The sequence below is a fragment of the Pinus tabuliformis genome, chromosome 5_1 (genome assembly GCF_031772625.1).
Source record: "Pinus tabuliformis cultivar Carrire ecotype Pingquan chromosome 5_1, CPIR1, whole genome shotgun sequence".
NCBI classification, from domain to species: domain Eukaryota; kingdom Viridiplantae; phylum Streptophyta; class Pinopsida; order Pinales; family Pinaceae; genus Pinus; species Pinus tabuliformis.
The window spans coordinates 908097856-908242034 of NC_142305.1; the positions used below are offsets into that span (position 1 = coordinate 908097856).

The 144179-nt window shown below is 39.5% G+C and overlaps 1 protein-coding gene across 1 annotated transcript; it reads left to right on the top strand.

The window, feature by feature from the left end:
* Positions 1–6931: 6931 nt before the first annotated feature.
* LOC149167761 (uncharacterized) lies at positions 6932–119590 on the top strand. Its single transcript, XM_089431590.1, has 4 exons — positions 6932–7157; positions 7300–7406; positions 118721–118799; positions 119116–119590. The coding sequence occupies exons 1-4, from the start codon at positions 7155–7157 to the stop codon at positions 119161–119163; spliced, it is 237 nt and encodes a 78-aa protein (XP_089287716.1). The 5' UTR covers positions 6932–7154; the 3' UTR covers positions 119164–119590.
* Positions 119591–144179: the final 24589 nt, after the last annotated feature.

Here is a 144179-nt window from a genome sequence, read left to right on the forward strand (position 1 = left end):
GTTGTCCGTTGAACGATCAAGCAAAGAGGGCGCAAAGACTCAACACGAGCCCACAAGATGAGCCTGAGTGATTGCAAACATCATGTAAAAAATCCAAGGGAGGCTCCGAAACTAGATGCACGCCAAAATTTTGGAGGGTGTTGCAGATGCTACAACACATCCCAAATTTACCCAAATTCACAAGCTTGTAAGGGTAAACATGAGACGAGTGTCACTATGACATGACCTGACCTCCAAGTTCCAGTTAAGGAAGTGGGGCCTACAAATTGAACACTTCCTGGCATCCTACAGGGACTACATATCTCACAGGAGCTGAACAACCACCCTGAGTGATTAATCCCTGAGCTGGGACCCTTTTTCATTGATCTAACACCCCAACCACATGAACAATAAGGCAAGAGTGCAGTTATGAGGCCCCAACTGCACACACAACAAGACTTCCATGCGGTTATGACATAAATCCTCTAGTTCACTGTTAGCGGTCCTGAGATTTGAGCCACTTTTCTAGGCTAGCCTCTAGACCGCTGCCTAAAACTGCTTGTAACTTTCCAGAATCATAAAAGAGATGATAATAATGCTAACCATTCAAACTAAAGCAATAAATTGACCTAGACATTCCTAATCCACATCAAACATTTCGTCAAACATGGTAAACTTATGAGCTACAGGTCATGAATGTATATATGATCATAAACTTCTGATTTTCATCTAAGAATCAATACGAAGGCTCCAAGCCCTCTCTAGCTAGTTGCAATAACACTTGTTAGCCCATGCATTCATCAACAATTTAATAACTTATCAAAACATGTCAAGAGTCATAGATTTAATACATCATAATACATCATATAACCAACATATAACCACCAAATAACTAGAATAAAAACCATGGAAAATTAGCCATAATGTCAATATGATAACCAATAGGAAATAACTCTTATTAATATATGAAAGTGCTAATCAAGTTAGGGACTTCCACATACCACCCGACAATAGATTGGGTTGAACCAAATCTCTCTTTCAGCCAATCGCCTCCGCACTGTATTCCAAGCATGAATGTGGGATCTCATGGAATAAATAAAGACAAAACCAACCAAAGCTTCCAAAGGCAAAACCACCTCAACCCTCAACCATAGTGATTCCACCTATATAGTCCAAAAATCACTAACATTAACTAGATCGGGCTCTACCCAAGATGTCCAGGGTCCAGGAACTAGTAACTCAACCCACATCCTCCCAGGGTTCCAAAGCATTTGTTCCAACCATAAATCCACACCAAGGGATCTAGAGCGTTTGTCCCAACCTATGGCTCCAAGAACTAGTAACTCAACCCCATCTGTTCTAGGGCTTCTAGAGTGTTTGTTCCAACTGATAGCCATAGGGAACCTGAGCACCAATCAGAAAAATAAATGGGAAACCCGTAACACCATGGCTATCTAGTAAATGGAAAGGAAAGGCTAAAACCACTGTAGGTAGATCTCCATGATAATGACAACACATAACCAAAGAATCACATGCATATACCATGCATCCAAAAATTAGCAAGAAAATCTCACATACAACCTATAACTTGCAAAGCAATCCAGTTGTAGCTATTTATCCAACAATATCCTTGCACTTCCTTTCTTTCTCCAAATCCAAGTGAATGCTAGAGTGCTCCAAACATGCTCTAAGTGTGCAAGAGTATGAGAGAATGAAGGAATGAATGAGAGAGCCAAAAATTGAATTGACAAAATATCCAATGACAAAAGTTGTGAACTGATCCTATGAAGCCTTTTTATTATTGAGGCCTCTATTTTCTTCATTTTCCTTCATTTCTCCTTTAATTTCCCTTGCATGCAAATATGTGTCTCTTCACCTTCCTTTTCTCCTATTTTCCTTTATTTTCATAATTAAAATGTCAATTATTGCCTCTTTGCCTTTGTCAATTTCCATAGTCATTATTAATCCACAAGTGACACCCACTATAATGTTTTTCCCAACATTAAGCTTGGAATATGTGTCCCATGACCTTGGTCTTATTTTATTTACATAGAAAATCATCTAGGGGTTGTCACAATTTCATTATTAGCAATTATGTAGAGAGAAAAATAACATCAACAATGCGGTGGAATAATAAAGAACAATAGAAGAAAAACATGCATAATAGAGACACTAGGATTTAGGTCAAAGACATGGGAAAAACCCCACAAGGGGGAAAACCCAACCAGAGTCTTCTTCTTAGATATTCATCAAATGTTTAGTTGAGATACAAAGTACAACTATCATGAGACATGAGTCTTTCATCATTAAACACAATAGGTCACCTAGGGCAATCCAACGGTAGGCATATCACACTATCATAGAACACCATATACCTCATATACTTCATTGTAGCTGCCATAGAGACTTTTCCATCACTGTCATATTATCATCATAGAGATAAACCATACATCATTGTCTACCATCCATAACTGCCATCACTATTATGAACAATTTCTCATCCATAAAAAGTTACTTCCATGTTAAGGACATTATATCAAGGTCACTGTCATATAAATCTAGGTCATTGATATAGGTCACTGCCAAACATCACTCTGTCATAAAAAATACTATAATCACTGTCATATCAAGATCATTGTTATACACCAAAGGTTACTGCCACTATCTTTCATCAAGATTGCACATATATAATGTAAGGCACAAAAATGTGTGTGAGGCATTGTTAGATATGTATGTAAGCCACTATAATCAAGTCATAGAGCATCATATGTGAGTTACTGTATGCAGCCATAAAACATTGATGTGAGCCACTGTATATAAGAGCGATGCACAGTGATCCACCGTAGAATGGAAGTGAACCAAATGAAGAGAGATGTGAGCCGCAAGTCATGAGTGCGACCTAGAGTGAGCCAAAATCATAAGTGCGAGCTACATGACATGGGAACAAGCCACAAATCACTTATACGATCCACTGTTGACATATGTGACGCATATATTATCCATTGTGACATATGTAAGCCATAAAACACATATATGATCCACTATTGACATGTGCTAGCCATATACAATCCATTGTTGACATATGCGAGCCATTGAAGAATATGTGAGCAATATAGTATAATATAAAACACAGAGATATATATTACAAGCCACTGTGTAGAATGTGAATCATTGTATCGAATGCGAGCCACCATATACAATATGAACCATAGAGAAATATAACGTGAGCCACAATTACGAGCCTCAAAAAATACACATGCATACCACTGTAAATAATATAATTTGAGCCACAAAAATAATGCGATCCAATAATTCGAGCCGTGATTATGAGAACCACAATGCGAGCTATGAAGGAATACAAACCACAAAAAATATCATGCGAGCTTCAAAAATAAAGCAAGCCTAGGGAAATAAAGAATGTGAGCCACATCAAGTTATGAAGCAATGAGATGAAGGAGATGTGTGTTGAGATGAGGCACAAAGGGGTTGAATATAATGAGCTTCTGTATGGTTTGAATGGGTGCTTCTATTTGTGGAACTGACCTGAGTTTGTGTCATAACAATGTGTTATTTGCCACTTAATTATTTTACTTGGATTCTTGATGGGCTGACTTGAGGATTACTTTGCCCAATATGGAATTTGCCACGTCAAATATTAATGAGAGGAGTGCTAAACCAATTTGCACATATTAATAATAATATTTCTCTTTGTTCGATTGAATTTTTACTTTGGGGTGAGATGGGCTTGTTTTTGGTGTAGATGAGTTTCCTATGGGGAAATTCATTCCATAGCTGCCCCAAATTTCAACTTGTAAGAAGTAGTAGGATATTATTTTTTCTTTAGTAGAAGAAGAACATTGAGTAATGGTTATTGCAAGTCAAGAAGTCTTGTGGCTTCAATAGATCTTTTCAAAGTTTGGATTCTAGTAATAACATCTAACCACCCTCTAGTGCGACAATTAGAGTGCCATCAAGCTTGCCAAAAAATTAGTTTAGCATCAATGCAACAGTTACATTAAGATAACACACACTTCATCAAAAAGCTCATTCATGATCAAATTATTGAAGTGATCTTTTTCCCTACAAATGATCAAATTGTAGGCATTTTTGTGAAGTCTATTACAAAAGTGATTTTTTGTAAATTTCAATCTATTGTAGGAGTTCGAGAAGTTGTCATTAAGGGGGATATGCTCTAATGGCTCCTTCCTTCTCATATAGTGTCACATTTGTAAATATTTAATCCTATCCCAAGTTTTTCTTAAGGGAGGATATTAGGATATTTAGACTCTTAGGATTAGTTAAGTTCAACTTGGTCTAACATATCTATTAGGTAAAAGTGTGTTCCTTTAGTATGCATTAGTTGCATTGTAATTCAATGGTCACAATATGTTCTAGGCATAGAGTGATTCAACTACTCATATTCTTCTTGATTCTAACAACTATTGATTCATGGCTTACCACCTGATTGGTCCATGATCTATAGTTAGAGAGCATGGAGGGTCATGGCTAATGATCAATTGTGAGAACTCTCTCTTATACAAATTTTCTTTTGCATTAATAAAATTGCTTCAAGTGGCTATGTTGGTTGGGGCAATGGACTATTTCCCTCTTATAGGGTTTTAACCACGCAAAAATATTGGTGTTATGATTTGTGATCTGGCTACATGAGTGGTTACTAAAGGTGTTCTTCTCGTATGGAATACCTTGTTTTTCGGGACAATAACCTCATTGCTTATAACTAGCTATTTCATTAGCGTTTCGAAGGAAGATAGTTCTAATGCTATAATCAGACAACATAAGGGTAGACATTTTTTCTTTTATCTTTTTAAACAAGTTGGTAATGGAAATTTATAGATTTCTTATGATTTTTGGTTGTCAAGATTGATGTAATAGTAGTATTAGCACCCCAAAACATTCCTACTTGTAGCATTTATTCCATCTGGAGTAAGAATTTTTCCAAAGTATCTAATCTAATAGACATAACATGAATAAGACCACATTCTCAAGTGTGCATACAATATGTAAACTGATCCATGTATTAGTAGTTATATGGTTATGATATCTAATGGCACTTGTATGAATAAATGTATAACAAAATACTATACAAAAGGGAATTTGTTGTTGTTTTGAGATTTATAATGTAATTTGATTTAGAGATTGCATATGGCTTTGATTGTTTACTCATTCTTTAAGAAATTGAATAATTTTCAAAATTATTTAGACGTTGCACTTAATCCTCATTGTTTATTTGTGTAAATCTTCAAGCCCAAGGTGATTGTTGTCTTATGTTTCTCTTAATCAAATAAATCATATATGAACTTATTTGACCACAAAAAAAGTATTTATCAACATGCAACAACCACACATATATTTGAAAAATAAATCGCAAAAGCATAAAAATGACACAGATAACACATAGATAGTTACCCCTTCAAATCAATTTTTCATTAAAATATTCCAAACTTACAAGGAAACCTCCATAAGTTATCAAACTAATAATTGTATAGTATACCCATAACATCAAATCTGCACTCACTAAAATAAATAAGCCTATAGGACAACTGAGATTTTCCTACTTAAACTAATGTACAACAATGTTTGGCTATATCCATACAATTTTATAGATCTATCATTTGGCCTACTTCTTGACCTTGGTTCTTCTCTTGTGCTTTGAATTTGCTCAATTGATTTCTCTCTCACCTCCTAAGTCTTCTTGGTGTACAAAAAGTGTGTATTCAACTTCTCCCAAATTGTCCCATTTATGGTTTGAGAGAAATAGTTGATCTCCTCAATCCTATAAACTTATTTCCCAAATCTTAGCAACTAATCTCCTGAATCTTAGCAACCACCTTAACTCAATAATGAGGTGTATAATTAAGATTAGATCAAATCTAACTCACTAATATTCTAAAATCTTATAATATTTCATTTAGATTTCTAAAGCTAGAAGAACATAGGAAATTTGACTTTCAATTTTATTTATTTAAGTGAAACTACATGTGGGTATTATTTCCCACTTTTACTAAGTGGTCACTAGAAGTTGTCTCGAACTACTTCTTTCACATCACACTCCTACTCAAACTATATTTCTCAACAATTTGTTTATTTAAGATATTAAACTTTGATAATTGTCTCAACATATCATACTTTTACACACTCCTAATCAAACTATAATTCTTAACAATTTGTTTATTTGAGAAATTGAACTTCGATAATTGTCTCAACATATCATACTTTTACAATTGAGCAGTAACCCATTCATAGCATAAAATTAAACCCTATTCACACTGTTTCACTACTAAACCATAGATTTGTTAATAAAAGAGTTTGTGTAACAATTATTATTAGTATGATTGAGTTTTGATTTGTTAGTATATGTGAATTGAACTTCACATTAGTCTCACATCTTCCATCACTACCTCAAATTTGTGATAGTTTTAAAAACGTTAGCTTTCATTGTAATTAAATTTTGATTAACATTTGTATATGTATATGTATATGTACGTGTATGAATATAATTAAAAAATTATTAAAAAAAATTCATATTTCATTTACCAGATAAATTTAGATGACTAAATATTTTGAATTTTACTCATCAACTCTCAAAATCAATTTTACAAATTTCATGATTATCACCCTAAATAAGTCACTTTTTTTGCATGCCAAATTAATAAATAAACTTTGTATTCCTAAATGATTATATATATATATATATATATATATATAAATATATAAATTGATAAATAAACTTATCACCATCCAATGCCACCATACTCTTAAGCCAAACAAAACAATCCACAAACCTAGATAGATGGGTAAACAAAGTTCCCTTTGCAAACACTACATTCTATGGGCTACCTTAACCAATATCCTTAGTAAATCAAAGGGCTTATCCAATGGCCTACCTTAGCCAATATCCTTACTATAGATCAAAGACCATGACCAACGCATACACACATACAGTGATTTTGCCCCCTCCAATTTCCATCGATGTAGAATCCCCTTCCCACCGCCACCGCCACCGCCACCGCTTAGTTGGAAAAATCCAGGGCTCTCATCATAACTATAAGTGAAAAGCTGATGATACATGTTGATCTGAAGTTCCGCTCACCAAAAGGAGAACGCACTCGTCGAAGGCTTCGTGAAGGACAGGAATATACTCGTGTATCATCAAAATGGTATTGCAATGGGTTCTTTCTATCCAATTGCGAATATAATTACCTTGTTTGCATTTCCCATACAGAATTGGCGTCTGTGAATAACAGGATCGAGTTTAATTCTGCCTGAGGGTTGTTACAAATGGTTGGTCACTGTGTATAGGTGCAGGCAGTTAACGCAATCTACAGTCCAGTCTCTGAGGCATGGTACCCGACTCTAGCAATGCTACTTCTGACTGTGGGCCTTCTCATCACAGCCAATTTTTTCATGTAGGTTTCTCTTCTCTTATTTCAAATATATTATGTTTATTATGTCTACGGACAAGTGAGTTCGATCTAAAAGCGCTAATGCTGACCATGAAATGTCAACAAACCATTCTGCTTCCAAACATATCACATGTCCGTTCTTGCTATCCTTTTCCCTCCATATAAAATTATTTATGCATTTGGATCTTCCATAGGTATCGTGGACCATGCATGTGATTGACAAATTTTTACAAGTCTTACTCTCAGATTTCTTGTTAAGCTTGTGTGTTTAGTTATTTATAGATGATATATCACATGCTTACACAAGCGGCTTTTTTCATCTTTAGGATGTAGCAATAATTGGCCAATTATAGTGTGAAATGTGAACAAGGGTGTTTGAGGTCCTTAATAGTCACTTACCCTTTTATTTGCATTGTTATTGGTTTTGAATTCTTCAAGGAGATTCTTACAAGTGAAGGCATTGTTTGATCTCTTGTTTCTAGTCGGGCACTATGTTTACAGGAAAACACCATACATAGGCATCATTATTGGCCCTTTCAATCTTGGTCTCACCTTGATTTATCTCAGGACCTGTTCCTATTGGAAGATTGTAGAAATAGTGGAGTGGGTTAATAAGTTTGTCCTCAACCATCAAGCATGGCTTGCATGGGCAAGTCAATTTATTGTTCTTTTAACATGTTATCAGTTCTGGAAGTTTTAGTGTGGGTTCAGTGTTGCTTGGATAGGGAGATAGTATGAATTAGTTATTGGAGCTAGTCTAGATTGATTTAAAAAATTTGAATCAATTTAGAAAAGTGTGTTTCTAAGTACATTAAGAGTTCAACTATGATAGGTGTGCACGGAATGAAAATCCTTTTCCTTGTGGAAAGAACAATGAGGGTGCGATGTTGTGATGCCAAACAATAGAACCAAAAAAGAAAATTGTAGAAAGATGAGCCAAACAATGATATGAAAACATTACCAAAATGAAGACACCGTCCGCAAGTATACAAATGGGATGCACATTTATTTACTTGTAAATAGATTTGGGAAGCACATTGCTTTCCCATAATACATTTCCATGGGGTTTAGTGAATATAATCACAATTGATACCCAAATTCTATACTCAAGGGACCCCCCTAATCAACTATATATACAAAATGCAAAGCACTATACTTAGAAGCCCTATCTAGCCTAGCCGACATGTATTTATTACAAAATACTAACCACCAAAATACTCATATAACGCGCTCCTCTAAAGTTGTGCATGGGGCTCAACATGCTCCCTTTGTTATCTAAGATTCTTCGTCCTTAAAGTGAAGGAGGGTTTTGATTCTGAATTCCATGGAGTATTCATTACTAGTTACTGCTGAGAGTATGTATTGATCCCCTAGATGCCACGTATGCAGCATGCAGAGATCTGAATTGTTAGTATTGCTAGGGTTTGCTTGTTGCAAAGAGATCTCATTGAAGCCACATATAACAGAGAGGACAATGTTTACATTAATGATAACATATCCATATTGTTGCTAGAAGATTGACAACGAGTTGTATGGCTGAGGAAAGAAGGGATTGATGAATCAAACAGTGTTCTGGTCCTGATGTTGTAGAGTTACATGTGCCTGCAGTACATTTGATAGCTGAAATAGAGCTTAGACAGAGAATTTTTGATGATACCAGTGACAGAGTTTATGATCAACATTTGTATAGTGCTGGTGTGCACAACAGGGCTACAGTATGCAAGAATATTATTGAAGCTACCTTGCTTATTTATCTTCCTACTAGTGCACATTATGTCAGGCTTATATTGACTTACAACCAGTGTTAGTTTGTTTACATTACTACTATTGCCATTTGTGCAGTTGTGTTTAGAGCTGATTTACTGAGGGTACAGAAAGAATCTATATGGATGTATTGACATCTTGTTGAGATGTGTTGAGCAAGCAGAGTTATTGTTACTAATGCGAGAATGCTACTATTGTTCTGAGCAGAGTGTAGTTGATGATGTACTCTTAAATGTACTGAGTCAGCAGAGTGTTCTGAGTAGAGAGGCACATATATTGCAGTGACAGTGCTTGTGACATTGACAGATGAGGAGCAGATTGTATTGAAGCTGGGTCATTGTCCCTAGTACAAGAGCCCAAGCTTAGTCTTAATCATCTTAAGGGGCAGTAGAGTGTCGTGGGGTAGAGTGACTGAGTTGAAGTGCAGCAGCACTGTTGTAGAATATAATAGGGGACTGAAGACCCCTTCAGATTGAGTCTGCAAATATATTCAGACTTAGGGAGCAACTGCTTCCTTCCAGCCTTGCTAGTAAAACCCTTGGGAGTATTCTACTTCCTTCCAGTCCTGACTGGTAAATTTAAATTTGTATGTAACCATACATAATGAAAATTTTGTTGAGAGAAATATTCTGTGCACTGTTCCTGTGATGTGATACTGCTTTGTGTTTGTTTTGATGATCTGATAAGAACCTAACCAATTGTAAAATTAAAGGAAATACTTATTCACCCTTTTCTCAGTACTTTCAACTAGACCAAGCTTTTATCGAAGCCTCAGTCCGAGCCTTAGGGCTTGTTACAGGGGCTGAGAAGTCTCAGGAAATCTGTGAGACCTAAGCAGGACAAAGAGGCCACAGAATCTAGTTTGGAGGACCGAGAACCTCAGGAAGTAAGACAAATAGAAAAGTTTCATAAAACCGGGAAGCATACCTTGTTTTCAAAGAAAAGTCCTGAGCATAAACTTGTGATGTTTTGTGCTGACATAATCTTAAGTATACTAAGGTCGAGAAGCCTCAGCCAGCAAGGTCTTATAAGCTAAGGACTAAGTCAGTCGCACTACTATTTAAAGGTTTTCAAATTCATGTTTGAAGGAGTCTTAAACCACACCTTGTTTTCTTGAGAAGCCAAGATGGTGTCACTTTGAAGAAGCAGTCCTAATGAGTTTGAAATTATCTGTCTGAAGATAAACCAGCAAGTCATCCTTGTGCATGAAGTCTACTCCTAATCTTTATTTGTGGAAGGCATTATACAGTTCTCCTTGAAGATCTGTTATGGCTACTGATTGTCTTACAGTGATAAGTTGTTCAATACAGGTTTGAAACCTGTAAGTCTGAAGTTTGATGCTTCTTGAACTCCCTAGAATGTGAGATATGTATCATCCAATAACATTTATCTGAAGTGTTCTTAAACCTCATGATCTCTTGTCATCATATAGAAGCTATGTCAGTAAAAACCAAGTATGGAAAGGCTATATTGGTTTCTAGTAAGGATCAATCTCTGAAGGATGAAAATATGGAATGCTTTGTCTATTGAAAGATGCCATGACAACAACCAATGGATCAAGTGTGTTCAGATTGCTAAAATATGATATAGACTGAAATCAATAACCTATGAGTTCAATATTGCCCTAAAGTTACAAATCTCCAATATCAGGTTTAGTCTATGAAATTTCTTTTTGAATCAAAGAAAGTTAAGAAAGGTTATTGATCATAGGACTACCTGAAGGTCAAATTATTGAATTCGAGAAGCCTGACTATAAATTCTGCAGATGATCCTTTTAAGGTCACTTATTGAATCCAGTTGACTAAAATATCTTGAGTTCTGTTTTAAGAAGGAAAGGTCAAGTCCCTCCTCAAAGCTCAGAAGATCAAAAGCTCTCTTGATAAAGTCATTTGTTGACCAAAGATATAAATGACTGAAGACATATTGGTTTGAAGTATTTGATCAAACCTGCTGTTGTAAAGAAAGTATTGATGCCATATAAAAACTGCTATGGAAATCTTGCATGGGTATTTGGGTGCTGAATGCTCAGCCCAAAATGATGAAGTCCATCCTTTGCACATTGAATTGATAACCAAAATCCTTGAGAGAAAAAATGTTGCTGCTGTTACAATGATTTAGAGAAAGCAGAATTTCTTGAGTGACCAAGGATCATTATTGGACATCCTTGATTGATTAACGATGGATCAAGGACATTGCGTTTCTAGGGTTTTGGACAATTTGTATAATTGGAAATCTAGGGTTTGAAAACCCTAGCAAGCGAAAAGGGCTTGGATAAACAAACCTTAGGGTTCATGGGAAAAACCCTAGATTTGAACCTAGATCAACATTTCCGCTGAAAGAAGGAACCTAGTTTATGCAAGAAAGGAATGACATCATATTGATAATAAGAATGAAGTTGATAAAGTTGCAAGATGGGTGCAAGAAGGCTAAGAGTAAGAGGGCACTGACATTTCCCTATAACCTCAAAAAAATAAGTATCTTATATCTCTCTTCTTTGATTATAACTATTGCTGTTGTTAGCTATTCTCTTGTCTTTGTATCCTTTGCTTGGTTGTAATTGTTCTTACATGACCTCCTAGTGAGGATTGTAGGTACATAGTAAATGTTGCCAAGGCTCTGGCAAGCAGATGGAAGAAGGGGAAGAACGAAGCGAAGCAAGAGGAATTTCCCAAGAATCATGATTTGTGTTGAGAGATATTGTACTAGATGAGATCGGAGCTCAGAGAGAGCAGCAAGATCAACAAGTTTGAAGGATACCTTGATTGTGCCAAAGAGAAGTCGATGGTCCAGCATGCAACTGTTGACAATTTAAACAAGTACAAAGTGAGAGTTGAGAATAGAAGGTTTTCCTAGCAAGAGGGAGGGGATCATGACATGATGTTTGCTCCAGTTGTGAGGTACACTTTTGTTAGAACTATTATCATTGCCTTGAAATTGCACCAGGTGGGTGCAAAGATCGTTTTTCTCAATAAAATGATTGAAGAGGAAGAAGTATACATAGAGCTACCTCAAGGCTTTGAGATACATGAGAAAGAAGTCTCATGATTGAAGAAGGCTTTGTACAATCACAAGCAAACATGTTGGGCTTGAATTAATGAATATCTGATGAGTCATGGTTGATCTTATTATTAAATGATTTGTCCCCAATAAAAGTAGAAAGACTCATGTGTTAGAGGGAGTAATTGTGGCAGAAAGATTTACTTACAAAGGGAGTAGTCAGAGAACCCTGTTTTAGCTTCAGAGGGCGTTGACCTTAGAGTTCGAGTTGATGGACTGTCATTGACATTGTCAGACTAGATAAGCTGATATGCTGGAAGACAATAGTGGCAGAGGAAATAGCTAGAATTACCACAACAGGATATGTTCCTATGTTAGCGGGAGAAGTTAGAACCCAGTCAGGGTGGTGGGAAAACAGTTGTGGTGACGGACCCAGTGAAAGGAAGTTGATCAATTTTATGAGCCAAAGCATGTTGCTCAACATGGGTTGGAGTACTAGCATGGTACAATTGGTCATGGCAAAAACAATTATAATTTGAGGTTTGTCTCAAACAATGAAGTACAATTGCAAATTCAAATTGGCCAGAGTTTTGAAGACAAAAAAAGTTCATCAAGATATTGCTTTAGTTTGGGTTCTGTTATAATTTCTTGGATGAGCATGAAGCAGACATTTGTCACACTTAGTATTGTAGAGGCCGAATATATTGCAGCGGGATTGGCAAGTTAAGCAGTATGGCTTCAAAGGCTACTTGCAGGACTATCTTGATCAGGGGCAGGGGATGACCATGATGACAGGTCGAAGCATAGTGAGATCTAGTACCAAGATATGGTACAAAAGGAAGCAATGTGGCTTCAATATTATTCTACAATTAAGTAGCTTGTTGACAAAGCCTCTGTCTCAGGATGAAGTCTATATATATTTTAGGGACAAGCTTGGACTTGTTGAGAATGCCTCTCTCAATGAGATGGAGTGTTGATGATATATCATCATGGATTGACATTCTCCCTGTGTCATATATGACCAAAATTAGGGAGAATGGGTCCAAAGAGGACAATTATTCTTCCCGTGTCAAGTATATTGACCAAAATTAGGAAGAATGTTCTTAGAGGGCCAAAATTACTTAGATAGAGTGTGACCTTTCAACATCAAGCTCATAGATCATCAGGCTCGAAATTACTTAGATAGAGTGTGGCCTTTGGAGATTCACCATGTGTCAAAATATTGACCAAAATGATGGTGAACCAAGACTAGTCTGTACAATATGTGTCAAATAGACCAGAATTATGGTGACTGGTTGATGCTAAATGATGCACCATGTGTCTGAAGTACTGACCTAAATTATGGTGAGGATATACCATAGGTTTGAAGTACTGACTCAAATTATGGTGAGGATGTACCATGTGTCTAAAGTACCGACCCGAATTATGGTAAGGATATACCATTGGTCTGAGGTATTGACCTGAATTATGGTGACTTGTTGATGCTGTTGATTTACCATGTGTCAAAGATGTTTGACCAGATTATGGTAATTGGTTGATGTTATCAATGTACCATGTGTCACAATTGTTGACCAGATTATGGTAACTTGTTTTACCATGTGTCACAATTGTTGACCTGATTATGGTACTTGGATTTGTTATAACCTTTTCTTAGAGAAATTTGTCAACATGAGAGCATCTAGATAGTCATTATGAATACCTCCCTAGCTAAGAGGGAGTGTTGAATTTTTGTAGCTATGGTTGGTTTTCATAATTATTTTTTTGGTCATTGATGCATTTGTAAAGCATGATCTTCATGCTATTGTCAAAATAGAAAAATATTTGACATGTTCTTCATGACGGTTTTTTAAAAGATTAAAATTTGAATATTTAAAAGATGAATTTTTGGCCAAAGAAGCTAGGTTGACGCCCCTCCTAGGCAAGTCGGCCCAGTCAAGAAAGGCACCCATTCGGCCTATTGGATCACTATTTATAAGGCACTTGACCTCCTCTCATTGGGCAATTCAGATCATCTCATCAAGAAATAATATCTTCTGCTTCACCATGAGAGGGAGAAAAGAAGGGAGAAAGAATCTAATTGAAGGGCAAATCTTTGTATTGAAGAATCAAATCTCTGTGATAACTTTCTGTATTAAAGGATCAAATCTTTGTGATAACATTGAAGGACCAAATCTATAGACAAGTGTGGGATGAATTTGTAGTTTAGGACAAATTTGTAGCCCAAGTAAAGGATCGAATCTCTGTGATCGAATCTTTGTGTTGAAGGATCGAATATCTTTGTGGTAGCACTCTATGGAAGAACCAAATCTTTGAGGTCAAAAGCTTTAAGAAAGGCAACTGCCAACAGGACTAAGGCACAATATGTGGATGAAGTTCTTCTCTAGCAGAGCAGACCATACCGAACTTATTGGGCAAACAATTGACTTGACTAGGAGTCTAATGGACCAAGTTTGACCAAGATTATTTTATTGGTCAGTTTGACCTTGTAAATGACTAGGATGTCCAGGTGTGTCTCTTGTTGAAGTGAACAATTTCTCTAAGGAAAAGGTTGTTGGGATTTCCCCCATGTGGGTTTTCCCAGGGTATACTTGTGTGATTGTCTTTTTATGATCCTTATGGCATTTTTGTTTTACAGTTGAGTTCCTCTGTATAATTGCTTTATGCTGGAAAAGATCACAAGAAAAAGATTAACCTAATGGAAATCATAAGAAGTAATTATCGGTTTAGAGGATGCCCTAAGAATCAACAATTAATGTTTCAAAACATCCTAAGCCAATGTTCATAGTCAATGACATCAAGGATTCCCCTATGGTAGGCCATCTTGGTGGGCGAATGTTCAACTAGTCATTGTCCTTTCAAGCTGTACGACCAATTGAGTCCTTTGTTTTGATTCGGTGCCTTGGAACTTCTTGACTTTGTTGTTGTCCTTAATCATGATGCATGGATGATTGGGAGGACAAGTGTGTGTGAAATTTCCAATAATGCAGTAACGAGATATTTATCTCCTAACTTATGCAGTTCATTTGTCTTTAGAAATATTACGACAAATAATGATAAACTCACTACTACAGTTCTTCACGAAATTAAATATTGGAACTGAGAAAATAATGCACACATAAAATGGACACAATATTTTTGGACAATCGTCCTTGGAAAAACCCCAATGTGGGGAAACCAGTGTAGCAGATGAGGGTTTTATTATTTTTAATTCTTCAACAAAATAGAGAATACAACAACTTGCCTGTTCACTGGCACACTTACGACAAATTATCTCCACTAGAAAAATAACTGGGAAAATCCTTTTCCCTCTAGCAAATCAATTCGACCTCCTCTTAAAAACTCACACTCCTTTTGCCAACTCGCGCTGTTAGCCATAATGCACACTGGTGACTCTGGAAAATTCGCACAGCCTCTAGAAATTCGTTTTGGTAATCTCATTATCTGCTGTTGCTCTCTGAGACAACCTGCACTTCCTCCAAATCACCTCCGGGAACTAGAAATTGAATTTTTGCCTTTGAAACATGCACTGGCTGACTAGTTAACTCGCACTGGCAATTTGCACTGCTTGCTTCGGCCTACTCTGCTGGAAATCTTAGCCTCACTTCCTGTCACTGGAATGGTGGAAATGTCTTGAGAATTTCTCCGGAAATTCTCATTGATGAAAACCCCGCTGTTGGTGTCTCCCTCTACTTCAATTGCGCCCTTGTTGAATCACTACAAGTCAAATTGCTCTAATGTCTTGTGTGTATTCTCCAAACCCTTGGACTTGCTCTTTTAATCTTTCGTTGGACTCTTAACAACCATGATCACATCTCAATTGATGGCTAAGATCATCTTGACTCCATCAAATTACCTTTTCGAAAGTCTTTAGAGCAAAATCGTTTTCCCTCAATGAATATGATTTAATTAACCAGTTTTCCTAAGTTAGACTTAGGAAATATCTAATTATTGGTCAATTAATCTAATTGAGGTGTTTCTAAGGCGTTTCTTGTGAAACCTTTTTTGGGTTATGGAGATATTGTGTTCCTTAGCCTCATAGACGCCATAGAGACTCCGCTGCTACCAAAAACTAACACTTCGTCTTAGTGAGGAAGGTGTTCTCCACTACTCCCGTCTTGTCCCTGAAGAAGACAAACTTTTCCTTGCCCAAGGCCTTCATGAGTATATCTCACAACCTGTTGATCTGTGGGAACATGTGGTAGTCGAACTGTTCCACGTTGTTGGTGTCTAATATCTGTGATACAACTGGTTTCCATAAATTAGCAAACCTCTGATAAATTTATTCCTTCACTTCTGCTAGGTTATCTGACCTCCTGGAAGCTACTTGGCCCCTCCAAATCAATTCGGCCTCCCTCCGAGACCCTCAATCGACCTCTGCAGCTGTGTATCGACAATTTATTGTTTCCTCTCTAGCAAACTCACACTGCTAGAAATAACTACGACCTCTACTGGAAAATCAAACTTTCAACTGGGAACTGCTTTTCCTCTGCAAATCAATCTGACTAGCAAAGTACCTCATCGCCTTGACAACTCCCTCTGCCTCAGTCAACTCGCACTACTGGAGAGACTACATCCTCCCTTCTTCTGCAAATAACAATTGATCTCCCTCTGCCACTAAGAAACTGGAAATCTTGTGAAGAAAATCCTTCGACAATCACTGTCCACCATGCTATCACTACACTACTTTGATTCACCTACTACATGCTGTAGCTGAACCAATCTGTGCTTCCACTGCGCTACTTTGATCTCACACTGTTGATTCCCATGCGCTGCCTCTGCGTTGCGACTATCACCGCAATAGTGTCTTGATCTCACTGCTACTTTAATACTTGGGCTCCTGTAGCAAAGGTAATGGTCTAATTGAGGAATCACATATTCAACAATTGGATCTGATCTACTGATCAAGCCCTCCTTGGCTATGATCTAGATCTCCTTGCTACTCCTTCCTCAGACCCTGCCCGATCTGGCATACTGGAGTGTCATACTCCTCCTCCTGAGGATATTGCTGCTATAAGTGCGAATTCATCCTTCAACTTAGAAGACAAATCCTCAATCCCCGTTGAAGCAACTGTTTGCTTCCCCTTCTTGCCCTTCTTCTAATTAGGACATTGGCTAACATAGTGACCAAGTTCACCACAGCCAAAAAATTTGACCTTCAACAGGTCCTTCTTCTTTTCTCCTTTTGAGTTTTGTCCCTTGCTGGGACCCTTCTTCGCGTTACCTTTTCCTGCAAGAGCGACATTCTTTTGCTCCTTCTTCACCTCGTTCCCTTGCCATTGTTGTTGGTAGTACCTTTGACTAAGTTGAGCCTCAACTCCTCTAGTGTGAAATCCATAAGCGATCCCAATCTGGAAGTTTGTCACACCTAGAAACCACCTAGACAAACGTACGTTGTTCCATGGTAAACCCATTGAGTGCTATACGCACTAGCTTGTCATCAACTGGCTTCTCTCCAACTATAGGAAGTTCATCTCTAATAGACTGAATTCAAGTGAGATAGGAAGTTACATCGTTGCCCTTGTTCATCTTGATGGTTCTCAACTTTTCTTTGAGGGTCATTTTTCTGTTCTTGAAGGATCCTGGTACAGTTTGACGATGGCATCCCACATCTCTTTCACTATCCCCTTCTTTGCGATGTGTGGAATGATATGATCCCTGACTCCGTCAAGAATCATCCTCCTTGCTTTGGCGTTGTCCCTCCCGTACTCATGAAACTAGATGGGATCTGTTGGTACAACAATGACTGATGTAGCAAACTCCTTAGTCCATGCTCCTCCAATAGAAACAAGATCTTGGCCTTCCAAATTCCAAAGTTGGAGGCTCCATCCAACCTGTCCTGATCTCTCAATCCTGATGTGGCCATCTCTGGAAAATCTGTGATCTGAAATACACTAGAGAAATTAATAAACTGAGTTATAAAACCCCGTGTGCTTTCTCTTCCTTTGCTCTGCGCTGATTTACTCTTGCAAAACCCTTTTGCGGCAAACCCTTGTACGCTAGATCTGCTCTTCAGTGCACTGATCTATCTGATCTGCACCAACCTTGCTTTGATACCATGTGAAATTTCCACGAATGCAGTAACTAGATATTTATCTCCTAACTTATGCAGTTTATTTGTCTTTAGAAATATTACGACAAATAATAATAAATTCACTACTGCAATTCTTCACAAAATTAAATACTGGAACTGAGAAAATAATGCACACACATAAAATTGGACACCAATATTTTTGGACAATCGTCCCTGGAAAAACCCCAATGTGGGGAAAACTAGTGCAACAGATGAGGGTTTTATTATTATTAATTCTTCAGCAAAATAGAGAATACAACTACTTTCCTGTTCACTAGAAAAGCTTCTGACAAATTATCTCCATTGGCAAAATAGCTGGGAAAATCCTTTTCCCTCTAGCAAATGATGCAAATCAATTCGGCCTCCTCCTAGCCAACTCGCACTGCGTGCCAGAATGTGCATTGGTGGCTCTGGAAAATTTGCATAGCCTTCGGAAATTCGTTCTGGCAATCTCATTGCCTGCTGCTGCTCTCTGGGACAACTCACACTTCCTCCAGACCACCTCTTGGAATTGGAAATCGAACTGCTGCCTTTGAAACGCGCACTGGCTGATTGGCTAACTCGTACTGGCAATTCGCATTGCTTGCTTTGGCCTCCTCTGCTGGAAATCTCAGCGTCCCTTCCTGTCACTGGAAACCTCCTAAGAATTTCTTTGGAAATTTTCATTGCTGAAAACCTTGTTGTTGGTGTCTCATTTTGCTTCAACTGCACCCTTGCTGAATCACTGCAACTGGGAAGTCGAACTGCTCTAATGTCTTGTGTGTATTTTCCAAACTGTTGGACTTGCTCTTATAATCTTCTGTTGGACTCTCAACGACCATGATCACATCTCAATCGATGGCTACGATCATCTTAACTCCATCAAATTACTTTTTCGAAAGTCTCTAGAGCAAAATTGATTTCCCTCAATTAATCTGATTTAATTAACTAGTTTTCTTACATTAGACTTAGGAAATATTTAATTATTGGTCAATAAATCTAATTGAGGTGTTTCTAATGTGTTTCTTGTGAAACCCTTTTTGGGTTATGGAGATCTTGTGTTCCTTAGCCTCATAGACACCATAGAGACTAGAACACCTGTCTGCTGCTACGAAAAACTAATAGTGTGATGTTGCAAATAAGGTCTAATTGTTGTAACAAGGATATCCCCTTGTTTGGTTCGAGCTAAATGAACCTTTCTTATCAAGTTCTAGATGGATAGATTCAACGTGGCAATTTGTTTCTACCACGTTCTTTAAATAGGGCACATGGAAGATTGGATAGATCTTAGAGTGTACTGAAAGAGCCAGTTTGTAGGAAACTTGTCCAATGCGCTAGACGGTTTGAATGGGCCATAGAATTTTAGCATGAGCTTCTGATGGACTTTGTGTTTGAGAGTTTGTTTATAAGGTTGAAGGTAAAGAAACACCTGGGTTTTATTTGCAAAAGAATGCTCGAATTGATGTTGGTCATCCTATTGCTTCATGTGTTTTTGAGCCATCACTAGATTGTCCTTGAGTGTGCGAAGAATGGCCTCTATGGTGTGTAGCATGTAATTTTCTACTTGAACCTTGGATGTGCTTGGTGATATGAAGCCATTGAAGTGGTTTTTTCTGGTGTTATACATCATGTAGTGTCATTTTGTAGCGCCATGATAAGTCGTATTGTAATACCATTCAACAAGGGATAACAATTATGCCCCTTGGCTTTTCCTTTTTGAAAAAAAGAATCCCAACTATGATTTCAATCATTTGTTGACTACTTTTGTTTGACCCTTTGTTTGAAGGTGATATGTTTTGCTCTTGTTCAATTGGGTGTCTTAGAGTTTAAACAACCATTGCCAAAATTTATTAGTGAATTTAGGGTCATGGTTTGACATAGTGGAAGTGGGCATACCATGTAACTTAAATATTTGATACATGAAAACTTGGGAAGCTATGAAGGGTGTAAATGGGTGTGGTTGGGAAACAAGTGAGCATAGTTAGAAGGACGGTTGACTACCACTAAAATGACCAATTTGTTGTCAGCTGTTGGAAGACCTACTCTAAATCCATAGAAATGTTAGTCCATATAGTCATTGGTATTGGTAGTGGTAGTAATTTCATTGGAGTCCTCATTGTCTTCCCATTGTTCGTTTGATAGCCATTACATGAGGCTACAAAAGTTTGGATGTATTTTTCATGCCTCTCGAAAGAAAGAGGAACTCTTCTAGCACTCTTTGTTTTAAAGCAGAATTTTGTAATGTTCCATCGAGTTTCCGCGACGGGGAAACGTGGGAGCGAGGATACGCACAAGGGTGATGTATATAAGCAACCCCAAAATTTATGGAAATTTCAGGGAAACTGTGGGACATCAGAGTAAAAGATTATAACATTATAAAAAATTTAATATATAAAAATAAAAAATAAAATCCCAACAATATGTCAATAACTAAGTTAGTAAATAGTAAATCTTAATAATTATGAAATGTACATCTAAATAGGATCATCATTTCGTATTAGACTGTTATGAATCATAATTATCGTTTGACATTTAGTAAATTACTAAATTGAATCCATCATTTCACATTATGCAATGTTCCATCTAAATTCATCATTTGGCAATGGGCATTAATATTATGCAAGGTACATCTAATTTAGATTAATCATTTGACAATTGAAATTACACAATGCACATCAAAATTAAATTCATCATATGACAATGACAATATGCTGAAGTCTAAAATAGCCACAAAATACTAAACTAAAAGTAAACATAGAAAGCATTGAAATACTAGTGAATTTCTCAAAAAGTACTAAATAATACATCACAACTCCATCCGGTGGCTCCAAGTCACAAAATGAAAATTGCAACTCCAATCCTACAGCTCCAAGTCACAAAATGAAAATCGTAGCTCCAAATGTCTCAGGCCCTTGGTCGATGGTAAATCTGAATCACAAGAAATTGTAGATGGAAAATGTTGGGCAACGACAGTAGGAAACTCTCGGATGGCAAGGTAAAATGTTGAGCAACAGTAGAAGGAAAATGTCAGGTGGCAAGGTAAAATTGTAGGGTTAATGAGGAATGCAAATGATTATGTTTTAAAGTTTTAATTTATCCTTTAGTTTTTTTTTTTAAATTATATTAAAATTTGTAATTTTTTATGTTTTTAATTGTTATTAGCAAAAATATTTGGGGGACGCTTTTTGTCACCAGGAAAAAGTCCCCCCAGAGTTTCCCCAAGTTTCCCCCAAAACAATGATGTGGGGAAACATTTCCCCGTCTCCGGAGTGTGGGGGAGCGAGGAAGCGCGTCCCCGTGGAACACTGGAATTTTGCATTGGAAAGATGCGTCCTTTATACTGCAAGGTATTTTGTTTCCAAGTATAGCCTTTAGGGGGTTGGGGGTCCTTTTTGTAGTGACTCTCCTAAGTTAAAGAAGTTCTTACCGAAACTGTAAAGATTACTGAACTGTGAAACTGTATGAATTGGTGAAATGGAGTACTTACCTGATCTGCTACGGCTGTTGCGGTGATCTGCTGCAGAACTTCTCCCGTTACCGAATGACCAAACCACCCAGCCGAACCGAGTATACCTGGATACTCGATCCAGTACGCCTCTCAACCGAAGCATACCGTTCCCCCGTGCCCAGAGACTTCAAAACAAGTAAGGCTCATAGTTCCGAATTATAAGCAGTATGGATAAATTTCCTCTCCTTCTTCCTTCAACAACACTCTCCTTCGTCCTTCAACAACCCCCGGTTCAGTTTTTCCACTCACAGTCAATCCAACCTCCCCCCTCTTGAGACATAGAACACCCCCTTTTATAGCAGAGGTTCCTCCCTCTCTACGCATCAGTTAACCGCCTCTATGAAAGGATCAGATTTTCTTTAGGCGGTGACTGCTTTGTCATGATATCTGCCTTTAATAGAATCAGATCTTCATATATCGAATGGTGTCACAACACTTTAATTATGACAGATGGTACTTTAATTTAAATAATATAAAACCGTGATCATTTTAAATATTACATATTACTTTATGTCTAACAAAATATCAAGTTTAAACATAAGGTTTATGGGTTTAGTTTTATTAGTACACAATTTGGGTTATACATGTAGATATATGAATAAACTCAACTATATTTCTTACTGAGTGTATTTTTCTTCTATTTACGAGAATTAGGTGTTTAATTTACCCCTTGATAATTAATTCATTTATCTTATATTTAGACATTCTCCATGAATAGTCGATATATAGTCGATGTATATATATATATATACATATACTAGTGCAATGTATATGATGCATGCATATGTAGCTATCATATGCATGCCTCACATGCATGCTAATATTGCTATGCTGTTCGTGATTTGAGATGGGTTGTTACATACACCCTTCCTTCAAAAGAACTTCGTCCCGAAGTTAAGGGTTTATAAGGTATAGTGATAATTCCTTTAAGGTATGTAAGGATTGTATTATGTGATTGAATTTTCATTTATGATCGTGAGGACACTTTAAACTTTGTGATTTTGAACGCTGATAGATTTCCAATTTTAATAGTCATGCCTTGCCCAAACCAGGTTCCCAAGCTATTCTAAAATCATCCTATCCTTCCTAATCTCTTCCGCTCCCATCCTATCCGTCCTCTACTGGAGTATGCCATGGCGTCAGCTATACTGACCTAACCATGCATAAACTCTAAGGATGGCAGCGTCGACTATATCGACCTGATTTCCCAGTAGGCATCCGGCAATCATCATCACACGTCTAGGGGAGCGTGACTCGCACAATCCTCCCATGATCCCAGGTTTTCAGAGGATAAACGGTGGGCAACACCTCCACCCCTCCCAGTAGAATCAGGGTTAATACCCTATCATGGAATCTCTTTGAGCCTTAATTGTTCTGAAGTTTCTGTCATCACGTGGTCATTTGGTAACGGATTTTATCTGCAATCATAAACACTTGTTCATGCATTTATAACATGTGCATTAATATTTTCAAAAAAACACATAGCTTATGTATATTTCATACATGTCATCTAAAGTATAACATACCTTGCCATAATCTATTCATGTCATTAGCTTTCATATTTACAATATAATCATTCTTTCGTGTATTGTTTGTGCATAAAACTCATGACTTTAAATTGCTAACTGACACTTGATATTGATCTGTATGTGTTTGCTCAGTAACAACTAACTGGGTTATTGTCTTACTTGGTAACAAAATGCATCATATGGACAGTCATTAGCAAGGACAATTCTCAATTCCTTCTTTTTAACAATACTGTTAATTGCTGTGTTCTTTTATATATAAATTGATTGAAATACCTAGCTCAAAGTATGGTATGCAACACATTTTGGGAACATATTTTGTACTCCACATTTCTTTTAACAATAATACACCGAACATTGCTCTATGTTTAAATGGTAGTACTCTTTCAACACCTTGGCCCTATAGGTTGAATTTATGCTCTCGGAACCTTTGCTCAGGTTGTATTCATCACTTATCTTATTGCTAAATTAGGTCTGAATGTTGCGTAGTATCCGATCCTTTTGACTGTTCTACTACCAAGGACTTGATATACATGCCAAGTAAACTACTGTTTCCAGATCCTTTGCCAGCGCACATTCCAGGGTCCGAACTTAAGTTCTATGCATTATACCAGTTATTTTTTTTATGCCTCTATATAAATGAGTTAATGACTGTTGCAATTCTTAGTTAGTTCCTCATCACACGGTGTTTAATAGTAGTGTATTCCTGGTTGAATAATTGTGAATGGTATATATAACCGCTTGAGCTCAATTGGCTGGTACTGTTATCATTTAACTGGGAGTATAGTGGAAAACTGTTTACCTACCGTTAACAGATAATAACTGATGTGAAAAAAAAAGATCACTGTAACCTTCACAAAAACTCAGAAATTTATTAGAAACTAAGAGAATATACAGGAGGGAATTCTACATCTTTCACTGTGGTATAGAGATAATAATATGGCTAAATTATGTATAACAGCTGGGGCGATTTGGAGTAAGGAAGATATTATATGTGACTCTTTAGAGACCTCATTGAATGTTATTTGTCCACAGTATATATATATATATTTTATGAGGTAAAAACTATTATGAAGACATCTACAGAAGTTTTCATACGAAATTGAAGAAAGGTCTTATAGAAGAAATTTATACAACTCAATCATCAAGGAGGGATATCTACGAGGTTGTAGTAGAGTAGAATTATTATCACGTCTCAGCAAAATATCTTAGAGATTGAAATGTCCCGAACAATAACTACAGGAGCCAAATAACAAAAGACTGTATTAACTGTAATCAAATGCACCAGCAGTAGAATGTGTGAGGTTTAAGGTTTATGCCATGGTTCTGTTTATGTGTGAGGCATGTAATAACAGAACTAGCTTTCAAACAATTGTTAAAGATGATCCTAAATTGCATCAATCCATCAGTGAAGAATATATCATTACAGAGCACCATTGATTATAAAAGGCGAGAGCAGATTCTAACCATTCAACAACTTGTGGTTTTTATGTAAGATAGAAGAAGACAGTTTGAGGAGTGGGTCCCCTAGTAATTATAAAGGAGGATGACTAAACAAAATGAATATCTAGAAGTTTGTAAAAATATAAACATCATTACCACTTGTGTGTTACTGGAGCATAAAACGAATTCATCCAAGCAAAATTTACAATTACAAGAGACTAATAATAATTAAAAGCATGATATCAAAATATTCAAGAAAGTACTTATCTCTAGAGAATACGTCAACTCCTTTTCGTTCAACTCTTCAAGGAGTTAATCTCGTCCATACTATCCTCATCAGGAAGTCCATATCATCATCGGCAGGAAAGGCCAGTTTGTATCATCAGGTGGAATATCCTTCAACCACTCTAGGTCAATGCTGCCAATGTCTGTGTGAAGCATCTCAAGAAACCGTTTTATTCTCCCTGCAAGAACATTGTTCATCCCTCGGTCCTTGATGGTATCTGCAGTATCTTCATGATCAGCATATCTGACTGCATCCTAAATCACAGCATCCTCGGTATTTGAGTCCCTTTCTCTTTTAATCTACAATCTTCTACATTTGTATTCTTCGTGATAGTTTCCCAATCAAATTTGTTCTTTCTACAGTTCCCGTCAATGTGATAATGGTTTATGTGATTGCTATTGCAAATGAAATGGAACTGTTAATTGGGATAATATGGAACATCGAAGTAATTGTTCTAACAAAGAACATAACTAAAATTAACAGAATGCCTATCATAGAGATATGTTATAACTTGGATCATCACTAATATAGTTGAAATTGAGGTATATAAGAAGGAAAGGTCGAACTCGTCATATAAACTTCAGAATGATAGAAGTTTCATGGTAGCATGATCTTGATTGCAAACCTACAGAGATGCCCTTGCCAACCAATAGATCTTTCCAGAAAAATACCTCAGATTTAAAATGCCACAAAGATTATAACTTGGCTACAGAGGCAGATACGAGCTCATCAGAGAGACTTTGCTTATTGGGTCCAGGGACTTGATTTTGATTGCAGAGATTCAAGAGAACCAATACCACGACTTCTTGATATCGATTCTTCTTACTCATATATATTTGGACCATACCCTAGAGAGGTTAAATCACCGAAATAAAAACCAATTCGGATTCCCATAAGATGCCAAGAAGTACAATAACAAGGATGATATATGATGTTAATACTTTGCTCAATTTGATCTCTGGCTTTTTAAAGGATCAATAATATCAGTACAATTTCAGGAGCCATAGATACATTACTTAGAGATCACTGAGTATTAGAAAGGTTAGAATCAGATAGGTGATCATACCTTTAACCATTCTTTCACTGGTACCTTCCAAGATTGAAACTTCTGAGAAATACCGCTGATGATTCCCAGTGCAAGGATTGATACTCCAACTGCCACTTCAGGAACCAAGTAATCTTCGACCTTCTTCCTTAACCTAGCTCGGGTTCCTTGTTAGAAAACCAAATATAGTGTAGTACAAGCAATATTTTCTAAACTTCAGATATTATTTGTGAGGTTAACAATACTTCTTTTAGATTTATTCTTCTATCAACAAATAATTGTACCTCAGAAATTAACCACAGTAGTAAGGAGAAAGCAGAGATCACAATACACAATAAGAGATACCAGAAATTAGGTCCAAGACCAGGGCAAAACCCAACCAAATCCTTCTTAGAGAGATCCTTCAAAATATGTAAAGACAAGGACTATACTGACCCAAGAAGACTTCCACAAGTGCAAGGTTTCCACAATTGAATGTCCTATAAAGATCACAAAGGAAAGGTTGATTCTCTCACAAGACTGGAATGTACCCTTCCTATACAACATTAGATCCAGATCTTCAGGTTCTAAAGCTCGAAGAAACTGTTGGAGTGTTGAATTCCCAAGCAAATCAGAAACCCCTGGGTAAAGCATTTAATTTGCTCTGCAACAGGTGTCACAAAATGACATTGAACCAGCAGTTTAACATATCGATGTCGATTCTTACTGTTTACAACCAAGTCCCTGACTTATGAAGTCATTATAAAATGAGAATAGAAACATCAAATACGGAAGAAACATTGATAACTTGGTGAGCATTGAGATGAAAGACAAGAAAAGTTCTGTTCTGTAGAATGTAAATTTTTTTTTTGTACCACAGGAGATTTATACAAGTTGTTGTAGAGCTTGTTCTTTACCAACAGATGAATCTTATAGGAAAACGAGTAGCTAGTTTTATAAAAAAAAAACACGTCAGTGAGATGCCACATTGACAATGAACTATATTGACACGAGGAGGAACATATTTTATTTATCATAGATATAAGTTTGCAATCACCTGAATCTTGAGAACCCCTTTGAATCTATTGTATACCTGCAATATATGCATTGAAATTCCTTTTGAAAACCATACACTATAACTTCACTTCATAAACATTAAACATGAATGATATAAATTCTCCTAGGAATGAATAATGTCAATTCAGAGAAACACTGAGTTACTTGATAGTTCATTCCTCGGGGATGTGAAAGAAGTGAAATTGGAATAATCAGGTATCTCCTACAATAATAATATAGTTTGAAAATTTCTGGTCTTCTTGTTATTGTAGAACATCAGACTCGGTGAGAACACAAACAAGAACAGTTGTGTAATAATAATTGTGCAAAGTGTGAATTTTTGTGATACGAGTCATTGCATTAGACTAACAATATACCAATAGTTATGCACTTGGAACTTGTCAAGGCCAGCTTCAAGTTAAAAGGTCCACAACTAATAATTCCGATTGTGAATGCAAGTGCATGCTTGTGATATGACCCAACGCTTATGAGCAGCTACTGTGTTCATTGTTAATCATTTGCATGCATGTAATATAATTCTCAAGCCCCAATAGCAGAATACATTAATTATGTGATAATGTACATTGTACACAATCAATGAGTCTCTGGTACCAACAACTAAAATTGTTTGTTTAGACCCAACAATAATAGCAGTCTAGATCAGAAACCACTAGAACAATAGTAAATACATATATTTATGTTTTTCTATAGTACCTCTTCTTAGAATCAAAACTGAAACTGAATAGTTAATTAAGAAGAAATTCTAAGGCCAATACTTTGACAGAATGCTTATGTGCATCCAGAAATCCTAACTATAAACACAAATTAAAGGTGACATACCCACCAACAATAGCAGTCTGTTTGAGAAACCATAACAATCATTCATATCATATAATTGAAAATTCTAATGAACACTTTGACAAACTGATTATGCTCATACAGAGCCCCTAAGTCCTAATTATAACAACATACATGAGCCAGTAACTTGGCTCAGATTCAAGCCACAGGTTTTAAAAACATAATTTGAAACAAATCAGTCACCAAAATTATATGTAGAGATGCATCTCATGCATTTTCCCTACTTGAAGGAAAGGCTATTTTGATGAAATGATGGCTAGAAGTGTACTCTTTGAAGGGTTGCCAATTGCATCTCTTTTAGAAATTTAAGTATCAGCATTTTCAAAATAGAAAACTAGAAAAAAAAATAAAAAAAAATATACATAAAAATATAATGAATTGGCCAGAGTTCAAACCTTGCCTAAGGCCATCTTAGCTGCTGCTTTCTCTGCATCCTTCTTCTTGGTGAAAACCGCAGAAGTTACTGAAAACAGACTACCAAGTTTATTTTTCAAGGGAAAGAAACAGTTTTGACATTCAGTCAGATTAACTGCAAGTGACGATTACCAGATGGAAGCGGATTCGATCCCGAGGCGAAATCTTTAATTGAAATTCTATTAAATGCGATGTGGTCATGGGGTCGTAGGACTTGGGACCTTCGTCCGAGATGATCTCAGGCACGAAAATCCTACTGAACTTAAAGGCAAACATAATTCACAGAAAGAAGAAAGTAAAAGACTGTCCAAATCATCAAACACAATGCGAAGACAAATCAGAAAAAGAAAAGGTGCTGCGCAGGAAAATGGAATGAGGGAATCTTATGAAAAATCGGTGTGCCGGGAACATTATGAATTTCGAATCAGGTAATTATAGGTTATTTGGTAAAAAGAAAATATTTTATCTCTTTAAATAGAGAAGTGAGATGCGTTCTTAATTTTCTTTTAAAATTGGTCGCAAATGGGAAGTCGGTGGAGTTCGTCCTGATCACTAATGAAATATCGTCGTATCATGACTCATAAGAGCCCACGGGGCACGTATTTCTTTACGCGTCGATTATCTACCAAACTCACGCTTTATTTTAACACGCAATCGTTTAGCTGGCATCAAATTTATGTAATCTGGCGTGTTAATACACCAGTGGTTGAGATACAATGGATTTCGATTTTTTTTTTTTTTAAATCTCACCGAACGCAGGGTCAGTGCCAATGCCAGTCGTGCACCCTGTTTCTATATTGCCTACAACAGCTCGTATTTCTACTGATGGTGCAGCCACTAAAACTGCTCAGATGAAGGACGGTCAAAAATCCCTGAATGCAGAAACTGAACCGAAGCATGATAATGCCATGATGTTAGAGACTGTCTCTCCTGCAAAATCAGATGTTGCGGCCGTGATAGAAAACCTTGAATATGGATCGCGATCTCCACCGCGAAGCAGTTTTTCAAAGAATAGATCCGTGGAGAGAACAAAACACGGGATTGGATTGCAATCTCCCCCACGCAGAAGTTTATCGAAAAATAGAACTGCAGAGAGCATTAAATTATCACATGAAAAACTCGGAAATGGATCGCAATCTTCTCCCCGCAGCAGTTTTTCAAAGAACAAAAATGCCGGGATTATTAAATTATCGCCGAATGCGGCAGAGTCTGAATCTCCCGTAGAATGCATGGTAAATGGGTCTCCCTCTGGATCTGAGTCTCTTTCACGACAAAAGCCTTCAAAGAATAAAGAAGAGCCGAGCTTTAGATTGTCAGCAGATGCTGCCGAGTCCAAATTTCAAGCGGAACACATTGCTGATGAGTTGCCATACGTGCTACAGTCTCCTCCTAGAAGCAGTCTTTCCAAACACAAAGGAGGGGACAATGATACATTGCCAACAAATGCAGGAGACTTTGAATCTTTGGCAGAATCCATCATTATATTTTTATCAATAATGTGAAGTACAGCAATAGAAACAGCCGGAAATAATTTAAATCTTCAGAAAACAATCAGTCTTATATGAGTAGGAAGGCAAGGAGAATAGATATATCCCTAATGTAAACAGAAGACGCAATACATTGCAGATGATTTATCAGCAGAATGAGGAAATGCAAGGGGCCAGACAGCGAAAAGGGCAAAACTGAATATAGAGGATGATGCAATAGGTACTTGCAGTCACAGAGCCACATCCAGATTGATGTGCCAAAGTTCAATTTCATGATCAGCATTCACGGAATGAACATCAAGGATCTATTAGATGCTACTGTTATAAAATCAAGTGACTTTAGGCATACTGTGGTAAAATTATATGTCATATAGTGCAGGGGAATGCCCATTCTCCTATGCATGCATAGGTTGAACCTATTACCACATGGAACTTTTGATGAAAATATATGGAGAACACCCTTGTTTGTGACACAACAGAAGCCACTGATGCAGAACCAGAAGCTGCTGATACTTCTAAATATGATCAGAAAAGTATTTCATCTTCAGTGTTGAATGAAAATAGTGAAGGAACAGATATAGCTGAAGCCACTGATACAGCCTCAGAAGCTCTTGAAACCTTTGGTGATGAATAGCACAAATTTTCATCTTTTGCTCTAAAGGAATATGGAAAGGATAAGGTTCATGTGCTGTCGTGACGGGCACAACTATAAACCAATTTCTTCTGAAAAATAAATGAATCTTTTAACAACTTAACAGGTCCGAAAGTTGAACCAGCTCTGATACCATATGTAGTGACTCTCCTAAGTTAAAGAAGTTCTTACCGAAACTGTAAAGATTACTGAACTGTGAAACTGTATGAATTGGTGAAATGGAGTACTTACCTGATCTGCTACGGTTGTTGCGGTGATCTGCTGCAGAACTTCTCCCGTTACTGAATGACCAAACCACCCAGCCGAACCGAGTATACCTGGATACTCGATCCAGTACGCCTCTCAACCGAAGCATACCGTTCCCCCGTGCCCAGAGACTTCAAAACAAGTAAGGCTCATAGTTCTGAATTATAAGTAGTATGGATAAATTTCCTCTCCTTCTTCCTTCAACAGCACTCTCCTTCGTCCTTCAACAACACTCTCCTTCGTCCTTCAACAACCCCCGGTTCAGTTTTTCCACTCACAGTCAATCCAACCTCCCCCCTCTTGAGACATAGAACACCCCCTTTTATAGCAGAGGTTCCTCCCTCTCTACGCATCAGTTAACCGCCTCTATGAAAGGATCAGATTTTCTTTAGGCGGTGACTGCTTTGTCATGATATCTGCCTTTAATAGAATCAGATCTTCATATATCGAATGGTGTCACAACGCTTTAATTATGACAGATGGTACTTTAATTTAAATAATATAAAACCGTGATCATTTTAAATATTACATATTACTTTATGTCTAATAAAATATCAAGTTTAAACATAAGGTTTATGGGTTTAGTTTTATTAGTACACAATTTGGGTTATACATGTAGATATATGAATAAACTCAACTATATTTCTTACTGAGTGTATTTTTCTTCTATTTACGAGAATTAGGTGTTTAATTTACCCCTTGATAATTAATTCATTTATCTTATATTTAGACATTCTCCATGAATAGTCGATATATAGTCGATGTATATATATATATATACATATACTAGTGCAATGTATATGATGCATGCATATGTAGCTATCATATGCATGCCTCACATGCATGCTAATATTGCTATGCTGTTCGTGATTTGAGATGGGTTGTTACACTTTTGAAGCCTATTTATGAGTTGAACCACCTTGTCATTGGTGAAAGATTCTTGGTAGGCTTCAACAAAGCCAATTAGGTACATGTAAGGATAGAGTAAAGAGAGATCCTTCATCCTCATATTTTCTTGACAAAGCATCAATTACTACATTAACTTTGCTTTTCTTATATATGATCATTGCTATAACCCACTTGTGTTGCTTGGGTGATGATAACCTTTGTTTTAGAAAATACTTCAAAGTATGACAAGTTGTCTTGATTTGGAGGTGCCTCCCAATGAGATATGAGCACCATGTATTAACAACATGAAGGATAGCCATCATCTCTTTTTCATAAGTGGACTTGCCCAAATTGTGGTCACACAACTGTTTACCAGCGAATGCCAAAGGACTCCCTTTTTGCATTAATCTGGCTCTAGTGTCACGTCCTGAAGCATCACTTTCCAAGAGAAACATCTTAGTGAAATTTGGCAAAGCTAAGGCTGGGATAGTGCACATGGCTTCCCTTAAGGTTGAAAATGCTTGTTTGACAACCTTGCTTCATACAAATGCATTCTTTTTGAGCTAGGTGGTGGGGGTTGTAATTTGTCCATAATTTTTTACAAATTTGCATTAATTACTTGTGACCCGAAGAAACCTTGTAAGCTTTTCAAGGTTTTGGGTGTAACAAGGAAAGTTGCAAATAATGTTTATTATTATTATTGAATAAGAATGTGAATTGATGATACAATAACCCTTGTGACAATTTGCTATATAGCATTGACTAGTAACGAGGTGAAAGAGTATGTGCCCTTTGACTATTCATTTTTAATTAATTAATTAATTATTATGTTTATAACATTGCCATCCCCTTTAAAATTGCTTTGTCCTCAAAGAAAGGGTAATGAGGGGTATTGTTGGTGAAAATTCTTTGTTTCCCATGATGCATCTTCTTCTGGAAGGTTTTTCCATTTGACAAGGTATTCTTTGATGGTTCTGGAATGTAACACTTTTTCCTTAGTTGTAAGAATTATTTCTAGTTCTAAAATAGTTCTTCCTTCGTCATCAAAGTTAGAACCTTTTTTTGAATAGGTTGGGTTTGTCCCAACACCTTTTTGAGGCAAGGCTCATGGAAGACATTATGGATGCGACAATTGTTTGATAACTTCAACCTATAGGCTACTTCACTAATTTTTTTGTTGATTTGAAAAGGCCCATAGAATTTTGGAGCCAATTTGTTTTTCCCTTGTTGTTTAAGTGATAACTGCTTGTAAGGTTGGAGTCTTAAAAGCACCCAATCACCTTCATCAAACCTTCTTTTTGACCTATGTTGGTCTACTTGTTGTTTCATTCTATCAGAAGCTGTAGCTAAATTTTCTTTTAATATTTTGATGACCTTTTGCTCTTCGTCAAAGTGATCCTTTACTGCTTGGACTTTAGTGTTAAGTAGTGCAAATTCCTTCCATTTTGGTGGTTCATAACCATATAGGGCTTGGAAAGGGGTAATTTTGGTGGATGTGTGGTAGGTAGAATTATACCACCATTTGGCTAAATGCAACCATTGGAACCACTTGTTTTGCTTCTTTGTCACAAAACAACGGAGGTAAGTTTACAATCATTTATTTACAACTTCTATTTGTCTGTTTTTTTGTGGATGGTATGACGAACTCATATTAAGGGGTATTTTGGTTTGTTTGCAAAGTTATTTCCAAAAGTTCCCTTTAAATTTTGGATCCCTATTGCTCACAATGATCTTCAGAAAACCATGCAATTTATAGATGTTTTTACAAAACACATCAACAATCTGTTTTGTTGAACCCATTTTCATGATTGCCATAAAATGTGCATGTTCAGTCTATCTGTTGACCACGACAAAAATCCTATCTTTTCCATTGGACATGGGTAATCCTTTAATGAAATCCATTGATATCTCTTCCCATTTTTGGTTAGGAATGTGTAAGGGGTGAAGCAACCTAGGTGTCATGGTTTTCTCATTTTTATTTATTTGACATGTCACATTAATCGAAACTTATGAATATCTTTACTCATCCCTTTCTAATAAGAGAATTGTTGTGCATTATAGTATGTTTTAAAAAATCCAACGTGTTCCGCTGTTGGGGAACTATGTGACTCCCTTAAGGCTGTCCTTTTAAACCTTGATGATGGAATTAGGTAAATTCTATTCTTGTACCATAAAATGTCATTTTTCCATTCAAATTTTGGATTTTGGTTCAAATTGTTGATATTGAATAAGAATTAGGATCCTTGGCATATTCAATCCAAATTTCATCTAACCAATCGGGTATCACCACTATTTTTCGCACATGCGGTTATTTTATCATCCTTTCATGACAATGCATCAACAACTACATTGTCTTTCCCATTTTTCTGTAATATTTCCATATCAAAGGTGGAAAGTTTTTCCATCCATTTTTGTTGTTTGGTGGATAATGTTTTTTGTTGTAATAAGAATTGAAGACTGTTGTGATCCGTATGCATCGAGAATTTACTGCTTAAGAGGTATTGTCGCCACTTGGGTAGCGCATGGATAATGGCTAACATCTCTTTATATATGTAGATTTGAGGCTTTCCCTTTTGTTGAGTTTTCAGCTCTCAAAAGTTACGGGATGATCATTTTGCATTAACACTGCACCTATCCCAATCCCTGAAGCATCACATTCTATCACAAGGGGTTTTGTGAAATCTGGTGTTGCTAACATAGGTGTTGAAGGCATAACTCTTTTCAGTGCTTCAAAACACTCTTTTGCTTGGTTACTCCATTGGAAGGAATTTTTCTTCAATAAATTAGATAGTGGTGTTGTTAACTAAGCATAGTTCTTGATGAACCCTTTGTAATAACCTACTAATCCTAGGAATACTCTTAGTTTTGATAGGTTATTTGGCCTTGGCCATTCTTGATTACTTTGATTTTATTTGAATCCACCTTAACTCCTTCCTTGGATATGGCATGGCCAAGGTATTCAACTTCTTCCTTCCCAAAAGTACATTTTGATATTTTTGCATAGAATTGGTTTTCTTCTAAGAGAAAAGGTACTTGCTTCAAATGCTTAAGATATTCTTTCCACGCCTTGCTATAGATAAGAATGTCATAAAAAAAGACTAGTACGAACTTTCTTAGGTAGGGTTTAAAGAGGTCATCACATCATTCTCTCCAATGGAAAGAAGCTAGTCTCTCATTTGAGAGATTCTCATGAAGTATAGCCCATTATAGATTCAGATTTGTTCATCTTGATATCACGGGAATGATGTGGCTTAGATTGTTGACCTCATACATTCCAATCAATTTGTCATACATCTCCTTTGACTTCTTTAGCTTGGACACATAAGTGATGAGATGATCCTGAAGAAAATCAATGATGATCTTCTTGGCCTTGGTCTCACCCTTCTTGTACTTGGATTTGACACTGGTATTAGCATTCTTAAGAGGTTCAACTACTTGGCCTTGCACATACTCCATCACATCATTCTCTTCAAGAGTAAAATCCAATCTAGCCCTCCATGTTGCAATGTTGGAGGCATCATTCAACTTCTCATCAATCTTGAAGTAGGAGGAAGTCATCTTGTCCAAGAAGGTTGATTCCCAATGAACAAGAGAAGTGTCTCAAAGGGATGTTCTCTGCTCTCCAATGGCCAATCTTCACCTCAACTTTGATTCCATGTTAATTTTTCACAGTGTTCTATGCTGTTATAATCACTTAAAACAATTTTATCCAATTTCATTCACCCCAGTTACAGGTAAGCAATTATAGATAGAATAGTAAACAATAATGCATATAGAAGAAAGCCAAGCACAATGAGACACAAATTTTTGGTCAAAGACCACGGCAAAACCCCACAAGGGGGAAAACCAATAATCAATTCTTCTTCTTCTATTAGTCAATCAATGCTCAACATGATATACATAATCCAATAGTACATCCATAAACCAGTCAAAGTCACATTTTGACTTTCCCAAGTCAACCAAGACAAAATCAAGTCCAATGAGAGAGAGAGAGAGTCAAATCTGCTCCATGATCTCAGTTTGCAACAGAGGGTCGAAATTCGGTTTGTGGAGGTTCGGTCAACCATAGTCAACAACCTGCAATTTCGGTCAAAGTCAACAAACTTGCCCATAAAACTTCGGTCGAGAATATTTGACCTTCTTTCCTTAGTCATATTTCGGTCAGAGTCAAAGTCCTCTGCAATTTTCAGTCAATTTCCACAGCCAAACCCTAGTCAAATAGTGTGGTCAACCTCAAAAGATGTGCTAAGAAATTTAGTCAACGCATAGAGAATATTCTAGGAATATTTGGCCTCCTTCCATAGTCAAAGAGCTTGGTCAAATGAGTAGAAAGTAGCCCAAGTCAAAGAGAGTCAAAATTGGTCAATGCATGTAGAAACAAATAAGCAAGTCAACTTCGGTCAAACAAAAAGTCCTTTGCACGTGTTAGCTTGATCTGTGAATTTTAGATATGATTTGATGTGCCAAATGAGGGTCAATGAAAGTCAATTTGTGTGTAAGGAGGACCAATTTCCACTGTGGGGCCCACTTGTACACTTTGAGGCCAACTTGGTCAAGGGTCAAAATATGACTTTTCTCCATCATTTTATTAATGAAATTTCAATCGTAGTTGCCAAATTTTCAACATACATGCCCTCTTATTTTTAATGTTTGGGGTTGCGCTATTCTTGTTATTGTGGCAAGTGATATCTTGGGCATGGCCTCTTCATCTTCTGTATTTTGAATATTATTTTCTTCCTTACATTCTATTGCTGAGTTGTTGTTGGATGTGTTAGATTCTACCCTGGCTTCACACATATATAGTTTTTTGTTGTTGCATCTATGCTTGGGTGTCTAGTTGCCTCCATAATACTTGCATTTGTTGCCTCATTTCTTGTTTGAGCCTTGGTGCTGGTTCTCTTCTTCTCTTAAGGGAGGAGGTATATCCTTGTCAGACTTGTTTGTTGGGTACTTTTTTGACCTTTTATTCGAGTTTCCATTTGATTTTTCTGGACCTGTAAAGGATGGCTTGTTGAACTTGTTCTTTTATTCAATCAATTTTGTTGCGTCCTTGACATCCTCAATTGCTTTAGGATTCCAAAGCTTTATTTTACTATGGATATAATCTTTTAGTCCATGGATGTACCTTTTTAGCAATTGTTCGTCTGTGAATCCATTTTGTCTAGTTGTCTAAACTGCCTGTTCGTGTGTATAGTCGTTTATGTTTCTATTTTTTTTTAGATGTACAAATTTGTTGTACAAATCATCGTCTTCTTCGTCATGAAACCTTTTTAATAAGGCTGTCGTGAAACCTTGCCAATGAAAGGAATGAACATCGCACTTTTTTGTCCACCAGAAGAACCAATCGTAAGCTTCCCCTTCTAGATTGTTGGAAGCTATCATTATCTTTTCTCTTTCACCTAACATAGGGTTTGTTTCAAAAATCCCTTCAATCTTGTTGACCTAGATGGTTGCTCCTCTATGGTCCTTACCATCGTACTTTGGTAATTCCTTCTTATTTCATTGGTGGGTTTCTATTTGGAATTCTTGTGTGATATTGATTGCTTGGAAAACCTACTTTAGGTGGTTCTTGATGGTCTTGTTCACTTATATTTTGTGGACTAGGTGTTAGTCTTTGATAGACTAAGGGTTGTGCTGTTAATGCATCTACTTGTTCAGTTAATTGATCAATTTGTTTACCATTGTAGTTAAGTGTCTTGGTAGTTTCATCCTTGTCATTGTTCTTCATTCTTGATGTGGTTTGCCATTGATCCTTAGACTCTGCGTGTAGATTATTAATTCTATTTCCTTTCTTTATTAGCTAATTCATTTTCTCAATTAACGCCTTTTTTCCTTTTCGAGCTCCATTTGCGTTCTTTCAATGTTGCCAAGATGATGTCTTATGCTATTGACTTCATCTCTGTATCGATTAAGATCTACAAGAATTTATTTGTTGCGAACCATTTTTTTCTCATGGACCCCACTTCAATTTTGTATTATAAAATATGATTTTAATTAATTAATTAATTATTTAATAATTAATTATTGAATAATTAATAATTGGTAATTACCATTATTATCAATAATTAATTAACTTAATAATAAATAAATAATTAATAATATTTAACAGTGTTGATAATATCGGTATCGGGAAAATATCGGCGAGGGTCCGAAAAATATCTTATCGGAAATATCGGCGAAAATATCGGCAAAATATTGGCAAATATCGGCAAGCATAAAAAATGCATAATATATTCATTTTTTTCAGATTTCTAAACATATAAAGCAATAACAACATGAACTAAACACATTGGCACATAAATATGAAGAAAACACTGATATATATGATGTCAAATAGAAATGATACATCAAACTTCAAAGGCGATACCAAATCCTGCTGATCCCTGATAGTGATAAATTGATAATTGTCCAATCAAGGACTCAAACAAAAATTAAAATAACATCACATATCCTGCTGATCCCTGATAGTGATAATTGTCCAATCAAGGACTCAAACAAAACAACATCACATATATAAAACTTTAAAAGTATTTCATCATCATGAGTTATAAACTTATATGTAGCAAAAGTTGCAAAACAAATAAAACTAGCAGCTATCTATCTGAGACCATTGGCCTCTCCCTAGCAGCTTTCTTTCTGTCTTGTTCAGCAATTGCTTCACGAGCTTTTTGTATAACCTCTGCACTAGAAACCATACAAGGCATCACATCTGCATCATATGCAGAGAGTTTAGCCAGATGGTATTTCAATCGTGTAATCCCTCCTGACATCTTGGTCCCACACAAGTTGCATGATATATATGCCTGATTTGCCCCACCAACAACCTCCCCATACTCCCAAAATGGGTCCAAGGCTTTTGGCATATTTGACATTTGTAGTGAACTAATTCAAACCTAGGGCACAAAAAAAACAAAAAATTGGCATTAAATGAGTATAACTATACAGTGCCCAACAAACACTCAAGAAACTATTTTAATTTTTAAAGCAACATCTTCATGTTCAGAATTTAAACAACAAAAGCAAGCATAAAAAATGCATAATATATTCATTTTTTTCAGATTTTTAAACATATAAAGCAATAACAACATGAAATAAACACATTGGCACATAAATATGAAGAAAACACTGATATATATGATGTCAAATAGAAATGATATATCAAAGGCGATACCAAATCGTGCTAATCCCTGATAATTGTCCATTCAAGGACTCAAATGTGGAGAACCAATACAAAATAACATCACATATAATAATAAAAGTATCTCATCATCATGAGTTACATGTAGCATAACAAATAAAACTAGCAGCTATCTATCTACTGCCCTCTCCCCCTTTTACGGGAAAACATGATGGGCTGTTTGTCAGGCCTGCCCCTAGTAGTAGAAGGCCCTGACACTGCCTCTGCACCTAATGTCAAATAATGAGTGATAGGCATGGAGCTATGCTCTCCTATATCTATAGCAGATGGTGTTGATGCTGATGCTCCTGCAGTGTCCTCCTCCAGCTCCTCCTGCTCCTCCTCTAAGTGCTGCTGCTCCTCTGACTCCGAGTCCTCCTCTTGCTGCCCCTGCTCTAATGGATCATCTGCCACTGGCTCCTCCAACCATGAAGGTGACTCCTCCAATATGGGCTCCTGAGACTCCACCCTCCACGGAGACAATACATCAATATTGTCTAAGGAAATGGCATCTGGATCCACTGGTGATTCTATTTGCCTCACTCGAAGTCGGATGTTGTAATGCACATACACCAAATCGTTGAGGCGTGCGAACTCTAACCTGTAAGAGTGTCAAAAAAAGTAATGAGTCTTGACTCTTGAATCTTGACACTTGAAGGTCATAAATTAAAAATTAAAAATTACAATAAGTGTAATTGCTCAACTGAAGGCTTGAGTTCAAAGTTATACCTGTTGCGCTTTTTGGCGTGTATTTTCTCAAATACACTCCAATTGCGCTCACACCCTGAAGAGCTACATGTTTGAGTCAAGATTCGTATAGCCAAATTTTGCAAATTTGGTACCCTTGCACCATAGCTTCGCCACCAAAGATCTACAACAAAATAATGAAATAAAAAATTCAAAAACTTAAAAGTTAAAAGTTAAAAGTTAAAACATAATTAAATTCAAATTTCTAATTTCTAATGAGTGATGACTTGTCACTTACGTGGCATGAAGAGGGCCCTTTCCTTAATGGCATCATCAAAGCCAAATAGGCCAACACAATCCTGATAACTCTGTACCTCGCGCTTGATTTTGCTACGAAGCTCAGAATCAGGTACCATCCTCTGAATACAGGTATGGAGCCCTTCCATCACCTCGCCATCAAAACGAAATTTGCATTTGTATGCAAATGCAGGGTTGAGGAAGAGTGCTGCTGCATGAATGGGTCGATGAAGCATCCCTGTCCACCGATTATCGATCACATCCCATAACATCATCTGCCTATTAAGGCCAGCAGAACCCTTGTCTGCATAATAGGAACGAATGGCCTCCTTGGCCCTATCCATGCCCTCATACAAATAAGGCATTGCAGGCTTCTCTCCATCCACCAATCTAAGAACCTTTACTATAGGTTCGCTAACTGCACATGCTTCTTGTACTCCACGCCAAAATGTCTCAGAGTACACCATTTTTGCAATGGCTCTCCCATCAGGTCTCTTGCTGTATCTACAAGCACGCCAATCATCAGACACAAACATTTGCTTCAACTCGTACTGACATCGAAGCAAAGACTGAAGAGTAATAAAGGTTGTGGCAAAACGTGTGATGGCAGGACGCCGCAACTCCTTGTTTCTAGTGAGCCTCCTCATAAGGCTAAGAACAAAAGCATGGTTATAAATAAACTTGGGGATGCTCCTAGCCATAACAACTGCCTCCTTGATGAAGGAGAGTTTCCCCATATCCTCAAGCAACAAATCAAGACAATGCGCTGCACATGGAGTCCAGAACAATGTGGGATGCCTCTCCATAAGCATTCTGCCGGCAGACACATAATTAGCTGCATTGTCTGTTACGACTTGCACCACATTCTGCACACCAATCTCCTGAATGAACCCATCTAACAACTCACATATCGTTGCTGCATCTTTGATATGTTCTGATGCATCCAACGATTTAATAAACATGGTACCTTTAGGACAATGTACCAAGAAATTTAGAAAGGTCCTACCCTTCCTATCTGTCCAACCATCAGACATCACTGTGCATCCAGTGACTTCCCATGTCTGTTTCAACTCCGCCAATCTAGAGTTGATGTCCTCTTTTTCTGCTTGAAGAATTGGCCCCCGCAACTCCTCATATGTGGCACTTTTGTACCCTGGGCCCACAACAGCAATAGCATCACACATTGGTTGCCAAAATGGATTGGTTTTTGTGATGCTGAGAGGTAAGTTGCTCCAAAAAATACACCTCCCCATGACTCTATCTGCTTCTTGCTTCTCCTTTTGTTTATAAAGCGATTTTATGCCAGGTTGTGCTCCAGCTCCTGTTCATGGAACAAAAAATGATGACCTCGCATTCACACTAGCAGTAGCGCTAGCATGTGATGGTGTGCCAGTTGTGGAGCCCCTCCCACTAGGGCCAGTAGGGCCACTACCCTGAACATCAAAATCAGGAGAAGATATCCCGAAAGATCTACCTGCACGTTCAGCTTTGTTTCTTTCCGCCTCTTCCTTCTTTCTGTCCTTTTCTTCAATTGCCTCAAGAGCTTTTCGTATAAGCTCCGGACTAGAAACTTGACAAATGCCAACATCATGTCCAGTGAGTCTAGCAAGATGGTATTTCAGTCGTGTAACCCCACCTGTCATCTTGTCCCCACACAATTTGCATGAAAGATATGCACGATTTGTCCCACCATCAGGGATCCCATACTCCCAAAATGGGTCCAAGCTTTTTGGCATATTTGTATTTTGTAGTGGGCTAACTCAAAAGGAAACCTACAGCACCAAATTTTTTTTGGAATTAGTAACTTAATAACTTAATAAGTAATACGAATTTACGAAATTCCATGGGTGCAGGTCTCAATATCAAATCCTCATTCTTCAAAGACAAATGGACTAAACTTTAACAAAGTTCTACAAGAAAAATCCAAAGGTCTTGAAAGAAAATTAAATTTTTAATAGCCTAGCTTTTAAAAATTAAAAGTGTAAGAGCAATAACAATCACAAGCAAGGATAAACATCATGCACCCTGTACCTGTAAACCCTCCTATACAGATCTATACAGCCATGCAACGCTGCAATTTTACAGGTTCAGCCATATCTTTATACAGGTTTACAGGTATGCTAACTTTGGCAGCAGAGTAATATGCTCATTGCTACCTATACAGCATCTATTACTTTGAAAGTTTGATCATGATGTTGGTTACTTGTTGACCCTCAAAAGCAAAGGGATTAACTAAGGAGATAACACAGGCCTTAGAGTCACTTTCAGTGCATCTGCACAGGCCTTCATCTTTTCCAACAAAAGTTATTCACAATTATAAACTTCCCCCTCCAGCAGCCCCGTGATGTCTTGTATCCCAAATACAGCTAAGGGAAATGTTATTATGGTTTACTATTCCATCAAATACCATAAATATGGATGTATTTGTGATTCATGTAAAGCCAAAAAGCCATATTAATCCAGGCCTCCCAAGGATAGCATTCATCAAGTACATTGCAATGTGCATTGACCTCTCCACACTTGTTTAAGATCATAAGCATTGGCTAAATCCCCCTTCCCCTTGTGACAGCATCATCTCAGATTAGGCCATGTTTCTTTATTTGAAATTTTGATCCCTTCACTTTCTAGCTATGCTACACCAAGTTTCCGGTACATCAGTGTGGGTAAGTGGGGATGTGTACCCAGTATGTCTACCCACCACAACCACCTCAAAACAAAGAGTTAGGGGACAGCAAGGTATAATAACCATTTTTAATGTGTATAATAACCATTTAAAAACATTTATAATACATACGTGACTAATGCTACATATCAATGATAGTTGACAGTCGAATGCAATGAAAACACGCTGCAAATCCAATGTGGTTATAACTTATGAGTTTTCACTACCAAAATGACTTCCCAGCAACGAATTGGCAGCCCAACACTAGCAAATAATCATTGTAATTTTGTAGTCTGTTTATTGAGGATTTATAGAGTGTAAGAGGGTTGGTGAACCGTGAAACCAAGTGGAATGGTATAAAAGTTATGAGTCATGACAGTATTACGGCTTGAACACTATAATCCAGTATTACGGCTTGAAGCATCATACGCTATGTAGAAAAGACATTAAAATAATAAAATGTGCATTGTTGATTATAACGGTGGGGCATCCGGCATTCACATAGAATCTAGATGATAGTAATAAATTAATAATAGCATACCTGTAGGCTGTAAACCCTCCTTCGCAGCCAAAGTTCAAACCCTCCTTCGCACTGTTCGCAGCGTCTCCAGCTCACGAAAACGAAATGACGCATTGACGTTAAACAAAAACCCAATTTATAAACTCTGCCGGCGATATTTACCATCGTCACGCGATATTTATGAAAATATCGCCGAAATCTCGTAAATATCGCGCGAAATTCAAAACAAGCAAATATCGCGATTTTTTCGGGGCGATATTTCGGCTCGCCGAAAATATCGCGATATTTGCGAATATCGCCGATATTTCGGCGATATTATCAACACTGATTATTTAATAATAACTAATTAATTAATAATACTTAATAATATTTAATTAATTAATAATGATTAATTAACTTGAGAGTCTCTTAGCACGTAGATTGGAGTATCTAGGTTGGCGACAATGGCATGCAGTAGTGGAATTTCCTACGAGCAGATTGGTGCGTCCAAGCTGGCAGCGGTGGAGGCTTGATGCAATGACGATGGCTTGGTGTAGGCAGTGGCAACGACGACTTGCTGCAACAACGACGACGGAGGTGGCGTGGTGTAGTAGTGGAAGTGTTGGTGGTTGTATAGGTGGTAGCAGTGGAAAGGCAAAGCTTTTTCCAAATGGTAGGAGGCGTCGAGGAACATGGTGATGGAAGGTGGTGGGGAATTAAGCAGCAGTGGTGGGTTAAGCGGTGGTAGTGGCTGAAGGCTGAGATTCTTGTATGGATTTCTCATGAAGCTTTTGTACCAGTGTAACAAGGAAACTTGCAAATAATGTTTATTACTATTATTGAATAAGAATGTGAATTGATGATACAATAACCCTCGTGACGATTTGCTATATAGCATTGACTAGTCACGAGGTGAAAGGGTATGTGCCCTTCGACTATTCATTTTTAATTAATTAATTTATTATTATGTTTATAACATGGGGTGTGGCCAATCAGCAGTGGCGGGTTAAGCGGTGGTAGTGGCTGAAGGTCGAGATTCCTGTATGGATTGCTCATGAAGCTTTTGTACCAGTGTAACAAGGAAACTTGCAAATAATGTTTATTATTATTATTAAATAAGAATGCGAATTGATGATACAATAATCTTCGTGACGGTTGGTCACGAGGTGAAAGGGTATGTGCCCTTTGTGTTAAAATTGGCAACCAGGGCAAAACTTCATGTGGGTCATCTTATTCATGGCTGATAATATTTTTATTAGATTCCTCTCGTCGAGAGGTGTAGAATTGATATAAAGATCATCCGATTCCGATAAGTATTCATGGAGATATTAATTTATTTTGATTATGGAATTATTATCAAGTCGACCTACAACTCATGTAGGCTCAGAAGCCCAACAGTCGCATCTATTCAAACACCAACATTGTGTATAAATATAAGAGGACTTTTCCTCATTTGGACTCACTCATCTCATCACATCTCTCTCTCTATTGCGCAAAAATGAGTCTCTTCTCTACTGTGTAGAAAAGGGTCTCTCTCTCACACATGTGAAGCCAGAAGCTGTTGAACCTGACGCTGCAACAGCAGATCCAAAGTTTGACCAGCGTTGACCATCAGATCTCCTCTTTAGAACTGCGCTATAGGTCCATCTGGATCTCCTCTAATAGCCGCAACTTTTGGTGGTGGAATGAAGTCAATCCGACGAATGGTTTGCAAGATATCCACTGCCCTAGTTTGAAGCCGGAAACTGCTGAAACTGAAGCTGCAACTGCAAGTAAAGATTGACCTGCGTGGACTAGAAGATCTCCTTTTTAGAACTGCGCTGCAGGTCCATCTGGATCTCCTCTGAAAACTGCAACTTTTGGTGGTGGAATTAAGTCAATCCGACGAACGGTTTGTGAGATATCGTCTGCCCTAGTTTGATAATGAAGCCGCTAATGCTGATGCTGCTGATTTAGGGTTTGCTACTGCTGATATGAATCGGATTTATTGTACTATTTCTCTCTGCTGAATTATTGAAGATAAAAGAAGATTTGATCAAAGGGTTTCCCCACACATTGTGGGGTTTGTCCCTGGCTAGCCGCCACATCTTGTGTCTCTTGTCTTGGCTTGTTTTCTGTCGATCATTTAATGCTCTATTTGCACTTTACTTTATGTACATGTGATTGCTAATCTGTGGAATATAATAAGAAAAATAAGTAAACTGTTTAAGCATGGAACATACCATAACTTAACATGGTATTGGAGCTGAGGTGAAGACAAACCCCGAGCAAGAGCAAGAGATATCACCGAAGAGAAGATTGGCAAGGCTATCCTAAAAGAACTATGGGGTCCTCAACACTCTTTCCTGTCGAAGACAAGCTCCGTGAGAAAGATGACTATCACGGATGGAAGATGTCTATCGATCTAACCCTAGAAGATCCAGGAGTGCTGGACCATGTAAGAGGCAATATTGTTGAGCCTCCATCAAAAGCATCTGCTGCTGCATGGAACAAATGGAAAACCGAAGAAGTCAAAATAGAAGATCATCCGGGACTTTATCGACAAGCACTTGGTGGCCTACATCTCTGAACTGGACACCTCCAAGGAAATCTACGATACACTGGTGAGTTTATTTAAAAGTTAATGATGCAAGAAGGGTAAAGATGAGAGTATAAAAGCATACTTCTTAAGAATAACCGAGATTAAGAACGATCTCCTATCTATTGGGGAGGCTATTACTGACAGGGAAATGGCACTCACGACTCTTGGAGGATTACCATCCGAATGGTACGTGTTCAGGACTACTCTTCTGAACTATAATGTAATTCCTGGTTTCGAGGAATTAATGGCTAGATGCATTCAAGAAGAAACAAGGGAAGAAGAGCAAGAAATGCCCATGCCTAAAGGTCCTCCTGTTGCCTTTTCTTCTCATGCTAAGAAAAGAAATAATTCCGGGACTAAATCAAAAGGAAAGGCTGGACCTAAGGGTGGAAGAAAAGGATGATGTTACATCTGCGATAAAGCAGGTCACTATGCAAAGGAGTGCCCTGATAAAAAGGACTCACACCGGGACGATGATCAAAATCCCTCTGATGGCAATCAAAGGAATGACAAATTCAACAACAAAGGTAAGAGGAGAGCTGGGAATCAAGGAAGAGGACAAGCATTCAAGAAGGCTAGAAATTCTAGGATGTACTAAATGCACCTGACCTCCAAAAGAACCTGGTGTCCATCTCGGCAATGGAAGACAAAGGCCACAAGGTAACCTTCAGCGATGGCAAGGTACGTATATGGAAAAATAATGTTAAAGATGCCTTTACTCTTGGGTTTCGTGTTGATTCATTATATCAGGTCAATGGAAGTCCGCTAGGTGTCATGTCTTATGACACATCTCTTCAGTCCAAACTTTGGCATCGGAGGTTTGCCCCCCTTCATTATAAAGCTATACTCGGTGTAAGACAAATGATGACATGGATGCCTGAATTCCGAGTAGAGAAAGAAGGTGTATGTCCAGGATGTGCTGAAGGAAAGCTCAAAAGGGGACCATTCCCCTCAAGCCAAAGCAAGACCTCCGATATATTACAGTTGGTTCACTCAGTCATACCTGAGGTTGGCATTAAGAGGGAGACTACTACACCACATACTCCTTAGCAGAATGGTGTGGCGGGAAGGAAGAACCACACGATTGTGGAAGCTATATGGGCCATGCTACATGATTAAAGACTTCTGAAATTTCTATGGGCTGAAACTACAATCACCGCCGTATATGTACAAAATCAATGCCCTCATCAAGCATTGGGTTCCAAGACTCTTGAAGAAATGTTCACCACCAGTCAAAGGGAAGTCGTGATTAGTCATGATGTCACCTTTGACGAAGATATGGCTCTCAGCAAGGTGGACAATCTTCCGACTTTGAGGAGCTCTCAAGAAGCCGACACCAGGGAACCGAAAGAAAAGGATGATGAATCAATGCCTGATGTAGAAGAACCCATGGATTGATTGATTCTCATCCAGATGAGCCTTCCTCTTCTAGGAAGAGGCCTTCATGGGGATACTTGATGATGCTGAAGGACATGCTGCACCCTGAGGAACCTTCCGTCAAAGTAAGAAACCTAACAGGTATCAGGGATACTTGACCATCATAAGCACGATCATACAAAATGAACCTTCATCATTCTCAGATGTCATCAAGCATTAAGTATGGAAGGATGCTATGACCATAGAATATGAGTCTATTATGGAGAATGATGTCTGGGAAGTAGTTCCCAGACCCCGGACAAGACAATTGTTACTTCAAAATGGCTTTACAAGATAAAGCATGCAGCAGATGGAAGTACGGAAAAGTATAAGGCTCATTTTGTTGCTCGTGGTTTATCCCAGAAGGAAGGTATAGACTATGATATTTGCACCTGTTGCCAGATATACGACCATCCGCTTGATCATAGCCCTTGTGGCTTCACAAGGATGGAACCTACATCAGATGGATGTCAAGACCACGTTCTTGCACGGTTCGATCAAAGAAGAGGTCTATGTGGAGAAACCCGAAGGATTTGAGATTTATGATCGAAAATCTCATGTATGCACATTTAAGAAGGCTCTCTATGGGCTGAAGCAAGCACCCCGAGCATGGTATGAGAGGATTGATAGCTACTTGATGAAGCTGGGATTCACTAGGAGTGAAGCCGATCCTAACCTTTACTTTAAGGTTGAAGATGACAAGCCTCTCATACTGGTGTTGTATGTGGATGACCTCTTTCTAACAAGTGCAGACCCTCTCATTCACAAATGTAAGAGGGAGTTGGCTTCTGAATTTGAAATGGAGGACCAAGGACTTGAAGTATGGTAGAAGCCAAGGGAAATTTTCCTATCTCAAGGAATATATGTGGTAAAGATATTGGAAAGATTTGGTATGATGGACTGCAAGCCTGTGACTACCTCGAGGATCTTAACTTTCAAAAGTTATATGGTAGTGATGTTGGACCAGATTTGGGAAATGCCTCTGAGTTTCAAAAACTCATTCGCGTTGATGTTCTTGGTGGACCTCCATCCGAACATATGTTTTGTAGTTAGCATTGTGAGCTCATATTTGGTTGAGCTTCACTAGATTGGTGCCAAGAATCTTTTGAGATGTCTTCAGGACACAATCTCTCATGGATTGAGTTACACTGCCGGAAATATGAAACTGCATAATTATTCGAATGCTGATTAGGCAGGTAGTGACAAGTGTGGAGGACCATTGGAGCACTTTTAATGTTGTTTCTCTTTGGATTCTGCTTCGATATAATGGATGAGCAGGAAGCAGAAGTCGGTTGCCATAAGCACCGCCGAGACCGGATACATATCTACGAGTATGAACTCGTATGAAGCTGCCTAGTTGGGGAAGCTCTTCAGTGAGCTGTTTGAACACATACCATTGTGATTCTCTGTAACAACCAGAGGTGGGATTCGATTATTGAGGAATCCCGTATTCGTCGATTGCTCCAGCGGATAGACATCATCTGGGATATGGTAAGTCGATGAGCAAGGAGGCTCCATAGCATTAAGATGATGCACAGGTCGATACACCTTGTCAAAGCCCCGAGAAAAGATCTAATCTGTGATTTTCCCAAACGACTTGGAGTCGTCAAGAAACCCTTGTACAAGGGTCCTGCATGTTGCATACATTGAGCTCTGGGAGCTCTGAGGGCTTGCGGTTCTTACTGGAGCAACATACGACCACAGGATGACTCACCCTCCGCTGGTGGTGCGCACTGGAACAAGATGATTCACTCTCTTGTGGGACAAGATGATTTGCTCTCTTATGGAACATGATGATTCGCTCTCCTGTGTAGCAGGATGATTAGTTCTCTCGTGAGGCCTGGATTGATGTGCTCTCCATGGTGATTGTAGCAGGATTGATGTGTTCTCCTGTGAGGCCTGGATTGATGTGCTCTCCATGGCGATTGTAGCAGGATTGATGTGTTCTCCTGTGAGGCCTGGATTGATGTGTTATCCATGGTGACTGTAGCAGGATTGATGTGTTCTCCTGTGAGGCCTGGATTGATGTGTTCTCCATGGCGGCCTGGATTGATGTGTTCTCCATGGAAATTGTAGCAGGATTGATGTGTTCTCCTGTGAGGATAGGATTGATTAGTTCTCCTGTCGAGGCATCTTACCCATGCAGTCTGGGACTCATGGGAAGTACCTCTCATCTGATCAATGAGCAGGGAAATGAAGTTAGGGACCATAGTAGTACCGATGGACGCATCGTTGTATCTACCGTACTCCCTATGCTAGGATGACCTCCATTGATCTGGGATTAATGATACTGGTCTGGGACCAGTGGTAGGAGTTGTACCATACTATGACGCTGACTTCGGGTCAGTTGAGACTGGTCTGGGACCAGTGGTACATACTCCGAGACTGACTTCGTGTTAGTGCAGTACTGGTCTAGGACCAGTGAGAGTGGTACATACTATGACACTAACTTCGGGTCGGTTGAGACTGGTCGGGGACCAGTGGTACACTCTCTGAGACTGCAATATTGGTCTGGGACCAGTGGTAGGAGTGGTACCTACTATGAAGCTGACTTCGGGTCGGTTGAGACTGGTTTGGGACTAGTGGTACGCACTCCGAGACCGACCTTGAGTCAGTGGAGGATGATACTGGTCTGAGACCAGTGGAGTTGTACTCACTATGACGCTGACTTCGGGTTGGTTGAGACTGGTCTGGGACCAGCGGTACATACTTTGAGACTGATTTTGAGTTAGTATGATACATCCTCGATCATTTCTTCTTCTTCATAATTCGGACAAAAGCAGAGCAGAACAGAACAATGCAAAAGCAAAGCAGAACAGAGCAAAACAGTACAGATCAGTACACGACATAACAAGACAAAGCAGAACAGGCAGAATAGAGCAGAGCAGGGCAAGGGTCAGGCTGTACAGGGCAGTGCATTTGATGAATAGTAACGACCGATAGACAGACTGCAGATGAAGTTCTCCCTAGTTGAGAGGGAGTGTTAAAAATCTTATTCATGGCTGATAATATTTTTATTAGATTCCTCTCGTCGAGAGGTGTATGATTGATATAAAGATCATCCGATTCCGATAAGTATTCATGGAGATATGAATTTATTTTGATTATGGAATTATTAAGTCGACCTACAACTCATGTAGGCTCAGAAGCCCAACAGTGGCATCTATTGAAACACCAACATTGTGTATAAATATAAGAGGACTTTTCCTCATTTGGACTCACTCATCTCATCACATCTCTCTCTCTACTGCGCAAAAATGAGTCTCTTCTCTACTGCGCAGAAAAGGGTCTCTCTCTCACACATGTGAAGCCGGAAGCTGTTGAACTTGACACTGCAACTGCAGATCCAAAGTTTGACCAGCGTTGACCATTACATCTCCTCTTTAGAACTGCACTATAGGTCCATCTGGATCTCCTCTGAAAGCTGCAACTTTTGGTGGTGGAATGAAGTCAATTCGATGAACGGTTTGCAAGATATCGACTGCCCTAGTTTGAAGCCGGAAACTGCTGAAACTGAAGCTGCAACTGCAGAAGTAAAGATTGACCTGCGTGGACTAGAAGACCTCCTCTTTAGAACTGCGCTGTAGGTCCATCTGGATCTCCTCTGAAAGCCGCAACTTTTGGTGGTGGAATTAAGTCAATCTGACGAACGGTTTGTGAGATATCGTCTGCCCTAGTTTGATAATGAAGTCGCTAATGCTGATGCTGCTGATCTAGGGTTTGCTACTGCTGATATGAATTAGATTTATTGTACTATTTCTCTTTGCTGAATTATTGAAGATAAAAGAAGATTTGATCAAAGGGTTTCCCCACACATTGTGGGGTTTGTCCCTGGCTAGCCGCCACATCTTGTGTCTCTTGTCTTGGCTTGTTTTCTGTCGATCATTTAATGTTGTATTTGCACTTTACTTTATGTACATGTGATTGCTAATCTGTGGAATATAATAAGAAAAAAAAGTAAACTGTTTAAGCTTGGAACATACCATAACTTAACACTTTGACTATTCATTTTTAATTAATTAATTAATTATTATGTTTATAACATGGGGTGTGGCCAATCTTTCATAGCCTTAATTTTCTTGTGACCCATTCACACTCCATCCGAACTGACAATGTGACCCATGTATTCTGCCTTGGAAGCACCAAACACATTTGGAATATTTGAGGAACAGCTGGTTGTCCCTAAGGAGTTGTAAGGTTCTACCAACATGCTCCACTGTGTTTCCCATGTTTCATTATATGTCAAGATACCATTAGTGAACACAAGCACAAAATTGCATAGAAAGGGTAAAAAAATCTTATTCGCAAGACTTTAAAAAATGAATGGGGTGATGCAAAGGTGAAAGGACATCACTAAAAACTTGTAACGACCTTAATGAGTGTTGAAAGATGTTTGAGGAGTGTCCATCCTCCTTCATTTTGATTAGGTTGCACCTAGAGTGAAGGTCTAGTTTATTGAGGAACAACTGGTTGTCCCTAAGGAGTTGTAAGGTTCTACCAACATGCTCCACTGTGTTTCCCATGTTTCATTATATGTCAAGATACCATTAGTGAACACAAACACAAAATTGCATAGAAAGGGTAAAAAAATCTTATTCACAAGACCTTAAAAAATGAATGGGGTGATGCAAAGGTGAAAGGACATCACTAAAAACTTGTAACGACCTTAATGAGTGTTGAAAGATGTTTGAGGAGTGTCCACCCTCCTTCATTTTGATTAGGTTGCACCTAGAGTGAAGGTCTAGTTTTGTGAAAAACTTGGCACCATGAAGCTCATCCAAGAAATCATCAACAATCGTGATTGGAGATTTGTCTTTGATGGGCAGCTTGTTGAGAGCACGAAAATGTAGACACATGCACAAGTTTCTTTCTTTCTTCAATATCATGATCATTGGTGATGAATATAGACTAGTGCTAATAAGAATAACACCCGCTAATCTTTTTAATTTCATTCTTTTATGCGAAAGGGTGTTGGTAAGGTTGCACATTGGGTGATGGCTTCTTGGAATCAATGGAATATGATTATCACACTTACCACTTGAATGGGGTAAGCCGCTAGGTGTGTCAAATATCAGTTGATGTTTATTTAATATCAACTAGAAACTAGGGTGGATCTCTTGTGGTGGGTTGTTGACAACTTGGATGGCATTGAACTGGGCAATAATTTTAGAGTGAGATTTCTTCAATAGCTTTTCCATATGGTGAGCACTGATAATTTTTGAGGAGCTAGGCTTGAACACCTTGAGGGTATGTTGCCGACCATCCTTAGTAAAGCTCATGTACAAGTCATCAAAGTCCACGGTAACCGAGCCAATGTGCATAACCATTATGCACCAAGTAGCACATCACAATCACACATTTGAATTGTGATCATGGTGGATTTGAGCTGGTATTGCCCTAGTTGAAGTCTTGCCTTCTCACACTTGCCACCACATTTAATCATGCAGCCATTGGCTATCGTAATTTGAAAATTATGCATTGAATGGACATAACAATGGGTTTCGTTGGCCACTTTCCTTTGTATAAAATTGTGGGTACTGCATTGCCAATTAAAGCAGTCGCCTTTATATTCTTGATGTAGTCAATCAATTTTAGTGTTTGAGAGGCGGATAGGCCATATAAAGTATGGAGGGAAACAAGGGGTTCCTCTTGAGGTGGCTCTAGAATGGGGTTGTCTAGGGGTGGCAGCATTGTGTCCTCTATTTTGGTCCCAGGGGAGTTGTCCCTGAAAATGTCATTAAGGTGTTCAAGTTGGGATACATTCACTTGAAAGAAATTTTGTTCTTTGCATTTATTCTTCTTGAAAAATTTCTTATTGCAATTATAACAAGTTTGAGGCATTGGTGCTTGATCTTTTTGAAATAACTTTTGGACCCTCAAGGGATTAAAGGAGCATCTTTTGACCTGTGCCTTGCCCACTGTTTGTGCTTAGAGGGTGTGTCGAGAGGCTTCCCTAAGGGAAGGATCAATTTGACTCTCTTGCTTCCCTACCTTGTTAGTGAAGTTGATTCAAAAGATGGTGGAGAGTGAGTATTAGTTTATCTAGCCTGCTAGTGATCTCTTGGACTAAAAATTCCGTTGTGGCAACTTTGTTGTCCATGTGTGAGGACCTGGCTTCTATTAAGTAGCTGCGTCTCAAAATTGCTACTAGGGAGTTATAGCAATGCGATTAGCGCCTCACTAGGAGTCTTTTGAGATAAGTTCCTGATAAGTGTATCATTTAGTCCACTAAAAAATGGTTACTTAAGAGTGGTACCGTAACAATCAGGTCTACATGGGGAGTCTTTTGAGATAGGTCTTGCAATGCAGTTGTTAGTGCCTCGACTCTTTTTCTAAAACTAACTCCTATTCTAGTAGGAGTTGTAGTCCTAGTTGAGTATTACTAAATCAACGAATCCCCAAATTCTTGATAGTTTACTTTATGTATGAATTTCATGGCTTGTGCTACAGAGGCTAGGGTTTGCATGGTTGTAAGGACAAAGGCCTGTTAGGTACTATAGTTGTCTGATATATATGTTGGTTTCCAACAATAGTACTTTGTCCAATATCTTAGGGCACTAACTAAGGAGGCTAGATCATGTACTTAGCCACACTACTTGATTCCTATGTACTAAAAGGTGGTCTCCTTGAGTGTGTTAATTTTTCGAGTGCAAATTATACAAGCACTTATTTCTGAAACTTGATAATTGCTTCCAATGATGTAGATGTTTATTTAGCAGTTCAATGTATCATTAAGCAATTGCACATTCATAAATTCAACCATAAAGACAATGAAGCATTAGAGATCACAATGCACAAGAGAGAGACACAATGTTTACCCTAGGAAAATCCACCTGGGGGAAAAACCTGACAACCTTCTTCTTAGAGAAATATTCAGTTCAACAGGAGATACATCAAAGTGAAGGCTTATGGTCACATTCACAAGACAACCAACAAGATGTCAAGTCCAACCTCTTTCACTTGTCCACAAATGCCCACTTTTAGCAGCTTCTTCTCCCACTGAAAGTCTCGGTCTAGATCACAAAAAAATTCAAGCTTGATTACAACTTCATTTCATAGGCAACTTGGACTTTCACTTCACAAGAATTAGGGTCGTTTCTTCACAAGAAACTCACACTGTTTTACAAACTTCTCGGACTATGATCATACTTCTTCTTACAAGAAACTCAGACAGAAGATCTCAAACTACAATCATAGAGAAACTCGGAGTTGTCTCTGAAAAGGTCGGATTATGATCACAGAGATTTCAGACTACAGTTCGCAGTGAAGCTCAGACTATTCCACAAAATCTGGGACTTGTATTATTGAGGAAATTCGCCCCTGTACCACAGAAGAATATCGACTGGTTTCTCTCCTTAATCTCGACATCCTTATTTTCTTATTCCTTTGCTCTAGATCAGAAACAAATGTCTTTTGTGTGAGATCGAATGGTGCTTTTGGAGGGAGGACTAATCTCTTATTTATATGCACTGGAAGGGGTCCAAATGGGTGCCTCTTGGGGTTGAGTTGACTTCATCACTAGACAGGCTAGCTTGACATCTTGTGGTGTCTAAATTCCAAATTTAAAAATTCAAATCCCTGCTTTTGAAAAGGCCATGAAGAACATGCCTTGTGAATTATTCTTTTGATAAATCAATAAATAAATTTTCTTTTCTCACAAGCATGAAGAACATGCTAAATAAATTTTTCTTTTGTCACAAATGTAATTTATAATTTATCTTTACAACTACAAATTGTACATAATGAAGACCGACCATAACTACAAAAATTCAACACTCCCTCTTAGCTAGGGAGATATTCATAATGACTATCCAGATGTTCTCTATTGAAATATTTTCTCTAAGAATAAGGTTTGACAACTTACAACATCAACATCATAATCATCCAGGTCAACACTCTTGACATATAACAATCATAGCATCCACTTAGTACCATTATCTAGGTTAGCACACCTAACCTATGGTACATTATCTTTGATGATTATGATCTTTTCACATTCTCATTCATTAATTACATCATTCAATAATTACACAGAAGACATCAACAATATAGCAAGTAGAATCATAAAGAGACAACCACACAAAGAACACAATTTTACCTTGGGAAAACCCACCATGGGGAAAAACCCAACCAACCTTTTCCTTAAAGAATCAATGCAATAAGAGATACATCAAAGTCAACTAATCAACAAGATGGCCAACCACCAAAGACCAAGTCAGCCCTCCACAATTGTGTCCACGAAGTTCTCTGCAATAAGGTTTCCAAGAGAGCCACAACCATCCAACAAATCTGCCACTGTCTCAGTCTTAGAGCTCGTACTCTACCTCTGTCTCAGCCTCATAGCTCGCACTGTACCTCTGTCTCAGCCTCAAAGCTTGCACTGTTTCATAGAATGTTGTGCCTTAGAACCGCAAAGATGATCATTAGGGCAGTGGGAGATGATCCACAGAGTTGCAGGAGATGAGCCACAGAGTTGTAGGGGATGAGCCTAAACTTCGCTATATTCCTCAGAAAAAATTAGTGCCTCAGATTGTTCGTATTAGCGTCAAACCTTTGCATTAGCCTCAAAGATGTATGTGATCTGAAGTGTGTCTTTTGGAGAGCGAATAGGCTCTATTTATAGTTGTTCGTCCATGCGAAGGGGCACGTCTCTTGGGCCGGCTGAATTGTTATTTTTGAGGGCTGACTTGGTCTTTGTGGAGGTAAAAATTGAAATTCAAAAATTTAATTTTCCTGCTCTTAAGGGGCCTTGTAATATTTTTCTTTTGAATACAAAAATAAATCTTTTTCTTGCAAGCATGAATAACATGCTTCATATAATTTTTTCTTTTGCAATATTATTCATATTTCAATGTTACAAGTACAAAGGAATACTATGAAGACCGACCATAGCTACAAAAATTCAACACTTCCTCTTAGCTAGGGAGGTATTCATAATGACTAACCAAATGTTCTTTGTATACACGATCTCTCTAGGAAAGGTTCAATTCATCGATAACATCATCTTGGTCAACACCCTTGGCCTACATCAAAATCATCTTATCATTAGCATCATCATCTACCATCAACTTCTGCTAGTGGCCATATCCGGGGCGGTACTGAACCTGCGGCATATCATCAACATATCAAGACTCACACTTTCCTAATGATTGATCCTAGGACTCACTCTCCTAGAGTAATCAGTCCTCAAATCTAGGACTCACTCAGAGTGATTGGTCCTCAAATCTCAAGGTCTGTCGCTAGGCCAACATGTTGAGATACTACAACTAGCAAGCACTCACTCACCCTTCTTGGTGAGCACTCTGGGCCAAGACCTCACTCAACCTCCCTCTTGGTTGGTGATCGGGTCTAGATGTTGAAATGGCCTCACCCACCCTACCTGGTGTGTGATTAGGGTCCAAGACCTCACTCCACCCTTCCTGGTGTGTGATCAGGGTCCAAGACCTCACTCCACCCTACCTGGTGTGTGATCAGGGTCCAGATGCTAAAGGACCTCACTCCACCCTTCCTGGTGTGTGATCAGGGTCCAAGACCTCACTCCACCCTACCTGGTGTGTGAATAGGGTCCGGATGCTAAAGGACCTCACTCCACCCTTCTTGGTGTGTGATTGGGTCCACTTTGAGAGGCACTCACTCAACCATACCTTTTGAGCACTATGGACCTCTCAGACCATTCTCCCTTTCAGGAGAATGTCCATCCATGCTGTAGGCATATCAACACTCCCTCCCAACAAGAGGGGTAATCTCCACAAGCCCCAACTTATCTTTGAAGTGCGCAAACTTCTTTCTAGGCAATGACTTTGTCAGAACAACAATTGTTTGCTCATTGGTGGAGATGTACTTGATCCTTATTTCTCTCATATGCACCATGTCACGGATGTAGTGGTACTTGATCTCAAGGTGCCTTTGTTTGAAAATGTAACTAGGTTCGTCCTTCATTAAATGTATTTGAGTCATCTTGTAATGTACTTGTGAAAAGAATAAAGAAAAGAATTATTATTATTATTATTGCGACTTATTAAAGCATGGGTTTCATGCTTGGGTCACCATGTTTTAGATCAAAGACCCCATTGAGGACTTCTAGGATTTATTCTGAGTCAATAGAGTCATTGTACTTTTAAAGAGACCCTTCTTGGGCTTTTGAATCATGTAAACATGTTAAGTACTGAGTCAAATATGAATTATGTTGTCTCCACACCAAGTCTGCCTCAAGGAGGGTTATTCGATCTCACCAAAGGACTATATATAGAGCAATTCAAATTCCATTTGAAGCACTCTCTCTCACAGCAAGTTCGATATCTCTTCAAGCCAGAAGAAGTGCGAAATAGGAGGAGAAGGAATTGAGGGTTTGGTCTAGGAGAAGGAGAAAGGGAAAATCGAACCTTTGGTGCAACTCTTTCTCTCGTGCCCTAGTTTGGAAGATCAAAGTTCTCTTATTGATGTCGTAGTGAGTTGTCGTATGATGTCGTAACCAGTTGCCGTGTTGATGTCCTGTGATGCTGTCACCTCAAGAAGCTGTATCGGGTCAAGATCAAAGGTTCTAAGTGAAGATCGAAATCTTTCAATAAAGATCGAAGTCTCTAAGGCAAGGTCGAAGTTGTTGGGTCAAAGAAAGTGTTGCCACTGCTGTTGCTGCGGCTAGGTCAAGAAGGATCATCTGCAAGTAAGGAAGAAGGCTAACTATTGAAGGATGAATTATTGACTGGGTTTTCCCCTAGAGAGGGGTTTTGCCTTGGTTGTGAGCCTACATCTGATGTCCATTGTTTATGTGCTATTGCTTTGGTAATTGCTTGATGAACTAAAAGAAGAAGATATAAAAGAAACCTAATAAGAAGTCAAGAATATCATAAGTAATTATCAAGTATAAGAAAATCTTTCTGCCTTTCCGATTTTCTAACATGGTATCAAAGCTTTGTTGAAGAAAGAAGAAAATGGCAGTCTCAAGCACTTGGTCGAGGAACCATTCAAAAGGGTTATTTCAGGAAAGAAGTCCACTATATTCAAGGAAGATGTCTAACGCAATCAAGGGAGAGAACAAACTTGAGGGAGCCTCAAACTACAAGTCTTGGAAGAAGAGGATTGACCTCATCCTTGAAAAGAACAAGGTACTAGACTTGGTCAAAGGAAAAGTAAAGAAGCCTACAGATGACTCCAGTGTTGCTGTCAAAGTAAAATTCAAAGAATTAGAACTGGTGGCCATGACTCTAATGGTAGAAGGAATAAAGGATAATCTTGTCCCATTTATAGCCAAGATTAATCATGCTCAGGAAATGTATGAAGCCTTATCAAAGTTATTCACTATTAAGAACATTGGTCAAGTGGCAAGCTTGAAGAATGAACTAAGGACCGCAAAGATGACTGAGGAAGATACAATGGCCTCCTTTGTGAAGATAGCAAGAATTAGGGATGATCTTTTGGCTAGTGATGGAATTGTTCCAGACAAAGAACTCGTGATCACAGCTCTATTAGGATTACCACCTACTTGGGGTGCATTTGCTGCAGGACTTAACAGTTGGAAGGAAGCTCCCACTTTTGAAGAACTATGGATTGCCTGTAGTCAAGAAGAATTGAGGATATCTCTAGTTGCCAATTCTGAAGGAGTATCAAATGCCTACATTGCTCAACACAAAGGAAAGGAATCGAAAGGACCAAGGAAGAAAGTAGACATGTCCAAGGTAGAATGCTATCAATGTCATAAGAAGGGTCACTATAGAAGTGACTGTCCCGACAATCCAAAGAATAAGAAGAGAGATAGAGATCATGCTAACATTGCTGAAGGAGTAATTTACTCTTGAAATTCAAATGTAATGATCCAAATGAGGACGCTAACCCACAATAGCCTAGGGAGATGAATGATCCTTGAGCTAGGGCTTGCAATATCTCGGAAATCCACCGTCAGATTGAGCTCGAATTTGGAGGACCCCTTGAGAAAACCCCAACGCAGTTGTGGACCAAATTTCAAGGGTTTTGGATGGCCACAAAAGATTTCGCTTGATGCCCTAGGAGAGGTTTTAGGTTAGGCCTAGAGAGAGAGAAAATAAGTGAATGATATTTGTTTAATTGATCATCAAGGACTAGACCAATGCCTAGCCTATTAGGAGAATGGGGTCAATGCAAATCAATGTTTAGAGATTCAGATGTCTTATACCTAATCAAGGAGTCTCCTAGCAACTTTGCATAGCCCTAGAGGTAGCAAATAGGTCATTAGGAAAGTTTATACTTATTTGATGTTAAAGCGTATCATTTCGTACTTGACTTAAAGAACGAATAGAATAGGGAGAAATCCACTTGACTACCATCCATTCATTCATCCAGCCGCCCCATGCCATCCATAATTGGGGGGAGCAAGGAAAGAGTAAGGAAGCTTCCATGAGGAGGGCGCACTATATAAAAAGCATAGGTGTAGGTAAACAATGATATCTCTCCAAATATAGAAAGTAAACCACATGTGGACCCACTAAGTACCCTTTAGAAGATGCGAAAACAGATCCAGTCCCTGAAAATTGAACTCTGTAATAGAAATTGAAATCTCCCTTGCACTAGGAAGCGCAAGCTCCCGGAAATCATATATCTCTAGGACCTTTGTTCACCATACTTTTGCATGAAACATATGAAATTTCCTCACAAAGACAAGTTTTGACAAATTCACATTTCTTAAAGGTAGCTGTACCAACTTCATGAGTGAAAACATTCATACATTACACAAGTGACAATACATGTCAAGTAAAACATGAAAATGACACTTACAAGTATAGCGGAAAATCCTCCAATCATCAATGTGCAAAAATATCGGAGCTCCAAGACAAAAGATAAGCTTTCCAAACATTGAAATGCATTAAACTCCCAATTCATCCATCAACAAGGCTAGTGAAAACTTCCAGAAGAAACAATGATCCAAATCCAAGTGATGATCAAACTCAAATGAGCTCTCATAAATTTATATCCTTCTTAGTGAGTTCAATTTTCCTAATTAGGCCTAATTAAGCCCCAAATAATAAAATAATGTACAATAATGACATGACTTGGTGACAAGCTCATTAAGTTAGCTCCATAATACAAAGATAAGCCACTCAAAAGGGAAAAATAGTAGATACAATGAGTCGTTGGGCCCTTGAAAAGGCCTAGTGGAGTCCAAAGTGTGTCAAGGTGAGAGAATAGACTCCAAACCAGTGTTGCGAAAATCGTGGTTTTTTGAAAATGGCGATATTATCGCCGGATTATTATGTGAGTCGTTGGGCCCTTGAAAAGGCCTAGTGGAGTCCAAAGTGTGTCAAGGTGAGAGAATAGACTCCAAACCAGTGTTGCGAAAATCGTGGTTTTTTGAAAATGGCGATATTATCGCCGGATTATTATGTGAACTTTTTTTCGCAAAAAATCGCGATTATTACAAAAAAATCGTGATTTTTTGGGAAAAAATCTTTATTTATTTATTTTTCTTAATTTTGCCAATTTTTTGATGAGGAGGAGGAGCAACAGGAGGAGGAGGTGACACAGCCTACCCAAGCTACCCTTGTCACCAGTAGAGGACGTGGTCTACCTCCTATAGCTCCTAGTTCTTTAGCTTCTAGAGCACAACAGAGTCCACTGCCAACTCCACCGACATCTACATCTAGAGGGAAAGCTATTGCATTTTCTCGCAAGAGGGACAGAGGAAATCACTGGTATTAGTTATCTGGTTCATTTCATTGTATATGACATTATGACTCATGAGGTTTTTTTGTTGATATTTTGAGGTTGAGTTGGGACTTAGGAGTTAGGACTGATTATTTAGGACATGATTCACTATTATGTGTGATGTAGCACTAGAAATGATATTACACATCTTTTATATTAGTTTTTTTATCATATTTATGTGTCAATGTATTTATTTTATGTTGTAGATGCTTTAGATATTAAAAAAATTGAAAAAAAAATGAATATTTTTGTATTTTACGGTTTTTTCCCAATTATTTCCTGATTTTTACGATTTTTTCCCTCGTCGATATTATCCTGATAACGATTATTGCAACATTGCTCCAAACATAGTGAATAATGGGTTGGCCCCTTGATATCCAAGCAAGTCACATGTGGTGTCCCCAAGTGGGTGTGGGGGCACAATGACATCCTCATGGGTCTCCAAGTGGATTGATAATGCCTGTAAACCATCTGTAAGGGCTAGGATGATGACATAAGCCCTCCCTTTGTCTGTCACGGTGAGACACATCCTCATCTGGACCCTGGAACCTCTGCCAAGTGTGTGGTACAAGTGTGAAGTCGGCTGGGCATGGTGATCCAGGTGCATCATCCTCATCCAAAAAGGTGGAACACGAGCAATCACTGAATGGTGTTGGGGATCCATGAAGTGCTCTCTGCTATGGTGGAGGCCTATGGCTCTCTATGCTCACCCGACAAGTGCTACTGTGGCCCTCTGGAGGGTTTGGACCCTGTATAGGGGGACCAAGCCCAAAATGGAGACTCACCTGCAATCCTGCATGAAATCCAATGCGTACGCTTGCGCTCCATTACAACAAATCATTAGAGTAATCAAGTAAAAGAGCTTACAAATCATGGAATCAAATGGGCACTTCCTAATGACATGCCCTTCCATAGTGGGCTTTGGCATTTACAGGTTTCTCCAAGCTTAATAAGGGGGTTAACAAAGAACCCTATTAGGTGGTTTCAGCCTTTAAAGGGGGTGACTTGTCCATGGTACATCCATCAAGTGGTAGGAGACATGTGATATAATGATGGAATGGAGTGGAGATAAGGGGAAAACTCCAAGCCATGTGCCATGGTACAAGGGTAGCTATAATAGGGGAAGCCCACACTTGGGTATATGAGTGTAGGAGGGAGCAATCGTGGTACATGAGTTTCCCTGACCTTTGTTTTTCCACCCTTCTTCATATGTCCTTTTCCTCTCGATTGATCTTTCTTCATAACTGCTCGGGGCTGTAGGGAATGAGAGCATGATGTATAGGATACAACAGTAGATACCCCCTTTAAGGTGGGGAAGTTCATTGCCCGCCAGGGGTTGGGACAGTCATGGCCCATGGGTTCCTTAATGTGGAGGGGGGCTCATCTAGGGTCCATAGGAACCAAGGCGATGGCCATAGATAAGGGGTAGAGTTCATGTTCGGCTTTTGCCCACGTGCTAAATTTGTATGTCTCGATCATCTTTTGCATTTTGTGGTACATTTCCTATTGTAAGTGGGCAAGTTATGCTTTTCCTTTTCTTTCTAGCTGCATCAACCTTCGGGACATCGTTTTCGACCTGACCCAAGGTGTGGGCAAGGGGAGGAGAGGCTAACCCTTTGTGGACCAAGTGGACAAATGTGGACCCGGATGGGAAAAGTGATAAATGGGGTTAAAATGAGCGGAGGGGAGTGATGTATATGGTGTTGGGAAGTGGGACCATGCAACCAAAATTGAGATTTCCCATGTAGTGCCAGACCTAAAGCTAATAGCCAGTAAAGGAGATCCCATAGGACTAGGATACAAGTCTAACCACCAAATCGGGCAGAGGAGACCAGAGTATAGACCTAGCCCATTCTCTTTGCCGAATCCCCCCACCAATCCATGCCCAAAAGTTTCCATGATAAATAAGCAAAATTACTCAACTATACTAATGAAAAGCCATACGTTTGGGGTTAGGAGGCCCACCTTCAGACATACGATCGTAATAGATGGGACAGGGACCACATGGTTGGCTCAAGTGGCAAAGATAGTAGCACATCGAGCTATCTTGTGGCTACAAGGGGTTGCTGGCTGCCACGTAAGGACCATCTAGGAGACATTTTTTTTCCTATGGATATCACCCACAAACTGGTGGGTAACAAGGCTGTCGCTCCTTCGTTTAATAACCCATATTTAAATATCCACATAAATATCATATTGCATAATGTATTATATTTATATTTTAATTGGTATTATGTTTACATTTTATTTTATATGATATATTTATATTTGCATTTTAATATATATATATATATATATATATATATATTTGTGATTTATTTGGTATTTACTTGTTTATTTTGTGGAATATTTTATAGTTTCATATTATGATGGATATTAAGTACCACGCTCAATATATATACATTATATCTTGGTGAGTTAGGTATTTACTTAGTACTTTCAATAATTAATTCATTTATCTATATTTAAATAGTCATCATAGCCACTTATAAATACTAATGCAATGCATGTGATGCATGCATATGTAGCTATCATATGCATGCCCCGTATGCATGCTAATAATCACCTTTTGCCTGATTCGAAATGGGTCATTACATACACCCCTCCTTCAAAAACTTTCATCCCGAGTTAGGGTTTATAAAGTATCAGTGATTACTTTATTGATTATTATAGTCATGTAATGGTTGTGTTCCTTAATTGAATTCTCATTTATAATGTGAGGATACTTAAAAATTGTATTTCAAACATTCGTTGGTTACATCTTAGGAGTCGTACCCTGCCCGACAGAGTTCCCAAGCTATTCTAGAATCACCCCATACTTCCTAATGTCTTCCGCTCCCATCCTATCCATCTTCTAGTGGAATATGCCATGGCATCAACTATACTGACCTAACCATCCATAAAATCCCAAGGGTGGGAGCGTTGATTACATCGACCTAACTTCCCCAGTAGGTATCTGACAGTCATCATCACACGTTTAGGGGAGTGTAATTCGCACAATCCCCCCATGACTCCAGGTTTTGGAGGATAAATGGTGGTTAACACGTCGACCCCTCCTAGTAGGACTAGGGTCGATACCCTATCATGGAATCTCACTGAGCCTCAAATGATCTTGGAGTTTTGTCATCACATGGTTGGTTTGGATAATGATATCATCTGACATATAAACACTTGTCCACACATTATAACATATACATCAATATATTCAAACCAAATAATGATATGATCTGTAATATCACACTTGTCTACACACTATAGCATGTGCATCAATATATTCAAAATGAGAATAATGATATCATCTGTAATATAACATTTGTCTACACATTATAATGTATGCATCAATATATTCAAAACCAAAATATATTGAAAGAACAGTTTCCAGCATGCATATTTGTTGACATCTATGATATGGATCTTCGAGTTCACATTTAAATAGTTTAGTGTGGTCACTATAATTATATCCATCTTATCAATAATAAGAAATATGTGGTCTTTACATAATCCCACATGCTGATAAGTAAAACATACTATGTAGACATTTCATTCGTAACATAATTCATATTGGTATCCATGTACCAACAACGTATTTTAATTAAGCATACATTACAAAACATAATTCTTTGAAATAACATTCTCACATGTAAATCGTCATAGCTATAGATAAGTCCAAAATGACAGTATTAGGTGTCTAACTAAATAAGCAAGGATATACAAAATGAAGTTTTAAGTGCTACAAAATCAAAACAGGCTGGGATACTTCTGGCATATGGTGTCCGTGTCTTCCTAGGTAGCGGATCTAGGACTATACTTGTCCCATTGGACCTTGACCTGGTCCAACATGCGGTTCGTGAGCTGTCAAACTCTACGTTTCAGTATACGTAATGGTACAACCGGAACGGTTCCCTCATCCAATACTGGCAATTCCTTCCATTGAAGGGTATGCGATTCGTCAGCTATGTAGTGTGTTAGCACAGATACATGAAAAACATTATGAACTTTATCCAAGTGGGGTGGCGATAGTTCCAACTTTTTCCAAAACTTGCTGACATTCAATACATTTTGCAATGAATTGGACAATACCAACTGATTCCTCCCTGCCTATCTGGTATCAACCTTTGCGGTTCTTAGATCCAGAGGACTTCAGAGCAATGTGGATCGACACTGGATAGGAGAATTAGGTACGCACTTGCATTTAATTTGATAAAACTTATAGGAAATTTGTTTATCTGGTTGAACCTTAACATCAACCCTACATTTTCTCTGTCCTTCCATCTGTTGCCAAAACCTTGGTAGCCTTCAATATGTACTTGCACTCCTCATTAGGAGGCCATGGAAGAACAATCACAACCAAGCAAAGAATTTAAGGACAAGAGAACCATTACTAGTAAAATCAACAACAGTGGTAATAATCAAATGAGGGAGATGTAAAATACTTATCTTTTGAGAGGATATTAATTCCCTCTAGATCTTTAGACTCCTTGCATCCATCTTGCACCTTATTCATGTCATCATCTTGATGCCATTTCTTCCTTGCAGAGGCTAGGGTTTCTTCTTTTTAGCGAAAACGTCAAATCCTAGGGTTTTATTCTTTCAAGTTTTGATGCTAGCTAGGGTTTTACAAACCCTAGATATCAAATGTTAAAAACCCTAGATTTGATTTATACATGGTCAAGTCAAGTAGATCAACTTCTTCAAGTATGATATCAATTCTTCAAGAGGTTCAAATCTTAGCAATAATAAACCAATATCCTCGTTTGGCTAGATCAACAACTGACTCGACTTATCTTCCACTGAAGCAGACTTCATCTTATTAAGATGTGCTTTTTACTAGTGACAGTGATACCTTCTTTTTGAAGACTGAGGATCCATAAGATAAATATCTTTCTATGATTACTATATGACACATATTACTAATGTAAGGTCACATCTTTATATGCTATGTCATACCTCTTGAAAGATGGCTTGACATCTTGACTGATATTAAGTTTGCAATAATCGACATCTTGCATCTATGCTTATTAGGTTCAAAAATGTGTTTCTGCGTCATGTGACTTTTTCAATAGTTCTTGATTATTTCTCAATGAGTTTCCCAAACTTGAGATTCAGCCTTACCATCATTGAGCTGGAGATCAATAGTTCTGATGCAAAAACTTATTATAGACCTACATACCTTATATGTCTTTGCTGGAAATGAGTCTTCATTTGCACAACATGTAATACGTGATCCAAGGAAAGTTTTGAAGCAAGCATCAACACTTGCACAGAGACAACCTTCTTGAACTAATACCCTGACATGATCCCTGAGACAATGATCTTGAACCTTGCAAAAGCAGCACAAGCTAGACCCTTTTAATGAACTTGATCTTGAAGTGACTCAATTTAGTGACATTTATTCTGCTTGCATCTGAAACTTTCTGAGAATAACTTTTGACCTAAGAAACTGAGACATTAAGCTTGTTATGGCCTTGTATTTAAGGCTTTCAATTTTGTTAAACCCTTGCATTTTATGCAGGTCCTACAGATTCTTTCAATTCTCATGCTAAAGTAATTTCGAACAAGTTGAGATTTAGTGCATCCAACATTCTGAAAGAAAGAGTACTAATTTGGTCCTTGTTGCTTGACGATACATACTTTTCAAGATTGTAGATTTTTGAAATTTGGGCAGCTTCGGGGAGAATTTCCCCAAAGGGAAACCCTACTTTCCCAACGAAAATTTATATTGCCCCAAAGAGAATTTATAAGGGTCAAAGAAGAATTCAAAGCGGATAAAGAAATATTATTATGGTGACCAAATTATTTGGGCAAAAAGAAATTTGGAAAATATATTTAATTTGATTTTTATGTTTCCCTCCAAAGAATTCAAGTCGACCTCACATCTGGTTAAGTCGACCTATCCCAAAGGAAGTGACCATTCTCACATTGGAACAACTATAAATACCTGTCATCCCTCCTCCATTGGACATATTAATTTGAGTCTTCTGTGGTAGTTCGGGTATACTTCTGAGGCTCGATTTTGTGGCTTGTTTGTATATATCATTGATGGTTTGATGGATACTTATCTCTGCAGCTCAATGGATACTTTTGTGGCCTGATTGTTACTTCTGTGATTCGTATTACATGCATAGTGGTTTGCTTTGTATCTCTAAAGTTCGTTCTCTGTGTGGCTCGCATAACATTTTCGGCATCGTACTTCTTGTGACAGGGGCATCGCATCTTATTATAGTGGATTGGTTTTTGGCTCACAATGATACTGCTTGACAACAATGGCTCGCATTACAGTGGATATTCGATGGTTCTCTCCTCTGTTACAGTTGTTCACATATGTTTTTATAGCACACATATTTTGTGGTTCGCACAGGGTCACATCTAACTGTATTCGCACTTACTATGGCTTGCTCATCTCTCTGCGACTTATCTCAGTAACTCACATTACTACTCTGTGGCATCGTGAATTTCTTGGTGTCGCTCTTAGTCAATATCGACATCGCTATTTGCTGTATTGTATTGGCTTCATTACAATGATATCTTTGTATCTTTACAGTGGCATTGTTGTATGTTGTGGCATCACATTTTGTTAAAATTGGCAACTAGGGCCAAACTCCATGTGGGTCATCTTATTTATGGTAGCCGATATTTTTCTTGGACCCCTCTCATCGAGAGGTGTAGGATTGATCTAAAGATCATCTGATTCTGATAAGTATTCATGGAGTTATGAATTTATTTGCGTTATAAGACAATTCGTTAAGGTCGGCCAACAATCAAATAAACCCCACATGTGCTCAACGTTTTAGTATAAATAGAGGTGGCCTTCAAGTCATTTCAACACACTTGGGATCTCTTCCTCTCTCTACTTGTCTTTGGGTTTTAGTAGGAGGAGAGATCCTAAGGAATAACGTTGCCCTAATCCAGAGGGCAGAAAGCCGGAAAAGCTGGAACGACCGGAAAAGCCGGAATTGCTCGGAAAAGCCGGAACTGCCGATTGCCGGAAAAGCCAGAAAAGCTGGAACTGCCGGAAAAGCTGGAATCGCCGGAAAAGCCAGAATTGCCGGAAAAGCCAGAAATGCCAGAAAAGCCGGAACTACCGGAATTGCCGGAATAGATGGAACTGTTGGAAAAGACGGAACTGCCTGAAAAGCCAGAAAAGCCAGAACTGTCGGAAAAGCCAAAAAAGTCAGAACTGTCGAAATTGCCGGAAAAGCCGGAACTGCCGGAAAAGCTGGAACTGCTGGGATTGCCAGGGACTGCCGGAACTGTCGGGAATAGCCAGAACTGTCGGGAATAACCGGAACTGCCGAGAATAGCCGGAACTGCCGAAACAGCCGGAGCATTTGTCTCCGAAGGAGAGCAGCATGCAAGGGACAACTAACTAACATTGGGACAATTGTATGGTACTTAGCAGCAAATACACCAAGCATGCAATGTTACAGCTAGCATGCAAGGGACAACTAGCATGCAACAACAAGCATGCTAAGGACAACAAGCGTGCTAGGGACAACAAGCAAGCAAGGGACAACAATCAAGCAAGGTGCTGCCAACACATAGGTCAGGATGGCAACATGGTGCAACAATGGCACATAATGCAGTAGAGTGATGGGTACAGTCATGATTAATGAAGCGTGATGAGATGCAACATAGTGATGATGGGTGCAGCATGGTGCAACGCGGTGAGGTGCAGCATGATGACGAAATGTAGCACAACGATAGGTGAAGTCACCTTGGAGAATTAGTTGAAGCAGCATGTCTTCAACTGATCTCACGTATCATCTTCTTAGAAATGATCTATGCTCTTATCTAGATAAGTCAAAGTGTTGACTTCTGTTGTAAACATACTATCTCTCTGCTGAACTATTGAAGAACATATAAGAAGAATTGATCAAGGGTTTCCCCACATTGGGGTTTGTCCCTGGCTAGCGCCACATATTGTGTCCTCTTGTCTTGGCTTGTCTTCTGCGATTTATGTTTATGTTCTATTTGCAGTTTACTTTAACGCTGATGTGATCGCTAATCTGAAAAAGATATGGAGCTAACTGTGAAAATTGAAATAAATTGCTCTAAGCATAGAACATACCTAAAATTAACATGGTATCAGATCTGAGGTGAAGACAATGCCCAAGTAAGAGTGAAAGAGAAATCACCGAAGACAGTTGGGAAAGGACAAAAGGATTAGTGGATTCTTCATCACTCTTCAAATTCACCGAGGGTGAAGTCGAAGCAGAGAATATTATCAGAATGGTGCAGCAGAAGTTTCTGATGGCCTACCTAAAGATCACTTCTTTGGGAAGTCCGGATCTAAGGGTGGAAGGAAAGGGAGATGCCTTGGTTGCAATAAGTTTGGCCATTATGCGAAGGAGTGTTCGAATGGCAGGGACATATCTCTTGATGATGATAACAATCATCCAAGGGACATCTTCAATGATTAGAGGAATGACATGTAATGCAGGTTATCAAGGAAACAGCTGACTCTTCAGAGAAAGCAAGGAATCCTAGGTATGAAGAATCAAATGTTGTTTTTGATGAGATAAGGAAGCGTTATCTTGTATTGGCCCTCTCCTTTAGATTCTTTGGGAATCTGGCTTATTGGTTGTAGTGCTTCAAGGCACTTCATCGGATAGAAGGGTGCACTCTCTAATTTGGTAGAGATGGAAACAATCATGGGATTATACTTGGAGCCAGTGCCACTTATCCCGGAAGGGGTGTAGGGAATGTTACCCCTCAATTGAATGAGGGTAACTCGATTCATTTACAAAATCTCTTTTATGTACCTGATCGCAAGAATAACCTAGTGTCCATTTCGGTAATGGAAGTCAAAGGTTACAGGATGGCACTCATTGATGGAAAGGTATGTGTTTGAAAATAGAATTTTCAAAGATGTTTTTGAGTTCAGGGTTGTATCAAGTTGCAGGAAGTCCACTGGGGACCATGTCCATTGACACATAGCACCGGATGTCTGTGAGTCAAATGGTGATAGGGATGTCTGAATTCAAGTAGAGCATGAAGGTACATGTCTGAGATGTACCGAAGGAAAATCTTATAAGGGGACCATTCCCCTCATGCAACAGGTCGATAGGTGTGGAACAACCTGAGGAGTTTGAGGTTCATGATCGGGAATCTCATGTATACAGGTGGAAGAAAGCCCTCTATGGCTTGAAGCAAAACTTCCCGGGCATAGTATGAGAGGATTGATAGCTCTCAGATGAAGCTGAGATTCACTAGGAGTGAAACCGATCCAAACCATTACTCGAAGGTTGTGGATGATAGACCTCTCATATCGGCACCTTATGAGGACGACCTATTTCTGACAGGTGCAGACCCTCTCATTTGCAGAAGTAAGAGGGAGTTGGATTTCGAATGTGGAATGATAAACTGCAAGCCTGTGACTACCTCGAGGATCTTAACTTTCAGAAGTTATATGGTAGTGATGTCGGACCAGATTTGGGAAATGCCTCTGAGTTTCATAAGCTCATTCGCGTTGATGTTCTTGGTGAACTTCCGTCCGGACATATGTTTTGCAGTTAGCATGGTGAGCTCATATTTGGTTGAGCCTCACTGGATTGGTGCCAAGAATCTTTTGAGATATCTTCGGGGCATAATCTCTCATGGATTGAGATACATTGTCGGAAATATGAAATTGCATGATTATTCGAATGTTGACTGGGCAGGCAGTGTGGAGGATCACTAGAGCACTTCTCAGTGCTGGTTCTATTTGGATTTTGCTTCGATATCATGGATGAGCAGGAAGCAGAAGTCGGTTGCTATAAGCACCGCCGAGACCGAATACATAGCTACGAGTATGATCTCGTGTGAAGCTACATGGTTACAGAAGCTCTTAAGTGAGTTGTTTGTACACATGATGAATACCACTGTGATTCTCTATGACAACCAGAGGGGGGATTCGATTATTGAGGAATCCCGTATTCGATGATTGCTCCAGCAGATAGACATCAGATACTGCCTTATCTGCGATATGGTAAGTCGATGAGCGAGGAGGCTCCATCGCATTGAGATTGATGTACAGGTCGCAGACATTTTGTTAAAGTCCCGGGGAAAGGTCAAATTTGTGACTTTCCCGAATGACTTGGAGTCGTTGAAAGACCTTGTTATAAGGGTCTTGCATGTTGCATGCATTGAGCTTTGGGAGCTCTATGGGGCTTGGGATACTTACTGGAGCAACATACGACCATGGGGCGACTCACCCTCCCCTGATGGTGGGCTATGAACAGGATGATTAGTTCTCCTGTGGGCCGAGATGATTAATTCTCCCGTGGCAATTGTGGAACAAGATGATTAGTTCTCCTGTGGGCCAGGATGATTTGTTCTCCGTGGCGACTATGGAATAGGATGATTAGTTCTCCTGTGGGCCAGGATGATTTGTTCTCCGTGGCGACTGTGGAACAGGATGATTAGTTCTCCTGTGGGCCAGGATGATTAGTTCTCTGTGGCATCCATTGACATGATTATTTGTTCTCCTGTGGACAGGATGATTAGTTCTCCTGTCGAGGCATCCTACCCATGCAGTCTGGGACTCATGGGAAGTACCTCTCATCTGATCAATGAGCAGGGAAATGAGGATAGGGACCATAGTAGTACTATTGATGGACGCATCGCTGTATCTACCGTACTCCCTATGCTAGGATGACCTCTATTGATCTGGGATCTGTATGAGTGGTTTGAGACACTCTCTTGTGACATTGGTCTTGGATCAATGAAACTGATCTGGGATCAGTATGAGTGGTTTGCGACACCCTCTTGTGACATTGATTTGGGATCAATGAAACTGACCTGGGATCAGTATGAGTGGTTTGAGACACTCTCTTGTGATATTGATATGGTATCAATAAAATTGACTTCGGGTCAGTAAGAGTGAAGTGACACACTCTCTTTAGATGAAATTGACTTCGGATCAGTAGAGAATGGTATGAGACATTCTCGATCAATTCTTCTTCATGGTTCAACAGAGCAGAGCAAAGCAGAGCTCAGCAGATCAAAGCAAATCAGAGCAGAGTAGAGCGGTGCAGGGCACTGATGGCAGAGATAGTACAGTCAGACATATGGATCAATGGATGTATTAGAATATATTAGAATATTCCTATTTAGCATTTAATGCTCATTCCTTTTAGCTGTTGCTATTTATATTCTTTTAGCAGTTTCTTTGATGAAACTGAGTGTTTCTATATTCTACATAGAAACCTGATGTTTCTATTATTGTAAATATCTCTGTATTATGATTGAGCTGTTTGCTCATTCGAAATTAATTCATTCAACATTCTTTTATGGTATCAGAGCAAGGTTAAGAGATTTCTTGAACAGTAATTCTCTCTGCATCGTAATCTCTTGAGTCCTTTCTAAGGTCGAGCCCTCTGTAAGCCAGGCAGCCTTCACTGAGTCTTAGCCTCGGCTTTGCTCGCTGTGATAAAAGCTTACAGTCGTCCATCTCGATACAGAAATGGATTCTTCCCTTGCATGATCATTTTATTAAGGAAATAACTTTGTGGCGGTGACTGTTTTCGTGGGAGCGGAATTTTTTTTGGCTGGCCAGTTTTGCTTGGAATCGTGGATCCGGCTATCTTCTTCTTCACCTGGCGGCTACTCGACCACAACGTGGAATTTCTCAGCATTCGTGATCCAGGTGTTTTCTCTCAAAACTTATTTGTTTTTTTGAAAGTCAGACTCGTGGTTTGAAAATTCGATCTGCGGGCAAATTCGTGGTTTTATTTTCAAAGCTGTCAAACCCGTGGATACGCGTGTATTTTTGAAACTCGTGGATATTCATTTTCAAGCCCGAGGATTTACATTTGAAACCCGTGAATACACATTTGAAACCTTTGGATATATATTTTGCCGTGGATATATATTTTCGACCCGTGGATACACATTTGAAACCTGTGGATATATATTTTGGCGTGGATATATATTTCCGACCCGTGGCAGTTGAAACCCGTGGTTATATATTTCCGACCCGTATTTGAAACCCGTGGTTCATTTATATTTCAAACCCGAGGATAAATATTTGAAACCCGTGGTCCATATATACAGTTGAAACCCGTGGCAGTTGAAACCCGTGGATATATACACCTGTGGATCTATATAGCTGAGCCGTATATAGCTGAGACGTATATCTCTGAGTCGTTTACAGCTGAGACGTGACGTGAAGCCTTGATAGCTCACGTGGGCCAACGTGTTTAGATATTCGTATTTGATTTATCAGTGTTACCAATCCGTGGTGCTTGCCGGAATTTTTATCCGTGGTATTTGTGGTTCTGGTTACCGGAATTTTTATCAGCGGAATTTTTTTGTGATCCTGACAGCCTCCTTTACAAGCTATACACGTGTGGTAGACTTGCATTCTCCTGTGGGAAACTGTATTCTCAGAAATATATATTTTGTGCTAGCAGTATTACCATTGTTTTAGACTGGAGAGATATCTTTGCTGGGTAAAATTTTTTAGCAGGACAAAGTCTGTTTTTTAATTTACACCAGGATAAACAGTCAGCTACATTGTTCTTGTGTGTCATACTTCTGTATTTTCTTTGTGAAAATGGCCACACTTACCAATCTGATGTTAGAAGGAAATCAACGCTTTAATGGCAGCAACTATAACATTTGGAAACAAAGAATGTTGACCATTTTTGAGTACAGGCGTCTTGATCAACTCATTTTGGGCAAAGAGCTTCGTCCAGGTACAGCCGGGACCGATCAAGATAAATTTGATGATCGAAATCGAGAGGCTGTTATGCTTCTCAAGCTCTCTGTCGCTGATGATCAGTTACCACAGATCCCTTCTGGCAAGACAGCTGCTGAAATCTGGGAACAGTTGAAAGAATTGCATGAGACATCTGATAAAAGCAGAGCTTTTTTTCTCAAAAATCAGTTGTTCTCCATCATGATGGACGAACATATGTCTTTACAGGAACATCTCAACAAAATTAAAGACATTCGAGATCAGCTCGAAGCCATTGGTCGGACCATGGAGGAGGAAGATATGGTAGTCATTACTTTGAAAAGTCTACCGAAATCTTATGAACACTTCATTGAAACGCTCAACATTACCACCACAAATGTTGATCTGAAGCTTCCAGATTTATGTACCAAACTTCTGCAGCAGGATCGGTGGAAACAGCAGTTTGGTAGTAGTGCTTCATCAGTGTCCTCGGAAAATGCATTTTCTGCAAAATATCAGTCCTCTCAGTCCTTTCAGCAGAAAGGCTCCTCTCAGCCTTTTGATCCTGCTCGGAAGAAAAGTGTGCATTGTAATTACTGTCACAAGTTCGGTCACATGAAGAAAGATTGCCGACAGAGGATTGCTTCTGAACAGAGGAAACAGGGAGGGCCACATCAGACAGCCAATGTTGCAGAACATTCAGAGCAGACAGAGTCTGTCTTTTACGCCTTTATGGCTAAAAGGTCTTCAGACCATGTTCCTTCCTCTGCATGGTACATTGATTCTGGCGCATCACGTCATTTTTCTCACAGGCGTGACTGGTTTATTGACTTCTCACCTTTCAGTGATTCCGTGGTATTTGGCGGAGGTGAAAAGTACACAGTAGCTGGCAGAGGTACAGTTCAAATTCAGTCTGGTGGGCGCACACTTATATTTCTGAATGTATACTATGTTCCTGGTATGGAAATTAATCTGCTATCTGTCAGCCAGATTATGAGGAATTCTCCTCAACTTGATGTAGTGTTCAGTACCCACAAGTGCTCCATTATTGACAGGGAGTCTAGTTTAACAGTTGCTGTTGGCCTAGAAGATCATGGTCTATACAGGCTACTTGACACCAGTGACTCTCCAGAAGTGGCTCTAGCAGCACGTATTTCTCCTATCAGCACTCTATGGCATCAGCGATATGGGCATCTCAATATGCAGTATCTCTCTCAGCTCTCTAGGGAGGGACTTGTGTCTGGATTACCTGATATTCAGACTCAGCAGTTGGGGGTATGCAGCGCCTGTCAAGCGGGAAAGCAACATCGGTCTTCATTCAAAAATGGAGAATCTTGGCGCGCATCTAAGGTACTTCAGTTGCTTCATGCTGATATTTGCGGACCTATGAATACAGCCTCTATCACTGCTTGCAAATATTTTTTACTTATTGTAGATGATTTCAGTAGAAAGATGTGGGTATATTTTTTAAAAAATAAATCTGATGTTCTTAGTACCTTTCAGAAGTTTAAAACATTAGTGGAGAAAGAATCTGGTTGTAACATCATGACCCTTAGGACTGACAATGGGGGGGAATTCTGTTCTTCGGCGTTTGCCAACTTCTGTGATATTCATGGCATCAAACGACAATTAACCACTCCTTACACTCCTCAGCAAAACAGTGTTGTTGAGCGTCGCAATCGCACGGTTGTTGAAATGGCTCGTTCCATGCTACAACACAGGAGTGTTCCAAACAAATTCTGGGCTGAAGCAGTATTTACTGCTGTTTATCTTCTTAACAGATCACCCACTCAGGCTGTTACAGGGAAGACTCCTGAAGAGGTTTGGTCTGGCCGAAAGCCTAAGATCAGTCATCTCAAAGTATTTGGCTCAGTTGCATATGTTTGGATTCCAACTGCTAAGCGATCTAAGTTGGATTCCAAAAGCCAGAAACTCATGATGACAGGGTACAGTGATCATCACAAAGCCTATAGGCTAATAGATATAGCAACTGGTCGTCTTAGCTTCAGTCGGGATGTAGTATTTGATGAAGATAGATGATTTTTTCAGTCTTCTTCTTCTAAGCAGTGTTCTGAGGATCAGCCTCACAGTGTACTTCTTCCGGTCGGTCCACCTGATGGGAGGGATGATGTAGCATCAGTATTTGATCATACTCTATCTGAGCTTCCTCCAGAAAATAACCCTCCTCTTGCCGCCCCTATTGCTCTTGAGTCTCCTCCACCTCCTCCTGATATTGGTTCCTCTACTTCTGCTATTTCTTCTTCTACTCTTCGGCCAAAATGGTGGGCTAAAACCATTGGTGATCTCCGGGATGATGAGCTCCTTGAAGGCAGAACTTCTAGACATAAGAACAGACAACAGTCTACAGTCAATTTTGCTCTTATGGCTAACCTGCACAGTACTTTTGAGCCTCAAACCTATTCAGAGGCTAAGGGTACATCTGAGTGGGAACAGGCTATGGAAGCCGAATTCCAGAGTCTTCAGAAGAATCACACATGGACACTTTCTGATCTTCCTGCAGACAAAAAGCCCATAGGCTGCAAGTGGGTGTATAAAGTGAAATACAAAGCTGATGGAACCATAGACAAGTATAAAGCTCGGCTTGTGGCTCGAGGATTTTCACAGAAGGAAGGCATCGACTATGAGGAGACTTTTGCTCCTACAGCCAAGATGAGTACCATAAGGCTTGTTCTTGCCCTAGCAGCTCAGTTCAATTGGAAAGTTCATCAGATGGATGTAAAAAGTGCTTTCCTAAATGGTGATCTCCAAGAAGAAGTCTACATGACGCAGCCTCCAGGATTCAAGGTTGCTGGTCAAGAACAGAAAGTGTGTCGGTTAGCTAAAGCAATCTATGGATTGAAACAAGCTCCTCGGGCTTGGTATATGAAAATTGATCAGTACCTGACAGATCAGGGTTTTCAGCGGAGCCCTTCTGATGCAAACCTGTATATCAAGCATACTGGTGATGATATCTTGTTTGTGGTTGTCTATGTGGATGATCTTATCATCACTGGCAGCTCTGCATATTTGATCCATGGGATCAAACAAGATTTATGCAGAACTTTTGAGATGACAGACTTGGGGCTTCTTCATTATTGTCTGGGGGTTGAAGTTTGGCAGACTGAAAATCAGATCTTTCTCTCTCAGTCCAAGTATGCCAAAAATCTTGTGGACAGATTCAGAATGCAGGATTGCAAACCGGCCACGACTCCTATGGAACCAGGGCTCAAACTTTCAGCTCGGTCATCCTTTCCCCTTGTGGATGAAACTTTATTCAGGCAATTAGTGGGCAGTCTCATCTATCTTACTGCTACCAGACCTGACATCAGTTTTGCAGTAAGCTACATTTCTCGCTTCATGTCTGCTCCTAAAGCTGATCATTGGCAAGCAGCAAAGCGTGTGCTACAATATGTGCGTGGCACTTCTGATTATGGCCTCCTATACACTCGAAGTTCCAATCCTATTCTCAGTGGTTACACTGATTCTGACTGGGCCGGTTCGGTTGATGACCGTAAATCTACAGCTGGGTATGTGTTTAATCTAGGATCCGGCGCTGTTACTTGGACTAGTAAGAAGCAACAGGCAGTGGCTCTCTCCTCAACCGAAGCCGAGTATCGGGGAGCAGTTAAGGCATCCTGTGAGGCAGTTTGGCTTCGACGTATGTTGGCAGATATGCATGTTTCCCAGACAGGGCCTACTTCTTTGTTTTGTGATAATCAGGGAGTGCTCAAACTTGCCAAGAATCCTGTCTTTCATGAACGAACAAAGCATGTGGAAACTCATTGCCACTACATTCGCCAGCTTGTTGAAGATGGCTCAGTTCAGTTGCAATATGTTCCCACAACAGAGCAGCCCGCCGACATCTTCACCAAGCCTCTTGGTCCTGATAAATTTGTAAAATACAGAGGGTCTATTGGTGTTGTAAATAGATTGAGCATTAAGGGAGGGTATTAGAATATATTAGAATATTCCTATTTAGCATTTAATGCTCATTCCTTTTAGCTGTTGCTATTTATATTCTTTTAGCAGTTTCTTTGATGAAACTGAGTGTTTCTATATTCTACATAGAAACCTGATGTTTCTATTATTGTAAATATCTCTGTATTATGATTGAGCTGTTTGCTCATTCGAAATTAATTCATTCAACATTCTTTTAGGATGGAGTTCTCCCTAGTTGAGAGGGAGTGTTAAAATTAGCAACTAGGGCCAAACTCCATGTGGGTCATCTTATTTATGGCAGCTGTATTTTTCTTGGATCCCTCTCATCGAGAGGTGTAGGATTGATCTAAAGATCATCTGATTCTGATAAGTATTCATGGAGTTATGAATTTATTTGTGTTATACGACAATTCATCAAGGTCGGCTAGCAACCAAATAAACCCCACATGTGCTCAACGTTTTAGTATAAATAGAGGTGGCCTTCAAGTCATTTCAACACACTTGGGATCTCTTCCTCTCTCTACTTGTCTTTAGGTTTTAGTAGGAGGAGAGATCTTAAGGAATAACGTTGCCCTGATCCAGAGGGCAGAAAGCCGGAATTGCCGGAAAAGATGGAATTGCCGGAAAAGCCGGAACTGCCGGAAAATCCGGAACTGCCGGAACTGCTGGAAAATCCGGAATTGTCGGAAAAGCCGGAACTACCAGAAAAGCCGGAACTGCCAGAAAAGCCGGAAAAGCCGGAACTGCCGGAAAAGCCAGAAAAGCCAGAATTGCCAGAAAAGCTGGAATTGCCGGAAAAGCCGGAAATGCGGGAAAAGCCGAAACTACCAGAATTGCCGGAAAAGCCAGAACTGCCGGAAAAGCTGGAACTGCTGGAATTGTCGGAACTGCTGGAACTGCCGGGATTGCCGAGAATAGTCGGAACAACTGGAACTGCCGAAATAGCTGGAGCATCTGTCTCCGAAGGAGAGCAGCATGCAAGGGACAACTAACTAACATTGGGACAGTTGTATGGTACTTAGCGGCAAATACACCAAGCATGCAATATTACAGCTAGCATGCAAGGGACAACTAGCATGCAACAACAAGCATACTAAGGACAACAAGGATGCTAGGGACAACAAGCAAGCAAGGGACAACAAGCAAGCAAGGTGCAGCCAACACATAGGTCAGGATTGCAACATGGTGCAACAATGGCACATAATGCAGAACAGTGATGGGTACAGTCATGATTAATGAAGCGTGATGAGATGAAGCATAGTGATGATGGGTACAGCATGGTGCAGTGCGGTGAGGTGTAGCATGATGACGAAATGCAGCACAACGATAGGTGGAGTCACCTTGGAGAATTAGTTGAAGCAGCATGTCTTCAACTGATCTCATGTATCATCTTCTTAGAGATGATCTATGCTCTTATCTAGATAAGTCAAAGTGTTTACTTCTGTTGTAAACGTACCATCTCTCTCTCTCTCTGCTGAACTATTGAAGAACATATAAGAATAATTGATCAAGGGTTTCCCCACATTGGGGTTTGTCCCTGGCTAGCGCCACATCTTGTGTCCTCTTGTCTTGGCTTGTCTTTTGCGATTTATGTTTATGTTCTATCTGCAGTTTACTTTAATGCTGATGTGATTGCTAATTTGGAAAATATATGGAGCTAACTGTGAAAATTGAAATAAATTGCTTTAAGCATAGAACATACCTAAAATTAACACATTTCTTGTACAGTGGCTCAAAACAATGGTTCATATGACTTATGGCTCACAACTGTGTCTCGTCTCACCTGTGGTGACTCACACCATTCCTTGTGGCTCGGATCTCACCTGTGGTGACTTACACAATTCCCTGTGGTTTGTATGGGACGTGATTTTTGATTATACTCTGTGTGCTCGAATATAATGTCTCTCATGGCTATATATATATATATATATATATATATATATATATATATGGCAATGACCTTGACATAACCTTCAATACTTTTGATGAAAAGAGGATTCTTGATGACTGCAATATGATTATCCTCTTGAAATCATAACAGTGCTATTTATGACTACCTTCATATTAGTGTTCTTGAAAGACAATGTTAACCTTAATAGTAGTGACATGGCAGTGACCTTTATGGTTATGTTATGACAGTTATCTTTATGGCTGTGGTACGACAGTAACCTTTATAGCAGTAGTATGGTAGTAACCGTAATACATGGGAATGTTTTTGGTATAATAGTTTTCTTGCAGGGATATGGTAGTAACCTTGATATATGACTTGATAGCAACCCTAATGGATGTCATGGCAGTAACTTTGATGTATGTCTTGGCAATAACTTTGACCTTGATGCCAGACAGTGAATGATAGTGTGCTTACAACAATGGATGGCAGTATTATGATAGTGATGTATTGTCTGAGGATGATATGACAATGATGGCAAAACCTCTATGTGACAGTGATGTATACCGTGCTCTCAAGACAATATGATATGGTTTGCGGCTGAACTGGCCCTAGGTGGCCTAATGTAATTGATAATGATGTCTCATGATATTTGTACCTTTGTATCTCAACTGGACTTTGATGAACATCTAATAGAAGAAGAATCTGGCTAGGTTTTCCCCTTGTGGGGTTTTTCCCTAGTCTCTGACCTAAATCCTGGTGTTTCTATTATGCATGCTTTTCTTCTACTGTTCTTTATTGTTCCGCTACACTAATGATGTTATTGTTCTCTCTACATAATTGCTAATAATGGTGAAATGATGTTATGGAGTTAATGTTATATGTTGTAAAGTTTATAAATGCAATTATCTACAACAAAGAACAATATAGCCCTAAAAATTAACATGGTATTAGCGCTGGGTTGAAGAAAAGTTAGTGAAAACACCCCCTTGAAGACACCGATAATGGAAGCAAATGAAGATGGCAGAGACTTAAAAGAATCCTAGGGTTTGAAGGAAACCCTAGGGAAGCTTTGTTCTTACAAGAGAAGGTTAGGGTTTGGGAGAAACCCTTGAAGTGGCCTTGGATATGGCCTGGGTTCTATAGCATTGAAACCCTAGTGTGAAGAAGAATCTTCTTGATCAGTGAGAAGCCATTGAGTTCTTCAAGTACCTATGACAGATTTAGAGAAACCCTAGTTTGACTTGTCTCCTACCCAATGGGAGATGATGTGTTGCAGTGATTATCTTGTAACTAGGCTTGAAAGGATCAGAAAGAGAATACAAGTGATGCTCAAGAGGATGCATTTCTTTTGAAGACAACATTGACATATGATCGATGGATAGTGGTGCCTCCTGGCTAAGAGGAAGACAGGATCAAGAGGGAGGCTCCTACAATCTACATTAAAGATAAGTACTTTCAAGACTTATGTCATTTCTTTGTGTCACTATTATTGTGAATTTATTCTTTTCGATTATTGGTGATTCTTCCTGCATGAGTATTTTATTTGTTTCACTAACTTCTTGGATGAGGATGTGATCCATCTTGAGGATCATCAAGATGCAAAGTAGTGCAGGAAGGGTTAGCTCCAAGAGGGAGTTGGTGTAGGAAAATGAAGGAGACACTCTTACATCTAGAAAAGAAACATAGTCCTGCCTCATCACCAGGTACACTTTCAATATTAGTATTTACTTTTCCATTATTGCTCTTCTTCTTGTTTTGGGTCACAAGTATATCTGATGAATGTGAGGACTAAGTCCTCTATATTGAGATTGAGGAAGATGTGGAACCATCCCATGATTAGAGTGGCACTTGAAAATGGACAAGAGCTCAAGACCTCGAAGGAAGGGTTGCAGTCTCCTTGGTTGATAACTATGATTGAAGAAGCTTCCTATTCAGAGGGAGTAGATTGAGTGCAACAGTCTGATATGATGCTGAGAGTGATATGTCCTTCATGCAAGGACCATTCTTGATGACTAAGATGTAGTAGTGTTTGATGCTTCCATGATATGGTTCAAACTATGATAAGAAGTATGCTCTCAGAGAAAGAAGGTTATGATGAGATCCTAGCTCCTGTTGCCAAATGCATTATTATCATATATACGTGAAGTAAGCTTCCTCTATGGAGGAAGGAGCATATTTGCAGTTATCTCAGGACTTGAAGGGGCATGAATAGTAGACTCATGATTGCAGATTGAAGAAAGCTCCATATGGACTCTAACAAGTCCCTTGGGCTTAGCATGCTTGGAATGATAGACATCTGATGCAGACCTCGACCTCTCTTCATAATTGAAGGTATGTCTTTGATATTTGGTTTTATATGCTGACAATTTATTTCTGACAGGATCAAGATCATCTCAGCATTCAGTGCCAGAGGGAGTTGACTCTTGAAACCAAGATGATCCACTTCTTGAGATTAGAAGTGTAACAGAGAGATGATGAGGACTTCCTTGTCAAGGGAAGTATGATGTCAAAGACTTGGCATGATGATTTACACTAAGCAGTTGAGAGAGCCTCCTCTTCAAATACAATTTTGATGGATTCTTGATTTGCAGTATGTTCTTTGAGCCATATAGAGCCTAAATATGTATATTGGAATGTTGCAAAGTTGGTATTGGGATACCTAGACAATGTAGTCATTCATGAACTGAGACACACTGCCAGATACTTGAGACTTTATGGATACATTAATGCTGAGAATGTTGTTGACTAGAAGAGCACATCTGAGTGCTGCCTTAGGTTTGCCTTGGTTTCTTGGATGATTTCTTGGCGTAGAAATTTGTTGCTTTGAGAGACAATGTGCATTGTTGCTAGCATGGTTGGCTGCGAGACAATATGGTTGAGAAATCTCTTTGGAGAGTTGTTTGAGCATATGCTGGGCACAATTATGATATATATATTATGAGTTTTGACATGCAAAGAATCTTGTGTTCCATGACAATTTCAAGCACATGGTGCAGAAAGGAGCAATGAGACTCCATCACATTTTGATTGATGAGTAGGTAGACAATTGGATCCTTGTGTTGTAACATGTAAGCTTGTGGTTGACCTGATATTCTCTAGGTGTCATGCACTATGGCCACGACTAACAACCATAAGCCTAGTGAAGCGACTGATGAGAGGAAGGGGTCACGACTGATCAAGGACATTGAGCTATGTCATCATGGTGGTAGTTGATAGGTTTACCAAGTATGCACACTTTTGTGCACTATCTCATCCTTTCAAAGCCAATACAATTGCTACTGCATTTGTGGAAACAATTCAAAAGTTACATGGAAACCCAAAGATTATTGTAAGTGACAGAGATCCCATTTTCACTGGAAATTTTTGGACAAAATTATTTTCTTGTCTTGGTACTCAATTAGCTCATATCTCATCTTATCATCCTCAATCTGATGGGGAAACTGAGATAGTGAACAAATGTTTTGAAGGATACCTTCATTGCTTCGTATTTGATAAACAAATATAATAGGTCAAGTGGTTATCTCTAGCGAAATGGTGGTATAACACTTCCTTCCATACCACAGTAAAAATGACCCCATTTATGATACTTTATGGATATCATCCACCATCCATCACATTGTCTTTAAGAGACAATTCTAAGGTTCAAGTAGTGGAAGATCACATCGAACATGAACAACAAGTTCTCCAACTCTTAAAGGATAACTTGACTCTGGCGCAGAATCGAATGAAACAATAAGTAGATCAACATCGCAGTGAAAGAAGTTTTGATGTGGGTGATTGGGTATTTTTACGACTACAACCATACAAACAAATGTCCCTCAAGCAAGCTAAGAAGGATAATAAATTATCACCCAAGTACTATGGCCCTTATAAGGTGTTGCAAAAGATTGGTACAATGACATACAAATTGGAGTTTCCTACATCTTCGTGATTACACCCAATTTTCCATATTTCATGCTTAAAGAAGGTTATAGGTGACAAGTTCCTATTTCAAACTATATTGCCAGAACATGACGAGGAAGGAAAAATCATATTGGATCTTGAAGCAATCATGGAAACAAGAATCCGATAGCTATAGAATCGATCAATTTCAAAGTATCTTATTAAGTGGAAGAACTTACCTGCTAAAGATTCCACATGGGAGGATGAGTATTTCATACAGAAGCATCCAAAACTATTCAAGTGTTGAGGACAACACTTTTTTGAAGGAGAGGGGCATGTTAGGTGTCTATAATACTAGTGTAGCCCCCATATTGTTATTATTGTGCTCCATAGAAAGACACTATTGTTATTGTTGAGCCCTTAAATTATTATTGTTATGTAGGCCCTAATTATATTTTGACCCTTTAGACTCCTATATATACCAAGGAGGTCTTGTCATTTGAATCATCCAAGAATTGTTCATTTATGTGATGTAAAGGGAGGTTGCCCCCTCAAAGTGGCTTATTATCTAGTCGTTGATCTATTTTTTCTTATGTTTTTGTGCTATTTTGATCTGGTTACATAACACTAAGCATGTCTTGCAACACTACCATGGCCATGACTCAACTCCTCTGTCCTCATTGCTTTAATGAAAACACCTTTGACATCAATGCCAACGCTACTAACACCAACTATTACCCATTATTGAATTTTGAGAGCTTCCTCCAAGAAATATTTTGAAATAAAATATCTATCTATTCATTTTGCAATTTTTGGCCTTCCCATTGTTTGGTTTGTCCAAGTTGGAGTGAGATTTAGTGGATCAATATCTAGAAGCCCAAATTGTTCTAGATTCTTGATAATTTTTTTTGAGAGAGAATCCACTTGGGTTGCAGGTCCCCATATCTTAGAAGCACCTAGAGAAAAATTTAGTTCACCTCCTTGAATCACCAACCTTCCTTGAATCCATGGATTAATAAAGAAATGTTCCCAGAAGTCCTGTGTTAGAGTAAGGTTCATGTAGGTTCAATATGTAAGTTCTTTCTAGGAGGTGCCTCGGGTTGAAGCAAAAGCTCATAAGTTGGAAAGGGTGAGAAGGATAGACTTCTACCTTGTCACTAGCCCCCCAAATTGTCATATGGCATTAACAAAATTGAAAGCCCATCCCTTTAATATCTTGGAGAGGCCCTATATAATTCTTTCCCCTTTTATCACTAGTCTTGTTGGCATATGACAAAGTGGTTGTGATTTTCAATCAACCCTTTTAAAGCCAATTTCTTGGAGGGATTAACCAACCCTCTACAATTAAAAGTTATGAAAATCATTTGGAAACTGACTTAGGGGAAAATGCTTGCCGGATCCTGATCAATGATTGTTGTGGAGTTGGTTTTCTTTTGAGCTATGGAGAGGTAGGATTTTCTTCCTCCTTGCCCCACGTAGGGGTTTTTCTCTTCTAGGTGTAATATACCACCCTCAGAACCACCTTCAAAGCTCCCATGTCTCTTGTTTCAACGTTTGAGATTGTATTTTGAAATCATAGAAGACAGGGAGCCTTTGAGCCCCAATGTCTCTTGTTTTGAGGTTTGATTACCGACAGAGCTTGGAGGGCTAAGATAATCTTTACAAAAGTAAAAGCACTCCATTCCTCGACCCCTTAAGCAAATTAGAGGGCTGTTATATGTTAAGGTTTGATATATTTTCAATGATAGGGCGTGCAATGTCATATAATAGACAGAATAAATAGTCTCACAATGATAAATGAATAATGATTATCAATTAGATATGCTAGATTGAGGGTTTGCAATTGAATTTTTTGTTGAATTTTGTAGCTATGGTCGGTCTTCATAATTTATATTTTTGTCCTTGAAATATATAATGAAATTGTAAGACATGTTCTTCATGTCATTTTCATTGTTAGTCATTGAAAGAATTATTATAAGACATGTTTTTCATGTCGGTATCAAAAGAGAAAATTTCGAAATTTGAATTTTGAATTTTTTGGCTCCAAACTTGTCAAGTCAGCCCTCCCTCAAGTCAAGTCGGCCCTAGTGAAGAGACACCCATTTGAACAGGAAAAACACTATATATAGAGTGTTCGACCTCCTCCACAAAGTTCCATTCAACCTCTCACACAAGAAGACATATTCTGGGCATCCAAGCGAAGAAGAAGAAGGACGAAGAAGGACAAGAGGGACAAATTCATCTCAAGAATATTTCTCTCTCTCTCTCTCTCTACTTCACACGTGTGATTTTCTGGGCAATAGGTCGAAATTATGGGCAACATTTTCTGGGCAACAAGGTCGAGTTTCTGAGCATATTTTGGGAGTTTGAAATTCGGCCTAGGTAGATAAGAGAGAGACAAAGTTGAAGGGAAAAAGATTGACTTGACAAGAGGGTTGTTTGACTAGGTTTGACCATAGCATTGTTGGTAAGTTTGACCTCATAGTTGACTTGCAGTATTAGGTGTATCTCTTGTTGAACTGATTAATTTTTCTAAGGTTGTTGGGTTTCGCCCCCAAGTGGGTTTTCCTAGGGTAAATCTTGTGTTCTCTTTGTGCATTGTGATCTCTACTGTCCTTGTGCATTTATGGTTGAATTTCTTAAGTGTAACTGCTTAATGATAAACTAGAATTGCTAAAAGAAGATCTACATCATTAGAAGTAATTATCAATATTTCAAAAATTAGTGCTTGTATCTATTGCACTTGAAAATTTAACATGGTATCAGAGCTTTGGTGAAGGATAGAACATTGAGATCACTTTTGAGGAACTTTGGAAGAGCATTGAAGAAAACCTCCATCTACAATCTAATTGTTTATCTATGACTATGGGTTCGTCTATGAATTCTGAGAAGAAATTGGAAGGAGCTACAAATTTTAGGGCTTGGAAAACAAGGAATGATGTCATTCTTGCAAAGAATTATCTCTTGGGTATTGTGAAAGGCAAGGTCACTGAATCCTCAGATAATGAAGGAAAAATAAAGTATGAGAAAGATGACATCACAACTAGAAGCATCATTATGGACTCTATCAAAGATCACTTGATTCCTTATGTCACAAATCTTGACTCGTCGGAGATGTATGATGCCCTAGTTGGATTATACACTATCAACAACATTGGTCAAGCAATGAGTTTGAAGAATGAGCTTCGTGATGTTAGAATGACAAGAAATGATACTATAACCTCATATTTCATGAGGATTTCTCAATTAAGAGATCAACTTCAAGCAATTGATGAAATCATTTATGAAAGAGAACTAGTGACTACAACAATTAATGGTTTACCTGATTCATGGGACTCATTTGCATCTAGTATATGTCGCAGAAAGGAAACTCCAAAGTTTGAAGAATTATGGACTGCATGTACTCAAGAATGTGCACTCATATCAAAGGGAAAGATTCAAAGATCTGATGAAGGTGATTCTCAAGCTTTTGCAACACGTTTCAAGAAGGCTGGAGGAAGAAAGAAGTTTGGTTTCCAAAGAAGAAATGAAGGAAGAAGACCTAAAGGAAGAAGATCTACTCCATAAGGAAAGAAATATATGTCGATAGTTCAATGCTATCATTGTCACAAATTTGGTCACTATAGACATGATTGTCTTGAAAGATCGAATGATAGAAAAAGAAAGGGAAAGCAATATGCTACCATAACAAACATTGTTGAACTTCCAAAGAAACCTAAGAATGAAGATTCAGGTACCGAAGACTTCTTATATTTTTCTGCTCCTATAAGTTCTATTGCAAATAACGATGATTTATGCCTAGTAGATAGTGGTGCGTCAAGTTGGAGACAACAACAATTTTGCACTAAAAGGCATTAGGAAGACTTCCATTGAGCTAGAATAAGGTGAAATGTTCATCTTAGCAACATACGATATGTACGAGGTTTGAAAAAGAATTTGGTTTCTATTTCATGTTTGGAAGATAGAGGAGATAGAGTAACATTTGTTGATGGTAAAGTACTTGTGTGGCCAAAAGGCTCAAGTATAGATTCTGCTAGAGTAATTGGAGTTCGTGAAGTAAGGTCGTTTAGATTCTTGAAACAACCTGCTCAAGCATTAGTACATAATGACATCAATCCATGTGAACTTTGGCATAGAAGATATGCTCACCTTCACTATAGAGCTTTGCCAACTTTAAATCAGATGGTTTTAGGTGTTCCGAAATTGCAGATGGAGCATGAAGACGTATCCAAAGGCTATGTGCGTGGGAAGAATGTAAAGAAGCCCTTTCCAAGCAGTGAAAGTAGGTCCAAGGAAATTTTGGATCTAGTTCATTCTGATGTATGTGGTCCAATGCCAATAAAATCTCTTGGAGGATCTTTGTTAATTTTTGGGTTAGATTGTTCTCTACTGTAGATAATTGCAATTTAAAACTTTTTCAACATTTTCACATTACATTTACCCCATAATATCATATCATCATTAGCAATTATGTAGAGAGAACAATAACATCAACAATGCAGTGGAACAGTAAGAAACAATAGAAGAATAGAATACACAATAGAGACAACAGGATTTAGGTTAGAGATTAAGTCAAAACCCCACAAGGGGAAATACCCAACCAAATTCTTCTTCTTAGATATTCATCAAATGTTTAGTTGAGATACAAAGTACAAATATCATGAGACAGATGTCATACATCATCAAACACATTAGGCCTCATAAGGTCAACCTGAGTCATATATGATCTTCATAAGTCAATCAAAGAGACATTCTCAAGTCGTCTGAAAGGGCCTCCTCCAAATCGCTGTAGATAGCATAAATCTCTACCTCAAGTAGCACTGCCAACATCGTCATAAGTATCACTGTCATAAGAACAAGTTTGACTGACATATATCAATATCATATCACAATCATATGTCGCTGTCATACATCAAGGTCTAGAGATCACTTCGCCATTCATAACTGAAGATACATTGAAGATATCACAATCATAACAACACAAGAGACACTGCCTTATTTCCCTATCATAGGCACATAAGTCACCACTATACTTCTCTATTGTAAGCATTGTCATACAACACTGTTATAAGGACAAATCTGAAGTCATTACCAAACATCTGTCATGATCATAACACTACCAACTCAATTACTACCATACTGCCATACATCTCTGTCACAAGGACATGCCATGCATCATTATCATAGAGACATTGCCTTACATCATATACATGAGGTCACTATCATATATTACTCTTATAAACATTTTTTCGTTCATCACTATTGATTGCCATACGTCTTACATCACTGCCATGCAAGAACAAATTCCTCGGCCATATATTATTGTCAAATGCACAAGCCCTAGGCACAATATACTGTCCACAGAATTTCCATTTATGCCATTTAGATAAGGGCTCTTCAACCACTCTCCAAATTTTACATACGCTCCCATACTAGGTTATCCAACATAGGCCTACACGTCAACGTGTGCATTGATTCTTGAAGAATCTCGACCCTGGTTAGGGATTTCCGTTAGATCATGACAACCCTGAAATTCATTCACTAAGATACCTCAAAACCTGCGCATAATATTCATTCTAGGTCCTTCACTCCTGAGATCTAGCTTTAATCAATTGTGGCCTAGTTGTAATATTCCTAATGGAAAATTTGATAGTAGATACCAGAAATGAACTTGAACAACACAATAATCGCAAATAAACACACAACGAACAATTTGATGCACAAATAAATGCCAGTAAAATCATTGAGCCATTTTATTAATCCATTGGAATGAGTACATCAACATGAAGGAATAGTGGAACCCGAGCTTGCAAAGCAAGCAGAGCAAAGCCCATAAAAAGATCTCTGACCAAAATGATGTATGACCTTGGCAATGATGTAGATGAGCCAGTGTGAAGACTACCACAAACCTGCTACTGCAAACCTACTTTCTCCAAAAACTCCAATGAAGCACCGTAAGATTTTTGAGTGAAATCTCCTCAAGTGTGTTGGGTTTTCGTTCAACACCCACTAGCAAACCCGAGGGTTTTTGTCCTGGGTCTATAGACGCTGGGAACTAGGTTCTCCAAACCTCATCACAGAAAATATCAACAATCCAATCTATCCTCAAATGGTCTCCTCCTTCTCTTTTTATAGATCTGATGGACCTCTCTAGAAGCCTTTATTTTATTATTATTTTAATCACTAGTACCTTTTCCCTCCTTTAATTTTAATTAAAATACCCTTGTTTTAATTTGGAAAAATGGTAAATCGACCACCATTCCTCCTCAGGCTACCGAAAGTCACTTCCCACCATCTCATCTTGTATATCTTCTTGTTCTTGTTCCAACAAGCTATTACACTAAGGTGTTTAGTTAAGTATTCCTCCCAGAATGCCACTTTAAGCGTAATTAATTGAGCTATGCTCCATAATAACCTTGTTTTTCGAAAGTTGTCGGAATGTAACGGTACAAAAGGCAAGCTACGCGGATGATGGAATATGCCAAGTGAATGCCATCAGATCCCAAAGAAACTCCTCAAAACCCCATAAAGCCCCTTGAGAAGCTCTTGGGTCCGCTAATGGAGTAAACCTACTCCTATGACCTAGTTGTTGTGAAAATTTCACCACTGAAATCCTATTGAAACAACTTATTATTTCTTCTAACTGTTAACTAAATTAGCAGTTTATTGCTACGACAACAACGAAATAAACACACTGCAATCTTTACAAAAATACTGTGGAAAATAATATCGTTGGAAACTGAGAAATATTCTAGCTCACACAGAGAAATTGAGACAATTATTTTTGGACAAATGTCCCAGGAAAAACCCAACTTGGGAAAACTGGTGCAGCAGTTGAGGATTTTTATTATTAAGTAGTAGTGAAATTTTGAGTACAATCTAGATGCAGAAAACTTGCAATCCACAGCAAGAAAAACTGGCCGAAATTATCTAAGGGAATTTCCCTTCTTCCACAAGCAACCCCTACACAATTATGCTTTAGAAAACTCATCCTCTTGGACCCTCTGCGCAGTGCTTGCACAAACCCTTTGACGTCTAGCCCAGAATTGCCTCTGATCAAGTCGTTCTGCCTGTCTCTGCTGCTGGAAACGATTCTCCGGTCTTCTGGAAGACTTTCTCGACCTCTAGAAGCTGAATCAAAATTTTCCACAGCTAAATCGAATTTCCCTTTGAAGCTGCCTGCGTAGTCCTCTGCATTGCCTCACTGGGAATAACTCGGCCTCTTACTGCTGCCTCTCTGGAAATGGAAAAATTCCTCCGGATCACTGTCCCTGCCCCTCTCTGTCTCTGCTTCCTTCTTCTGGCTCGAACGACCAAGATTAAAACATAATCGATTATGTTTTAATCTTGGTCGTTGGAGTCCCAACTGGAGATGAGCCACTAGCCGACTCTCAAAAAATGGCCAATCATGCCCATCGTGCATATCATACTCTTGATCTGACCCATGTTCCACCATATGTTGCTCACACTGAATCATCAAGGGTGATCCATCTCTCTGAATGTCTCCCATCGGGTCTACTGCCTGCTCACATGAATATGTATTTAGGTTGTTGTCAACAACTCCATACAACTGCACATGCTCCTTAGAGGTGTCCTCGAACCCATGGACTCAACTATAAAAGAAGAATTCTCATTTTGAAGGTTAGAAAGAATCTCCTCCTGATCTACCCTTGTCATCTCCTTGGTGTCACCCAAACATGAGTGGTCAGGTCTCCAAGGTTCCTTGCAGATGAAGCAAAGACCTTTTCTCCTTAGCTCATTCTTGCTGCATGGTTGGTCACCACAAATCCTCTGCAACTCCTCCTGGGTTAGCTGCCTTTTGAAGAATCTCATGTTTTGCTCAACCACCCTTTTGGCTAGCTCATAGGCAGTTGGTGAGACAACCTGTGTCTTCCTCCAAATGGCTAACAATTTTGTCTGCAGTTGTTTGCAAATGATATCACCTTCAACTAGTAATGAAGATAAGATATCTCGCATGTTGGCTTTTACCTCCTCAGGGTGATGCTCTCTAATGTTGGTGAAGAAGAATTGGCACATCTGAAGGATCAGATCATCCTGCTCTAGATCAAGCATGACTACGTAGGATCTGATTTTGGCCATGGTGTCTAGGATTATGAGCCTTCTATCAAAGTTTGAGCTCTGGGTGTCATGCAGTCCTGAATAGCACTCTACAATCAATTGAAAGACCCTCTTCATGATGTCATCATTATAGGGAGGAAAGGTGCTACTATCCTCAGAATATCACTGAAACAGGATGCAATGATAAGCTTGGCTTTTTCACCCAGATGCTCCAAGAATCTGGCTTGTACCAATGCAAGCATAGCTAGCTCCAGAGCCCAATTCAAACTCCAATCAGATTGATCCACCTTGGAAAGATAGGATTCCAGCTCTTCCAATGTGAGGTCATCTCTTGATCTTCTAGCCTTTAAGTCTGACCCAAGTACGAAAAACCAATTCCCCACTTCTTTTTCCTTTTGTAAGTCCCTCAGATGCCTCTGTTGGAGCAAATTATGTACCTTCCTGGAGAAGGGTCTGTTGTTCTGTTTGGGTGCATGGTGTTTCACGGAACTAACTTCTGCATTGTTCAATCTTTTCAATTTGTTTAGGAGTCGTTCCATGGTTTAGCCCAATGATGACAAGAACATTTGTGATAATGAGGCCACTGTTTTTTGAGTGTCACCCCAAAAATGAGTTTAGTGTATTTTACTTCCAACAAAAGTACAGGTGGTACTAGGATTGTATGTCAATATGGTCAATTATATACTGTACTCAGAAAGTGAAAATAAACTTCAACCCAATAATATTTGCAAAGAGCTGCTTCAAGAATGAAATGATAACATATTCTGGGCATGAACAATAAATGGGAAACATTCATTCCTTTCATATACAACACAAATAATAAGGATAGAACCTGGTAAAGTGTGAGAGTATATTCAAGGCCCATTTCTAGAAGAGCATTGGCACACCTTTGATACTACTCCCCGTGGCCCGTGGGATGCCGACAAGTTTCTCTCTAGTACCCACACAGATTTGGTGCTCAGAAATACCTCCCAGCTGATGCTAATGTTGCACTGTAAAATCCCACTCCAGAAATTTCTGAGATATCAGTGGGTTTGCTCCAATCTATGAAAAATATACTGTACTGTACGTGGAATTTTTGCTTGGTTTTTGTTTCAATATTCACATTATTTGCCAGATGATATGTTTCAGTTTGAAGTTTGAACCCATGATTCGTGCACCGACTTAATAATTTAAACCCAGAAATTACAAAATCATAAACAACCATTAATCTGATTAAATCACTGAAGATGTCTTCATTGTTTATTGAAAAGGAATACAGGAATGAAAGAACCTGATTTGATACTCAGATTTAAAGGCAAGGAACTCCTTATATTGTCTCTTTCTCAAGAATTTCATGGCACAACTTCCTTGAGATATTAACCTCTGTTCAGTGGAGTCCGACCCAACACTGATGTGAAGAATGCTTCCTCTGTTTAGCAAGGGAAAATGGCTACCACAAATTTCGATCTCAGATAATCTTGGAAGACTTAATCTTTGGAATTAAGAATTCTGGCCCCTGTCCATCAAAACGACCTCTGCCTGTACCCAAACGACCCTCAACAAATTTGAATACACAGAAAATGATAATACCAACACCCATGTCCAATAAATAGTGACTATGACCTGTCTATAGGTGGAAATAACCTTCAGCAGAGTGGTCTTGGTCTTCTGAGCAGCCTTAGAGGTGCCTTCAAAATGTGAACAAATACATCAAGTTGAAACTTTGACCCAGTGCGTCTAACACAATCTCTATTCTGTCCAAGAGAGTTAACTCTAGCACGCCCACAAACGGTCCACTGTAAGGAAACACACTTAGCAACATTCTACCAGAGGCTATGGCCTTTTCGCTAAGGCAACTCGAACCCTTCAACATCAAAACTCCAAGCAGAAGAATAGCAATAGCAAAAACGACCACAGAGAGTATAAGTTTGTGACCCTGGAGTGTGAAAATCCTTATGCCGTTACCACGTTTCTCACTGTAACTCGCACAGTTCTTAAGGAGGGTTCTTATCAGCGTTTTGTCTCACATCAGCAACGCACAGATGAGTATGGAAAACTTGGTCAAGAGAAGGAAAATGACTCGGCTGTAATTATTAATCAATGGACCCCGCTCACAGAAGCACTGAATTCATGCAATTCGTCTCTGTTATTGGCTCGGATGTCCACTGGAATTTAACTGATCAATTTGGCAATTTTTTTCGGCCCCTTAACTCTTTGAAGAAGTGAGCAACCCAATCCACTGTGTTGGCACAACAATCAATTCGGCTCTTCAATAGATGATGTCTGGGGTCACAAATTATTCTTCTGCAACCATGATCTCTTAGATCCAGATTGAAAACTCGATCTGAGATTAATGAAACCAATATTCTAACCCTGAATAATGAGTGTAGCGCGCATGACTCTTTTATAATTTCTACTTTGATTAAAACTTGCTCATGGCCATTTTAATTATTTGCCACTGACATTTGGCTCCTTTTATAAAATAATTTTGGCCCTTTTACAAATTTTGGTCCTGGATAATTGGTCCTTAGAAAAAAAAATTGCCGACCCCCTTTGATAAAATATTTGACCCCTTTTAGTTTAATACAGCCGCTCATATGAATAATGGGGCCAAATGATTCACAATCTTTACTAAGGATTAAAAGTATGATGCGCCCCTCTGAATTTTATTCACGGTTTCACTAAATAATTCGGACGACCCCTTTTGAAGACCAAATCTGTCGAATGATCATTGTGCCTGCAACAATTTGTTCGTAATTTTGTAGAACAGTGGCCACAAGTGCGACAAATTTCAGTCATTGAGCTTAATAAACCCTGGCCATAAAAGTGTTCCTTGACAACGATCCTGCCTCTTCGGCACAGATATGATTTATGCAATTGGAATTGAAACCTATAGGTTGGCAGGAAAAGCCAGCTCTGATACCACTGTAATGTTCGTAATGAAAAATTTGACAGTAGATACTAGAAATGAACTTGAACAACAAAATAATCGCAAATAAACACACAACCAACAATTTGATGCACAAATAAATGCCAATAAAATCACTGAGCCATTTTATTAATCCACTGGAAAGAGTACATCAACATGAAGGAATAGTGGAACCTGGGCTTGCCAAGCAAGCAGAGCAAAACCCAGAAAAAGATCTCTGACCAAAATGATGTATGACCCTAGCAATGATGTAGATGGCCCGGTGAGAAGACTGCTGCAAACTTGCTTTCTCCAAAAACTCTAATGAGGCACCGTGAGATTTTTGAGTGAAATCTCCTCAAGAGTTTCGTCCAACACCCACTAGCAAACCCGAGGGTTTCCATCCCGGGGCTATAGAAGTTGGGCATTAGGTTCTCCAAACCTCATCACAAAAAATATCAACAATCCAAGCTGTCCTCAAATGGTCTCCTCCTCTTTTTATAGATCTGATGGATCCCTCTAGAAACCTTTATTTTATTATTATTTTAATCACTAGTACCTTTTCCCTCCTATTTTAATTAAAATACCCTTTTTAATTTGGGAAAATGGTAAATTGGCCACCATTCCTCCTCAAGCTACTGAAAGTCACTTCCCACCATCTCATCCTGTGATCTTCTTGTTCCGATGCCAACGAGCTATTACACTAAGGTGTTCCGTCAAATATTCCTCTCAGAATGCCACCTTAAGCATAATTAATTGAGTTAGGCTCTATAATAACTTTGTTTTCCGAAAGTTGTTGGAATGCAACATAACAAAAGGCAAGCGGTGTGGATGATGGAATATGCCAAGCGAATGCCATCAGATCCCAAAGAAACCCCTCAAAACCTCATAAAACCCCTCCAAAAGCTCCTGGGCCTGTTGATGGAGTAAACCTGCTCCTGTGACCTAGCTGCCTCCAAACATGGAAGTCCATCTTGACCATGTCATAAGGGAAACCAAACAAAGGAACATGACACTAGCTTCAACATCTTTTAGGCTTTTTGGCTTACCCAAAATAGAGACTTGGCCTACAGATACTGACGACCTTGTAACAGAGATATAGTGTCAAGTCATATGCCCAAAATTGCCTTCTACTTCAGCAAGGATACTCAAACTCGACCCTACCATAAAGGACATGAGGACACCATAAAAGGTCTTGGCCTTCCTTTTTCTCCATACAATTCTTGAGTGAAGTTCCACAGATATATAGACAAAAATTACAGTGGCAATTAGCTTGGATATAGCCCTAACAAGTGCACTAGTAGTCTCCCACAACCAACACAAATGTCTTCATAAACTCAACCCCTTTCCATTCACAAAAGACCATAGACAATTACACCTACGAATTCTAGAGACCATGCGAACCTCAGATCAGAGGATAACAAGAGAATATGATATGTCGTGTGTTGGAAGGAGCTCCAAGTATCTTCTATTTATACAATACGTTGGAGGTGCCAAGGGTTCACTTTTGTGCCAACATGACCCTTCATTAAGTGAAGCCGACTTGAAGAAAAACCTGTCAACTCATACTTAAATACATTAAAATACATCTATCGATTATATTGATGATTGCTTGCCCATGTGAAGCTGTCACATTAAATAATAATAATTTTCTTTCAACCAATTTGAATTCTTCTTGGGGCTAGATGGGCTTCTTTTGGGGTAGATGGATTTTTCATGGGAAATTCGTCCCATAGCTGCCCCAAATTTCGACATGCCCTCTTAGCTAGGGAGGAATTTCCATCTGCATCATAAGTCTCAACTCGGATGAACACGTCTCAACATAGGGTAACCCATCTCGTCTCATCTCGTATTGTAGAAGAAGAATAATCCACAACCAATAGTAGGGGAGATTGATTTACCATAAGGGTAAAGATCCTCCAAACCCTACTAGTCTCTAAGTCACGCTCCATGACCTCATCTCAATTCTCAGCTGAACAATGATGTCTCAATCTGAAGAAGAATCATCATAGGGGAGATCAATCTCCAACCCTATATCCAATGACAATAGGGGAGATACCACTTACCATTTCTGGTAAGGATTAGACACATCCTATTGTCCGCTAATCTTCCCACCTTGATCCTCAAGAATCAAGTGGTAGAACACTTGCATCTACTAACCTGGGGGAGATACCACTTACCATGAGAGGTAAGGATCAGACACGTCCCAAGTCACTTGGGGGAGATACCACTTACCACAAGTGGTAAGGATCAGACACGTCCCAAGTCTCCTCACCCATTGGCCAGATGGGTGGCAATCCCAACAAGCCCAACTTGTGGGTAGGATGCATACTGGGGTATACTCGACAGTAGGGGAGATAACACTTACCATTCTTGGTAATGATCAGACACATCCTACTTTGACAATAGGGGAGATACCACTTACCATTTTTGGTAAGGATTAGACACATCCTATTGTCCATGGCTCACAAGGAACACCCTCAACCCCAGGAGCTCCCCGGCTCCACTCCTCCCCCCAAATTAATGGAAGTCAAAAGACAAGGAGGAAGAGCATGGTCAATGTTCTTGATCAGTTGTGATCCCTTCTCAGAATGATCACATCCACCAGTCCACGCTGCTCTCTGAAGAATATGAATGGCTTGGAAAGAATGTTAACAACCTGCTCACCAGTTGAAGCCTCACTGCTTCAATTCTGCAATAAGTCACTGTTAGAGCCTCACTGCTCCCTCTGTGCTAGAGCCTCATTGCTCCCTTAGAAGTCATATTGCTTGCAATATGATCAACCACTGTTGGACAAAGTGCACTGGAAGTCTACTACTTGCTCATTCAAGAAATCAAAGCAAGACCCATATTGAAGCAACACCACAATGTGTTCTTCCTATTCACAACACTCCAAGTTCACTTGGCATCAGTTATCTTACCAGTCATAGCACTATCACAATCCATGACTGACCATATCACCTAGGTATTTCAATACCAACTTTTTGCAGTATCCCAATATACATGTCTAGGCTCAATCAGGCTCAGGGTACATGCTGCAAAGCAAGGATTCATCTGGCCACCTACTCATTAAGGGATCCAACAAATCTGTATCTAAAGAGGAGTCTCTTTCAATTGTTTCAGTGCAATCAATCATGCCAAGTCTATGACAACATACTTTCTTTAACAAGGAAGTCCTCATCATTTCTCTGTTACACTCCCAATTTCAAGATATTGATCATCTAGGCTCAGAGTTCAGCTCCCTTTGGCACTGAACACTAAGATGATCCGATTTTTTCGGAAATAAATTGTTAGCATATAAAACCAAATATCAAAGACATACCCGCAACCTTGAAGAGAGGTTGTAGTCCACATCAGATGTCCATCAATCCAAGCATGCCAAGTCTAGGGGACTTGCTTAAGTCCATATAGGATTCCCTTCAGTCTACCGTCATGAGTCTCCTTATGTACCTCAAAGCCCTGAGGTAGCCTCAAGTATGCTACTTCCTTAAATGTTGCGGAGGAATCCAACTTCGCATACATCTCATAATAGTGCATCTGGCAACAGGTGCTAGTATCTCATCGTAGTCCTCTCCCTCTAAGAGCATATTCATGGAAGGATCAACATCTTTATCATCCAAAATGGCCCTTGCATGAAGGACATATTGCTCCGAGCATCTCATTTCACTGTTGCATTCAATCTGACATGTTGCTCCCGCTGAATAGGAAGCCTCTTTAATCATACTTATCAACCTGGGAGATTGCAATCCTTCCTTCTAGGTCTTGAGCTCTTGTCCATTTTCAAAAGTGCCACTATCGTCATGGCATGGCTCTACATCTTCCTCAATCTCGATATAGAGGACTTGTTTGTCACATTCATTAGATGTACTTGTGACCCCATAGCAAGAGCAAGAGTAAAAATAGCAAGGTAAGTAAACATAATGAAAGTGTACCTGATGATGAGGCAGGACTAACTTTCTTCTCTAGATATGAGAGTGGCTCCTTCATTTTTCCTGCACCAGCTCCTCCAACTCTTCTTGTATTACTTTACATCTTGATGATCCCTAAGATGGGTCTACTTTCCTTGATCACATCCCTTTAATGAGAATTGTAGGAAGTTATCAACTCCCTCTTGATCTTGCCTCCTTAGCCATGAGGCACTACTGTCCATTAATCATATGACTATGTCATCTGCAAAAGAATAAATGCTCCCTCTTGAACACCACCCACATCCTTAATCTTGTTCATTGGCAACCAAGCCCAAATATCAATGTTTAGGAAGACCATTGGATCTGCATCACATCATCTCCTATGGGGAGATAGGCCCATCTAGGGTTACTCTGAATATGTCACAGGTATTTAAACAACTCAATGGCTTCTTACTGATCATATCATATCATAGAGAAATTCTGGATCACACTAGGGTTCCAACGCTATAGAACCTAGGCCCAAGGTCACTCCTAGGTTTCTCCCAAACCCTAACCATAATTTGTAAGAACAAGGACTCCCTAAGGTTTCCTTCAAACCCTAACATTCTTTTAGGTCTCCAACATCTTCATTCCTTTCACTCTGCTTGATCAATAAATCCAGCATAAATGTCTACATGGGGGTGATCTCCATGACTTTTCTTTAGCCTAGCTCTTATACCATGTTAATTTTTGGGCTAGATTGTTCTCTGTTGTAGATAATTGTAATTTTAAAACTTTTCAACATTTTCACATTACATTTACGCCATAACATCATATCATCATTAACAATTATGTAGAGAGAACAATAACATCAACAATGCAGTGGAACAATAAGGAACTGTAGAAGAAAAACATACACAATAGAGACCAAGTTTTAGGTCAAAGACCAGGGCAAAACCCCACAAGGGGACAAACCCAACCAAATTGTTCTTCCTAGATATTCATCAAATATTCAACTAAGATGCAAAGTGCAAATATCATGAGACATAAGTCTTACATCATCAAACACATTAGGCCTCATAAGGTCAACTTGAGATCATATATGATCTTCATAAGTCAATCAAAGAGACATTCTCAAGTCCTCTGAAAGGGCTGCCTCCAAATCACTGTAGATAGCATAAATCTCTACCTCAAGTAGCACTGCCAACATAGTCATAAGTATCACTGTTATAAGAACAAGTTTGACTGACATATATCAATATCATATCACAATCATATGTCATTGTCATACATCAAGGTCTAGAGATCACTTCGCCATTCATCACTGCAGATACATAGAAGATATCACAATCATAAAACACAAGAGACATTGCCTTATTTCCCTGTGATAGGCACATAAGTCACAACTATACTTCTCTGTTGTGAGCACCGTCATACAACACTGTTATAAGGACAAATATAAAGTCATTACCAAACATCAGTCCTTGTCACACATCTTCTCAATCTGACTTTGTTAATTTTAGGTATGTTCTATGCTTAGAGCAATTTATTTGAATTTTCACAGTTAGCTCAACATATTTTCTAGATTAGCAATCACATCAACATTAAAGTAAACTGCAGATAGAACATAAACATAAATTGTAGAAGACAAGCCAAGACAAGAGGACATAAGATGTGGTGCTAGCCATGGACAAACCCCAATGTGGGGAAACCCTTGATCAATTCTTCTTATATGTTCTTTAGTAGTTCAGCAGAGAGAGAGAGATAGTACGTTTATAACAGAAGTCAACACTTTGACTTATCTAGATAAGAGCATAGATCATCTCTAAGAAGATGATACATGAGATCAGTTGAAGACATGCGACTTCAATTGATTCTCCAAGGTGACTCCTTCACATATCGTTGTGCTGCATTTCGTCATCATGTTGCACCTCATTGCGCTGCACCATGCTGCGCCCATCATCACTATGCTGCATCTCATCATGCTTCATTAATCATGACTGTACCCATCACTGTACTGCATTATATGCCATTGCTACACCATGTTGCCGTACTGACCTATGCTCTGGCTGCACCTTGCATGCTTGTTGTCCCTAGCATGCTTGTTGTCCTTAGCATGCTTGTGTCCTTAGCATGCTTGCTGTTGCATGCTGGCTGTCCCTTGCATGCTAGCTGTAACATTGCATGCTTGGTGTATTTGCTGCTAAGTACCATACAGTTGTCCCAATGTTAGTTAGTTGTCCCTTGCATGCTGCTCTCCTTTGGAGACAGATGCTCCAGCAGTTCCCGGCAGTTCTGACAGTTTCAAGAGTTCCCGAAATTCCCGGCAGTTCCGGCTGTTCTTGGCAGTTCCGGCAGTTCCGGGTAGTTCCGGCAGTTTCGGGCAGTTTCGGGCAGTTCCGACAGTTCTCAATAGTTCTGGCAGTTTCGGCAGTTCCCGGTAGTTCTTGGCAGTTCCAGCAGTTCCCGGCAGTTCCGGCAGTTCTCGACAGTTCTGGCAGTTCCCGGCAGTTCCCGGCAGTTCCGAGAGTTTCGGGCAGTTTCGAGCAGTTCCGGCAATTCCGGCAATTCCCGGCAGTTCCAACAGTTTCGACTATTCCTGGCAGTTTCGGCAGTTCCGACTGTTCCCGACAGTTTCGGCAGTTCCGACAGTTCCGGCTATTCCCAGTAGTTCGGCAGTTCCCAACAGTTCAGCAGTTCCCGACAGTTTCGACTATTCCCGGCAATTCTGGTTGTTCCCGACAGTTCCCGGCAGTTTCGGCTTCTGCCCTCGGCGTCAGCTTTCCCGACAATTACCAGCAATTTCTGACAGTTCCGACTATTCTCGGCAATTCCGGTTGTTCTCAGCAGTTCCCGGCAATACCTAGCAGTTCCGGCTTTTGCCCTCTGGATTAGGGCAGTGTTATCCCTTAGGATCTCTCCTCCTACTAAAACCCAAAGACAAGTAGAGAGGAAGAGATCCCAAGTGTGTTGAAATGACTTGAAGGCCACCTCTATTTATACTAAAACGTTGAGCACAAGTGGGGTTTATTTGGTTGCTGGCTGACCTTGACGAATTGTCCCATAACACAAATAAATTCATATCTCCATGAATACTTATTGGAATTGGATGATCTTTAGCTCAATCCTACACCTCTCGATGAGAGGGATCCAAGAAAAATATCAGCTTCAATTAATAAGATGACCCACATGGAGTTTGGCCTTAGTTGCTAATTTTAACAATCCCTCTCAACTAGGGAGAACTCCATCCTGCTGATCCATATGTCCGACTGTACTATCTCTGCCATCAGTGCCCTGCACTGCTTTGCTCTGCTGAGCTCTGCGTTGCTTTGCTCTGCTCTGTTAAACCATGAAGAAGAAAAATTGATCGAGAATGTCTCATACCATTCTCTACTGACCCGAAGTTAGTTTCATTTGAAGGGAGTGTCACATCACTCTTACTGGCCCGAAGTCAGTTTTATTGATCCCAGATCAATATCACAAGAGAGTGTCTCAAACCACTCATATTGATCCCAGATCAGTGTCATTGATCCCAGATCAATGGAGGTCATCGTAGCATAGGGAGTACGGTAGATACATCGATGCGTCCATCTATAGTACTACTATGGTCCCTAACCCCATTTCCCTGCTCATTGATAAGATGAGAGGTACTTCCCATGAGTCCTAGACTGCATGGGTAGGATGCCTCGACAGGAGAACTAATCATCATGTCCACAGGAGAACGAATCATCTTGCCCCACAGTTGCCACGGGAGAACTAATCATCCCGGCCCATAGGAGAACTAATTACCCTATTTCATAGTTGCCACGGGAGAACTAATCATCCTGCCCCACAAGAGAACTAATCATCCTGTTCCACAATTGCCACGAGAGAACTAATCATCCCATCCCACAGGAGAACTAATCATCCTGTTCCACAGTTGCCACGGGAGAACTAATCATCCTGGCCTACAGGAGAACTAATCATCCTGTTTCACAGTTGCCACGGGAGAACTAATCATCCCGGCCCACAGGAGAACTAATTACCCTGTTTCATAGTTGCCACGGGAGAACTAATCATCCCGCCCCACAAGAGAACTAATCATCCTGTTCCACAGTTGCCACGAGAGAACTAATCATCCTAGCCCACAGGAGAACTAATCATCCTGTTCCACAGTTGCCACGGGAGAACTAATCATCCTGGCCTACAGGAGAACTAATCATCCTGTTTCACAGTTGCCACGGGAGAACTAATCATCTCGGTCTACAGGAGAACTAGTCATCCCGACCCACAGGAGAACTAATCATCTTGTTTCACGGTTGCCACGGGAGAACTAATCATATAAGACCACAAGAGAACTAATCATCATGTTCCACAGTTGCCACGGGGCATCACAGGGGAAGGTTGAACCTGTCATCCTGTACATAGCGCACCACCAAGGGAGGGTGAGTCGCCCTGTGGTCGTATGTTGCTCTAGTAAGTACCCCAAGCCCCCAGAGCTCCCAAAGCTCAATGCATGCAACATGCAGGACCCTTATAAGAAGGTCTCTCAACGACTCCAAGTCGTTCGGGAAAATCACATATTTGACCTTTCCCCGGGGCTTTAACAAAGTGTCTGTGACCTGTACATCAGTCTCAATGCGATGGAGCCTCCTCGCTCATCGACTTATCATATCCTAGATAAGGTAGTATCTGATGTCTATCTGTTGGAGAAACCATTGAACACGGGATTCCTCAATAATTGAATCCCCCCCCGGTTGTCACAAAGAATCATAGTGGTATTCATCATGTGTACAAACATCTCACTGAAGAGCTTTCACAACCAGGCAGCTTCACACGAGATCATACTAGTAGCTATGTACTCGGTCTCGGCGATGCTTATAGCAACTGACTTCTGCTTCCTGCTCATCCATGATATCGAAGCAGAATCCAGAGAGAACCAACACTAAGAAGTGCTCTAGCGATCCTCCACACTGCTTGCCCAGTCAGCATTCGAATAATCATGTAGCTTCATATTTCCGATAGTGTATCTCAATCCATGAGAGATTGTGCCCTGAAGATATCTCAGAAGATTCTTGGCACCAATCTAGTGAGGCTCAACCAAATATGAACTCACCATGCTAACTGCAAAGCATATATACAGACGGAGGTTCACCAAGAACATCAATGCCAATGAGTTTATGAAACTCAGAGGCATTTCCCAAATCTGGTTCGGCATCACAACCATATAACTTTTGAAAGTTAAGATCCTCGAGGTAGTCACTGGCTTGCAGTTTACCATTCCACATCCGGTATCCAACTCCCTCTTACTTCTACAAGTGAGAGGGTCTGCACCTGTCAGAAATGGTCGTCCCCAGAAGGTGTCGGTATGAGAGGTCTATCATTCACAACCTTCGAGCAATGGTTTGGATTGGTTTCACTCTTAGTGAATCTCAGCGTCATCAGACAACTATCAATCCTCTCATACTATGCTCGGGGTGTTTTGCTTCAAGCCATAGAGGGCTTTCTACCACCTGTATACATGAGATTTCCGATCATGAATCTCAAACTCCTCGGTTGTTCCAAACCTGTGGACCTGTTGCGTGAGGGGAATGGTCCCCTTGTAAGATTTTCCTTCGGTACATCTCAGACATGTACTTTCATGCTCTTTTTGAATTCAGGCATCCCTGTCACCATCTGACTCACTGACCTCCGGTGCTATGTGTCAATGGAAATGGTCCCCAGTGGATTCCCTGCGACTTGATACAACCTTGAACTCAAAAACATCTTTGAAAAATCTATTTTCAAACACGTACCTTTCCATCGATGAGTGCCACCCTGTAACCTTTGACTTCCATTGCCGAAATGGACACCGGGTTCTTCTTGCAATCAGGTACATAAAAGAGATTCTGTAAATGAATCGAGTTACCCTCATTCAATCGAGGGGTAACATTCCCTACACCCTTTCCGGGATAGGTGGCATCAGCTCCAAGTATAATCCCACGATTGTTTCCATCTCTACCAAATTAGAGAGTGCGCCCCTCTATTTGATGAAGTGCCTTGAAGCACTACAATCAATAAGCCAGATTCCCAAAGAATTTGGGGTTCCTTGCTTTCTTTGAAGAGTCAGCCATTTCCTTGATGACCTGCATTACCTGTCATTCCTTTGATCATTGAAGATGTCCCTGGAATGATTGTTATCTTCATCAAGAGATGTGTCTCTGCCATTCGGACACTCCTTCGTATAATGGCCAAACTTATTGCAAACAAGTCATCTGCCTTTCCTTCCACCCTTAGATCCGGAGTTCCCAAAGAAGTGATCTTTAGGTAGGCCATCAGAAACTTCCGCTGTGCCATTCTGATAATATTCTATGCTTCGACTTCACCCTCGGTGAAGTTGAAGACGGATGAGGAATCCACTGATCCTTTTGTCCTTTCCCAACAGTCTTCGGTGATTGCTCTTTCAATTTTGCTTGGGCATTGTCTTCACCTTAGCTCCGATACCATGTTAATTTTAGGTATGTTCTATATGCTTAGAGCAATTTATTTCAATTTTCACAGTGAGCTCAATACCTTTTCCAGATTAGCAATCACATCAGCATTAAAGTAAACTGCAGATAGAACATAAACATAAATCGCATAAGACAAGCCAAGACAAGAGGACACAAGATGTGGTGCTAGCTAGGGACAAACCCCAATGTGGGGAAACCCTTGATCAATTCTTCTTATATGTTCTTCAATAGTTCAGCAGAGAGAGAGAGATAGTACGTTTAACATGAGATCAGTTGAAGACATGTGGCTTCAACTAATTCTCCAATGTGAATCCTTCACCTATCGTTGTGCTGCCTTTCGTCATCATGTTGCACCTCACCGTGCTGCACCATGCTGCACCCATCATCACTATGCTGCATCTCATCACACTTCATTAATCATGACTGTACCCATCACTGTACTGCATTATGTGCCATTGCTACACCATGTTGCCATACTGACCTATGCTCTGGCTGCAACTTGCTTGCTTGCTTGTTGTCCTTAGCATGCTAGCTATCCCTTGCATGCTAGCTGTAACATTGCATGCTTGGTGTATTTGCTACTAAGTACCATGCAACTTCCCAATGTTAGTTATCTGTCCCTTGCATGCTGCTCTCCTTCGGAGACAAATGCCCCAACAGTTCTGGCAGTTCTCGGCAGTTCCGACAGTTCTTGGCAGTTCCAGCTGTTCTAGTTGTTCCTGGCAGTTCCGACAGTTCCCGGCAGTCCCGACAGTTCCGGCAGTTCCTGGCAGTCCCGATAGTTCTGACAGTTCTCAGCAGTTCCGGCTGTTCCCGACAGTTCTCGGCAGTCCCGACAGTGCTAGCAGTTCCGACAGTTCCCAATAGTTCCTGACAGTTCCGACAATTCTGGCAGTTCTCGACAGTTCCGACAGTTCCCGACAGTCCCGGCAGTTCCGACTGTTCCAAATGTTCCTGACAGTTCTCGACAGTTCCCAGTAGTTCCGGCAGTTCCTGCAGTTCCGACTATTCCCGGTAGTTCTGGTAGTTCCCGACAGTTCCCAACAGTTCCGACTTCTGCCCTCTGCGTTAGCTTTCCTGATAGTTCCCGACAGTTCCGATTGTTCCCAGCAATTCCGGTTGTTCCCGACAGTTCTCGGCAGTTCCGGCTTCTGCCCTCTGCATCAACTTTCCTGGCAATTCCGGACAGTTCCTGGTAGTTCCGGCTTCTGCCCTCTGGATTAGGGTAGCGTTATCCCTTAGGATCTCTCCTCCTACTAAAACCCAAAGACAAGTAGAGAGGAAGAGATCCCAAGTGTGTTGAAATGACTTGAAGGCCACCTCTATTTATACTAAAACGTTGAGCACAAATAGGGTTTATTTGGTTGTTGGCTGACCTTGACGAATTGTCCCATAACACAAATAAATTCATATCTCCATGAATACTTATCGGAATCGGATGATCTTTAGATCAATCCTACACCTCTTGATGAGAGGAATCCAAGAAAAATATCAGCTTCCATTAATAAGATGACCCACATGGAGTTTGGCCCTAGTTGCCAATTTTAACAGACTTTTGTATGGAGACAATGTTCTTCAAGTATGAGATAATTCAGTCCTTCTCTCATGTCGTGATGTATAATATGACACTGATGACTTATCAGACTTTTGCACAAATTATGCCCAAGACTTTTCTTAGTGAACAAGGCATTCTTCAAGGATTTGTGACACAAAAACTTCCATATTCTTTACTCATAGGATTTCGGTCCCTTCTGCAACATTTGAAATTTGAGAAATGCTATTTGGTCCCTTGTGTTAATTTTTGCAACTATGGTAAATTTCCATCTTGGACAACTCAAATGGCCGAGATAATGATTGCATTAGATTCCTCTTTTCGAGAGGACCAAAATCAACCTAAAGATCATCCAATTTGGTCAAGCAGAAGTTGAGTTATGAATTATTTAATTTATTTTATTCATACATGTATTATGGAATGGGTCAACCCTAACCACATGAGTAACTGCTTGGGTCAGCCTTAACCCCAAGTGAACTTCAAGAAAGCCTATAAATAGAAGAGACCTCAAGATCATTTGGACACATCTTCTCTTCTCATAGGTCTTGGTTCGCACAGGTTCAACAGAAGGAGTTCGCTCAAGGGTTCGAAATCGCAGGAAAAAGGTTCGCTCTGGGTTAGGGTCTTCTGGATCTCGGTGGTTGACACAGAACAGGGCATTCTGGTCCCTGGATGTTGGCGCATAAGCCTATGAGAGTGACTATAGACCCTTGGACGCTGGCACAGAGGCTTATGGGAGCAACTATGGCTTCAAAGACAGATCTTGACGTATCTGTCCCCAGTCACTTGCACAGAGTGGTCCTGAGAGTGACCAGGACATCTCGGTCGCTCACACAACAACAGTGAGGGAGCGACTTTGGGTTTTAAGTGTATTACGCCACAGTCACACGCGTAAAGACTTCCTGAGAGCAACCGTGCAGTCGCAGTCGCCCGTATATAGTGACCGAGAGAGCGACCAGGGAGTTTCGGTTGTACACAAACAATTTTGATGAGAGCAACCAAAGTTCAGATCTAGGGTTTGTCATCTTGGCTTTAGTTGACTTCAGTGATCTTGTAGATCTGGGTTTCTCTCTACAGCTATACGGATTTGTAGATCTGATTTGTTAGTTTCTGCTGCAAACATATGTATTGGGCTCATTGACAGTAACAACAGTGCTCAACAGTGTTCGGCACAGTGACAACAATATACAACAGTTGACATCAGTTTGTGACAGCACATTACAACCATCAATATGAGGGTTCTGATTCTTAGCATGATTAGATCTGTTTCATAGATATCATTATCGTTTTGCTGCATAGATAAAGTTATGGATCATTGTACTCTCTTTGGCGGCTTCATTTGATGATGATCTAAAAAGAAGAAGATTTGCAAGGGTTTTCCCCATAGTGGGTTTTGCCCTGGTCTCGGACCAATCGTGGTGTCTCTATGTGTGTGCATGCTTTCTTCTACTATTCCTTTTATGTTTCTCTGCATTGATGATGATGGTGACGTTGTTTCTTTCTATGTAATTGCATATGCTGATGTATAATGGTGTAGATCTGAATAATGTAATGATGATATGGGGTGAACTTAAAATATTAATGGTGAAATGCAATCATCAAAGTAAAGAACAATGCCGCCCTAAGAAAATTTAACATGGTATCAGATCTGGGTTGAAGAAAATCCATGGAGATCACTTGGATAATGACACCTTTGATGGAAGCAAGAAGAGGATGGTGGAGACCTAAAATAATTCTAGGGTTTGAAGAAAACCCTAGGCATCTTGATGATTAGGGTTTGATGGATTCTATGAGGTTAGGGTTGGAGAGAAAACCCTAGTTTATGGAAACCATATGAGATATGGAACCTAGCTGGTCAATGTGAAGATGCTCAAGCCCTAGATGGGATAATCCCTAGTAGATCTGGTTGGATACTTGAAGACAACATTGGTATATGGACCATGGACATTGATGGTTCTTGAAGATTGGTTCAAGAGGGAGAGGATCACCTCTCATTGAAGATAAGTATTTCTTGAATTATGATGCTTCTTACTTGTTAGACTTATGGATCTAATGATTATTGCTTGTACTTCCTGCATATGTATTTGAGTATATGGATGTTTCTAACCTCCTTGATGAGATGAGATGTGTAGATTCTTCTTGAGGACCATTTTGAGATGTAGATTTGGAAAGAGATAAAGAGGTACTTGATGAAAAGATGACAAAGTGCTTCAAGTGGCCTATGTCAAATGAGTAGTTGCTCAGGTATTTGAATACCACAAGATATGCATGGTATGTCGTGTTTCATCTATTGGCTCGGTAAGCCCTAAGGTATGATGTGAATGTCTCTTTCTTTCCTATGATGAAAAGATGCACTTAGTGTTGAACATTTTGACCTTCTTGAATTCTGTGAGGCTATCTAATGTTGATACATTGATACATTGATACACTTGATGTTTGGCTAACATCTATGATCTATTTGTTGGATATCTTGATCCTATAAAGAAATCTAGCTCCTTGGCTCTAGAAAATGATACTCTTGATACTTGTCATGATGGATTTCATATAGAAGGATAGTTCGTTGACTCCTATACATGAGTCTGCTGGTAATGCTTGTGAAAAGCATGATGAAAACATATGGAAAGAGCAATTGACACTCTTGTTGTTTTTATAAAGCTTTATTGAATGACCTAATCTGATCTCATTGTTCATGAAGTGCATGTGAGAGGTATAAGTGCAAGATTGATATTCCAGATCTTTTACTCCCTGTGGTCTTGTCTTGATGACATATGGTTAAACTGAATGTCCTAACATGATCGAGTGACTTGATAGAAAGTGATATTGTGTTCATAATCTTTGAGATCTATCTGCTGCTTTGAGTCTAACCTTTGATGAAAGATTGATGTCATGATGCTGATAGCCATATGTTTATGATCTAACAGATCTGTTGTTGCATGACTCAAGTAGAGATAGGTTGCTTACATGAATGAAGATGAATGATGCAGATCCCCAGTCAGAGGGAGAATCTCTTCTCAAGATTCTTACCCTTATTACTATTTGTATTCTATGTTGTTGAAGTATGATTTATGTGCATCTGACAGTATTGATCTGCAGCAGAGTCTTAGATCTGAAGCCCGTACAAAAATTAGGGTTTTTGCTCCAGTCGCAGTCACAGATCTAGGAGATCTCGTCCCTGGATGCACGCATGCTAAGGCCTAGACAACGTCTAGGCAACTAAAATCGCTCTCATGCTAACCTGAAGAGAGCGACTAGGGGTTTGACTGTTGTTGACCATCATTTGAAGCTTTTTGAAGCTATCTGAACTCTGAATCATGATGTCCCTGACATAGTCTGCCACTGTTAACTGATTTATGAAGTTGTTGAGTTAAATTATTGATCATATAATGAAGTATTGTGCATGAAATCAGATGGTCACTTGGAAGATATCAGTACCACAAATGTATTGCAGATAACAACAAGATCTGCTAGCTAAAAAAGGTTGAATGTTTGCCATAACATGAACATGTAGACTGAACTTGTGTTTGCAGGTGACCGGGACATACATATAGATATGTCACTATGTTTGTGCTACAAGAGGTTGGCATGATTTGGCATTACTATTGTTTTGTCATGATGCTTGACAATAACTTTGAATTGACGATTAGATGTGCTTTGACTATAGATCTCTCTACGATAGCAACTTGGATTTGGCCTGAGGCCTAGTGATCTGATTTGATGATTGTTGATTTGCCCTGGTATTGATACTATGTGGGCATGATGACTTATTTGGAGATTGGCCTCCTTATTCTTAACACAATGGTTGAAATAATGATAGTTGTGATTTGGCATGAAAAATGGAACCTACATGACTCATCCTTGATGTATGCATTTGCACCTAGTGACAGGATGACTTATATTATGATTCTGAGAATGACTTAATCAAGTTCAGATTGATAATGCATGACTTGTTGGCATGATGAAGTCATGATTTGATATGAGGTCCACATGTCTCCTGGTTGAAAGTATTAATACTATGATAATGGTCGTGATTTGGCTTATAAACTCTAATGAGTTGACCTTGTTGATTGATGGTACACCATTGAGTTATGTAAGGATGATTATGTTGGCTTAGCAAGGCATTATGCTTAGAGCATTGCAATCCAAATATGTTTAGATTTGATAGTTATCTAATGAAGTCAGGATGATGAGTTCCAAGGTATGGCTTTGATATTGATTATGGTTTTGGTTTATATCCTGATGATCTACTTGTGACAGGTGATGAGCCTCTGATGATCTAAATCAGAGGGAGATGGCTTATGAAGCCTGAAATAATGTATCATGGCATGATGAATCGATTTCTGGAATTTGGGAAAGAAATTCCATATTGCAAAGCTATTGGAAAATGTTTTTGAATAATGAAAATTGCAAATCCTTGGATACTCGAATTTGAAGTTCAAGATGTTGTTGAACTTGACATGGCATCCGACGGTTGAAGCATTGATGTTCTGTTTTGAACATCCATTTGTATATGTATGATGTACATAGAACCTGAATAAATTCATGAGTGAGTTGCTTCACTCACATAGAGTTGCCACCGAGCATGCTTTGAAATATTTGCATGAGGTATTCTATTTTGAGAATGAGATATTTCTCCTATGATATGTATCTTCATAGATGTATTGTTGATATTTGAGATTATTGTTGATAAGCACATTTGGATGCTGCTTTAGTATGCGATCTGCCATGATATCTTGGATGAGAGGTCCATAGCATGACTGAGGTTGATCATGATGTTGCTAGCATGGCTAGCTGTGAGGCAAGATACAAAAGCTCCTTAGAGAGATGTTTGAGCATGATCTGGATATGACATGGATACATTGTGATGATCCGATTGGAAATAAGTCCCATATTTATAGTTGGGATCGAGATACTCTCATCTATTGAGACAGTGCAACTATTCGAAACAAGCTTAGGCTTGTGGTTGGCACCTCCTTGAGAGGGAGGATGATTATGGTATCCTTTTGTGATTCATATGATTATATATGATCTGACATGATATTTGATTTGATGTTCTGTATGAACAAGAAACTACTGTTATTGAGACAAACTAATGACGAGAGCAGCGCTAATCAAGGACACTGAGCAAACTCTTCCTACCCTGCTTGAGCTCCCAGGGTGAGGAATTGAGATAGAGGGCTCCTGGGGTTGAGGGAACTCTGGACAATAGGGCGTTACCCTATCTGTTACCCAGGGTTGAAGAATGTTGCTCCCCTATCTTTATAGGGTCGGAGAATGTTGCTCCCCTACTTGGTCTTTGCAGAGTATACCCTAGTTGGCATCATACCCTCAAGCAGGCCAGCTTGATGGGAATACCGCTCCTTGTTTTGGCCAACGAGTTGAGAGTGTACTTGGGTGTACAACCCAAGTCGATTATGATGCAGGTGTTCTACCACATGACTAATCTGGGTCATCGATAGGAAGATTAGTTGGTAATAGGATGGGTTGAGATAACCTGATATGATTTCGGGTTGAGGGTAAGCTCCCCGATGACATTCCAGGGTTGAGGGTGTACTCCCCTGTGTGATGATTTATCCTATTGCTTGGTATGGGTAGAAGCTATTGCTCCTCGACGTGGTTCCAGGTTGAGATGTGCTCCTTGATGATATGCTCTTCGATGACGATTGATGATGATATTCCAGGTAGTAGCCCGTCAACAGAGATTCTAGATAGCAGCCTAATTGGATAAAGGGTGGTAGCTTAAGCTCCCTTTCGGTAGAATGTTTAACATACGAGCAAGAACAATCAAGTGATAAGCATGAATAAGCAAAGGGTAGATCGAGATGTACAATGATGATTTGTGATTATGAGACACTTGAGATGGACATGGCACGATTACTACATGATAGAGATGATCTGTGATGATTCGTGATGACACTCGAAGATTCCAGAATAACATATTGTTCGATGGATAGATATTGGCAGGTGGAATTCTCCCTAGTTATAGGGAGCGCTAATTTTTGCAACTGCAGTAAAATTCCAACTTGGACAACTCAAATGACCGAGATAATGATTGCATTAGATTCCTATTTTCGAGAGGACCAAAATCGACCTAAAGATCACTCAATTTGGTCAAGCAGAAGTTGAGTTATGAATTATTTTATTCATACATGTATTATGGAATGGGTCAGCCCTAACCACGAGTAACTGCTTGGGTCAGACTTAACCCCAAGTGAACCCTTAGGAAAGCTTATAAATAGAAGAGAACTCAAGATCATTTGGACACATCTTCTCTTCTCTTAGGTCTTGGTTCGCACAGGTTTGACGGAAGGAGTTCGCTCAAGGGTCCAAAATCACAGGTGAAAGGTTCGCTTTGGGTTAGGTTCTTCTGGATCTTGGTTATTGGCCTTCACTAACAACTCTATCTCTCCACTAGATCAGAGCACAATGCCGGGGAGACAATGATTTATAGACACTCTCATCATTGTCTCTCAAGGCACATACCCCATCCAAATGTTCATAAGGTATGTCCTTTTAGGACCATTCCTATCTTGGATTTACACATCCTCAAGGAATCTCCTCTTCAGCTACTCTTTCCTATTGGATTCCCTACCTCATCCTCAAAGAGTATTAGTATCGGTCTCAGATGCTTACCCAATCCTCCATTCTTTCTTCACGATGTGAAGACAAGAATGATGTATCCATCTCTTCCTCTTAACCAGGGAGGATCTACTCATTCCTTTACTCATGAAAGGAATATATCCAAACTCCCTTTTAACCAGGGACTTGTTTCCAATATCAGTTGTCTATTCTTCTGTGGAGATCATGGTACCATTAACTGCTTGTAGGCTTCCTTCTTTTGCGTCATCAACTTCCATGCACATCGTGGAACCATCTTCTTTCACAACTTCTCATAGGGACAAGTCATCACTTTCCATATCATCAATCTTTATTTGCTGCATATTTACGAACCAGTCACTATGGCGTTTGAAGTTTGAACATAGCTTCTTCTGAGCATCAGGGAAGTGATCTACCAAGACATGATTATTGAATCATCTGCAACGAACTACCTTTCCTACCAGTGATATATATCCTTTGGACTTAGGCTGCCAAAGTCATCTTACTCAATTTCTGCAATTGAATCTCAATCATGTCATATCTGTTTGTCACTAAATCTTTGTGAAAAGCATCTTCTTTTGGTAGCAGAACTATATCGAACTGTCAGAGTCATCGAATTATAATAACTTCTTTCCAGCATGTCATGCCTTGTCTTCATTAATATCCTTATTCAATCAACAGGAAGAGTCATCTTTACATCAGGTCATTTTGTCAGGGATATTCTAGCTTCCTCTGAAGTCGACAATCTTTTTCATATCATATCGGATGTTGATTAGCAACATGACTTCAACTGAAAGGGCCCAAACAAAATGAAAACATGCTGATGTAACTAGGCATATTTCTGTATCCTGCTCCTCCTCTTAGTTCAACTGGTTATCTAGCTTTCTTCAAACTACTCCCTATCCTGAGGATGGGACTTCAGCGTGTTGCAACTTGTATCAATAAACTTCTAGAAAGCTTTCCTCAAATCTGAGAGAGTAGAAAATGTCTATAATATAATAATGGTCCTCATTCTACTAGGCGAAGAAATCTCCCCATGAATTTATCTAATGGAGGATCATTGAATGACCCTCTCTAGTTATTTTCTGCATGAACTTCTTTACTATCATGTGCTAGACGATTGCTATTAATGCATTAGGTTTTCGTATAACAGATTCTTCTAGACGATCTTATTCACCAGGGTTCCATATTCTCATGGCCGATCTTTACATGAATCTTTATATCAGAGTGCCCAAGGATCCAACTTGATTACCAAGTTTACCACTTATAGGGTTTCTATAGTTTCCTCCTCTTATCATGCTTGCCATAGGATCTTCCTTTTTCTTTCTTCATGATGCACATGCAACACTTATGCACAACCAGTCAAAATATACGATGGCAAGAGCATGATGTCAATCTTGACATTCTTTGGTTTCCATGGGATCTTAGAGAATGGAATCCTAGGGATTACAAATGCCAACCTTAGATCTAGGGACTTGATGTCATATACAACTCATCATCCTTATTCATACTTGTTGTATGCCCTAGATTGTACACAAACCCTAGAGACCAAGGGTTATGGTTTCTATGAGGGAACAAGCGAATCAGGGTTATGGTTTTCATATAGCTAGGGTCCCTCATGTACCATCTAGGGTTTTGCAAACCTAGATGTCAATACTAATATCAAAAACTTTTAACAACAAACGCTAGAACCATACAATTGACCAATCTTACAATATTTCATGTTAGACCCTTGATAAATGAAGACACCATACATACCTCATGATAACTTACCTGTCATAGTGACTGCTATAAGGGGCCTGCTCCTCTGGATACCAAGTGTACATCAACTCAAGGTGTTCTTTTCTGCATCTACCAGCTTCTATATTTTTCACAATAGACTCTTGGCTCATTAACTTTAGACGTTCCTTCTTCCTTTCATTATGTTAGTTGCTCAAATCAAGCAATAACGCTGCTGTTTCTGCTACAGGACTTAACGATGGGTTTTAACCTCGGACATAATGCTACAACACTTCTGAGTATAGAATTCCAAGCCTCTTACTGTTGTGCAACCAATATGATTTCCTAGAAATAATATATCTTGTCTAGAGATCTTTACAATTATCCTTGCTCTCCAATCTCCTCGAGACAAGGACTTATTATTATCAATGCAAGAGGATCTCTTCCACTGCCTGTAGCTTTCCTTGACTGTCTTCAAGCGATAGAAGGATAGACTTTGAATGCTGCTATGAGGATATGGGATGACCCTTTGGTTAGTGCTATCTCAAAGACACATATGTAATCAATAAGTATGCCCAGAAATGTTGCTTAGAATTGGACTTTAACAATATATATATATATGTAAGCATGCTTTTGTCAATCACCAAGAGGAGTCTTGTCATACTGTCTAGAATTCATATATCTATATGCTCAGGATAGAGGTTACAAGGTCGGCTTGTTCAAGCTTAGTTTATGTGTATATATACTGCAGGATTGCTTCTCTCTACCTCAAGAATTTGGCTGCTATATTACTGTATAGGTCTGTAATATTCCTAATTAGCCATGGCTAACTGGAGTATTCGATTTTTGTCCAGATTTTGCCTTCTACGGTTATTTGTAAATAAAAAAAGTGAGGAAGGGGGACATAACTCACTTTTAGAATAAAAAGTCGCTTCCTAGTAGCACAACGTTGTGACTTAAAGGGGAGCCAAGGGGGCCAAAGGGGGACGCAGAAATGGAGCCCACGCAAACACATGGAGAGACTGCGCAAGAGGGAAGACACACGTGGCAAGAGGGGAATCACACAGGAGGAGGTGAGCCTTGGGATTGAGAGAGGCAAAGGCTATAAATGAGAGAGGAGCCCCCTCATTTTTGAACATTCAGTTATGAGCATTTGTGATAGTCATTTCGACTTAGAGCACGCTGGCTGTTTAGCTAGTCTATAACACTGTTTAGTGCATTGAGTGTCTCCGTTCAGAGATCTCACCCTTAGCCTCGGGGGACTTCGAGTGCCTGCTCGGGCAAGCTATTTCCATTGGCATTTCAGCAGTAGATACTTCAGCATTTCAGCAGCAGTTTTATCAGCATTTTGGAGGACTGCGCAGCACTGAGAGAGGGACGCAGTTCTGGTTTGAGGGTTTGCAATAGGATTTGTGCTGAGACTCTGAGAGATAGAGCAGGGGATCAGCTCTTGCATCTGGAGAGTTTTTGGCAGAGGTTTCAGGCATATTTATGGAGGGTTTCATTCAGTGGCAGTGCAGAGCACTGAGAGACTGCGCAGAACCCCAAGTGGGTGATTTTCGGGGGTTGGCCATTCCAGAAACGCTTTCTGGGTTTTTCTGGGTTTCTTGAGTAGAGTCTGATTCCAGAGTTTTAGCCTTTTCCGAGGAGGGGAGTTGCCTGAATCCTCATTTGATTTCTAGCAGCAGCAACAACATAGCAGTTTCCCAGTAGCTTGGATGCAGATCAGAGAGGGGGCATTCCTTTGCTATTTTGAGTGTATTTCTTCACTTGCCTAGTGCAAGTAGAGGTGCCATCTTCCTGATCACCTCCTGTACTCATTTTATTACTCAGTATAATAAAATGGCTTAGCATTCTCTCTGCATTTCTTGTGTATCTGCTTATGGTTTATTTGATATATATCGTATCACTGTTATTTGTATCTCTTTGAGCATTCTCGGCTATTATACCACTTGTGTGTTTTTATTATACTCTTAGACAGAGTCTGGAAAGGGCCAGGTAGCCTCCGGATCTTGTCCTTTTTTTTTAGAGGCGACATATCTGGTAAATGCCCTCCTAGTCCATCTTTGGTTGGAGTTTGCTTGTGTTTGGGGTATATTCCTGATAAGGGATATTACAAGGTCTGCAATTCTATATATATCATGACCACTGCAATCTTCATGGGTCGACTCCCTATTCCACTATTCAAACATGCGTAAATACTAAAATGAATATATGCGAAGTTTACTCTAAGTAGGTGACTCCTTTTGGCCTCTTTATGAATGTGCTAGTGACTTCAAGATGAGGTCTTGGCTCCTTCTGAAGTTACTCCTTCTATCCTTCCAATAAGGTCTTCATCTTGAGTCTATGAGGAGAGACTCAAATTTGCAAGATGACCTTTTTAACATGGAATTGATTAATCACAGACATGCTTAGTATTTCGGTTCTCCTAATAGGTCTCGGACCCTTTATGTTAAGAACAACCGCCAATGTATGGCCTTCCAATGTATATACATAATGCCCAAAACTTAGTAATAAGAGACTCGGTGACTGTAACCTTATGACAGGTCCTCCAGTGAAGCTTATAATACCTTCAACGAATTCGGTCTTGGGCTCTTTCACGTGGAGATAACAGAATTTCGGACTCTTTTGGAGTGATTTCAGATTACAAGAATGATGCTCAGGACTTCGATCTCTAGCTGAAGGAGCCCGGCCTCGAGAAAGTTGTCTTCTCACCTATTTGGACCTTTGAAACAGCGCTTCTAACCTCTTGAAACTTTTTCAAATTCCTTGCTGCCTAATGGCTATGTATAGGGCTTATTGATGTGTGAAGAATTTGCTTTTGATTCCTCTAGGAACTCAGTCCTAGGAGACTTGGTTCTTCTTCTTGTCTAGAAGCCTTAATGATCTTCTTACTGCCCTTATGCAAATGAACCTTTCTCTGATTCCATGTTGAGAAATCTAGGGAAAACTTGAATATGATATTTATTAATAGATTTCTCTTTTCTTTTACAAGTTCTTGTGATATGTTTTAGGTCTTGTTATTTAATTATTATATTTTTCATCATCAAGATAAATGTCAAACAAGATCACAATGCAGACAATAGAGACACCAGAGGTAGGCTCCAACAGAACTTCCTCTTCTTATAGAATTTCTTTCAATGAAGACTTCCAAGACCAAGACACAAGACTACTCACCAAAAGACCAGGCCAGCCACCCAAACAAGACAAAATCTGCTGCTCCTTTCTTCACAAATTCGGACCTGTGGAAACCCTGGTCTTCCACAGAAAATTCGGTTTCTGCTGCTCCTTCCTTCATAAATTCGGACCTTATTCCTTCGCTGCCTTCGTTCTCTTCTTTGCCTCAGATCTGCTTCTGTATATGTCAAACTCTGTGTCATCAAAAGAGGTCGAATCCTCTTTCTTTTATAGGCCTTCAAATGGGTGCACAAGCTTTTTCTGGGCCGACTTGTAGGGCTGGCCGACCTGATCATTTTGGTGACTTCTAGACATTTTATTACATAAAATATATTTGATTGCTTTGATACATGAACCCTTCAAGGGACTTAACATCATGACTTTGACTTTTAACTCAAGACATAGACTTAGAGCACACAATGGGTGCTTGATCTATTGACCATTGACCTAAGCATGAAACCCATGCTTCAATAAGTCAATTTCTTTTACCATAAAATTTCTTTTCTCGAGTACAATGATAATTTCATTGTGTCATGAGACAAATAATTATGAAGACCGAAACTAGTTACATCCTTCAACAAAACCCACAAGGAGAAAACCCAGTAATCTTTCCTTATGAGAGAGTTCAATTCATCAAAATATACATCAGAATATTCCAATCAAAATTCCAATCTCTGACCTGAAACTCGGTCAAACGGGAGCAAGATATCCCAAGTCAATGCTGGTCAAAAGAGAGATAAGATAAGTCAACCTTCGCTGAAAGCTTCAGTCTTCTTCCTTCTTCGCATGTGTGAACAGAAGTCCTTGAGTTGTTAGAATGAGATGTGATGGATGGATGCCAAATGAGGTCAATCACATGTCAATTTAGTGCTAGGAGGTGGGTTTTGACCTTGGGGTCAAACCCTTTCAATGAGCGGGGCCGACTAGTGCATGTGAGGCTGACTTGGTCAACCGTCAACATAGAAGATATATAATTTCTCCTTACATTTTCCAATGAAAATACCAAACGAATCTACGAATTTTCAACAAGCAGTACCTACCTATTTGTGTCATGAATCAATACTCAAAACCAACTACTCATCTTTAGCCAACATACATGGAAAATTGTATGTTTAAGACTTTAAGTCTAATTCCAAATAAGTTGACTCTCTCATCTGATAAGGTCCTGTAAAAGACTGAACGAAAAGGAATGGAATTTTGGCACATTTTTATTTGCATTTGTGTGGTCCTTTTGCATGACTTTTATTAGCGTCACTTGATTTATATGGGGTTTATTGATTTCCTGGATGTTTATTTACTACAGAAGAGGTTTACCGTTTAATAGAATCTTTTAATCTTAAATTAATTTAGCCAATCTGCTAAAAGGAGTTTAAACTAGTTGTTTGCAGATATGAAGCGACTATCTCCAAATTTAGCCGCAGTCTGACAAGGGAGGTTGTTACTGGTGGTTTAGCATCAGTTTTCTTAGTAAGTGTTAGAATATCTGATCCTTTTTTGTTTCATAGATTGAATTTTGTCATTTGGCCCATGGTTTATCACATATGTTGTAATCTAGCCATTTCACCTCTAATCTAATGTTAGTTTAGTGTTGAGTTATAATCAGTTTCTTTTTGCTTTGCTTGTAGGGTTTTGGTTCCTTATTTTTTCCAAATGATAAAATTTAAACCATGAACAAAACAAAATAATTTGTTTATCATATATTTTGTAATCTACCCTTGTTATCTCTAATCTGATGCTTCTTTACTGTTGTGTTCTAATCAATTACTTTTTGTTTTGCTTGTAGGGGTTTGGTTCCCTGTTTTTGCTTTTAGCGGTGGGATTATATGTATAAATTCATTTGTTTGATGAAAGAATATGACATTTAGAAACGAACTTTTAGGTTCAAGGTTATGAAAAATGGCCAATCTCAAGGTTCCTATGTATGTCATTAATGTTGGAAACAGGAAGGAGCTAGATAATTGTTTTTTGGAGTAAAACTTAGAATAAATTTTAAAATATTCTTCCTGAAAGAGAATATCTTTGTAGCTAGCAAGATATATTGAAGAATAAAGGTGAGGAATTAGAATTAGAGCTAAAAGTCTTGAATTACAAGGTTTGTGTTCGACAGTTGACTATTAGCTGTATATTCATCATCATTAAATTGGGGAATTTTATGTTAGGTTATTTTAGATACTGCGTTGTAATGACGATGGCAACTTTGACTTGGAATTCTTTGGGGATTTTTCTTTAGTTATCTATAACTCTTTATTTTACATGTATTTTGTGCATTCTTGCTTTTGAAAAGCATCTTTCAATATGTATGTTGATCTTTTTTTCAAAAAAGGCACAAAATATAGATGCCCATGCAGAGGTTCTGTTTGTAGTAAGCCCAAAGAAAATCTCATTTATATGGTAGTATCTAATGGCAATCTCATTTATATGGTAGTATCTAATGGCATTGTTTCTTGATAGCATACACAACTTGTTAAAATTGACCTATCTTCCCGTTTTGCAAACAGCTACATATTTATTTACTATTATCTTCATCATTATCTAGTCTGCAATATAAAAACTGAATATATCATTTACATTGGATAATAGTATTCCTGATGTAATTAATATTTGAGTCAGTTTACCATGGAAGAACTGTTTTTTGGTGAAATATATGCATGTTAATCTACCGATTGCTTATTGGCTTGTAGGTCACTGAATTTCTCATAAATTGTCAAGTTCTGTTGCTTCAAAGCAATATCCAGTAAATGCGTGCATTTGTTTCCTTTATCTTACCACAACCCATGATTTTACGTATGCTGAGCATTTAATGAAAAAGGTAGAAAATTACATTTGCCACCACCTTGGCATAAAGAGGCATCATAAGTGTCCTCTCAAGGAACAGAGCCTTCCAAAAACCGAAAAAGGTCTTCGAGTTTAAGCTTCCACAAGTTTGATAGTAGAAGTAGATTATAGTATTTTGCTTTGGTATATTGTATTATCAAGTTAATCTACAGCGAAATTTTCTACATAGATATTAGAGGTAGACTTGTAGAGAATTTGCAGGAAATTCTACATGGTATCAGAGCCTAGATTATCGGAGCTGTGAATAGTATATGGAGAAGACAATTCGAAGTTTGAAGTTCGGGGTTGCAGGTGCAAATCGAATTCTTATCATACTTCAAGGTTGGCCAATGGCATTCTATGGCTTGAGACTCGAGTATGCCTTGGAAGGCAGCTTGAATTACATAGCATGGAAAGATCACATGGAGGCTGTATTAGAAGACAACGGCTTGAAGGATTTCATTGATCAAGAAATCCCAAAGCCAGGTTCAACTAATGCACAAGAGTTGGCTGAGTGGAAGAAGTGTGTGGTGAGGGCGAGACAGATCATCCTTGAGGGAGTTCGAAACCATATTGTCTCGAGTCTCCATGGGAAGGATACTCCATATTCAATGTGGAAGACATTGAAGGACCTCTACCAGAACAATAGTGATCAGAGGAAATTGGCGCTCAAGGATAAGCTTCAAAGAATCAAGATGGAGAACGACAATACTATTTCCACATATTTGAACAAGCTCACCACTTGCAGAGATGAGCTTGGTAGTGTCGGAATAACTACTGCCGATGATGATATGGTGAGCCTCGCTCTCCTTGGCCTTCCAAAGAGCTGGAATAGCTACTAGGACTCTGTGAATGGAAGGGAGAAATTGCCGGATTGGGAACAAATGTGGTCGGATCTCATGCAGGAGGAGATCAGGAGGAGCACACGAGATGGTTCTTCATCCAAGGATGATGATGATGAAAATCTAGCCTTAGCAAGTAAGGCAAGGAAAGGGAAGGGGAAGGCGTCCCATTCCGAATCGAATTCTTCTCATGGAGGGAAGAAGGGTGACAAGTCTAAAGTGAGATGATTTAATTGTCATGAGATGGGTCATTATGTGACTAATTGCCCATTGAAGAAGTCCAAGAAGGGATCCTTAGAAGGATCGGAAGGTGAGGCATTAGCCTCTCAGCTCGAAATGGACTTCACCCTCATCGCATGCATGATGTCATCGATGATGGGTTGTGGTTGGTATCTTGACAGTGGAGCCTCATTCCACATGACTGACGATAAAAGTTTATTCAGTACCTTGGAGAAGAAATACCTCAAGATACGCATAGAGATGGGTGACGACGAAAGGTTTAGTGTTTCAGGAGTGGGCATTGTTGCTTTTCAGAGGGAGCATGGAGCTTATATCACCTTGACAGATGTGAAGTATGTGCATGGACTGTAGAAGAACTTGGTATCGGCCGCGATGTTGGAGGACAAAGGCTACGATGTTGTCTTCAGTAAGGGAAAGGTTTTCCTTAGACACATCACCATGAGACAGGGGAAACAGATCGATTCATGAGTCAAGACCCTGTATGCTCTTGAGGTTCAAGATGCATGCACAACCTTGAGGAGCAAGGCAAATGTTAGAGACTTGGTGGTTGAGAGGGAGAGTGAATTACCTCTCAACATGTAGTCCCAGAAGAAGTCTTAGAAGGAGGCACAATTGGAGAAGTGGGCAGAGGGATCACATGCAACCATACCTCCAGGTGTGAAGTGGGGTGATGTGAAGTGATAGTCTCAAGAAGGCTGAAATTGGGCAGGGTCCATTGAGAGGTTTTATCTCATGGATCGTACCTTGCTATGGGAGCCCAAAGTACATAGTACCAGGAGGAATCAGTGGGATTGATGCAATCAGAGATGAAAGTGACAGAGGCTAGAGCAGTCAGATACTGAAGAGTGCAGAGAAGGATTGACAACAATGCAGAAAGGCAGAGTCAACCGAAGCGCAAAGTTTTCAGTTGACAGAGGCAATATTAGTTAGAGACTTTGATGACAGATGCATCATACTGATTCAGGTTGGATGTTTTTTTTTTTTTTTTTTTTTTTTTTATTTCTTTTGGAGTTGCTCGAGCAACAACACTAGAGAGAAGTGTTGCATGCAGAACATTCCAAAGGTTCAGGATCGGGATCGAGTTGAATTCCTTTCTTGTTGAGAGCGAGTGTTGAAAATAGCAACAAGAAATGATAAAAATAGAATCCAGTATATTCCAATTTTAATTTGTCATTGAATTAAAATTGTGAATTAATTTCGAATTTAGTCTCACCAGCTACTTAGAATTAATTAATTAATTCATTATGGATTAATTAGTTGGAGAAATTCAAGTTGGAAGTCTTTCTGAAATCATGCAACAATTATCCCTTAAATTAAGGAGATTATCCCTTAGTTAAGGAGATAAGATTGAGTTATATTTGAGTTGTAATTAGTTAGCTCAGTTTATTGAGTTAAGTCCAGTTAAATTAGTTCCAAACTTTTTGAGGAAATAATTGTGAGTTATCAGTAAGTTGATGCATGCATGCACTCAACCAGTGTACTCCAGATAACTGAAGATTCCCTCATTAGAAACTCATGCATGTCTATTCTGAGAAAGACCCAGTTGAGCTAAATATCAAGGACAATGTATTATCAGTTGCATGTTTTCTCCTATAAAGGAAACTCATCCATGCAGTCAAGGGAAGGTTCCTTGAGGATTGCGCAATTCTGACAATGTGTTAGAGCAGTGTGTGAGAGTAGTGTTACACTGGTTGAAGGAGATCATCCCAGAGGTAACTGCGCAAGGAAATAGAAGCTTGGAGGGCAGAGGAGAAGGCTTGTGAGAAGCCAGGTTTGCCTGTGAGCATCCAGGAGGATTGTACTGAGAGATGGCTAGCTGTGAGAGCTAAGGCTTTGTGTAATTCTGATGTCTTTCCACCTTGTATGATAATTTAGATAGTGGGGCTTTTAGCTGAAGCTTTCCCCTGCGTATTTTCTGTGTTTCATGTGCATTGATTCTTCTTCTTCTAGTTAAATGTGTTCAGCTCAATCTTTAAGCTTTCGAAAGTTTGATAGTACAAGTAGATTATAGTATTTTGCTTTGGTATATTGCATTATCGAGTTAATCTACAGTCAGATTTTCTACATAGATCTCAGAGGTAGATTTGTAGAGAATTTGCAGGAAATTCTACAGTGAGGTCTAGTTGTGACTTCATATTGGGGAGACTACCCTAGTTGACGGATTTTCAGCACCGTCAACACATATTTAACAACATAATAAACATATGAGAAAACAAGTTTTAGTGTTGCAATTGCAATGTTCCATGCTGTAAGAGATGAGAAAGAGATATGATGAAACTTTTTGTTTTCTTTGATCATTTAGTTGTTTATCACTATGTAGGGATTGAACACAAGTTTGAAATTTATAGAAGTTGAGAAAGAAGCGAACTTTTATGAAGTGTTGAAACTATTAAACAATAGAATCACAACGGGAATAATTGAGGGTAAAGATAACTTGAAGCTTGGAGGAGTAGAAGTGAAGAAGATAGAGGATGAAAATAATGCAGATTACATGTTAGATGAAAAGGAAAGTAATGATGGTAAGGAGGATAAAGAACATGAAGATACTAAAAGGGATAATGGAAGAGATGAAAATAATGTTATACTCTTGACCCGACCCTGATCTCTGTTTCCACCTTCTGTGTTCCCCCTTCCAAGTGCTTCCTTTTTCATTTTTCCCCTTTTTTGATCATTTCCTCTCTTTTATCTATTTTTGGTCATTTAAAAGAATTCTGATTTCTAAAATTTATCTATCTAATAGATACACTTATTCTTCATCTTCAAAGTTTATATTAACTCTTAACTCTGTCTAATCCTTTAAATTTAATATTTATTATATTCTTTGCTTTAATTCTTAACCTCTTTAATTTTCTAGCTTTATTTTTGACCATCAACTATAAATAAGAAAATTCTTGTTGATTTACTAATCGCCCTTCATCTTAATAATCCCTAATTCAATTAAAAGTTGGATCAATTTCAACTAATTTGTCATATTTAATTTCATGATACCAATAACAAATATAAACAAATAGATTTGGTATTATTTTATCTATGTTTGTTATTAATAATATTTAATTTTCAAATTTTCAAGTAATTTTATTCTTTAATTAATTATTAATTATTAATAATCTTCAATTTTCAACTAATTCTTAATTTAGTAAAATAAAAAAATTAAATTTTTAACTATTTCCTTCCTTCCTCCTTTTTCCAAAAATAAAAATCTATTTCCTATTTCTACTAGTTCATTTCTCTATGAACTTTGGTAAAAAAAATTCCAGAATTAATAAATCTTAATCATTATTTTACTAATTTTCATAATGTGGATGGTCAAATATTATATTTTTCAAAAAGTAAAGTTGGTCAAATATTATTTCTAACTCTTGACCATTAATCCAAGGAATACATAATCCAAAATTTTTCCTATTAAAGATCGCTCCAACACTCGCTTACTCACAAGGCTCTCTTTGATCCCTAATGATGGATGGAATTCCAATCCGAAACGTTGGACGGATCACATACATTACAGAGTGCTATTCCAAAATTTTATAACAATAACGTTGATGTTAAAGGTGTTGATAATGGCATTGAAGTTTCAAGAAATGAAGATGTTGATGAATGGTATCGTGAGAAAACGACAATATTAAAGCACCAATGATACAAAAAAAAGATGAAAATAACACAATCTTAAATTTTGTAGAAGTAGATAAAGGGAAGTTATGAAGATGAAAAAAAGAACGAAGAAAAGAATGAAATTGTTTATAACATAACATTTTATACAATTCTAGCATGTATCCTATTTAAGAAAATTAACTAAGAAATGTCAAAAGATGTTTTTCCTAACTTGCTAGAATTTACCACATGGTTTTGAAAGTATTATTTCTTATTGTAGGAAAGGTGCGTGATTCAACCAACTAAAAGTAATTAGAAAATTTAAAATTAAGACAATTTCAAGGCAAAAGTATGTGTTATAACCTAAGAAAGTTCAATATAAGTTAGTTGGTCAAATTTTTCTAATCAAACCATCTCAATGGTGGTTTTAACATAGATTAAGTATATTGGTATTCTAAAATTTCATTAAATAGTCTATTGTAGCGACTACAACCACCCTCCAAAGTTTTTCCTTAGCTTCGTTTTGGAGCCTCCCTACCAACCTTTCACAACAACATGTCTTGCTTCATCAAGTACACAAGCTTCAATGTTTTTCTTGCAGAATGACAACCTATCCATCAAAGCTTGCTGCACCCCCTCATAGGCTAATTCTCCAAACTTGGTCAAGTTATAGGCTGAGCAACTTCATCAAGAAATTGTGCAATTCTGGAGGGAAACCAACCTTCCATCCAGAAATTGCACAATTCTATCTGGCACCCCGTTGGGCTCCAGAATTGCGTAAATATGCCAGTCAAGCTTCACTAAGAAAATTGAGCAATTCCTCCTAGCAGAGCTGGTTAGCCAAGGAATTGCACAATCTTGGGCAGCAGTCAGCTGCTCTGGCCATAAATTGTGCAAATCTCTTGGGCAGCCAACCTAGCTCCCTCCCAGAAATGTGCATTTTTTCCTCCTTGCTGAGCAGACTATTGCATGTGCAGCTAAGTTGACTGGTTCCACCAAGGACCAAGAAAACTTGACTTGCATGCATGGGCTGCTTTTTCTCGGAATAGAAAAGCAACATGCAAAAAGCATCCCTAGATTTTAGGGAGCTATTTTTAGCAGTTGGAGGTTACACACAAAGATCGTTTTAGAATATTTCCTCCAAGTGTCGCTTTTTCTAGATTTGTGGCATGCACGTCATGAGCTTCAAACTTATTTATTCGACGCATCAGAGCTCATTTCTTCACATCAATCTTGGAGCTTTAACATCCCACAGCACATCCAAGACTCTTTGACATATCCAGCTCAACTATTCACGGGTAAGTGGTCATAACTTGTTTTTTGCAGCAGTTCTGTCACTTTTTGTGTTTTCACTTGTGTGAGTGTTGTTTTCTTGATTTCCGTGAATGTTTGTTGTCGTTTACATGCATACTAGCTTGTACTAGCACCGTTTCAGTTTTCGTTAGCATCTCACTGCTGTTGCATGCGTGACATTGTTTTGCACGAACGATCATTGATTTGATGACTCACTCCACCCACATGCATGTTGTTCTATTTTATGAATCTTTCATTCACTATTTGCATGCACAATCATTCACTCATGCTTACACTAAGTATCGCCATGAATTCACTATCACATTTGCTTTCAGTTTCTCGTCGACAGGTCTGGGCAGCCTTTTGGCCCGGACTCTCCTTCACTAAGACAACATTGTGCAATCCTGAGAGGGAATTCTCTGTCTTCCCCTCAGGAAATGTACATTTCTACCCAGTGACTGTCCTCTAGGATTGCTTTGCACAATTATGAGGGACAGTGACTACTGGCCTAGAAAATTGCGCAATGCAGTCACCGAGCCTCTAACCATTGCCAGCGGAAATTGAGCATTGCGCAATTCCAATAGCCAGTTAGCCAGCTTGGATTGTGCATTGCACAATTCTATCAGTCATTTAGCCTCCCAGACAAGCTAGACTGCCTTTCACGCAGTTCTGGAAGCCAGTTAGTCAACCTCCCAAAACAAATTGCGCAATCCTTGCCAGTTAATCCCCAAGTATGTTGTATGTCATTCCTCAAGTTTGCTTTAGTTTTCACTGACAGATTTCTTTCCATGCATGTCGCTTTGTCTCCAGATCTTGCAGGTGTTCGTCCGCCTCTTAACAGTTCAGGATAATGGCCTCCAAGAGAGTAGGATCAAAGGACACTAACGGAGGTGCAACTGGACCAGCAGTTGAGTGAGTGTCTACAAGTTTTTCGATCTATGAAGACACCAAGCTGATTGTAGACAAGGACATCAAGCTGAAATGGCAAGAGGTCAATGATGCATTTGCAAGCACATTTGGGGAAGAACTCGAAGACCGCCAGGTATATGTGAACATCCACAAGTCTGGATTGCATGCAGATACCCCGCGCGCCCATGCGCGGACATGATACATTGGATTGTCTCGCACACTGATCTTGAGACGATGACATTGAGCAGTGTCAATGGGATGGAGATCGCTACCTTTAGGGCACAGGATTATGATGAGATGTATCAGATGTCGAAGCTCGTGATTATCATGGAGACACCCTTCAACTTACCCAACAACAATGCCAACTCCAGAGACATTTTGAAGAACTTAGTAAAGGAGCTGGCTAAATTCAGGATGACACCCAACCAGATCTACAAGACAAAGATACTGTGGAAGGCGTATCAATACTTGGTCATCTTTTCATGTCGACTGTATGGCCAAGAAAGCATGAAAACCTTCCCACAGATTTGGGTGATCGCATTGGACCAACTGGCTAGAGAAGGCAAAGCATGTAACTGGTCCGACATGTTGGCTCATCAACTGAAGGAACAGGTAACAAGGGCTTGACAACTGCCCAAAGGTATGCAAGAAGAAATCTACATGTCCGCCTACATATTGGATGCAATCTGTGTCCGATAGGAGTTCCCGGGCTTGAAGTGGGCATGGACACCGAGGAGACTGCTGTGAAATATTATTGTAAGATGTTGTCCGAATGCAGCTTCAAAGGAGTTATCACACAACTATTTGATTATTTTGTCACCCCTGTTTACAAGATGCTATTCGGACAAGATCCACCCTGCATTTCGAAGGTAACAATGGAGGCACTGATAGACATCGCTGATTGGTATGCCTCATCATCTGGCACCTTCATACGGATGTACAGTGTGGAGAACCCTCCACATGTTCTACCGAAGTTTGCCTTGGACATACTCATCATGTAGGAAGTAGCATATCACATCTCGACATGATTGACAACTAGGCTGCACCAGAAGAAGAAGGCACCTTGGCCTGCTCTTCCATTGCGTATTGGGTTATACGAGATTTAGAGTTTCAAGCATGCGGATGTCGAAGCAGAACAGATGAAGAAGTATCCATTCGACCTCCGAAGTTAGAATTCGTATGACCCCCATTGTCTTGTGAAAGATCACTGTGCGAGAGTATAGTTCAAATGGATCCACAGGGAATTTCATTGGGCAGAGGAGGACCCATGAGATATTGCTACAGTTTCTCCAGACCCAATGAACAAGTCAGCTTCACTGTGGAATGATTAGCGAAGCAACATCTTAGAGAGCACCAGAAGCAACAACAACAACAGAGGTGAACATACCAGTGCACGACAACGACAAGAGGAATATTGTCGACCGCATGGAGGAAGAGAAAAGCTGCAAGTTCCGAGCAGATCCACTTGTGGAGAAAGTAGCTATGGCTATAGAGGCGAAGAGGCAACAACGCGACAAGAGAAATGTGCAAAGGCAAAGAGAAAAACAAAGAATGGAGGAAACAGAGAAAGAATTGCATGAGTTGAAGGAGCAACTCTGGAAGGAACAAGAGCTGAGCAAACAGGAGAAGGAAGTGCAATAAGAACAGGTACAATAGGGGGCACAACTTGTACAGACGGATGAAACAACACCCATACAGGTAGTGGACTCATTAGAATCGCTGGCATCAAGCAAATAGGGTGAACCATCGCAGGAGCGGGACTTCATTCAAGAGATAGAGCAAGCACTTGAACAAATGGATACAAATATGGAGTGACAGGAGTTAGAACAAGACATCGACCTCATGCCTCACCACCAAGAGGTTGACCCACCAACTTCACCGCATGTAGAAGATGAAAAAGTCCCAAGCGACCAAAGAGACATTGAGATCCTTGGAGATCAGATGGAAAGAGAGATGCACAACATCTCATTCGACGAGTCTCAACATAGAGTTGTGCAATCTCGCAGAGTGTCAACTCCAAAAGATCATACATCACCTGCGCAGTTCGAGGAATGAGTGATCATGTCTGACGTGCGCAAACATCCAGCAACATTGGCCGATGCTACCAGAGCATATGTCGAAGCCACTAGCTTGAGTGTTCTCTTCTTGATAGCTGAGAACGAGTGAATGGCTAAGGAGATACAGACGAGAAAGCAAGGATGATATTTGGTCACTGTGTCCGCCCGAGCAAAATTGAAGAAGTCAATACTGGATGAGGTATTGTCCCTTGACACAATTATGTGGGCATTGTATTCCAAGTTTGGTACTGTGCATAAGGTAGTCGTTCATCTCAACGGATGGCAACACCGATGTGCTAGAAGAGCACGTATCTTGTCAAACTTGCATGCTGCTGTTGATTACATGCAAACATGGACAATGAGATACAAGGGAGTTCCACTTCACTTGCCTAAGATGATGAAGCCTAGAGTGTTCGAGATGAAGGCACGCATCCGGAGTCAGATTCAAAACTATGAAGAGCTCCCACAGCTCATCACTAATTTACAGGTTTCCCATACACATGTATTCAAGAGTATGGATGTTGTGGTGCGTGCACATGCGATCCCATGTATTGGGAATCTCACCCAGGTGAAGAAAAAGGTACAGGTCTAACTAGAGCTTGAATCGTACTTTGACGAGTTGATGTGCATAGCCACGAGCCCAGACTTGTCAATCAGTGCAAACACCATGCACAAGTATGTCGCTGGTCCGATTGCGCCGAAGACCATGATGCGCATGCTATCAGACAAGTTGGACAAAGGAGCTTGAGCAGTGTACCCAGATGCTATGGAGGCAAGAGTTAGGTTCCAGAAAGATGTCACCTTGGAGTACACGAACACCATCACAGACTACTGATCTTAGCATTAGTTCGCTATTGTCAATCATCACGAGGATGTTGAAGAGTTGGACTTCCCATGGTTGTCCAAGTCATAGTGATGTCTTGCATGGCTTGCTCAAGCCATTTTTTCTCACATGGGTACATGTGCATTGTAATGTAACGTCTTGTCAAGTGTATGTTCAAGTGTCGATAGTTGGATGTAACAATCATAGAGTAGATGAAGAATCATGAGGGTAGATGAAATGTCACAAAGGGGAATGTCAAGAGCTACCCCACCCTTTGCTATAAATAGTCCCTCATAACTCATTGTAAAGGCTTTTGGTCAACGAAGCTTCGATAGGAGTATCTTATAGAAATCTTGGACAATATTGTAACATGCCTTGGCTTCTCCATTGCAGAGAGCTAGTATATCTCTTTGGAGGAGTAGGTGGTTGTGGTTGTAACGTTCTGCTATCAGAACTAGTGGTTGGACATGGATGTATTGTATGACTGGAACTTACACTTCTTAATATAATAGAACCAACACATTTCATGCATATGCTGTATTATATTCCAGCGATCTTGTTTATATATGTATTTGCTTTCTTATGCATGCATGTATGGACTATTCTGTATAATCATGTATGCATCTTTTTAAATGTGCTATTGGTTTAACCATCACTTTGGATTGCTTGCTAACTTTCTTTCCAGCTTGTGATGCATCTTTGCTTGTGTGTTCCCTTCCAAGCTGCGTACTATTACAGGTTTCCAACGGGCGCACTCACCTCACCCTCAATGTGTTAGAACCTCTCATGCACCTTCCTTGACTTACTGCAGCTATCACACCCTTGCTACCAACAGGGACATCTTACTTTCCTCTATGCGAAGCCGCGGTCAAGGCATTACCGTACGACCCATTGCTAGGACTCCTACACCAAATGGTTTGAGGTCTAATTGGGACTTCTTACCGAGGAGATCCCTGACATGTTGGTGGGTCCAGTACCGTCAACATTTCTGGCGCTAGAAGGAGGGTCAGATGACACGCTGTGTCCTCTCATCTTGTTTTGAACCTCTGCATATCTATCATGGAGTCTTGCACTCTCCTCCCTCCACGATTTTTTTCGCATGCCGAATTTGTTACAATCACGAGGGAGTTTTTCGATCTCTTGTCCACATACACATATGATGGTGAAGGCTAAGTGGCCTGGCTTGAGTTCTTACATGATTTCCTTTCCATGCTTAACAAGGAAGATGGATGTTTTGACGAACATGCCAGTCTGCTGCTTGCATAAACACTTCGCGAATCTCCACATCGGTGGATGTGCAACCTACTAGCTAACAACGTGCACTCAGTTGAGCACTTCTGTGATCTCATTGAAGACACTTTCTATCATTTTGATCTAGAACATCTTGGCCAAAAACTGTTACAACAACGGAAGGCTCCTCATGAGTCACCTATGGATTTTTGGTAGCGCTTCTGTGATTTGCAGTTTCAAGCTCCGAAGAGCCAAATGAAATTTTTCTATCTTTGGGATAAATTCGAATATTGTCTTAAGAAATCTGCCCATCATAAGAAGGAGTTTGAACTCAAGCCTCGCCCAGTATTCTTCAGTGATGGAGTTACATAATCACAAATGGATGCAGTCACTGTCACAAGTGACTGTCCGCCGTCCCCTCATCAGACAGCTCCACGACTGCAGAGTGATTCCGGAGATCATGTTCACACATTTTTTCAGCTCTCACATCCTCCCAACATCACTCTGCTTAATTTTCGCGCAGATTTGGTTTTGATTCCATTGAGTTGTCATATGCATTTTGTACCACAACCTCTGTCTTCGTACTCCGCTGTTCCTCTAGATAATACTGTCTTGTGTTCTTCCATTCTGGACTCTACACTTGTTTTAAACGAGGATCAAGCCACTGACGGAGTTGGTGTTGCACAACCAACATACGCCCTCATTCATGAAGAGTATGATTGGTAGCTTGAGCATCAACGCTCGGCGAAGGATGACTCCCTTCCATCCGAGCCCCCTTCGTTCTTTCCTGACATCTATGGCGAACATACCATCCATGATTTCGCATGTGTATCTTCGTCTACGGATGCACCCATTGTTGGTAACTCACAGGACACACAGGATGTCAGCCCATCATCTTACATCTGAGAGGATGAATTATTCATTGAAAACCCACTTGAATTTTCATCTACCTTTTTCGGGAACATAGAGGATGAATTTGTTCGCTTCTCATCTACCCCTCTATTTGATTCATCAGATTAAGAGGATGTCGATGAAATCATTGATTTTTCTGATCGTGGCTATCGTGATCCATTTACTCCCATATTCGATCACGATCATGATTCTATTGCAGTTGATTTTTTGAAGCTACCTGTTTATGATGATATATCTATCGATGAAGTCGAAACCCCCCAGACTATTGAGGCACTTCAGCCCAAGCTGATGGTTATGTTAGGCTCTTGCTGTCCTGAGGTTGGTTTCACTACCGATCAGGAAATTTTTCAATCACCCGAGGCTCCTCATCACTCATCTGTATGCATTGAAGATCAACCTCATACACAAATCATGCTTCCTCCACTCGAACCGCACAATCCCATCGCTCATGCGTTGGAGGAACCTTACATTGCAAGCACACGTGAATGACACAAGTTGTCTTTGTTTCTTTCATTTGCTTGCATGTCACAATCAAGAGTATGCATATGATTCAAAGCTACACACAGTGTTGCACAACACCGTGACAAGTCCACGGACCACATGTCATGTACTTGCATGCACTTATGTCCTCTGGACACTCTGAAACACAAAGTGTGTTGGTATTCGTTGTTAATCTTTCTTGTTTGCTGGATCGCACAACTGGGTTGCTCGCGGAAAAAGCCTTCACCAACATGGGACAACCAATGCGCTGGTCGCTGCATTAGCAATATCACTTCACATGATCAGACCCATGCACTGTAAGCTTAGGAGTAGGAGTAGTTTTTGCTTTCAGTGCTGTTTGCTCACATGCTTGTTTTCTTACTTGCTTTGCCTATTTGTTTGCCTGCTTATTTTCTTACTTTGATTTTGCATTTGCTTATGCTTCTGCTTTGATTTGTTGTTTGTTTTCTTGTTTTGTCCGTAGGTTAGTTTCACATGAAACCATGTATGACTCTTGAAACACACTGGGTAAAGTACAAGAGGCCTTGTACAACTATCACTACTTGGTTATATGTCATCCTGCCTCTGTATGAAGAACTTGTTACTTTTAGTCCATGATACATTGATGGAAAAAACGTACTGTTCGAAGTGAACCTTGGTGAAAACACAATTCTTGCGTGCTAACTAGTGTCTCCCACTCTAGTCGGTTTTTTTGGGTTAACTCTTGTCAGCGCAGTCAAGTAGAGTAAGGTGAGGGGGAAACATTAACAAGCATGTCAGAAGAATATAATAAACTACTTCTCTGAAGGGACAACCTCTTTTGCTCCAAATAAGTCAGGATCCCTCTTCCGCCTCTGAAATGAATAAGTGCTATGCACAGTTATGAAAATGAAAAATGAAAAAATGAAAAGTGAAAAAATTTGAAAAAAATGAAAAATGAATAAGGCAAAAGAAGAGAAAGGCTTCCTACATAGAGAGGTGATGCAAGTAACTCCACCGGGGTGTTGACCAGACTCACTAGCAGTGGAGCGATGCTTGCGTTCTTGCGTGACTCCACCGGGGTACTGTCCAGGCCTGTTGGCAGCGGAGCAACACCAGAGATGAAAGTAAGACTCTGACGACTATACTGCTTGTGCACCAATATACCCCTCAACCCCAATCGAAACAATTGTCTTGCCTTGGCTTGGAATGTGTGTCAATCGACCAAGAGCTTGGCAGATGTTACATCTTACAATCAAGATAGTGTGGAAACCAAGATGAACTAAGAACTGAACAATACTTCTGGAGGTGTTAGACTTGTTTTTCATGAACAAGGTCCATTCAGAGAGCTGGAGTTCTACCAGGGTGTCGCCAAGTGTTGTAACGGCTACAAACACCCTCCAAAATATTTCCTTAGCTTTGTTTTGGAGCCTCCCTATCAACCTTTCATAGAAGCATGTCTTGCTTCGTCAAGTACACAAGCTTCAATGTTTTTCTTGTAGAATGATAGCCTGTTCATCAAAGCTTGTTGTACCCCCTCATAGACTGATTCTCCAGAGTTTTTTCAGCTACAGGTTGAGCAACTCCCTCAAGAAATTGCACAATTATGGAGGGCAACCAACCTTCCCTCTAGAAATTGCACAATTCTTTCTCGTAGCTTGCTGGGTTCCATAATTGCACAAATATTCCAAGCAAGCTTCACTGAGAAAATTACACAATTCCTCCCAGCAGGGCTACTTAGCCTAGAAATTGTGCAATCCTGGGTAGTAGTCAGCTGCTCTACCCATAAATTGCGCAAATCTCCTTGGCAACCAGCCCAGCTCCCTCTCAGAAATGCGCATTTTTTCCTCCCTGCTGAGCAGACAGTTGCATGTGCAGTTGATTGCACGGTTCCACTCGGGACCAAGAAAACTTGACTTGCATGCATGGGCTGCTTTTTCCTGGAATAGAAAAGAAACATGCAAAAAAGCATCCCTAGATTTTAGGGAGGTATTTTTAGCAGCTTGAGGTTACATGCAAAGATCGTTTTAGAATCTTTCCTCCAAGTGTCGATTTTTCCTAGATTTGTGGCATGCACATCATGAGCTTCAAACTTATTTATTCGACGCATCAGAGCTCATTTCTTCACATCGATTTTGGAGCTTTGACACCCACATCGCATCCTGGACTCTTTGACACATCCAACTTAGCTATTCATGGGTAAGTGGTCTTAACTTGTTTTTTGCAGCATTTCTGTCGCTTTTTGTGTTTTCTCTTGTGTGAGGGTTGTTTGCTTGATTTCTGTGAATGCTTGCTGTCGTTTATATGCATACTAGTTTGTACTAGCATTGTTTCAGTTTTTGTTAGCATCTCACTTCTGTTGCATACATGAAACTGTTTTGCACGAACGGTCGCCGATTTGACGACTCACTCCACCCACATGCATGTTGTTCCGTTTTATGAATCTTTCATTCACTGTTTGCATGTAAGATTATTCACTCCTTCTTACATTGAATATCACCATGCATTCACTATCACATTTTCTTTCAGTTGCCCATCGGTAGGTCTAGGCAGCTTTGGCTAGGACTCCGCCTCACCAAAATTGCATTGCACAATCCTGAGAGGGAAGGCTCTGTCTTCCCTTCATGAAATGCACATTTTTGCCTAGTGACTATCCTCTAGGCTTGCCTTGCACATTTATGAGGGACAGTGACTGCTGGCCTAGAAAATTGCGCAATGCAGTCACTGAGACTGCAACCATTGCCAACTGAAATTACGCATTGCGCAGTTCCAAGTGCTAGTCAGCCAACTTGGATTGTGCATTGCACAATTCCAATAGTCAGTCAGCCTCCCAAACAACCTAGAATACCTTTTGTGTAGTTCTGGAAGCTGGTTAGTCAGCATCCCAGAAGAAATTGTGCAATCCTTGCCATTCAATCCTCAGGTATGTTGCATGTCATTCCTCAAGTTTGTGTTCGTTTTCGTTGACAAATTTCTTGCTATGCATGTCACTTTGTCTCCAGATCTTGTAGGTGTTTGTCCGCCTCTTAGCAGTTCAAGATCAATGGCCTCCAAGGGAGCAGGATCAAAGGACACTAAAGGAAGTGCAACTGGAGCAACAATTGAGCGAGTGTTTACAAGTTTTCCAATCTATGAAGACACCAAGCTGATTGTAGACAAGGACATCAAGCTGAAATGGCAAGAGGTCAATGATGCATTTGCAGGAAAATTCGAGGAAGACCTTGAAGACTGCCAGGTATATGTGAACATCCACAAGTCCGGCTTGTAACGGATTGCGTGCAGATACCCCGCGTTCCCATGCGCGGACAAGATACATTGGATCGTCTCACATACCGATCTTGAGATGATGACATTGAGCAGTGTCAGTGGGACGAAGATCACTACCTTTAGGGCACATAATTATGATGAGATGTATCAGGTGTTGGAGCCCGTGATCATCATGGAGACACCCTTCATCTTACCTAGCAACAATGCCAACTCTAGAGACATTTTGAAGAACTGAGTAAAGGAGCGGGCTAAATTTAGGATGACACCCAACCAGATCTACAAGATGAAGATACTGCGGAAGGCGTATCAATACTTGGTCATCTTTGCATGTCGGCTGTATGGCCAAGAAAGCACAGAAACCTTCCCATAGAGTTGGGTGATCGCGTTGGACCAACTGGCCAGAGAAGGCAAAGCATGTAACTGGTCCAGCATGTTGGCTCATCAGCTAAAGGAATAGGTAACAAGGGCTCGACAACCACCCAAAGGTATGCAAGCAAAAATCTACATGTTCGCCTACATCTTGGATGCAATCCATGCCCGACAGGAGTTCCCAGGCTTAAGTGGGCATGGACACCGATGAAGACTGCTATGAACTCTTATTGTAAGATGTTGTTCGAATGCAGCTTTAGAGGATTTATCACATGACTGTTCGATAATTTTGTCACCGCGGTTTACAAGATGATATTCGAACATGATCCACCCTGTATGTCGAAGGCAGCAATGGAGGCACTGATAGACACAATTGATTGGTATGCCTCACCATTCGACACCTTCATACAGATGTACAATGTTGAGAAGCCTCCACATGTTCTACCGAAGTTTTCCTTGGACATACTCGTCATGCAGGAAGTGGCATATCACATCTCGACAGGATTGATAGCTAGGTTACACTGGAAGAAGAAGGAACCTTGGCTTGCTCTTTCACTGCGCATTGGGTTATACGAGATTCATAGTTTCAAGCATGCAGATGTCGAAGCAGAACATATGAAGAAGTATCCATTAGACCTCCGAAGTTACAATCGTATGACCCGCATTGTCTTGTGAAAGATCACTGCGCGAGAGTACATTTCAATTGGATCCACGGGGCATTTCATTGGGTGGAGGAGGATCCATGGAGATATTGCTACAGTTTCTTCAGACCCAATGAACAGGTCGGCTTCGCTATGCAATGGTTAGCGAAGTAACGTGAAGCAGCATCCCGAAGAGCACCAGAAGCAGCAGCAGAGGTGAACATACCAGTGCACGACAAGGGCAAGAGAGGAAGATTTTTAACAACATGGAGGAAGAGCAAAGCTACAAGTTACGAGCAGATCCACTTGTGGACAAAGCAACTATGGCTATAGAGGCGAAGAGGCAACAACGTGACAAACGAAATGCACAAAGGCAGAGAGAGAAATAGAGAATTGAGGAAACAAAGAAGGAGTTGCATGAGTTGAAGGAGCAACTCTGGAAGGAACAAGAGCTACCCAGACAAGAGAAGGAAGCACAGTAAGAACAGGTACATTAGGGGTGAAACTTTTGCAGACGGATGAAACATCACCCGTACAGTTAGTGGACTCATCAGAATAGCTGACACTAGGTAAACAGGGTGAACCATCGTAGGAGAAGGACTTCACTCAGGAGATAGAGCGATCACTTGCACAAATGGATATGGATACAGAGTGGTAGGAGTTAGAGAAAGACATCGACCTCATGCCTCACCACCAAGAGGTCGACCCACCAGCTTCACCGCATCCAGAGGATGAGCAAGTCCCAAGCGACCAAGGAGACACTGAGATCCTTGGAGATTAGCCGAAAGGAGAGATGCACAACATCTCATTCGACGAGTCTCAACATAGATTTGTGCAATCTCGCAGAGTGTCAACTTCGTAAGATCATACATCTCTTGCACAGTTCGAGGAACAAGTGATCATGTCCAACTTGCAAAAACATCCAACAGCATTGGCCGATGCTACTGAAGCATATGCCAAAGCCACTAGCTCAAGTGTTCCCTTCCTGATAGTTGAGAACGAGCGAATGACTAAGGAGATACAAACGGCCAAGCAAGGAGGAGAGTTGGTTACAGTGTTTGCTTGAGCAAAATTGAAGAAGGAAACATTGGATGAGGTATTGTCCTTTGACACAGTTATGCGGGCGTTGTATTCCAAGTTTGGTACTATGTATAAGGCAGTCGTTCATCTCAACAAATGGTAGCATCGATGTGCTAGAAGAGCACATATCTTGTCAAACGTGCATGCTGCTATTGATTACATGCAAACATGGACGATGAGATACAAGGGAGCCCCACTTCACTTACCTAAGATGATGAAGTCCAAAGCGGTCGAGTCGAAGGCACGCATCCGAAGTCAGATCCGGGACTATGAAGAGCTCTTGCAGCTCATCACTAGTTTACATGTTTCCCATGCACATGTATTCAAGAGTATGGATGTTGTGGTGGACACACATGTGATCCCATCTATCGGGACTCTCACCAGGCGAAGAAAAAGGCACATGTTCGGCTAGATCTTGACTCGTACTTTAACGAGTTGATGCACATAGCCACCAACCTAGACTTGTCAATCAATGCAGACACCATGCACAAGTATGTCGCTGGTCTGACCACACTGAAGACCATGATGCACATGCTATCAGATGAGTTGGCTAGAGGAGCCTGAGCAGTGTACTTGGATGTTATGGAGCCAAGAGTCAGATTCTAGAAAGATGTCAGCTTGGAGTACACAGACACCATCGCGGACTACTGATCTTGGCATTAGTTCGCTATTGTCGATCATCGCAAGGATGTCAAAGAGTTGGACTTCCCACGATTGTTTTAGTCATAGTGATGTCTTTCATGGCTTTCTCAAGCCATTTTGTCTCACATGGGTACATGTGCATTGTAATGTAACGTCTTGTCAAGTGTAAGTTCAAGTGTCGGTAGTTGGATGTAACTATCATAGAGTAGATGAAGAGTCACGAGGGTAGATGAACTGTCACAAAGGGGAATGTCAAGGGCCACCCCACCCTTTTCTCTAAATAGTCCCTCATAACTCATTGTAAAGGATTTTGGTCAGCGAAGCTTCGATAGGAGTATCTTAGAGAAAACTTGGACAGTATTGTAACGTGCCTTGGCTTCTCCACTGCGCAGAGCTAGTATATCTCTTTGGAGGAGCAAGCGGTTGTGGCTGTAACATTCCGCTATCGGAACTAGTGGTTGGACATGGATGTATTGTATGACTGGAACTTACACTTCTTAATATAACAAAGCCAACACGTTTCATGCATATGTTGTATTGTATTCCAACTATCTTGTTTACTCTAAATGATATATGTATTTGTTTGCTTACGCATGCATGTATGGACTATTCTGTATAAGCATGTATGAATCTTTCTGAAATGTGATGTTGGTTTAACCATCACTTTGGATTGCTTGCTAACTTGCTTTCCAGCTTGTGATGCATCTTCACTCGTGTGTTCCCTTCCAAGCCGCGTACTATTACAGGTTTCCAAGGGGTGCACTCACCTCACCCTTAGTGTGTTAGAACCTCTCATGCACTTTCCTTGACTTACTACAGCTATCACACCCTTTCTACCAACAGGGACATCTTACTTGCCTCTGTGTGAAATTGCGGTCAATGCAGTACCGTACGACCCACTGTTGGGACTCCTACACCAAACGGTTTGAGATCTAATTAGGACTTCTTACAGGGGAGATCCCCTGACATGTTGGTGGGTCCAACACCATCAACATAGTCATTGTTCAAAACATTGTTCTAAGAATGAAGATTGCAATGAAATTTATTTTAATGCCTACATAGTAAGGATAATTATGGACTATTTATGACAATGAAATCAATCGAGCATACATACCTGATCAATAATATAGTGGGAATTTATGCTAGTGTTGTCATCAGATCTATGTGGAGAAATGAAATTGGTTGAGCATCCATACCTACTCACTAATACAACCAGTAAACTTAAAACTTTCATAACAAATTTCAAGGGAGAATGCATTTTGAATATTTTTTTTCTAGACAAGCTATAACATTTGGCAATGTCATGACATATCACACCATCCACTATTCTCTCTCTTATTGTATTAGCTACTAGAAGCCTCCCTCAAAGAATCTATGCTTTGATGTGAAGTTTGTTAAACACATGAAATTACATTGATATTGATGCGTTGGAGGTACACCATGATAGGTTTTGTATGTCAATGCACCTTATCAAGTCCCATAGTAATATGATAGAATTAGATTTGATTTGTTTATTATGGTTGAAGGTTGAAAGAAAAAATATAAATAGTAACAAACATGCATACGATGATATTATTTAAATTAGATGTTCTAAGTGTATCTATCCATAGGATATTCTAGTAAGCTAGCCATCATATTCTTTGGGAATGATATAGAGACTAACATGATTTATTTGATCTAATATAGTAAAAAAAACATGTGAGCATTAATTTATAGTGAATATGAAGAACATGATTCATTGTAGTCATTATGCATTCCTTTTTAATTCAATCCTCGGAGAACTTTTAGTTTTCCTCCAATTTTAATTTTGTTTCTAAATGGTCACTACAAGGTATTTTAAAGATTTTCTCCAAATTTTCTGCATATTTATTATTTCTAGTTTAACAATTTTATGTCCGAATAAATTCTTTTGGACTAACTAATATGTTTTTTTCATTATTAGTAGTTACATAATTATGTCATCCAAGAAACACTCCTTCAAAGAAGAGTTGTAGGAGGAGACTCTAATGTGACTACCCTTGAATACAATATAATTGCTTATCCTAATTCTCGTTTTTCAAAATACTTGTAACTTAATGAAGTTGAAAAATATTATACAAATAGTTTATACAATACCGTAATGACTCTTCTTCTTTAGGATGAGGAAGAGGAATAAAATGACGATGAAGATGATTGAGTCTCTCCTCATTTCTTCATATTATATTTTACTTATTATAGTTTGTGTGCTTTTTCTATCTAGGTAGTTATTAGCACCTCCATTGAAATGATGTTTTGTTTTTTAAAAGGTTTATGTTCTCGACTTTTAATAGAAATGTTACCAAAGCAATTCTTGTTTTTGTACAATATTTATATAAACTAATAGAATTATGCTCAAAGAAATACTTTTTTTTTTTTTTTAATTCTTCTTATAAAATAATTAATATTATCTCATTGGCTTTACATTGGCCTACGGCTCATATATCCCCTTAATAAAAAAATCATGTCAATATCCAACTAAGTCTACATGATGTATCCTTAAAAACACACACACTAGCTTTAGTTCATGAAGAAGCTAAGATTTCTTTGAGACACTCAACCCTAGCTTTTACCCTATAAAAAAGAAAATTTGGAGTGTTTTTTCACAACATAATTTTTTTGGTCGTCAAATTAAAAATGTGTAATTGCAATAAGGTTTGCAATGAGTAAACACACACTCTCCAAGTTGAATAATTAAATTTGTCCTTGTAATGAATTATATACATGTATTTAAATGAAGATAGCCAAATTTACCTTGCTTCACTAAAACACAGATCCATGCTTCATTTTTCGACCAATTTGAGTTATTCAAATTGGAGAGTATGTATTTTATAGTTATCCACATTTATATAATTTTGTTGAAAATGCAATAAGAAAATCCTAATTTAATTTTGTCCTTGAATTAAATTGGGAATAAAATTGTAATTCCACATCTCATGACAACTTGTATTAATTAACTAAGTTAGTTTGACTTAGTTGGCTCAATTGACCTGAGTTGAAGGTCTAACTTGAGTAATGTAGAGTGTATCCTATTTTATAGGATCCATGGTTGAGTTTATTTTGAGTTGTAATTAATTAATTCAGTTTAACTAAGTTAAAGTCAATTAAACGAGTACCAACTATTGGAGGAACTAGTGGGAGGTCTAGGAGTGGGGTGTTGCCTGGAGTGATCAAACAATTAACTGATGATTCACTCATAAATAACTCATGAATGTCAGATTTGAGAGTTACCCATTAGAGATTGGAGTTCAGGGACAATGTACTCTCCATTCTATAATCATTCGAATTGTATAGGTGGTGCATGCAGTTAGAGGAAGGCCTATGATGGATTGCAAAATTACTTTGAGGAATTTCCCTAATTAATAGGGGGCTAAGTCCCAAGGAAACAATGTAAGGAAATAGGGACTTGGGCAAGCGAGAAATTGGTTAAGTATTGGACTAGGCATGTTTGGGAAGCAGTGAGACATATAGAGATAATGCAGAGGTTGCTTGGGCTTAATAAAAGCATTGTAATCTTCTCATATTTTCTGACTAATGTAATATACAGATAGCAGGGGTTTTTAGCTATGGCTTTCCCCAGGAAATCATTGTGTAATGTGTTGATTGAATTCTTTCTCTTATATTCTTCGTGATTTCACGATCGTTAAATTGTTTCCGCTGATGAGTAGAGTAGATTCAAGTCTATTGTTTTAGCATATTACAATTAGCAGTTTGAATCTACAAGGAATTTCTACATGGTATCAGAGCTAAAATCACTATAAAAGAGGAGAATATGAGTTTGTCCTTTTCAGTTGAAATCAAATTTGTAGTATCATACTTTAGAGCCAGCAAGATGTCGTTGTATAGATTGAGACTCGAATATGCCCTTGACGGTAGTTCAAACTATATTTCTTGGAAGGACATGATGGAGGTAGTGTTGGAAGACAATGAGCTTAAGGAATTCATAGAAAAAGATATTCCTAAGCCTCCAATAGCCGATGATTAAGATCTGGCAGAGTGGAGAAAATGTGTTGTAGAGGCGAGAAGGCTTATCCTAGAAGGAGTTCGAGATCATATTGTCTTGAACCTCCATGGTAAGGAGACTTCATATGCAATGTGGAAGGCCTTGACATACCTATTTCAAAAAGATAGTGACCATAGAAAGCTGGCATTGAAAGGACAAGCTCAGAAAAATAAAGATGGAGAAGGGCGACACAATACGAAAGTACTTGACCAAGTTCACCCAATGTCGGGATGAGCTTGGAAGTGTTGGTGTTATAGTTGTTGAAGATGATCTAGTTAGCCTAGCACTTCTAGGCCTTCCCAAGAGCTGACAAAAAAACCAAGATTCAGTAAATGGGAGGGAGAATCTACCAGAGTTGGAGCATTTGTGGTCCAACTTGGTACAAGAAGAGATTCGGCGGAACACTAGAGATGGATCCTCATCTAAGCATGATGATGAGAAGAACTGTGCCTTAGCTGGAATGATGAAGAAATAGAAAGGGAAAGCATCCCATTCCAAATTAGATTCTAGTCAGGGCGACAAGAAGAAGGACTTGTCGAAGATTAAATGTTTTCACCATCATGAGCTGGGATACTATGCCACGAAGTGTCTACACAAGAAGGCCGACAAGAATCCCTCAGGAGGAGCGGTAGGTGAAGCTCTTGCTTCACAATTCGAGTTGGATTTAACCGTCATCGCTTGTATGGTGACATTGGTGATGGGTAGTGTGTTGTATCTGGATAGTGGAGCATCATTCCATATGACCAACAACAAAGAATTCTTCAGCGACTTGGAGGAGAAGAACCTCTAGATGCACATCGAAATGGGAGACGATGGAAGGTATAACGCAACTGACATCAGTACTGTTACTTTTCAGAGGGAGTTTGGTTCTCCTCTCACATTAAAATATGTCATGTATGTTTTGGGTTTGAAGAAGAATTTGGTTTCAGTTGCTATGTTGGAGGACCATGGCTATGATGTGATATTTAGCAAAGGAAAGGATTTTCTTCATCACATAGCCTTAGGACAAGTGAAGCAGATCAGGGTTCGGGTGAAGAAACTCTACAAATTGGATGTAGAAGACTGTGCTGCTTTGAGCACAAAAGCAGAGAAGGTGTAGAGTTGAGACATCGGTGAGTTGTGGCATAGAATATTGGGTCACTTGCACCATGGAGCTTTGAAGATCATGTAGCAGATTTATACAAGACTTCCCAAGGGTACACTAGAGTAGAGAGATACATGCAAAGGGTGTAGATTGGGGAAGTACACCAAATCTACCTTTCATGATAAGGACAGTCGAGCACAAGCGATCCTTGAAAAAGTTCACTCGGATGTGTGTGGACCATTCTCGACATCCTCTACTACCAAGAACAGGTATGATGTAATATTTGTAGATGATTTCTCTCGTAAGTGCTAGATTTTCTTCATGGAAAATAAAGATTAGACGTTCTCTAAATTTTGTGAATTTAAAGGACTTGTTGAGAAAGACACTGGAAGGAAAGTGAAGGCTCTTAGAAGCGATAACGGTGAAGAATATGTGTCGAATGAATTCAAGAACTTCTATGCATCAGAAGGAATTCGACGGGAGTTAATAGCACCCCATAACCCACAACATAATGGGGTGGCTAAAAGGAAAAACATAAGTATTGTGGGAGCTACACGGGAAATGTTACATGATCAGGGC

Bases quoted from the DNA above. Each gene is read 5' to 3' on its own strand.
- LOC149167761 (XM_089431590.1), top strand. The intron at 7,407-118,720 runs GTAGGTTTCTCT...AGTTGTTTGCAG, and splicing joins ATCACAGCCAATTTTTTCAT to ATATGAAGCGACTATCTCCA. The intron at 118,800-119,115 runs GTAAGTGTTAGA...TTTTGCTTGTAG, and splicing joins GTTTAGCATCAGTTTTCTTA to GGGTTTGGTTCCCTGTTTTT.